At 45.9% G+C, this 144,179-nt stretch overlaps 2 protein-coding genes across 2 annotated transcripts; one reads left to right on the top strand and one right to left on the bottom strand.

The window, feature by feature from the left end:
- The first annotated feature begins 26,603 nt into the window (after nt 1-26,603).
- Nucleotides 26,604-42,706, top strand: LOC121147997 (centriole, cilia and spindle associated protein). Its single transcript, XM_040967955.1, has 3 exons — nt 26,604-27,046; nt 36,680-36,945; nt 38,158-42,706. Exons 1-3 carry the CDS (start codon nt 26,671-26,673, stop codon nt 38,332-38,334), a joined length of 819 nt encoding a protein of 272 aa, XP_040823889.1. The 5' UTR covers nt 26,604-26,670; the 3' UTR covers nt 38,335-42,706.
- A 6,476-nt stretch (nt 42,707-49,182) lies between these two features.
- RAB4A (RAB4A, member RAS oncogene family) lies at nt 49,183-82,181 on the bottom strand. The gene is made up of 7 exons (XM_040967903.1): nt 81,925-82,181; nt 61,397-61,477; nt 59,590-59,704; nt 56,299-56,361; nt 53,493-53,647; nt 52,199-52,294; nt 49,183-49,627 (listed from the first exon to the last, which is right to left on the bottom strand). The coding sequence occupies exons 1-7, from the start codon at nt 81,953-81,955 to the stop codon at nt 49,512-49,514; spliced, it is 657 nt and encodes a 218-aa protein (XP_040823837.1). The 5' UTR covers nt 81,956-82,181; the 3' UTR covers nt 49,183-49,511.
- Between the last annotated feature and the right edge of the window lie 61,998 nt (nt 82,182-144,179).

Genomic DNA, 144,179 nt, shown 5'->3' with positions numbered 1-144,179 from the left:
TAAACCATCATCCATAAGGGATGCCAGAGCTGCAGGCTGAAGCTTAAGTTGCTTCAGTACAACACTGGCCCCATCAGTTGGCATTCTAATATGGGTTGCTGATGTCGCAGCAGGCAGCTTCATCTACTGCATCACACCAGCCCCTCTGCTATGATTTTAGCACAATGGTGATTGGTGCTGGAAATGCAGGGCTAGAGATGACAAGCTTGGAGCTGGAGTTCAGGCACAGCACTTGCACTGGGCAACAGTGCTTAGCCACTGTTCTCGCTCATGTCAGGAGCTGATGGGAAGCTGGAAGGGAAGGGTCCTCCCCACAGAAGCTACCCTCTCATCTCCCCTTTCATTTCCCCGGGTCTCTTGGCCTTTCCTTCCTAAGGCCTCCTGCTCATTGTCATTTCTGCCTGAGGTTCATTTCTTTGAAATGTTCACACAGCTTCAGTGTCTTCCCAAATGATCCCTCTTCCTCTCAGCTTATATGTCCTTCAGTGTCTGAAGCCCTCCTGGTTCCATGGTTACTTGTTGACTTTCTGCATCTCCTGGAAGGCAGATTTTATTGGTACTGTACTCTCTATCTCCATATCCATGCCAGGCACAAGTCAGGACTCAAGCAACACCTCTGAAGTGCCTGCACCTCCTTCCTGCCTCAAAGATCTTAAAGTCAGGTAAGGAGAGATGGGCAACTAGGATCCCAAAGTAAGTTCCCAAAAGGCAATGTGGTTCAAAAAAAGTGTCTGCTTTGGGGTCAGTGCTTTCGTGTAGCAAGTTAACCCTTCACATGCAACATAGACATCGCAGCTGTTCCAGCTGCTCCACTTCCAATCCAGCTCTGTGTGACCACGTGGGATACCTGAAAGGAGCTCCTGGCTCCTGGCTTCAGATCAGCCCAACTCTGGCTGTTGTAGCCATTTGGGAAGTGAATCAGTGGATGGACGATCTCTCTGTCTCTTCCTCTCTTTGTAACTCTACATTTTACATAAATAAACAAACAAATTTAAGTGTCTGTATTTTCTATGATAGGTGGTCCTGTGGGCATTTGGAGCACCGTGTGTCTGGACTGAGTTTAAAGACAGGTCAGAGTTTGCCCACCTGACAGCTGGAGGAGGAGGAGGCTCAAATTGCAGCCTTACACTCAGGCATTTGAAGTTAGGTGAGGACATTGGTGAGGGTGCGGACAGCTGCCCTGGGCCAACATGGTGCTCAGTGAATACCCAGGTGCTCCCCATCATTTTCTTTTACACTTGGATTGAGCTCATGTGGCTCCATCTGAAAGTGATGTGAGTATCACTTCCTGGTCACAGGTGTTCAGACCTGCTGTGTCTCTCCTATCCTTCCTGCTATGGTTGAACTGCGTTTCCCAAAAGATCATGTGTAGGGAACTTATTCCCCAGGCTTGTATGTGTCAGTGTTTTGAGGTAGGGACTTTGCAGGCAATTAGGATTCAATGAGGATAGAGGCCCTTTGTGGCTTTACAGAAAGAGAATGAGAAACCTGTGTTGGCACACTTGTTCTGTCTCACTTGTGTTAAGTCATGCAATAAAGAGGCCCTCATCACCTGTCCAGAACCTATAGATTTTCCAGCCCCCAGAAGTGTGAGTTAAAGAGAACTCAAGGGAGCAAGATGGCTGATCAGGGTAGGGAGGCGTGGCTCTGTGTGGAGACGGCAGTGGGAGGAAAGCGGGTGCTTCCATATCTTTGCTGGTTTTTATTTGTATCTTCTTTATTGCTAGGGAGCCTAAGCATTTTTTCATATGTCTGTTGGCCATTTGGAGCAGAATGTTGTCCTTTTGAAAAATTTCTACTCATTTCCTTTGCCCATTTCATAACTGGTTTGTGCCTTTTGCTGCTGTTGTATTTCTAGAGCTCTTTGTAAATCTTGGATACCAGTCTGCTCTCTGTTGGGTAGTATGCAAAGATTTTCTTCTGTTGTGTTGGTTGCCTTTTTGCTACTGTCGATTGTGCTGCTATGAATACAGGGATGCAGGGTGCTCCCTTACATGTAGGGATACATCTTTTGGATATATTCCCAGGAGTGGGATTGCCGAGTCATAATTGTTTATCCATTTTCAGTTGTTTGAACACTCTCTATACTGACTTCCATAGGAGTTGCACAACTCTAAAATGCCTACATCCTCACCAGCAGGTGTTATTAGAAAATTTGTGCATGGGCCCGGCATAGTGGCCTAGCAGCTAAAGTCCTTGCCTTAAAAGCGCCGGGATCCCATATGGGCGCCGGTTCCAATCCTGGTGGCCCTGCTTCCCATCCAGCTCCCTGCTTGTGACCTGGGAAAGCAGTCAAGGATGGCCCAAAGCCTTGGGACCCTGCACCCATGTAAGAAACCTGGAGGAAGCTCCTGGCTCCTGGCTTTGGATCGGCTCAGCTCCAGCTGCTGTGGTCACTTAGGGAGTGAATCATCGGACAGAAGATCTTTCTCTCCTCCTCTGGGTATATCTGACTTTGCAATAAAAATAAAATAAATCTTAAACAAGAAAATTTGTGTACGTAGGCCATTCTCACTGGAGTTAAGTGGAACCTCGGTGTGGGGAGGGAGGAAGGAGAGGGATAGAACGGAAGCCATATACTCGTAAAACTGCCTAATGGGGGTCTGGGGCCCAGTGCATTAGCCTAGTGGCTAAATCCTTACCTTATATGGGCCAGGATCCCATATGGGCTCTGGTTCATGTCTCACCTGCCCCACTGCCATTCCAGCTCTCTGCTTGTGGCCTGGAAAAACAGTAGAGGATGGTTCAAAAGCTTGGGACCTTGCACCCATGTGGGAGACCTGGAAGAGATTCCTGGCTTCTAGCCTCAGATTGGCTCAACTCTGGCTATTGCAGCCATTTTGGGAGTGAACCAGCAGATGGAGGATCTTTCTCTCTGTATCTCCTCCTCTCAGTAAATCTGCCTTCCCAGTAAAAAAATAGGTAATTTTTTTAAATTGAAAAACTGTGTAATGGAAGACAATAATAATGAATTATTTAAAAATAAACACACCTCTTCTAAGACTCACTGCTTGCATCTGTGAGTCCAGTGGTCCCTCACCCAGGGCATCTTAAACAGTACACTGTGCACAGTTAATGGTCAGTCAGTGTTCTGTTACCCATTGTCATGGCTCTTTAGCAGAAAGCAGTTTGCATTCAATTAATACCTACAATTAGAACAATTCCAACATGAAATTAAAATAATTCATTGACAGGCACAATTTATTTTGCATATGAACTTTCCACTTATAAAATTATGAATCATAATGTTTTAAAATTATAAAAATGTAAAATATTGAGTATGAAAAATCTGAGTGCATAAATGAGGTTTGGATTTGGAGACGTAAACATTTTATTCCTAGATGTTTAAGGATTCCCATCACGAAATAATACAGGAGTGTGTGTGTGTGCGTGTGTGCTTCTAGATGGGTGCCTAGGTGATGTAAAAAAAATCTGCTAATGAGATGAAGACTAAGTTGTTTACACTGATCCTTTTGCAAAAAATGTGATTTTGTTACCAAATAAATAAATAAATAAAAAGAAAGAAAAATCTGTTCCTTACAAACTACCAATCTGTGATGTGTAGCTATAGCAACAGACAGCTAGCTCCCTTCCCTGGCTTCTGTTTGCAACCACAGAGAGTCTTATTAGGAGGCCCTGGGACAAGGGGGATCCTGGACCCTGGGACAACGGGGATCCTGGACCCTGAGACAAGGGGGATCCTGGACCCTGGGACAACGGGGATCCTGGACCCTGAGACAAGGGGGATCCTGGACCCTGGGACAAGGGGGATCCTGAACCCTGGGACAACGGGGATCTTAGACCCTGGGACAACGGGGATCTTAGACCCTGGGACAATGGGGCTCTTAGACCTGGGACAACGGGGATCCTGGACCCTGGGACAAGGTAGATTTTAGACCCTGAAACAAGGGAGATCCTCGACCCTGGACTGCTGGCATGGAGAATAGCTCCTTCTTTGGATTTCCTTTCCTTTTTTTTTTTTAATTTATCTATTTTTATTTGCGCATTCAGTAGACTCCATACTTTGAGTCTAGCTCCTTCTTGGACTGGTGTTAGCAGGAAGGGCCTCTGATGCTCAGAAGCAGTAGTGATATGCAACTCCGTGTCAGCCATGATCGCAAGGGAATGTGCCCCACTGTCTACAGTGTCCTGTGCAGCCTGGTCAGGACATGCAGTAGGAGAGACACATTAAGTGCATTTTTCATTTATGACATTTCAGCTCAGTGGTTTTAGAGAGACGTAACCTCATCATAAACAGAACCCACGGTGGACACTGTTGAAGCCCCCAGAGGGTGTCAGTTAGTCGAAATCTCATGACAAACTGATGAGGTAGTTATCCTCACTATTCCTGTTTCTCAGCCTTGAAAACTGAGAGGCAGATGGCAATCAGAACTGCACTAGAAGTGGGTGGGAAAGCTCTGTTCAGCTCTGCTTTCTGAAGAGTGTTTGCTGCTAAATGCTGAGTGACTAGACTGGTCTAATTTAGCAAACCACCCAAGCTCTGCTAACAAGCACCTTTCCCTTTGAATCCGGTGGAGCAGCCAATTATGTTTCTGGTTGTTTAAAGTTTGAAGAAGAGTTTTTCTTTATCCTGAAGTGAAAACTGCCTCTCAGTTCTCCAATAAATACTTCATGAATTCAACCATCACTGTCTTGCTGCATTGGAACCACTATATTATGTATGTATGTTTCCATTTTCGGAAGACAAAGGAGCTGTGCAAGAAAAGGAAGATCATAAACCGCTTCCAACTAGCTCTGCGTTTAGAGAGAATGGTTACACAGCAGTGATGAATGTTATAAAACAGTGTACCCCAATACCATGGCGAGAAGTAAAGTTAGCTTACTTCTGCTTCTAGGATTTATAGCTTCTCTGGGGCTTTGTTCTTAAAGCTATTTTAACATTTTGTAGATATAAATCATAAATTATATATTAAAACTTTTTTTTTTTTTACTGTGAATCATGGACAAATAGTGTTTTCCTGAGTCATCTTAGGGCATTAAATCAGTCGGGTCTTCCAAAGTCTGCATTTTTTGCATGTAAGTAGGTAAAATAAAGAAGCATGCTCTGACTTCAGCTGTGTCAGTCAAGTGTATGAGCTTGGGAAAATTATTCACCTTTCCTGGGAACTTTTTTTTTAAAGATGTACTTACTTGTTTGAATGGTGCAATTACAGAGATGAGGAGAGAGGGAGAGAAAGCGATGCTCCTCCACCCAGTAGTTCGTTCCCCAAATGGCTGTAACAGCCAACCAGGATCCAGGAGCTTCTTCTAGGTCGTTCATGGGGGTTCAGGGAAGAAGCACTTGGGTCTTCATTTCCAGGGGCATTAGCAAGGAGCTGAGCTGAAGTGGAGTTTGTTTTTTTTACCAAGCTCACTAGCAGTACACAGCAGTCACGTACGTACCAAGAGACCAGGTTTCGCAGGAACAGGAAAGTCAGGTAAAGACAAGGATGCTGAGCATAAGGAAGGAGATAAGGAAATGCTGGTTTAACAACTCAGGAAGTTCCTGGAATTGTAATAGTCCAAAAACTAACCACTGTGTATTTGCTCCAATGCCCCCCTTGCTTGCCCTCACCTGTGCTAAAAATGAAGAGAATAGGCCATTGGGGCCCAGCCTTTTGGGAATGATCCATGCTGCTACCCTCTGGAGAAATAAGGGTATTCCTTTTCCATAAGTGTCTATAGTCTCTGGTGCTCAATTTCTGTAACAGAACAGCCAAAACTGGAACCAATGCCTATCCAGGATGTGCTATTACAGACAGAGCTTGTAGCTAGTCACAATCCTGGGAATTTTTCATGTGTTCTCTGCCTCCAAGGGCAAAGAGATGTGGATTAACCAACATCTCAGACGGGTTAGAGGCTACAGACACTTTCTTGTTTACCTCTGATTCCTTGATAAATTCTGTGCTGATGTGGTCTTACTTCACCAGCTCCCTGTGACACATTTGGGGTCAACCAAGACGGCTTTTAGGTTTGGTGGTTCTCGAGGCCTCACACAGCTCGTTGTGGACTGGTAAATGAGTACACACATTCACATGAAAATACTTCAAAAAGTTCATTGGAAGTGGAATTAAAATATAAGAATGTTTTGGTGCAAAAAGTGTAGTATGTATCATATATGTTTTGAAATTTATGCATGTGATAACAGAAAATAACAAATTCATCTGAAATTTTTCTTGTATTTCAATCCATCTAACAGAAAATCGCTAGTGTTGGTGAGCATGTGGAGTGGTCGAAATCGTGGTGCATTATTGCTGGTGAGCATGCAAAATGGCACTGTTTCTGTTTAAAAGCTTATGATAATTCCTTTTAAAAATTAAAGCAGAATTGCCATGTGATCCAGTCATTCCACATCTGGATATGTAAACAAAAGAACTGAAACCAGGATCTCAAAGAGACTCATCTTCACAGCATCATTATTCAATAATAGCCCAAATATGGAAGCAACCAAAGTATTCATTGAAAGATGAGTAGGTAAGCTAAATGGGGTATGTACTTCTCACTGAATATATCATTTTAATTTAGAAAGATTTATTTATTTAAATTTTAAAGTTTTTTTCCGTTGTTATTGCTACTTTTCATGATACAGTTATGTAGGTATAGGGATTCCTCCCTCTCCTCCTTTTCTCCCCCCTCAACATTTCCCCCCATATTATCACAGCAGTACAGTCCTTTAATAAGTTACAGGTTTAACATCCTGCTATTTAACTAGATCATGGCATTATAGTGTAGGCAAAGGTAGAAAATCTAGTATCATACTGTCAAGGCATATTTAGATGATTCACTGAGAGTCTTCTTTATTTGGGAAATCAGGGAGAGAGAGAGAAATCTTCCATCCACTGGCTCATTTCCCAAATGACCACAACAGCCAGAGCTGGGTCAGTCTGGAAGCCAGGAGCTTCTTCTGGGTATTCTTCATGAGCGCCAAGCCCCAGGGTCTTGGACCATCCTTTGCTACTTTCCCAAAACATGGATAAAGAACTGGATCAGAAGTTGAGCAGCTGGGACTTGTGTCAGTACTCATATGGGATACTGGCAGGAGGAAGATTAGCCTGCTACATCACTGCATTGGCCCCTCTGATTGAAAACTATTCAGCTGAAGAAAGGAAGGAAAGAAAAAAGGAGATTGGAAACCCCCATGGTACCTCTATGGTAGCCTCAATGAACTGGTTGCCATGTTGCTCATGTGCATCTGGGCCTGCCATCCACGGCACCATCTTCAACAACCAAGGAAGTCCATTCTGACACATGCACTCGATGGTAAGACTGCAGATCCTGCATGTCCCTTGATGGTTGGGATTCTGAGTCCAGTGGTTCAGTTCCAGGGTGCAGGGGTTTCTCCCAGAAAACCTTGCCAGAGGTGGCCCCACACTTGACACCTATGTGAGCTCAGTACATCACCCACAGCAGCCCACACAGCAATGGTTGCAGTAACTGGGTCAGTTTTGTATCTAGCCCCATTTCTTATGCAAACCAGGAGATGCTACAGCCAGCCCAACCCTGCCCAGCACACACTCAACCCTCATGTTCACCAGTGGGTACTGTAGCCCAGTTATTTGGGCAGCAACCCCAAGTAACCCCCACCAGTTCTGCTCCCATCCCTGGTTCCTGCACATGATGGTATGTGCAACAAACTGGTCTGGTCTGTCTGACATCTCATTTGATTTTTGTACACACCAAAATGAGTGTTAGAGCCTAGATCATCCCAACTGACTCCACTATCCAGCCCACACTTATGCTGGCAGATCCAGGTCCACCCCCAGCCTTGGTTCTTATGCTCACTGGTGGGAGCTGCAGCTTATCAGTTTCCCTACTAGGTGCACAAAGTTTCCATACTAGGCCTACTCCGAGCCACAGATGTTGCACTTTCAGGAGGTTGTGCAGTCTAGCTTGTCAGGGCTTGTCCCCATTCCCAGCACTTGCCAGTTGATGCTGTGGCAAAGCCCAACAACACAATACTTACTCTGGCTCATCCATGCGACAGTGGATGTGGTTGCTTAGCCCAGCCTGGGTCTCTCCCTAAGCCAGCTCATGTAAAGGCCAATGGGCTTTGTAGCCATGTCCAGCTTAGCCTTCCCCACAATCCCAGATCTCTCACACAACAGTGGGAGCATTGGACCAGCAGGAGAGTCCTTGCTGTCCCCCTACTAGGCTCACCCCACCCACAGGTCTTCGTGCTGGTAGCAGCTGTGGCCTAGCCTGACATGGCCCACTTCACGTTGATATTTGCCAGTGGATGCTACAGACTGGTTTAGCCCAATCTGTCCCAGTTCTAGTTCATGTTAGTAGGTACTGCGTCCTATTCCAGCCCAGCCAGCCTCTATTCCCAGGACTAATATGAACTGGCTGGTGTTGTGGCCTACACCTGCCTGTCTTGCACCCCATCTTGGTTCTCACATCTGCCAGCAAGTGCTGTGAACTGGCTCAGCTGGCTTACCCCCAAAATCTGACCAACACATTTGCTAGCATCACTGTAACCTGGTCTGGTCTGGGCTGCTCCCAGCCTTGGTTCTTTTGCTCCCTGCAGGGACTGCATTCTGATAGAAGAGTTTTCCAAGCTCCTCTATCAGCTTACCTCCCAGTGGCAGATCTTGTGCACCTGGTGGGTGCTTGGCCCAGCTTGACTTGGCCCACCTCCCATCCTGGCAGGAATAGTGACCTTTCCTGATTGACCCACACCCTTCTGGCTCTTGCTATTGAGTGCTACAGCCCAGGCCTGCCTAGTCCACCTCCAGACCCAGCTCTCGCATGGCTCCCATGCGAGAGCTGGGTCTGGAGTAGGAGCAGAGTAGGAGCAGAGACCTAGCCCAGCCCGTCCTATACCCAAGTGCTAGCTCTTGTGAATACCAGCAGGTTCTGGATCTTAGCCAAGTTTAACACATGCCAGATCCCATTCACACCCATGCTGGGGTATACTGCAGTCATGTCCAGCCCAGTTCGTTGCTCCGTTTCAGGCTCTTACGCTCACCTGTGGGAACTCCAACCTAGCTGAGGCATCACCTTAGCTTCCCAATCAAGCCTGCTCCCAGCCACAGATCATGTGCATGCTGGTATTTGCTCTGACCAAGCCCAGCTGCTCATTCCCTGTTTGGCCTTTGCCATCAGATACTGCAGCCTGACCTGGCCTGGCCTGCTACCTGTCCCAGTTTTCACTAGTAGGTGCTACAGCTCAGGCCTGCTTAGCCTGCCCCCATCCCTGGTTTTCACGCAAATTACTACATATGATAGCCTACCCCGCATGGCCCACATTCCATCCTGGCTCCTGAACATGCTAAAGTTTGGCCTGGCCCTGCCCATTCCCTCCCCTAAAACCAACCCACATACTTGCTGACAAGTGGAACAGCTCTACCTGACTGACCAACACCCATTCCAGAATCACATGCTCACCAGCTGGAGCTAAGGCCCACAAGGGGAGTTTCCCAAGTTCCCCGACCAGCCCACTCCTAGACCCAGATATCACATGTTCCAGCATGTTTCCAGTCCCTTGCCTGGTATAGTCTGCTTCCTCTGTCTTGGCTTTTGCGTGATCTGGTGGACGTTGCGGCCTGCTTGGGCCCACAACCTAATCCTGGGTGCACCTATGGGTGCTACAGCCTGGACTAGCCTGCCTGCTCCCAACCTCAGTACCCATGAGTGTTGGTGAATTCCATGGGCATGCCTAGCTCAGACTCTCACTACTCTCAACTCTTGACATACCAGTGGATGTTACAGTTCCACAGGGGTGATCCCACATATACTCCACAGAATCTGCTACCAGACCTGGTTCTCTTATATGTTTTTTTTTTAAAGATTTATTTATTTATTGGAAAGTCAGATATACAGAGAAGAGGAGAGACAGAGAGGAAGATCTTCCGTCTGATGGTTTACTCCCCAAGTGAGCGCAACAGCCGATGCTATGCCTATCGGAAGCCAGGATCCAGGAACTTCTTCAGGGTATCCCACACGGGTGCAGGGTCTCAAGGCTTTGGGCCGTCCTCGACTGCTTTCCCAGGGCACAAGCAGGGAGCTGGATGGGAAGTAGAGCTGCCGGGATTAAAACTGGTGCCCATATGGGATCTTGGCGCGTTCAAGGCGAGGACTTTAGCCACTAGGCCACGCCGCCAGGCCCCTCTTATATGTTGGTTAGTGTCATGGCTCAGCCTAACATTACCCATCCCCTTTTCTGACACTCACTGTTGGATACTGTGATCTAGCTTTGCCATGTACACCCCTAGCTCTAGTTTTAGTGTGTGCTGTTGGTGGTGGTTGGCAGTGGTCAATGCTAACTAACCCAGCTCATGCCTCCCATGTGGTCAGGTGTATCATCTGACCCAGAAAATTTCTCCAGCTTCCCTCTTCCAAACCACTTGGTATCAGCCACCTTGTTTACCTGCAGATACAATTTCCTTGTCAGTGGAAGACCCACCCCCGAAGTCATTCCTTATCTATGACATAGAGTCCTCCCTCCCATACATCCCCAGAACTCCCACCCTGAGCAGTCCATAGTCCCTGCACCCTGGAGTGTATGTATTCCCCAGCCTGAGCTTCTGAAGCTGAGCCTTCCAGTGGTGTGGTGTGCTGGTCTGGAGCTCTGCCCACTCACCAGGGATTTAAGCTCCTGGCACTCGTGCTGGCCTGGGACCCTACCTCTCTGCCCACCCAAGATGCAAGCATTTTCATAGTTCCCAAGCTGGGTCCACCAGCACACCAAGCCAGCATGCCAACCTAGGGTTCTCCCTCCCTACTCCCAGCCCCCAGCACTGCCTGGGATCAAACACATGCAGAAATCCCCAGGTTCGCTCCACCTGCCTGGGTGTGAGCTTCCTGGTCCCAGCACACCCCCGTCCACACCATCCTCCATACCTCCTGCAAGTCCACACCTTCAGATCCCCACAAGCCCATACACAATATTTAAAATAATTTAAATCTGAGATAAGTTTATTTATTTGCGAGAGAGACAGAAAGAGGTCCAAATATTTGCCACAGTAAAGTGTGGATCAAGCCAGAAGCAGAAAGGCAGAAACCCCACCCAAATCTCCCAAAGAGGTGACCAGGAGCTGAGGGCTTGAGCCATCGCTGTTCTCCTAGGTGTCCAATGGTAGAAGGATACAGTTGGGAGCAGAGCGGGCCTTGAGCCTAAACACATGGATGGAGGTTGGGGGTATCCCATGAGAGTACATGACCAAACCTGGCTGAGTGATGTCTCACATGCAACCTGCATCACATGATGACCAGGACACTTCCTGAGAGATGGCATAACTTATGCATGGTTAGCTATCTGTGCTACATATCTACTGAAGTCTGTGGCTCTTAAGGCTCAGAATGAAATAGCACAAGATTAAATCAAGCACAAGGGAAAATAATGTGATTAGGAGTGTGCAAGTCTGCTTGTAATCACCACCCACTCTCACAATAAGCTTCTTTTTTTGTATTACAATTTTAAAAAATTTACATATATATATTTGCTTCTTCTTTATTATTATTATCATTTTATGATATAGTTTCCATAGGCCCTGGGATTTCCCTTACCTCCTCCCCAAGTCCCCTCCCACCCCCACTGAGTTCCCTTATATTATTACTATAGTATAATTCTCCATAGACAGTCATATGTCCATCATTGAGGGCATGGACAATGGCACACAGTCCAACATCCCATTGTCAAGATACAGTAAACAGTTTCATTGCGAGTCCATCTTCATCTGGAAGTAGAGATGCATATACTACATTGTCTCCTCACATCTGGATATGATAGTGTCCATCACACAGTTACTACACATCCCCTTAAATGAAAAACCACAATACGAAATCAACAACAGGAAGAAAAATAGAAATTTACAACACATGAAGCTAAATAATATGGTACTGAATAAGTAATGTGTCACTGAAAAAATAAAAAAGAAAATCAAGAACTTTCTTGAGGAAAATGATGCTACTGTATTATCTATGAGTTAGTGAAGAATTAATGAGAAGAAATTTTAAACAGATGAAACTAAAAAAAATCAAAACCCATGAGATACTGAAGACAAGATTGCCTTCCCAATATTCTTCCAGTTTTCATCACAGCCTTGACAAGCAAGGAAGTCAGAAATTGTATTATGAAGCTGTAAAAAAATAACTTGGCCCCCGTGGATTTGCCAGAGCAACAGTTCTCTAGTTCTCTTCACTGCAAAACACACCGTGTGTTTATTCACAACACCCTGCACAAGACCATACTTCTTGCTACACACACACACACACACACACACACACTTCTCAGGAATGAAGAGAGAAAGTTTGGTTTATTGTCCAGCCATATCCCTGGGAAAATTAGCAGTCATGCTGCAGTGGTGGCTTTAGAAGGGGTTAGTTTTGGGTTCTAAAAAGAGCGTGAGCCCTTGAAAGAGCAGGCCCATCAAAAGAGAACACTTGCAAGAAGGGGCTGGTGCCACATCTGGGTCTATTATCCTTAGCAAGTGCTAACCCTGGGGCTACAACATCACCTTGTGCCTCCAGAGGTTCATTCACTTGGAAACTGACTTCTGAGCTCTCGAAGAGAGAGGTGCCTTTGGCAGTTGGACACAGAGGTAAGGGGCTCTGTGAGGGTCCTTCCTCTAAGAGGCCCATTCTACCAACCTGCCATGATGCACCCACACTAGCCTCAGGCTGCCTTCCCTTTGCCAAATCTCTTAAGCTCCCTGCCCTACTCTTTCCCCAAATCACTCTTTATGCCACATCTCTTGAGAGTCAACCTTCTGCCCAGAGGCCCCCTCCCCTAAAAGCATCAACACAAGCTCATCATGGTCTAGAGGGGCAGTGTTACAGGTCATGGACTCACATCAGCCCTCATGTTCTGGGAAGCGTAAGCCTGGAGAATCTCGGTGCCTCCCCAGGTGGGGGAGTAGGGAGATGGGCTGCAGTCTGGGTGGAGTTAGGTGACTGGTGAGGATGGAGGGAGGTTGAGCTTGCTGTGGATGCTGATGGAATAGGGGCTGACTGAGGCTTACTGAAGCCAATTTATCCTCAAGGCAACAACTTAAGGAGACATGGAGACACTGAAGACAGTGCTCCCTGTGCATGGCTGTACTGAACGAGGACAGAAAAAGATAATGATGAGTAAAAATATGAGAAATCATTAATTGAATGTGTCCTTTGCATGTTTGTGTACACACGGCCCATGTTCTACTTTCTGACTTCCTGATTTCAGAATGGCAGGAAAACTATTTTCACTCAGTTGAAACTGGACTTGGCATTTTAAAATTTGAGATTCCTGTCAGTCCATGTGTGGTTTTTTGCCTCTCCTGATGCTGGGAAGGTCCTGATCAGATCCGCAGTCACAAGGGACACAGTTGAGGTTCCGCAGTGTGCCATGTTGCTGGCGCTGTTTGGATGCAGATGGTCGATAAATTATAGGACGTATTCAGCACGTTGGCATCAAACAGGCTTTGTGGTAAGGGATTTAGCCCTCTGTGTGCTGATGTAAGTGTCCTGAGCCTATTTTAGGCAGACGAGGCTAAGCTATGACGTTAGCAGGTTGATGCACTAAATGTATTTTCAATTTACTATATTTTCAGTTCACCAGGATGTGACCCCCTTGTAAACCACAGTGTCTCTGTACCCAGCTGGTGAAAGATTTGCCAAGCCCATGCTCACCTCTCCTTGAGACTTAAATAAGCCTTTTACAGAGCAGTTTATTTTTATTACAAAGTACATTATGCAAAAAACACATACCACGGGAATAATCACCATATTTCTTCTCCGCAATTATCTTAGACATCCTCAGATAGGCGCTTCCTTGCTTAGCATTGTGCCTTCTTCTATTTATTTCCCTCATGTGGATTTTTACTTGGATTAAATAGACAGTAGAGCATCCATAAATAATTTACACATCTGCAAATCTGCAGGCCTACATTTTACAGCGTTGTTTTCTTCAAATTGTTCCACCTTATACTTATGAAACAGGTTTTTTTTGTTCTGCTTTTTAAAAAAGATTTATTTATTATTATTTTAATTTTAAAAATATTTATTTATTTTTATCAGAAAGGTAGATATACAGAGAGAAGAAGAGACAGAGAGGAAGCTGTTCCATCCACTGATTCCTCAAGTGGCTGAACGATGGGAGCTGAGCTGAGCCGAAGCCAGGATCCAAGCGCTTCTTCTGGGTCTCCCTTGTGGGTGCAGAGTCCCAAGGCTTTGGGCTGTCCTCAACTGCTTTCCCAGACCACAAACAGGGAGCTGCATGGGAAGCAGGGTTGCCGGGGTTAGAACTGGTACCCATATGGGATGCCAGCGGCATGTGCAAAGTGAGGAATTTAGCCACTAGACTACCACGCTGGGCCCATGGTGCTGGCTTTTACAGTAAATGTTTTACAGTGGGAGGAAGTAAGTTTCAGACACAGCGATTCAATTCCTGGTCATTACTGTCTCGCTCTGGAACTAACAAGTAATCACTGCTTTGGACATCACAGGAAAGATGCCAAATGTGACTGAAGTCTCAGTTGTAATGATACCCTAGCGTGATGCTTCCAGAAGAATCTTCAGCCCTGACAAAAGCCTGTGTTGTCACTGAAAGCTATCTCTAGGTTTATGAAATTTTTAAAAAATAATTTTGGTGACACCTCCTGTCCTCTCTAGATATGCCTCAGGGGTCTGGGAAGGCCGTAGGGCCACCTCCAGCCTCACATAATTGATTTGTAGTGTTCTTTCTTGCTCTCTTTTATGATTTAGTTATGTGCCACTTTGTTTACGTCATATAATCTAGCATGCTTCCTATTGAAGTGTGGATCTCGGCGCTCTGAGTCTCCATCCCTGTGGCACAGCCACCTCTGCTGATTGCTACATGAAGGAGCAACACATCAAGCACACAGGTACCTGAGGGGACACTTGCAACATCCTGGGGCAGGGGGCAGTGATTACCAAATCTAAGGAATGTCTAGTGACACTGCCATGGGTTGGGACAGTGCCGCCTCTAGTTTGGGGACATGAACTCTGAGGGCAGAAAGAGTAGGCTGGTAGCCGCCAGTACCTGCTAGCTGCACTCACAGTCCATCCTGCAGGGCACCATGGAGCCAGCTGGGATGAGATGCACTGGGGCTTCTTGCACGTCCTGCAAGCTCCCAGGTCTACAGCTCCTGCCTGGGTGAAGAGGGGCCACATGGATAGGGTGGCTTTCTCCCTGGGGGTTGGGAGCACGTCCTTGGTGACCGGTTGAACTGTGTCACCATTTACGACTATGATCAGAGCTGTGACAGTGTGTGGCCCTATGGCCCATGGGTGATACCCCAGTGGGAGACACCCAGCAGCGCTTGCCAGAGGTGGTGCAGGCACTGATATCCGTGCCACAGGAGAGAAACTGAGCTGGGCAGGGAAACACCCCAGCTGGCAGACTGCCTGGTGACCAAGCCAACATGGAGCATGGTTGCAAATGCGACGCTGTGTAGTATCGCTGATGGTGTGGACATTCATTGTGTGGGCTCCTGTGTGCCAGGCTGGTGGGCACTAGGCTCCCTTACTACCTGTAAGTGGCCAGGTCAACTTCACCTTACACGTGGGCAAACGGGTCTGAAGATGGATGCCCCTCCCTCTGTGAGTCTGGATATCCAAGGGTGGCTTCCCCTCCCTCTGCTATACCCAGACCCTGGGAGCAACCTGCGTGCGACTCACAGCTCACCAGCTGAAGCTGCATAGAAGTCAGTGGTCAGGGATGCTTGCTTTTCTGAGGATGTGCAAAGCCGCAGTGATCTCCCTCCTGGATTTCCCAGCTTTTCTACAAGGCTGAGGGGTAGCCTGCAAAGCAGGTGGCAGAGGCAGTGGGAACTGGGGTGATGCGTGTGTTCGTGGGAGTGTCTTGGACCACAATCTCAAGGTGTTCTCACCCACGCAGAACTCGGAATAATATAGATCTCCCCCTGACTCCAAGCACCTGGGCACCAGGCAGCCCTGGAGTCTTAGGCACTGTCACCTGAGTAGAAAGTCGGAGAAGGTGCACCCTTCCCCCGGCACACAGGCTGCTCAGTTTCACGGCTTTCCCTCCACAGGTCTCCCTGACATTTGGCCCAAGGCATGGCTGATACATCCAGGGAATGCCAGGGTGAAGGCCTCATCACTCAGGATGGTTGACATCCGCAGGTACAGGGACAGAGCCAGGGGTCACTTCCTGTCTCAGAACCAGTTACAGATTGAGTTGCCAGAGGAACCGTTCGGGTGTAGTGAGTCGGCCTGCCCAGCAGAGGGGGTGGTCAGAAACTGGCACCAATAGCCGACGTGGCCACTGTGTGTGAGGCCAGTGCCAGCAGCTGAAGGGGTCTGGGAGTCCATAGGACCTTCTGCTCTCCCCGCGCTCTCTCTCTGCGTCGTCCTGGGGATTCCGGAATGTGGCAGGAGTGACCACTTCTTTCAGTAAACACCCAAGAGCGGCCGCTCGTGTTAAAGGGAGGTGCTGTGGTTCGCAGTTCTGCAGCCTAGTGCAAGGTGGGACTGCCGTGTGTGTGTGTGTGTGTGTGTGTGTGTGTGTGTGTGTGTGTTTGAGGGTCTGATGTCCGTGGGCCTTGGCTGGGGCAGGGACACTGCCATGCAGTGCTTTAGGGCCTGGAGCACCCGCTGATGTCTGGGAAGCAACACCCACCGGGAGACAACAGCTTGTGTCCCCAGGTCTGTGCTTTCAACTATGTAAAAGTGGACAGGTTCCAGGGCACGGTCTGGCACAGGTCTTTGGAGGCCTCGTGTCATGATCAGTATTTGCTGATCCAGAATCGCAGTCACACCCTCGCTTGATTATGAGCTGGGGGTGGGTGTCCCTGTTGAAGACTGAGGCCAGGAAATAGGCAACAGGCAGAGGAAAATGCAGACTAGGGGTGTGTGTGGAAACTCTGAGATGGCTCAGCTTGGCAGCAGTCAGGGACACTTCTCAGCCCATCTGTCCACGCACTGTCTCCACTACTACAGCGCCTTCTCCTTCCCCATCCAACCCTAAGCCCAGGTCCCCGAGCTCCAAGAAAACCAACTGCTGCAGTATCAACAAAGCTTAGTGAATGGCTGACCAGAGGGCTTCACCGTCAGAGGGCGTGGCCGTCTCCTGTAGGCACTGTGAGCTGTCTCTGGGAAGCCTGGGGGATGTGTCTCCATGGTCTCTCAACCGGCTGAGCCTGGGGATACAGCATGGGGTAACCCAAGTGCGGAGGCTGAATTTCACTTCCTTTTTTCCTTTCTGTAACTTTTGAACTAAAATCATATCAAATGTACAAAGATTGTAAGAATAATACAGAATATGTATTAAGGAACACTGACAGAATAAATACTCCTGAGTCCTTTCGCCCAGCTTCTCTAAGTGCAATCACATTGTGCGCTTGCTTTGCCCAGCTCTCTGGAGGTGCACACACAGTGCCAGGTGCTTTATTCTGCAGATGCAAGCACTGCTAGGGAGCAGCTTGCCGGCGGTGAGTCCTTTTGCCTTTGGACACTCTCAGGTGTGTCTTAAGGACAAAAACATTTTCTTACACGATGAGCAAGATAATGAAAGCTATGACTTTCACTTGGAAGTATGCTCTTGTCTAATGCAGACCGTGTCGGAAGGCATGAGTAGTAGCCGTGGAGTCAGCCATACCTGAGTTTCAATTCTATCTCTGCTACTTATTAATGGTAAAATTACTTTCACTTTGCCCAATGACAAAGCAGTAGAGTCTTCTTTACAGAGTTGCCCTAGGAATTAACTAGGCATGAATTAAGCTAATGTGAAAAAGCCACCTGACATGAGAATGCCATGTACCTGTTGCTAGCTCTATTAAGTGTCTAATTATAGGATGTTTATGGAGTAGAGGAGAAAGGATCTTTCCCCAGGACCCATTAGCCAGCACAGAAGGAAGGTTATAGACAGGAAACTGCTTTGTATATGCATATTTCTGTTTCTGGAGAGAGATCCACAACTTCAAACATCTTTTCATGTTTAAAAAACATTTATTTATTTTTATTGGAAAGACATTTGCAGAGAGGAGATAAAGAAAGATCTTCCATATGCTGATTCACTCCACGAGTGGCCAAAATTGCTAGAGCTGAGCCAATCTGCAGCCAAGAGCCAGGAGCTTCTTCTGGGTCTCCTACATGAGTACAGGTCCCAAGGCTTTGGGCCATCTTCCACTGCTTTCCCAGGTCATGGGCAGGGAGCTGGATGGAGCAGGCAAGACAACCCAGTGCCTATGTGGGGTCCTGGCACTTGAAAGGAAAGGATTAGCTAGTTGAACCATTGTGCTGGGCTCAAGAATCCACAACTTTTATCGAATTCTCAAGAGCATGTGTGATGACTCCCTGAGGTTAGGAATGACCAAACTTTAATTGAGCTTTGGGCCGTCCTCAACTGCTTTCCTAGGCCACAGGCAGGGAGCTGGCTGGGAAGCAGGGCCACCAGGATTAGAACCGGAGCCCATATGGGATCCCAGCACACTCAAGGCAAGGACTTTAACTACTACACTATCGTGCCAGGCCCTATGTGAGTTCTTATAACCTCAGTACAGGTATTTCACCTTACTTTCCTTTTAACATTTTATATAATTTTTAAAAAAGTTTTGTTTTACTTATGTGAAAGGCAGAGTTACAAAGAGGAGGAAAGATAAAACGAGATCTTCTGGGGGTAGCACCAAGGCATAGCAAGGAAAGCCACTCTGTGAGTGCTGTTTTGAGTTCCAGGCTGCTGCACTTTCAATCCAGCTCCCTGCTAATGGTCTGGGACAAGTAGCAGAGCTGGACCAAGGGCTTGGGCCCCTGCACCCATGTGGAGAACCTGGACGAAATTCCTGGCTCCCAGCTTTGGACTGGCCGATCGCTGGCCATTGTGGCCATCTGGGAAGTCAAACAGTGTATAGAAGATGATTCTTTGTCTCTCTCTTTGTAACTGCCTTTCAAATAAACAAATATATCTTTATATTTAAAAAAAAATGGTGGGGGTGGGGAACGGTACGGTAGCCTAGTGGTTAAGGTCCTCACCTTGCACTTGCTGGGATCCCATATGGGCATCAGTTCTAATCCCGGGGGCCCTGCTTCCCTTGCAGCTCCCTGCTTGTGGTCTGGCAAAACAGTCAGGAATGGCCCAAAGCCTTGGGACCCTGCACCCACCTGGGAGACCCCGAGGGGACTCTAGGCTCCTAGCTTTGAATTGGCTCAGCACTGACTATTGCAGCCACTTGGGGAGTGAATCAATGGACAGGACATCTTCCTGTCTGTCTCTCCTCCTCTCTGTAGATCTGCTTTTCCATTAAATAAATAAACAAACAAACAAATAAATAAATATTTTTTAAAAGGAAGAAAAAGGAAAGCAGATCTTCCATTTACTAATTCCCACCTAAATAGTAGCAGCAGCCAGGCTGAGCTCAGAAAGCAGGAGGTTCACCCGTGTCTCCCCTACAGGTGGCAGGACAGACCTGTACTTGGGTGATCTTCCACTGCTTTCCCAAAATTACTGAATGGGAAATTCCACAGCTGGACTTGAAGCAGCCTTCATGTGGGGTGCCAGGGTCATAGGCAGTGGCTTAACTTGTTGTACCACAATACTTGCTGTACCTCTTTTCACATTTTAACAAACGAAAATCCAAGTAATAATATTTGCAGAGCTACTCATGACTAGTTCCTAGAATAGTAATGTTTACAGAAGAATTTCAGGGGCCCTCTGAGACAGATGACTGACACAGCACCCTGCTAAGAAGGAAATCTTCACCCGACTCACCTGACTGATAACAATCGCTACTTTTACCCACTTAAGAACCCGTTTTGTTGGGGCCTACACAGTGGCTTTGTAGATTAAGCCTCCAATTGTGGTGGCATGCCACATGGGCACGGGTTGAAGTCCTGGCTGCTCCACTTCTGTTCCAGCCACCTGTTGATGACCTGGGCAAAGTAGCAGAGGATGCACCAAGTGCTTGGGCTTCCTCACCCATGTGAGAAACTCAATGAACCTCCTGGTTTCTGGCTTCCTCCAGTCTGGCCCAGCTCCAGCCCCTGTAGTCATATGTGGCACGAACCAGCGGCTATAAAATCTCTTTATCTGTTTTATCTTTTCTCTTTGTAAATCTGCTTTTCAAACAAAAATAGTCTGTGCTGCTGGTGGGATGGGCAGCCTTTCGGGCTCTGAAGGAAGGGTTAGAGCACGGAAGTAGGCAAAGCAGTTGCCTCTAAATGATTCAGGAGCAAGAGCAAGGGAAAGTAGAGCTTGCAGTGCCCTGGAATAAAAAGAAAGTCATTTTGCCAATCAGGGATCAAGACAAATGTCCCTGTAGGTGTCACAGAGGATAACGGATGCAGAGTGAACCTGCTCCCAGCACTCCCTCATCTAGCGATCAGGGGCTGGTGGTCTCTGTGCTTCCATGAACCCAGGACTCCAACACCAAGTACAATTCAGAAAAAAACAATGCTGGGAAGGGCCAGCTCAAAGCCCTTGAAGGACTATGTCTTCTAATGGGTTGGCTAGAATGCACAGGAATTCCTCAATTGGAACCAGGAGGCAATCCTCCAAGAAAACTGTGTGCTTGCTCCCCAGCCTCACCATGTTGGAAGCGCTATTCTCGGAGGGTACTGCTGCAGGGTAGTCTGTGCTGCTGGTGGGATGGGCAGTCTTTCCTCTGAAGGAAGCTTCCTGAAAAGATTAATATCCTGATGGAATATGTGCAGATGGGAGCAAGTTTTTCCTCATAAATGAAAAGCAAATACCCCACCTAGGATGTGATAGCATCATTATTACAGACTGCCTGTGGAGCAAGGCAGCAAGGATTATACCCACGTACTCCTGCAAAGCAGGCGTTCCACACGCAGCCCGACCAACTGCACATAAAATTCTGTGTGTTGACAAATCACCATAGTAATCATACTGTTCTTCATCTGGCGGCCTGTTATTTAGTAGACACAGTAATTGGGGAGTTTTTTTTTTTCACTTCTTTGGATGGTTCCAAGAGTGGGAACATCAAGGCAGGCACATTGTTCTAGAAGACATTCAGAGGCACTGTGCTGTGAGGCTTACAAGTTGGGAGATGGAGGGAGACATGGTAAAAGCGAAGCAGAGACAGAGAGAGGGAGGGTAAAGGGGAGAAGGAGGAGAAAGAAAAGAGCGCAGGGGAGAGGGTCTGAGAGCTAGCTCCATAGGCACAGTAGTCAAAGGCTGCAGGGGGCAGAGAAGGGGGGAGACACAGCGGCTTTCCCTGGAGGGATGGTCAGAGCAGAGCTGAGCAGCTTCAACTGGTGTCTAGGGTCTGAGTCCTGGAAAGAGCATCTCTGTCTCTTCTCAGTGAGTCAAGGGCTTAAGGTCATTTTCTAAGCCCCAACAGCAGGCGGATGCCATGGTAACTGCAGTAACTGCAGAGGTGGTGTGTGGGTGCCACTTTCAGCTATGTGCCCCTCTTTTGCTTTACAAGGGATCTGGGCTAATCAACTGGGATATTTCTCCAGTCTTCTAGAAATGAACTCAAACTGTAACACTTGTGAAGGTTTTTTTCTTTTCCAGGGCTGGATAGCCTTTAGCAATAGAGTGATTACCAGGAGGAAGCAAGTCAAAGAAACAGTGCAGATCTGTATGAAAGTACCTATCTGTGTATATGTTTATGGCAGTTCCTGGCTAAATCTTTCATAGACAAAAAGGGAAAGAGCAGATGAATAGAACTGAGTTGAGGTTGAGTAGTTTTTTGTTTTGTTTTATTTGTTTTTAAAGAACAGGTATGTGATAGATTATATCCCATGAACTGGATTTCTTCTCCTTCTTTAAGAAAATTTGTATTCATTTATTTTGATTATTTGAGAAAAAGAAGAAGGGGGGTTGGAGACAGAACAGAAAGAGGTTTTATCCATTGCTTCACTCCTCAAACGCCTGCTGTAGCTGGCATTTGGACTAGGCCAGGTCCAAATTGGAAGCAGGGAGCTCCCACATGGGTGCCAGGGATCCAGTTCTTGGAGCCATCACCTGCTGTCTCACAGGCTCTACATCTGCAGGAAACTGGGACTCCAACCCACATATGCTGTCATGGCAGCTTAACAGCCAAAGGCCCTCCCCAACTGTTTATTGCCTTACAAGTTCTTTGTCTTTGCACTGCTATAACAATGTGGATCACTCTGGGAGCTCTGGGCTGGGCAGTGCTGGACAGTGCAGAGTTCAGGCCTGCCGTGGCTGCAGAGCCTTGTGTGGACCCTGACTTCTCCCTCTGTCAGGCCTTATAGGAGCTAGATGATTGCACATCTCAGAGATGAGTTTGATGATCCTGTATTTGGGAGACAGGTATGCCATTCATAGAAATTCAGAATGTAGAAGAAAGAATTGATGGGATTAAGAAGAGGTAGGCATGAGCATTGAACAAGCATCTGCAAGTTGTGCACAAGGTGTCCTGGATCTCCAGAGAGGAACTCAAGCTTGAGGTACTGATGGCAGGGGTCATGCAGAGGGGGCGAAAAGAGAAGCGAGGCAAGAATGGAGACCTGCGTTTGAAGAGAGGCATAGGAAGCCACCAGGAAATGGGGATGACTGTCTGAGAAAAAGGACATAGGCCAGCCCTGTGTATAATATAAAGTGCTTGCTGGTACATTGCAAATATCAATTCTGGCTGATTTTAGTAGGGGGAAAAACATACATCTAATGGTTGGGGAGATAGGTTCTAGATTCTCTGGAAGGGCTGAAGCTCTAAGAGGAAGAATACAAACAAGATTGCACCCTGTGGGGTGCCAGATACCACAGTGCCTCACCTCTAAAACCACTTGCTCTGGATGCTGGTATTCCCTGCCCACTGTGACTACTGCTATCCTAGGACCCCAGGCTGGAAAGCAGCATTTCAATCTTCCTGGTCCTTGATTCTATGTGTCAGTAGAGTCTGGTTTAATGTGTGGGCAGGACTCCTGATGAGTAGAGTTTAAGTCCCATAACTGTATCATGGCTGCAAGGGAAGCTGGGGGGAAAGAGCTAGCATTTCCAGTTTGTAGGCTGGGAAGGGGATTTACAAGGTGTTGAGTCAATAGGGGACTCCTAGGTATATTTGTGTGAGGGGAGAAAGAGAGAGACAGAGAGAGAGAAAGTGAGAAGTGGGCTCTTGGAGTGTTGTGTGGTAGGAGTGGAAGCAGCAGTTTCTTCTGGAAAGAAGGATGAAGTGGAGGAATTTATTTTTTAGAGGACAGGTTTCCCTGACTCAGAAGGTTAGGACATTGAAATATGATGGGAGGGGCCACTGAGGCAACGGTAGAGACAGAGGCCAACACAGTATGGGAATGGAGAGAAGTCCAACCATTCACCTTGACTGTGACAGCCTGTGTGGTGCCTGCCATGATAGGCTGCCTGTTCCGTGGCTGGCCAGACCCAGTCACTGGTAAGTTTTATTTATTAATTTAATTTATCTGAAAGGCAAATTGCAGAAAGACTGAGGGAAAGACTGAGAGGTGTCTTTCACCTGCTGGTTCACTCTCCAAATGGCTGCGATTATTGAAGCCAGAAGCCTGAATTTTCCTGCAAGTCTCCCACATGAGTGCAGGGGCCCAAGCACTTGAGCCATTTTCTGTTGCTTTCCTTCACTGACAGGTGTGAAGTTGCATGTCTGATGTTGTATCTGAAGCACACACCAGTTGAAAAGGTAGATCTACAGAAAGAACCAGAGACAGAAAGATCTATCTGCTGTTTCACACCCAAGTGGCCACAATGGCCAGAGTTGAGCCTATTTGGAACCAGGAGCCTCCTCTGGCTCTCCCACATGGATGTAGGATCCCAAGGCTTTGGACCATCCTCCATTGCTTTCCCAGTTCACGAGCAGGGAGCTGGATGGAAAGTGTAGCAGCTGGGACATGAACTGCTGCTCATATGGGATTCTAGCACATGAAGGGGGAGGATTAGCCAACTGAGCTGTTGTTCCAAGCCCACCCATGCATTTTAATTATGGAACATAGGGACAAGTAAAAAGAAAAGACTCGTCTATTTTATTTGCATAAAAGAGGATATATCCTAGAATCCTATTTGCACATGTGTGTATGATTGTGTCATAGATTGAAAAAGTAGGTCACAAATTCTCCCATCTAGACAGCAGCCCTTTTGTAATATGAGTTTCCTTTTCTTCCTTTGCAGAGGTGGAGTTTATTTCCCTCCTCCTTGAAGCTTAGCCCTGTGGCTTGTTTGACCATTACAATTCAGCAGTAGACATCTGTGAGCTTCAGAGGCCAGTCCAGCCCTCTGAAGGATGAGGCTGAGATAGTCCAGCTCACAGTCAACTTGACTGCCAGGCTCATGGGCGAGGCCATTTTGAAGCTTCCAGACCAACTTGCCCTGCATCTGAATGCAACAGTTGAGAGACTGCTCAGTTAACCCTGAGAGCAGGAGGAATATTAAATCTTTGTTGTTTAATTAAAAAGAAAAGTTGTATTTGTCATGATACAGTTCCATAGGCTCAGGGATTTCCTGTTCCATCCTTCTCATTCTCCAGCCCCACCACAGTTTTCCTCCATATTATTACAATAGTATAGTCCTTCAGCAACAGTCACAAGTCTATCATTGTGCTATTTAAGTTAAATCTTAGTTGTTTTAAGCCACTAGGTTTGGAAGTGAATTATGCAGCAAAAGTTCTTGAAACAGATTGTGTCCTGTGTTTCTCAGAAAATTTGCACATTACTATTTTAAATTCATTATTAAGTATTTGTGTTGTTCTTTAGACTGCAAACATTGGAACCCAGCCCCAAGGGTAGGATTTTGGGCCAATGGTTAGGATGCTCATTGTAACACCTACATTCAGCATGATAATGACTGGATTCAGTCTCTGGCTCCAGGTCCCTACTACTGCAGGAAGGCAGGGATCTGTTCTGGACACTCAAGTAGGAGACCTGGACTGAGTTCCTGGCTCCCTTCGACGTGTGGGCATTTGGGGAGTGAAGCAGCAGGTAGGAGCACTAGCAAAGGAGATTACTAAATAGAGAGAGGAAGGGCACCTAAAGAGAGATCACATTAAAATGTTCCTGCCACATGCCAAGGTGCTAAGGCAGAGCAGCAAGAGGTGGGAGGGAGGGCCTCTGTGGAGACAGCAGCCCCAGGCATGGGGGTGCCCCCAACTCTCCCCAGAGCTGAAGCCCCTGGGCCAGTAATTCCAGTACTCATGAGACAGTCTGGGGTCTTAGTTAAGATGGAGGGTAGGATAAGAAGGAAAGGACGTGGACACAGAGGTGGAAATAAAAAAAAAAAAAAAAAGAGGTGAGGGACAGGTGTTATGGCTTTGTGGGCACCAGAATGCCATAGGTGCACCTGCAGGAGCATCGGCTGCTCTGTTTTCTATCCAGCTCCCTGCCAATGCACCTGGGAAAGCTGCAATGGCCCAAGTGTTTGGGTCCTTGCACTACGTGCCAGGCACTCGCGAAGCTTGGATTCCTGGATTTGTCCCTCCACCCTTCCTCCACACCCTCTTAGCCTCAATCTCCTCCCCTCTTGCAGCGATTTGGGGTCAATCAATAGATGGAAAAATCTGTGTTCCCCATCCCATCTCTTTAACTCTGCCTTTCAAATAAGCAAATATATCTTTAAAAAAAAGAAAAAGGTAAAACCAGAGAACGCTAGAATGGCAGCCAGAAGGGCCTGCCTGGGCCTGCTTCTTCACTGCTGAGCATGTTCTGATTCTTCAAAACTTCTTTTAAGTCTTTCTGTAACTACTGTATTGGTTTCCTCCCCCTCCCTGCTTTTTAAAGGAAGAGGTGTTTCAAACTGTAACAACAAACAGGGCAACACTGTATTCTTCCTTGCAACTGTATTTGTGCTCGGACTGGACTTGGAGCGAGAGGCAGGGTTTCAGTAGATTTTCTTCAAAAGCGATTCCGGACACAGACAAGGACTTGCACTCCAACATCCAGACGGATGAAAGCCAGGGAAGCAGGTGTTGCAAACACAGGGACACAGCATCGGTAGACTTCCAAAAGAGACTGACACCGGCTTGGGGCAGCACCTGCTGGGGGAATGGGTGGGACCAGACTGGCAGACTCGCCCGCACCCTGGCTCCCCCCCGCTGTGCACAAAACCAGCCGCCCCCACGGAGCGGGGCGGAGGGCCCGGGGCCCGGAGCGCGCGGGGGAGGCGTCTGCTCCCGGGACTGAGGCGGCGCCTTCGCCTGCCGGCTGCCGCAGGAACGCGGGCTGCCGTGTAACCAGCGACACCCAGCAGGAGAGAAGAGCACGGCCGAGAGCAAGCCGAGCTAGAGCTGCTGCGCCACGCGCGTCGCGGGCCTGTGCGCGGAGGATCCGCGGGCGCCGCGGGGTCGCCGGGCGGTGCTGCAGGAGGAAGGTAAGGTCGCCCACCGCCCCTTTGGCCCACAAGCACTGCTCGGGAGGGCTGCTCCGGGGATCCCGGGACCACTCGGTTCCGGCCTTTGCAACAGCGCCCGCTTCATCTCCCACCTCCCGGCCGCGCCGGCCCGTAAGCCTCTCGGGCCCGTTCTCCGGGGTGACCCACCCCCGGTCCCTTGGCGCGGACCCCAGCCCCCCGCCGCCTCTCCCGGGCGCCCAGTCCGGAAACCCGGCCCTGGACCCGACCGCGGGGCACCGCCTCCCGTCGGGGCCGCTCCGCCCCCGCCTCTCCGCCCCCGTCCGCCCCGGCCGGGCGGGGCTCCGGGTTTAAATGTCGCGGCGGGCCGGGTCGGACCGGCCGAGGGGCGGGCCTCTGTGTCGAGTCCCGGGCCCCGTAGGAGGCGGCGGCGCGGTGCGGCGGACGCTCAGGCCAGCAGCAGCAGTACCACCACCACCACCATGTCCCCGGGAAGCGGGGTGAAGAGCGAGTACATGAAGCGCTACCAGGAGCCGCGCTGGGACGAGTACGGGCCGTGCTACCGGGAGCTGCTGCACTACCGCCTGGGCCGCCGGCTGCTGGAGCAGGCGCACGCGCCCTGGCTCTGGGACGACTGGGCTCCTGCCGGAGGCTCGGACGACTCGGCGTCGTCGGCCTCGTCGGGCGCAGGCCGCCCCGCGCCTCCCGCGCCCCGCTGCGCCCCGGCCTCGCCCCCGCCGCCCGCGCAGTCCGGGGCGCGGGAGGAGCCGGCGCGGCGCGCGCGCGAGGCCCCGGAGGAGCCGGGCGCGGAGGCCGGGTGCGCCGAGGCGGTGGAAGCGGAGGACGCGGCTGTGCCAGGTATGGGCTCCGGGGCAGGGCCTGCGAGAGGGTCTCTGGGTTGGCAGGGTGTGACTCCGCTCGGGCAGGCTGCTAAGGGGGTGAAGGTGGGAGTGGGAGGATTGTTGCGGAAGGCGACACCGCCGCCCTGGTTCGCTGTTCACCCCGCCCTCGCACCGGAGCGGCGCTGACCTCCATGGGTTTCTCAGCGCCCGTTTCCGATAAGCAGAACCCCTGCTTTCATCACTTTCTTGATGGTGACCCAGCGGGTGGAGAGCCACGCAGCTAAGCTTTCTGCCTTCTGAATGAGGCCGTTGTGCTCCGGATGAGCTGCCTGAGCTCACCACGCTGTCCCTGGAGAGGGTTGCGCGTCCGTGGACCTGGACTGGCGTCTGTGAACCTGCTCCTTCCCGCCACCACGGGCTCTCCGGTTTTTCTAAGCAGGTGCTCGAGAGACCGACAACTGACGCTTAGTGACAGCGGCTGCTTTCGGTATCGTTTTCCGTAAACATGTACCACCACGCTCAGACGTAGGACCCCCGTTTTTTGCTCCCTTCCCCTTTTTTGGTAGATGACGAAATGGAAGCCCAGGATAAATGATGGGTGACATCTTGTTTACCCTTTTTTTTGTAAGTCGGGCAGACCTGTTTAGGGTCTCTGAGATGCCGTGGAGGAAGCGAAGTTTCGCTTGTGAGTCGGTTTGCTGTACTCTCGCTTATGCCATATTGGGTTATTCGCAGCTCAGCTGTGGCGGAGCTGTCTCCCCATCACCGCGGAACTTGTGAATTCCCACTGGTGCCTGATGGCGTAAATCAGCATTGCTGGAGATTTGGATAACAGAAGGTGGAGGGGTGGGGAGTTGGGCCTTCCAGAGTATTCCATGGGCACGAAGCTATGGGCTAAATTATGAGATCCTCTTGAGCAGAAGGCACAGGCTGTATTCCTCCTCTTTCCCTTCGTTGTTTATTAAGGAGTCCCCAGACGGCTTTCAGGCAGTGTTTCAGCAAAGTAACAGAGCAGGATCTTCCACCCTCTGGCTCACTCCCCAGATACCCTCCAACTGGCAAATCTGGGCCAGGCCAAAGCCAAGAAGCAGGAATTCCATGCAGGTCTTCACTGTTGGATGGTAGGAATCAGAGTGCGTAGGCTGTCGTCTGCCGCCTCCCTGGTGGCGTGAGGCTGGATGGGAAGTGGAGGCGAGACTTCATTCCCAGGTACTCCAAGATGGGATTCCCATGTCCCAGCCCTGGCTTAACCAGTCGCACCCAGACACCTGCTGTAGCTGCTTGCTCTCTGCTGACATTTGTGCTTTAGGCATGGGGGGGAAGAAGGGATGTTTTCTGCTGTCTGTGCTGACAGCTGCCAGGAGCTTTTGCTGGCCCCTTACTTATCCAAGTCCGTCTTGATTCTTGTGTTGGGCAAGGTGAAAGTAGGTGATTTCATCTACTAGGGTGATGACTACTCTTTTGCATTTGTTGTTCTCCTGAGGTATGCACGCTTAGTTACTGCAGAAAGCCAGAGCTCTCTTGCTGATCACTTTACATTGCTTGGACTTTTCCTTTAGTGTTTCTTTTTATATCTCTGAGTGACATGGCTTATATTGATTTTTTTTTCTGTCTTTCAGTCTTTTCCGTGATTTATTGACTGAGTTCCCTTTATTCTCCTTACCCGCTCTGCCAGCAGTGGCCAGCCCTAGCAGGTGGCAGCTAGGGCCTTGTGCCTATGGGGTGTTACTCAGAGCTGAGCTACATTGCTTCCCAGAAGTCCTTGGTCTTTCTTTCACAACGTAACCCACACTTCAGGTCCTCTATCGCTCTCATCATCCTTAGGCTGCCCTCCCGGGGCCTCTGACCTACTTCTTCCTGGCCTGCTTAGGATCTTGGAAGGGTACTTGGCCACTATCTCAGCGACTTCTGATTTTGAATTCTGTTGTGTGTTGTGTGGCTTTCTGGTCCTCCTGCTTGGTTTACCTTCTTCCCTCCGCCCCCTTAATGAGATGTGGGATTCTGGGTTGAAGGTCATTGTGTCAATCATCAGGAGTCCTTGGTGTTTTGGGTGTAACTTTTGAGCTTCCTGATTCTGGATCCTTGGTAGCTAATCTGAGAAAGCTTCCTCCTGATCAGCTTCCATTGCTCTGTGCTCTGGATTTTGGCCTGTTTATGTCTGCTGTACTGGGCCCTTGGTAGATCCCCACAATCAGACTTGTGTGCTTAATTCTGAGTTTTTCTGAATTATTTTCACAGAAATGAGAAATACTTTTTACCTGAAGCTTTCAATTGGATATTAGACTCCATGTACTTAACCTTTAATTTTCTACCCTGGGTACCCTTCCATTCCCATTTACATCCTTTTCCCTCTTTGTTATTCTCAATCGTATATTCTAAGTCTTCAATAGCATTTTTCATTTCTGGGATCCTGTTTATTACTTTTTAAAATTCAACAATTCTTGAATTGATGTCTGGGGCTGCCTTCACACTTTCCATTTTTATGCCTTTTTAAAACTAAGTATCTGTTTCTTGCTTCACACTTATAGTATCTTCTTCTGAGGATACTTCTGGAATGTTTCTCTGCTTGGTAAGAATGGTTTGTTTGTTTCTCTTTCCATCTCTGCTTTTGTTTCTTTTTGCTTGTAATTTTGTAGTTCACATTGGATACTGTGTTTTTTTTTTTTTTTTCCAAATGTTTAAGGATCTCTCAGCTTCTCTGTTTTATTTAAGGGATGGGCACTGAGCTGTGCTGCAAAGTTCCCTGCTTGTGTGTGCTTGGGGGTCTGAAGGTGGGAGTATTTGTGGAATTCTTTCCCTCCTATAACCAACTTGCTTTGAAGAATGATCTAGACTGTCTCCAGTTCCTTTCTACATAGTTACATTCCTTTTAAAATAAAGTTTTATTTTTAGCAATGTTTACATGTGCCTAAGTCTTGAAAATTTGCTTAAAACAGTAACAAAAAAATAGTACTCCTGCCTCTTTTCCTACCCCTGCCCTCCATTCCTTCCTGCTCCTCTCTGCATTCCTTTTGACAATGGCTGCCCTCTTCTCTCTTTACGTTTTAAATGTTATGAATTGACTTCCCTTTAGGAGAGATGGGGTTTAGCTCAAGGTGTTAGCTCTAACCTCCCTCCCAATCCGCCCCAGGCACACACTGACACCCATTTCTCCTCCCCTGTATCCTTATGATGTTAGCTACAAGAGCTTTGTGTAATTCTTATTCTCTGTGTATTTGCAGATGAGTCATGTAGCATATCCTAATGTTTTTCTCCATTATATTTTATGTTTTTCTTGAAGTTAATCATTGTTTTGCTATCACTCTTTTGCTTTCAAAAAGATTCTGTCACCAGTTCAGTCAAATTGAAAAGCTAGTTATATTTCAGACACATCAAATATTCTATGATTCACCTTTTTTCCCCTTGGAGACCTTGATCTTTCTATTCCAATCTAGACTTTATGATGCTCTGATGTGGCAGAGCTGCTAAACTGCACCTGGTCCTCACTGCTTGCCTGAGAAGGCATTTCTCTTATCCTGTCTCCTGCCTTTCACATTGCAACCTTTCTTTGGCCTATTCCTGCTGTTTGGTGCCGCATATATTTTGTAGGCACTGCAGAATAGTGTACCAAAAGCAGAAATTTTGTGACATTGCATATCTGAAGATGCCTGTTAGATACAAAGCCATGCCTGTTAGATACAAAGCCTAAGTTGATATTTTGGGAATCTGGAGAATTCTGAATGAGAAGACCCAGACTTGGAATGTGTTTTATTGCACTGAATTTTTAGCTTTCGGTTTTGCTGTTGAGAAGCAGCAGGTAACAGGTTGACTTATATACCTGATCCCATGTGATTTTTTAAAATTTATTTTACTTTTATTTGGAAGGCAGAGTTACAGAGAGAAAGAGAGATGGAGAGCAAGAAATCTTCAATCCAATGGTATACTCCCCAGGTGGCTGCAAGGGCTGGCACTGAGCCAGTCTAGCCAGCTTTCTCTATTTCCCATGTGGGTGCAGGCGCACAAGCACTTGAGACATCCTTTGCTACTTTCCCAGGCCATAAGCATGGAGCTGGACCAGAAGTAGAGCAGCGGGACTTGAACTGGCACACATATGAGATGTCTGGTGGCCAAAGGTAGAAGCTTAGCCTACTGTGCCATGGCTTCCCTTACTCCCCTGCCTAATGAGTTTTTTTTTTTTTTTTTTTTTTTATTTTTTTTTTTTTCATTGGAAAGGCGGATGTACAGAGAGAGGAGAGAGAGAGAGAGGAAGATCTTCCGTCCGATGATTCACTCCCCAAGTGAGCGCAACGGGCCGATACTATGCCGATCCGAAGCCAGGAGCCTCTTCCGGGTCTCCCGCACGGGTGCAGGTTCCCAAAGCTTTGGGCCGTCCTCCACTGCTTTCCCAGGCCACAAGCAGGGAGCTGGAAGGGAAGCGGGGCTGCCGGGATTAGAACCGGCGCCCATATGGGATCCCGGGGTTGCAAGGCGAGGACTTAACCACTTGCGCCACCGCGCCGGGCCCATGCCTAATGAGTTTTAAAAAACCTTTTATATTCTTTTTATCCATTTGTCCTAAAATTCAGTGCTGTGCCTGTGTGTTGCTATGCATTTATTCTGGGCCCTGTGTAATGGTTTAATGGATAAATCTCGCAAATGCTGGGATCCTGTATGGACGCTGGCTTATGTCTTGACTATTGCACTTCCCATTGGCTCCCTGCTTGAGGACTGGGAAAGCAGCAGAGGATGGTCCAGGTCCTTGGGGACCCTGAACCCATGTGGGAGACCGAAAGAAGCCCCTCGTTTCTGGCTTTGGATCAGCTCAGCTCTGGCCATTATGGCCATTTGGAGAGTGAACCAGCAGATGGAAGGTGTTTCTCTGTCTCTCCTTTTGTCTGTAAAAAATCCGATCTGTCCTTTCAATAAAAATAAATAAGTATTAGGGAAAAAAAGGTGTCATTTGAGGTATTTAAAAAAAATTGAAACTTCTTCCTGTTTAGTGATATTTCCTAATACTGTGAAAAAGTATTTTCCTCTGCTCAATTTGCTTTATTTTTGCCTTTTGTATGTATTCTTAGCTATGTGGTATTCTTTCAAGATCAAAACTCTAAATTCTATTTCTAGTTTAGCTTTCTAATTTTATCTTCCAAACTTTCTGCTGAATTTTAAAATTCTGCCACCCTAGTTTAAGTTTTCAAAGGATCTTTTTATTTTGAGTCCTCAGTGTTCTTTAATTCCTATGTTAAAGCATTTTTATTTGCTTATTTATTTGAAAAGTGTATTCAGAGGGAGGGAGAGAGAGAGGGAAAGGGGGAGAGAGAGAATGCGTGTAAGCAAGCATGCAAGCTGTCTGTTGGTTGAAGTGCCAGTAACAGCTGGAGCCAGGCCCTCTGTCCAGGTCTCCCATTTGGATGGCAGGGACCCAGCTGTTGGAGTCCTCACTTTTGCCTCCAAGGGCAGGCTTTAGCAGCAATCCAGACCTGAGAGCGGAGCTGGCTCTCCAGGCTGGGTATGGTGATAGGAGAAGTGGGCATCCCAAGCTTTGTACTAGCCATGTCAGATGCTCAGTTTTAATACCATTCTAGCTTTTTTTAAAAACTCAGAACAAAAACCAAACCAACAAAATGTCCACCAGTATCCCTGGAGAACTGAATGAGTTCTCTGCCCTTTTACTGTGTGTGTTTTGGACTCCTGCTTGTAATGGGTGTGCTCATGTGTGTGCCTCTGCCCTACCTGCCCAAGCATGACTCAGAGAGAGGCCTACAGCGTACCGGGGCTGTGTGTGTTGACTGTACTTGGCTGAAGATCCAGCTGTTTCTCTGGGTGACCCCAACCATTGCTCTGTGCCTGTTTCTCTGTGTGAGCTCTTCTGTAGATGGTGTGCCTCTGGTCTTTTGCCTCGTGGATCCAAGGCTGCATGCTGGCATCCTGGGAGTAGAAATGGGGAAAAACATGAGATGGAGCTCATTCTTTACTACGAGGCCTTTCACAAAGTCTTATTTTGAAGGTGTCATTCCCGTCTTCTCAAAACTGATTTCCCGAGGCCTGCCCCTTCTCCAGCTCCCTCTTGAGACAGGAACCTTGTGCTTTTGGGATGGGAAAGGACTGACTCCCACGGGATGGATTAGTGGAAGGAACATACAAGATGTAATGGTTAGTACATTGCAAAATTACCCTGAAGACTAGGAACTCAGCAGTACAGCACTGTGGCTTCTGAGGCCCACATGTTGGTTCCAGGGAGTGAGGATGCTTGGTCTACTCCTTGGTCTCTGTGGCTTTTGTGGGGAAGGTCTTGGGGGTGGCTTTAGCTGGGACCTTGCAGGCATGAGCTACCAATGCACCTGGCTGGCCTTGTGACATGTTAGCTGCGTTCCAGGGACAGTGTGCAGACACATACCAGGCAGGTGCTGGGATGCCCTTTCTGCCCCATTTGGGGAGCCCCATGGCATCGCTCTTACCCTACTCCTCCCGAGATAGCTGCCAGGAGTTACAAGGGTCTGCCCAGGTTTGAGGCACAATGGCTTGACCCCTGTTCTCAGTGTAATTTGTGTGTGGACTGGGGTGCTGGTTGGTGCTGGATGTTCAGCTTTGGAGGATCTGGCCAGAGACTAGGCACTTGAACCATCCTCCCCATTTTTCCAGATGTGTTAGCAGGGAGCTGGGCTGCCTACAAGTGGGGCAGCTGAGATTCCTGTTGAATGCCAGCATCACCAGAAATGGATTCCCCTGCCTCCATTTTCACTTGTTATGTCTTTGTCTTGATCTAATTTTCAAGAGGTTTGTGAATTTGTTTAGTCCTCCCTCTACAAATTCTTGACCCTCTGGATTCATTTTATTGTATGTTTTGTCGGCCCCCTTGCCTCCACTTAGTGCCTGAGCCTAGCTTCCAGGTGTGAGTCTGTGACTCCTCTTGGTACAGATTTTGTTGTAGTAGTTGGTGCTGTTAGCTGCTCTTTCCTTCGCTCAGACTCCTTCCTCATGTCTCTTTCTCCTACTCTTTCTAGTTTTCCACCCTGTGTCCCCTCTCACATTCTCCTTTCTTGGGCTGCCCATTGAATAATAGTGTTTCCTGAAGCCTGACTGCCCGTTTCTTCTGGCTGTGCTTCCTTGGAGTATTTTGATGCACATCGGCAAGCTCTGCTTCTGCTCGCTCTCACAACCTGCATCTCCGGTGTAGTCTCTGAGCTGCAGGCTGAGAGGCCGACAGCCTGCCTGCTTGGTTGCTGGAGGAGTGTCTCAGGCTCCGGGTGTCATGTTCCCTTTACTCTCTGCATGGGCCTGTGTCAGAGGCAGTGTGATGGTCCCCTTCACGTGGCCGTGGGAGCCAATGTACTCTTGTCCCTTCATGCCACCTGGTGTCTGTCCCTCCAAGGGTCTTCCGTGAGAAGCCTCCTCAACATCTGTTCCCATTGGTCTGATCAGGATGTGAGGTGGGTCCCCTTCTGATCCCCATTTGTGTCTACACCTTTCCCAGTACTGTTTTACTCCCTTGGCCTGTTGATCATTTTGTTTTTGTACCTGGCTTTTCTGCCCCACTCTGATCTCACCCTTCCTTCACCTTTTGGAACTAGAGGATTTGTTCCTAAAATTAGGACCACACTATCATTTTTTTTTTTTTTTAGCTTAAAATCCTTCAGTTAGTGCCTGGCACAATAGTCTGGTGGCTAAAATCCTTACCTTGCATGCTTTGGGATCCCATATGTGTGCCAGTTCATGTCCTGGCTGTTCCACTTCCCATCCAGCTCCCTACTTGTGGCCTGGGAAAGCAGTTGAGGGTGGCCCAAAGCCTTGGGACCCTGGACACATGAGATCTTTCTCTCTGTTTCTCCTTCTCTCTGTAAATCTGACTTTCCAAAAAAAAAAAAAAAAGTTAAAGAACTTGAAAATCCTCCAATAATTTGTCATCATTTTCAGATAAACTCCCATGCATTTGGCACACAAGCCTTTATTTTCCCCATACACTGCTTTGTCCCACCACCTGCATGTAGCTGCCATTCTAAACTATTTATAAAATTTTATGTGAAACCCAGAGCTACAAGAGAGTGGTGGGGTGCGGAAGTGAGTGCACAGGGGGAGAGAGAGATCTTACATCTGCTGGTTCTCTCCCCAATTGGCTATGACTCCATCTGAGTCTCCTACATGGATGGTGAGGAACCAAGTGCTCAGACCATCCTCTGCTGCTTTCCTAGGCACCTCATCAGAGAGGAGGATTAGAAGGAGTACCTAGGACTTGAAAAAGTCACTCATATGGGATGCTGGTGATGCAGGGTGCAGCTTAGCTTGCTTGCTTTTAGCTTTCCTGCCCCATGTAGGAGTTCGCCCTACCTTAAAGGGAATGCGGAGATGGGCAAGGGAGGAGTCACAACTAAAAGCAGTGTGGGTGGGCACTGGATGCAGCAATGAGGATGCTGTGTGGGGCAGGATATGGATCCTGTGTCTAAGTCTTTGGAGTTGAGTCCTTGCTCTGCCTGCATTTCTGACTTCTTGATAATGCACTCTGGGAGGCAGAAGGGGATGGAACAGGTATGTGGATCCTTGACACCCAGGAGGAAAATCTGGATGAGTTCCAGCTCCTGGATTTGACCTTGGCCCCACCGTGGCCGCTGGGGGTTATTGGGAAATTGATGGAAGAGCTTTCTTTCTATTTCTGCCTCTAAAACTAATTAAAAAAATTTTTTTTTCTTACCAAATAGTTGGGGCAATAGTTTGAGGTTTTGCATTGCAGTCTACAGTCATCACATCCAGCTTAATTCTTTAGTGTGCAGAGAGAGGGAGGAGGAGCCTTAGGGCCTAAACTCTGCATACTTAGTTGCACAAGGGCTGCTATTCCAGAATAGGAAACACAGACTCATAAAAGGTTTATGTAAAAGAACAAAATGTTACTAAAAAAAAAAAAAGATTTGATAAAAACAAAATAATGAATGACAAAGTCTGGAAAGGTAGTTAAGAGAGATACTTCTGCAAAGTGTTTGACTAGGTCCTTCTAAGTGAGATACTCACTTCAGGCAGCCACGTGGTTGAGCAGCTTCTTCCCAGTTCCACAGGCAGAGTTTTCGATCTCTTTCTCCCAGGCATTTCCTCTGCCGAGAACCCTTATCTCTAGCTTGGACCTGTAGAACTGCATTCAGGGGGGTAACCTCGGAAGCCATCCTGGATTGTGACAGAGGGCTTCTCAAATTACGGTGGCCACTCAGCTCTTGCAAGGAGGAGGATCATAAGGAATATTTCCCCAACCAAGGAATTCCAATTGAGTAACTTGAAAACCTGCCTTCTGCAACTGCTGGGTGGGGACCGGTCCCAATCCTTCCCTGAAACAGCGCATGAAGATAATCGGATTTATGGTGGTGGTCTCTGAGAAAGCCATGAAGCCATGGTGCTTTCTGCCTTTTAGCATTTCACTGAATACTAAATCTCAAGATGACACAGCAGCTGCCTTTGAATAGGCGTGGTTCAGTCTAGGTGTGTTCCTTGTTGACTTCAAAGAAGAATGAATGGTTTGAAAATTATATGTTAACTTGTTTCTATTTCTGCTTTAAGTGAAACTTGAGTCCAGAGGTATGTGAAAATGTTACTGACTCAAAGAAGCATTATGATTGTTCTGCTGAAGTATTTGAAGTGATTACGTGTAAATCTGATTTTAAAGTATTTGCATCATTTTCTTTTTCAAAAGCCTTGCCAGCGAAAGACGTAGAAGAAAAACCTGAACAGCAAACCAAAACGAAAGAAACTGACAAGTTACCCACCAGTGTCGTACCCCGACAACAACCAAGTGCCTTATTTGCTAGAGGAAATAGGAAAGCTGCCAAAAGTCCCCAAAGATCAAGTAAAATAAAAGAGAATAGGCACCCATTTGCTCTCTATGGCTGGGGAGAAAAACAGATGGATACAGGAAGCCAGAAGACTCACAATGTCTGTGCCTCCGCTCCTGTGCATGAGGTGTGCCCTGGGCTGCTGCGTTTCTACCTGAGATTGGGGCTGTGCATCTGGCAGTGAGAGACATCCCACAGCCACTGGGATGCCATGGGCCCAGAGGGATCTCAAGGGATGCTGCAGTGTACAGGGAAGCCCCATACTGACTGACCAATGGGGATTCTGGATGGTGTTTGCATAGAGAGCAGCAGGCTGCCTTGCTAGGAGTTAGATGGTACCCAGAAAGCTCTATGACACTGAGCCAGAAGGTGTAAAGGATGGAGTTAGGGTTCTCAGAGGAGCACAGATGGTCCTGGGAAGCTGTCCGTCTGGATTTGCCACTGGCCTCTTGAGAGGGTTCAGTTTCTTTGTCTTGGACAACATGTTGTTTTCCTGACTCCTTTGTTCTTGGTTTGATTGTTGATAGCTGCACATCTGCCATAGGGCACCTTTTTGCTCTTCCAATTAAATTCAGATTGCCATCATTCCCATTTGTTTGTAACCAATGCATTTTAGTCCCAGGAGCTCCTCTGACTTAGCCATGGTTTTCCACCCAGTGTCAAGTCCTGAAAATATTTGAGACAAGAAGACCCTCACGTCTTGTAATAAAAAAACAGTGGTCTCTGTTAACATTAATACTGTTATTATAGCCCAAAGCCACAGATACATTAAAAGATGTATAAACTGCAAGTTATATGAATTCTATTTAAATACTGTAATCAGAGTTTGAACAGACTTCTGAACCCTGGCAGATGGTGTTATCTGGAGTGATATTTGAAACAACAGATCTGTTGCTTAACCAAAGATTTCCGACAAGTGCATGGGATTAATTTTAATATGATTTACACTGGAAGGAATAGAATGGGGAAGTGCCATGACACTTGTTTTTAGTATACTGCTTTAGAGATTCTTTAATGAAATATGTACCCATGCTTAATGCCAAGCAGCTCTCACAGTTTTCCAGTGTCATTTCTAGAAGCACACACAAATCAGTTGCTTGCCATTTCTGTCTGAAGTTGAAAGTTCTGTTGCTTAGTTTCTTGAACTAAGAACTAAGATAATGGGTAAGCCATAGCATCACGTGGAAGGAAGTCTTTACATGCAGGCAAACTACGCAAGCGACAGCTTGATGCTGTTTTGGGTGACGGGATGGGGGTGGTCGTGATTGTCAGTACAGATGCTGTTGAGAGCACAAGAGCCACGTGAGTGATTAGACTTTTGCTTTTGAACTTCTCTTAGATTCATGAGTCAGCATTACGAGCCAAGAACAGAAGACAGGTGGAAAAACGGAGACTGGTTGCTCAGAGGCAGCGTGCTCACTCTGTGGATGTGGAGAAGAACTGCAAGGTGAAGCCCGCCTCCTCGGAGAACCCGTGGATGACAGAGTACATGAGGTGCTATTCTGCAAGAGCTTAAAGGACAGTAGCCTGGACAGCTTCTCACAGAAAAGTGTAAATGACACAAAAGAAAAACCATCAAATGAAACTGGACATAGGTTTTAAGAAACCACCTGATTATGCAAGGTTTTTCTTAGGGAATTTCCAAAAGATTGTTTATTTTGATGACTACTGGTCACCTACCTCAGCAGTAGGACAGACAGTTGAAGCCATAGACACTTGATTATTTATGAAGATGATTCCCTAAATCTTTGGTATTCTTACAAGGGTTTTAAGGCATCTTAAATCTTTTAAGATTGACACCAAATGCCTTTAAATGGCTATAGATGCTTACCACTCAGTATTCTTTTCCTAGTGGAGCCCATTTTCATTCCTGTCCTGAATAACTTTTCATATTCCATAGCTGGTACATTCTTTCCACACTGTAGCCTAAGACTTATTTTCCTTTTTGTGGAGTTCTTTTTGTGAAAGAATATCAAGTCAGGCATGTTCGACACCATTCTTGATCCCATTTATGATGCAGCTAGGACTTCCTGAAAAATTAGATGTCACTTATCTGTATTTCAGTTCAGCATCACCTTCATGTACATTGTTACATTTAAGAACTGCCTGGGCTAGATGGGGGGCGGGGGGGAGGTCACCCTTTCCCTTGAAATTGTCTTCTAGGCACTTATTATTTAATAGCTCTATAGTTCAGATACATTCCAGTAATTGAAGTGCCAGTACAGTATGTGTTGAGAATAGTAATGAATTCAAGACTTACATTTTTTTAAATTATTATTTTTTTCAGAATATATAGTATGCAATCAGTCACTTGACAGATTGGCATTTTGTTGTGTGCCCCTGTGGACTTTTGCCCCTTCTAGAATAGCTGGCAATGACATTTAGAATTTACCATCTGAAATTACATTCAGCAAATTCTGATTGTTTAGTCCACTGGGAATGAGGGATAGATACTGATACCCAGTAGGCATTGCCCTCCACTCCCCCATCCCCGTTGTCCTCTACAGACTTAGCTGCAAAGGCTGGATGAAGTGTAAAATTCAGACTTCAGGTTGGATTCCTGCTCAGTAGCTCCTCTGCTCACTTGGATGTCACAGAACAGTGGGACGTGTATAATTACAACTGTATTTCAATTGTACTATTTCCCTTGAGCATGTTTGCTTTTGGTGGGTAGAAGAGTGGATTTATAAAAAACAACAAAATCCACAGGTTTCCTTCAAATGGGTCAAGTCTTATCTAACCTGAGAAAGATGAGTAGTAAGTTATAACAGAAGGGCCCCTTGGCTGTGCTAGCCTAGCACCTGAGGGAGGAGCACAGGTGAGACATGAGGCTGGGCACTGCCCTGATATTGTTACTCTAGGTCTTTGAAGTATGAGATTCAACTTTTACAACAAAAAAAATGGGTTTTGTTTCACATAAAATTGTCACACAATGTCATTTGATAGCTCTAAAGCTTTGAAAACTTACACTGAAGAGCAGTAATTTTAAAAAACAGTTTGAATAAGCGCATAATTTTGAGGTAAGTGATTTTACTGACAGTGCTTTCCCAATCATTGAGCTGTGTATTTAATGAGAGGGGAATTCAACAAGTTGTCCAAAACAACTTTGTTGATAATTCTGGTGAGTCTGGGTGTTATCTGTTGTTACAGTCTTTAAATTGCAGGTACCTGAGGGTCACATTAGTGTGGCAATTGTGATGGTAGAGCTGACTGTAAATTGCAGGTTTGGTTCTGGCCGTTCATTGTAAGGGTCTGTGTTGCATCTGACAGTCTAAGGAGGGATGGCCGTGGGGAGCAGCCAAGGCCCCACACTGAGGGATGACTGCCTTAGAGACTTACTTCCTCCAGACCAGGAATAAGCCACAACTCCTTTGTTCAGGAAACAGACTTTATTTCATGTGCTTACCATTGAAAACTTCAGACACAGATTAAAAACTTAGAAGGCAATAATGGCCATTTTTTTCCACCTTTCTTTTAAAAAAACATGACAAATGAATGAGTTTAAAGGCACATGGAAGGTCGGAATCAGTGTGAACTTACTGTGACCGCCAGCCTGATGTCCCAGCCCTTAGTTAGGATTTCTTTTCCAAAGTGTGACAATTGCCTTTGCCAAATTGTTTAGATTTCAACCATTTGATGGTTCTGCTCTTCCACCCCTCTCCTTCTAAGGACTAGTATGGTAATAACCATCTTTCTAAATCTTGGGACAACTTGAAAGACAGTGATGGTTTAAAATTACTCTTTGTGTTTAAAAAAAAAAAAAAAACTGGAACTGAGAATCCAGTGACACTTAAACGCTACAGAAATCTGTAAGAAAAAAAAAATTCTGGTTTTAAGTTTTTAGTCAAAACCATTTGCCATGAACAGGCCTTCTGCAGTTCCTTTTATTTCACATTAGAGGCAGAAATGGAAGATTAAAATAGTTTCTAGCTCCCTTCTGGACCAAAGTGAATGACAAATAAGAAAGAATCTATTTTGTTATATGTTTTTTAGGAGGTGTTAGTATACTTGGCACTTGTAGTTACATATATGTTCTCCTCCCCCCATGGAACTTCCATGCATATTTTAATACATAGATGTATGTTAAAATACTAAAATATGTGCTCACAATGTAGTAGGCACATATTTATGGCATTTCGAATGTACTGTTGTTGTCATGAAATTCCATCCAGGATCGGTCACTGAGGTAATCTGAAAGGTATGCTTGCTTAGGTCACCAACAAAATTGCGAGAAAAAAGCAAGGAAAGATGTTGAGTTACTGGAAGTCTTCATTTCCGAAAATGCATTTTGTCTAACTGTGTCTTAAGAAAATCTTTATGGCCTTTCCTAATCCCTTTAAAATGATTATTCTGTACCGGGCATAAGCTTTGTGAATGGACTGTTAGAGTACTTGAAACTTAAAATGTTCAGAAGCATTACTAGCAAATAGAGAGGACAAATATACTCTAAGTAAAGTAAAAATAATTTTCTTATTGACTGCTTTAGTAAAAGAAAAAAAAATAGCTTAATGGATAGTTGTACATTTAACTGGACTAGATAAATGGTGCTAATATTTATACAGATTGATTCTATAGTTGGTTTGGTATCAGATAACTGCTAGTGCCTGACCCTTAAATGTCTTTATTATAATAGTCTTTGGTCAGTTACGTAATAGTTTTAAAAAAGTGACCCTAAAAATATGACCAGGTCATTTACGAATGTTTGAATTTGAAGTGGATTTCTTTTACAACAGAATGAATACAGAGTCATTCAGTGCAGCTATAGTTAGTGTACCAAACCCTAGGCCCTAAGAAACCATGTCTGGATTTTTGTCCCACATTCCTCCCTGGATGTCACTTAGTGTGAGATGGAAAAAACATCGCTGATCCTACTGATAGTTATTTCCACTTTCAAATTCTGGAATCTGAACGAACACAGTAGAGGCCTCCTCTGAATTCCTTTTGTGGTAACAGAACTAGTTAGGTGAGGTTTCCCCAGGTAATTTTTGTTTTGAGCACTATGTTCACTTTACAGTTCTCAAAGAATGAAGGCTGGGCACTAGCTGATCACGGAGCTCAGGCAATGGGAATTTGGGGGTTGTGTTTTCTAAGAACTATGTATTGTTTTTAGCTTATATTTAATATTGCACTTACTTGGAACTGTGTAAATAAAGTTAATATTAAAGGCCAAGACTTCTGTTTTGCGAGAAATAATTCTGATTAGTGTAAACAGACTAAGAGAGTATGAATGATACAGACTCTTAAATGGGTTTTTCATTATATGTTTAACATGTACAGGAAGAGTTGAGTTCTGTGTATGTACTTTGAGTTGAAATATATTTTCTCTATTATTAATAGAAATAATTTTCTATTATACTTTCTTATTGTTTTGAAGGTTATACAGGTAATAGTGTATGGTGAACAAATTCAACAGTAAGTATAAAGAAAAACTTCCCCTCAACACTGTCTCAACAAAATAATCTTGGCCAAAACCAGTGTTATATTTTGCATGTAAAGTTTCAGGCTTCTCCTAAGCACTTATCTGTGGAGATAAATTTTTTTGCATAAAGATGAGATTGTATTATACACATAATTTTTTTTGTATAAAGATGAGTTTGTGCTATACACATAGTTTTTTCACCTAATATCTTAATGTAAGATGAAACGTCTGCTCTTTTATCCTCATTCAACACAACTACAAGAGCTAGACAGAACACTGAACAGCTGTTTGAGGACTCTGAAAAGTGAATAATAGTGCATATAATGGGAACAGTAGAATCCCAATACCATTGACAGGGCAGTGAGCTGGTCGCCGTGTCTGAACACAGCTCGCAGTGAACCAGAGGTGAGCACTGAAGGTGCAGTAGCAGGAAGCCCAGGGAGCAGGACAAAGGAACCGCTAGAGCTGCTTTGGGGTCGGGGAAAGGACTCTGTTTTCCCTATTTTTTCATGCAGAAGTGAACAGTTTCAGGCTGGAGGACCAAAAACAAGGGACCTCAAGAACTCCACTGTACCTGGATGAAAGTAGAAAAAAATGGGTTAGGAAAGTGATTCCACAAAAATTAAGTATGAATTTCTGGCTTTGAGATGTTGACATTATGGGATGGTTGACATGGTGGACAGCACAGTCACTGAAAACTGACTTTGGAACCAACAAACAGGAGACATATTCAAACTTACAGGCTGGGCCTGGAGTGATGGCTCAGTGGATAAATCCTCACCTTGCCAGCACTGGCCTCCCATATGGGTGCTGGTCTAGATCCCTGCTTGTGGTCTAGGAAAGGAGTTGAGGAAGGTCCAAGGCCTTGGGACCCAGCACCCACATGGGAGACCCAGAAGAAGCTCCTGGCTGCTGGCTTTGGATTGGCTCAGCTCTGGCTGTTGCTGGTCACCTGGGGAGTGAATCAGCAGATGGAAGATCTTTCTGTGTGTCCTCCATAAATCTCATTTGCTTTTTCAGTAAAAATAAATGTAACTCTTAAAAAAAAAAAAGAAACTTACAGGCTGAATTTAGCTCATCAATTGCCTGACGAAGCAAACAAACAAAATCAACATTTGTCCACAGGACAAAGCCTGCATCTCATTCACCATGTTTAGCATATAAAACTGAAACTTTTCCAGTGTGAAGAACCATGAAAATAATACGGAAAAAGACAATAGATGCCATTAAGATGTGAAAGTAAATATTAAATAGTTCAAAACAATCACAATGTCTTAATACATTAAAGGGAGACATAAAGAACCAAATGAAAGTATTGGAACTAAGAAATGCTGTAACTGAAAATCGCACCAAAGGGGCTGAATGGTAGGATGGAGATGACCAAAGAAAGATAGAAAACGTCCAGACTGAACACCAGAGCAAACAGTTGCATAACACCTCAGGGACAACAGATGGTCTCACAGTGATGCCACAGGAAACAAAATGGGTAAGACGGTGAAGTGCATTGAAGTCCTCTCCCATCCTGGTCTCCCACATGGGTGGCAGGGTCCCAGGTACTTGCCTCATTACCCACTGCCTTTCCAGGTACATTAGCAGGGAGCTGGATCAGATGCGCAGCAGCCGGATCTGAACTATGGCTCCAATGGTGAAATTTCTTGTGAAGGAAGTGGCTCCTTAAAGTGTTGAAATAGCTGTCAACTAAGAGCTGTACGCTCGGTGAAATCTCCGAGAATGAAGGTGAAATAAAGACATTTTCTCATGAAGGAGAACTAAGACACTTGACAGACCTTTCCTAAAGCAGTTGTTAAAGGAAGTTGTTCTGTTAGAATAGAAACTTGAAACGGGAATGACAAGCAACAGAAATTCTAAGTATTTGTTCTCTCAAGTTCTTTTAAGACATCTGGGTGGTTGGAAACCAACAAGAGATAACCCTGTGATAGGAGGTTTTCAATGAATAGAAGTGTAATTGTTTGACAGCTGTCCTAGAAAAAGGGGCCAGTCAACGGACTTGATAGAGGTAAGGGTTCTAATTTCCAGTTCAAGGTATAAATTGTTCCAAGTAGACTTTATATAAGAGATACAGTCAAAACCAGAATATTAAATTCAACCCCAAAGAAAGCAGGAAATAACAATCAGAACACACACACAAAAGGACAGAACCCCAAACATATTAAATATAAACAGTATTGATACATCAATTTAAAGACGGCATTAAATTTTTCTAATTTATTTTTCTAATTTATTTCTAATTTTTTAAAGCTGTTTCTGAAGACAAATAGGCTTTATTCTGAATTGGTGATAAGCTACATATGTATTTGACAGTTTGACATCACAATGATCAGTTCTCTCTTTGGAAGCATAGACATAGCCTTTTTCCTAAATATTTTTTAAAAAAACCGTTTGAAAGCAAATGACGATTCTAAAGACAAGGCATCAGACCACAGTTCTCTTTACCCACCCTGATTAACTTTCAGATTACAGCATTTTGATGCAAAATCTCATTTTCCAAAACGTCTGTAGGAAATCATTTCGAATGCAATCGCAGGTGGAAAAAAAGATGGAAAAGTATGATGCAAAGTTAAAAAAAGCAACTATTGTAACAAACGTGATTTTGGAGCAAATGAAATTACCACTGACAAACAGGGCGGGGCTGTTTATATGATGGGTTTGCATTTATGCCCAGAAAATGCACATTATGAAAAAAAATGCGTGGGTTTCAAATTTCTTTTTACTGGAATAAATCTTACAGTTCTACTTATCCATGAACTTTTTGAAGTACTCATATTGAGTCAATTCACCTTGAAGATAGGTATTCTCAGTTATAAATGGCTCCTAGGCTGGCATGGTGGGAGAGTACACTAATCCTTTGCCTCCAGGTCAGTATCACATATGAGTGCTGGTTTGAGTCCTGCCTGCTCCCCCTATGACCCACCTCCCGCTTATGGCCTGGGAAAGCAGCAGGATGGCTCAAGTCTTTGGGAACCTGCAGCTGCTTGGGAGACCTGGAAGAAGCTCCTATCTCCTGGCTTTGGGTTGGCTCAGCTGTATACTATGGCCAACATGTGTGTGATAAGTGTCTTAACAGGCTTCTTTTTGTGTGAGATTTTTTTTTAAGGCATACCACAGTGGATGCACATAGAAATATCCAGGGACAGTGGAGGCCTGGAGTCACAATTGCTTTTGTAACTGTCTTTTCCACAAGCACTGGAGACCTTCCTTTATTCTAGGCCTTGGGCATACATTAGGCAGTCCTGCCTGGGAAGGTCTTCGCTTGGTAGACACCCAAGGCCAGTGTACAGATGAGTGTGATCAACAGGGAGAGGCTCACTGGAGCTGGGGGACCTGTTCCTGCCGGGGGGAAGGGAGCTTCCCAGCAGAGGAGGTTTAGACTGCATGCCACAGGATAGCAGTCCTTCATCCTGGCAGACTATAGGTGAAGCTTACTGAGCACCTGCAAAGGCCTGGAAGAAAGCAAGGGATGGCCAGTGACGAATGAGTTCCAAACAAAGCAGAAACAGTGCAAGGGCGTGGCGTGCCCCTTCAGGGCCACACACAACTGATCCTGAATTAATCATACCATCGTGGTTGCTATTCAGCTGCAAATGGCTGGAGAGCACGTCTGCCAGCGGGTGTTGTACCAAGAAGTTAAAGCAGCTGTCAGAACACATAATTATCCAGTTCTCATAGAAGTTCAATGACAAGATCTTTAACATGAAGTAACAGCAATAAGATTATTGAGAGTTTAAAAGATGGCTACACTCACATCACCCACCTTATACTTAGTGATGCAAGATCCGGATCATGTGCATACCAGTTAAATGTTTTCTTTCCAGTAGAACGCGATCTTCTATGTACTGGTGAGACAATTTACACTAAATATGCCTCGTGTTACTAACTGGCAAGTAAAAAACATCCAGCAACCAGCAGAGCAAGGCAGTGACCTTCCAGAGCTGTGGGCAGTGGGTAAGTTTTGGTGCCGTTGGGCCTGGCAACAGAACTTGCAGTGTGATCAGCCACACACACACTAGGAAGTCTCCTCCAGCACTTCATGAAAGACTGGAAAACCAAGACAGGGAAAACAACATCCTCAGCCTTCCAATTCTCCATGGAATGGTGGTTTCATGCACTTCTTAAAGTGTGTGTGATACATCAGAGAGATATCCTGAGCAAGCTGACAGGCGCCTTGGATGTTTTTAGATATGAAGGCATCAAATAACAGGGTACAGACAAGACTGGCAGAGGGGAGATAACCGCTGAAGTCAGCTGGCAGAGAGGTACGTTACGCTGAGAGCTCCGATCATTAAAAACAGAAATGTACATAAACGCTATTTTAAAGGAGACAAAGATTCTCTATTCAGATTTTCTATAAGTAGGTGGTATTTTCTAACGTTACAAGGTGAAGGCTAGCAGTTTAGCCATTTATCTTATTTAAATTGTAAAGTCTGATATTCCTCTAGAATTCTGAAAAAAACATAAACAAAACAAAACCCACAACAACAGAAGAGCAACCCTTTAAGAAGTTAAGTCCAATGAGGGAGTAGCCAAGTAATAACTTGGACAAACAGATCAGATGCACATGAAATGAAGGGTTAGGAAAGAAGGTTCGTTCCACAATGGTCATCAGATTTTTAAACATTCACAGGTGCTTTAAATAAAGTCCCTTCAAAGGACACAAAGATGACAGAAATTTAAGGACTACCATTTGCTGTGTCACAGTGTAAGTTACAAATCATGTTGGTTTCTAATTTTAGCATCAAATTCTTTACATAATATTTATCTGTTAAGCATCAATGTTCCCAAAGCTTTCAACAACTCTTATGAAAGCCACAAGCAATTAAAAAAATTCCCCAAGTTTCATAATATAATTTTCAATTAAATGCTGAACTGCAAAAAAAAAAAAAAATCAATTAGTTTTAAAGCTAAATGGATTCATAATCTTTTTTTCCAGGAAGACTGAAAATTACTTTTCTGAAAATCTGCATTAAGGGTTTCCTGAAAACCTGGTAAATTATGGGAACTGAATACATACATTTATCACTAGAGTCAAACTCATTTTAACTTAAAAGCAGAAGCCTTCACTAAGAACCACCATGACTTGGTTCTCCAGCAACTTTTATTGGTCAGAAGACATGGAATGAGATAGGGTTTATTGGTCAGAAGACATGGAATGAGATAGGGCAATCTGTGGTTTAATTAACAGGCACATTTTTAAAGCAACTTTACATTTATCTTGAGAATTCCTCCCTCTGAATAAACCGCTGTGCTAGAATGTACACACTCCTCTCCCATGCCAAAAGCTGTTAAAAATGAGCAGTCTGTAGAACCATCACAGGTGAGACACGGAATGAAACACCCTTTTGGCGAAGTCCGCCGAGTAGTTCAGTCTGTGAATGGCTTCAGGTTGTTTTCAAAATAAAATAATCAAGGCACAAGGAAAGCAAAACTTAAAATTATCTAATACAAATACATACTGATGTTTTTATCCAGGTCACTTCTCTGTCTTGTCTCCAGGCTCTGTCAATTCAAAAAGCAGGAGGCAACTTCCAGCTCCAAGTGGCTTAACTGTGTCAGCCTCAGCGACAGTGTCACAGTGGGAGAACACACAGAAGTGAGGAATGCGGAGCTTTTCAGACTCCAATAATACTGTGTTGCAGCCTTCAACACAGGTTCCGTTGGATTTTTTTTTTTTTGCATTGGCTTTTTAAAATATAAGAACAAATCTTTGTAGTACAATATACATTATACTTCAATATACCATGTGTGATTAAAAACATGTCAGCTTGGTAACTACAGTAAGGCATTTTAAGTATTCGGTAAAAGCTACAAAGAAATTTCCTCTTTGAGTGTTTTTAATATTACATAGATTTAGAAGTTACTTAAAATGAACACAAAACAATAAAAGCTTTCAGAAAGAGGCAGTAATGCCCATTATGTTGAATTCCAAGAAAAAAAAAAAAAACATAGTAGCAAATAATGTATTTTCTAGCAGGAAGGCAAGGCAGACCCACACAGACCAGCACAATGAAAACACCCGAGCAGCCTAGCTTACGTGGTGGCTTATGTTTTCTCCATGGTGGAGGGTACCTCTAGGTGCCTCGGAGGTCAGCATCCTGAACGCTGACTCTGCAGCCTGGACCAGGGCAGGTTCTCCAGGTGTGTTTCATGGGCTGCCCTGGATAAGATGCTTTAAAATCAACAGAGAGCTCGAGAGTGTCAAGTTCATGGAAGATCCCTGTGTTCCATTTTATTTCAGGATGTGAGTGCATGACTACTGACCAAGAATTTCAAGTGCAGATCAGGTAGACACAGTGTAGAATGTGGAAAGCAGAATTCAACAGGAAACGCACTACCAATGCCACAGTCTTTGAACACCAGGTCGTAAGTGTAACCAACTGTGCAATAATGACCCACATGATGAGAAAAGCACACCTCACAACGAAACAATTTTAGTTCTCATGATTAAAAAAAAATAATAAACTGCATTTAGTGCAACATTCTAGCATATCATACATCAGATACATGCTGTGGGGATGTTCTGGGAGAGAGCATATACAGTAGAGGAACATCTGAAACCCAAGGGGAAAGGAAAAACATGGAACAGATGTTTACACATGTATACATCTAGTGGTGCTGTCCACTGAATTATATTTACTATATAGTTTGCTGTGCCATGTCTACTAGCTTGCATAACACCCCAAATCAATCATTTCCCCCAACAAAGATCTACTTCTATAGAGAGTAGAAAAGAGATGGTGCTAAAAGAAAAACCCAAAAAGAAAAAAAAAAACACACACAACAACTTCAGATTCTTCAAGCTTCCACAACTGTGTCCCAAGCATCATTGCATGAGCACCTAAAAGATATGAAGGACAACTTAGAAATATGTGCTACTGTTGCAACAGCAAAAACAAGCACAGCTTAAAGTGCAAAAGTCAATGGGGGAATTACTTTACTTCTCATTTCATGCTTGGATGAGCCTATCAGCTGATGTTGGCTATAAACCACAACGTCTGGGGTGGTAAATGTGGACAGGGGCAGCTTTGGGAGTAGGGACATCAGCCAGTTTTATAAAGGAGGCTTCTATTTCGGCAAAAGGCACATTCATTTGACTGCAGCTCATCCTAGGATGTCTCCTCACAGGTGCTGTCGCTGTGACTGAGGGCAGCAGGATTCCCATGGAAGTGAGGCCCTCCAGGGAGAACATCCGTCTCACACCTGGGAGGTCGGTTCCCACTTCCCGGGGCTGACACTCACCGTGTGCTCCTCTGGGGCTCCTAGCAGCCGCACTCCTGAGCGCTTGGGGCCTGGGCTCGCCGTGGTGACCTCAGCTGTCTCAAGGCAGCGTCTCCATACTGAATCCCTGAGCCCATTCTTTCTGGGTCAAGCTCACCTGAGGACCAAGAAAATCTTCTGTGAAAAAAATCCATTAGTTCTGTGACCCTCAAATACATTAAGTGGGAAAAGCACAGTGCAGCCTCCTGTATGCCACCGTGTTGAATTCAGAGGAAAACATATATGTATATGTTTCACAGTGGGGGATAAAATACCTCCAGAAGCACAGATGAAGAACTGATAATAGTGGCTGCCATGAAGGAGGGCTAGATGGCCAGAGGCCAGGGGAGGATGGACACAGAGGGTGACTTTATTTATTTATTTATTTTTTAAAGATTTATTTTTATTATTTTTTCATTGGAAAGGCGGATATACAGAGAGAGGAGAGACAGAGAGGAAGAGCTTCCGTCCGATGATTCACTCCCCAAGTGAGCGCAACGGGCCGATGCTATGCCGATCCGAAGCCAGGAGCCTCTTCCGGGTCTCCCACGCGGGTGCAGGGTCCCAAAGCTTTGGGCAGTCCTCGACTGCTTTCCCAGGCCACAGGCAGGGAGCTGGAAGGGAAGCGGGGCTGCCGGGATTAGAACCGGCGCCCATATGGGATCCCGGGGTGCTAGGCGAGGACCTTTAACCACTTGCGCCACCGCGCCGGGCCCCAGAGGGTGACTTTATACTGTGCACTTTTCTGTCCTTAATTTGAAATCACGTGAACATAATACACATGTAAAAACATACAAAAAATGCAGGGGCCTGTGTTCTGATGCAGTGGGCAAACCTGCTGCCTACAATAGCAGTGTCCCATGTCAGGGCATTGGTTTGAGTCCGAGCTGCTCAGCTTCTGGATACAGCTTCCTGCTAATAGAGTACGAAGGCAGCAGAGGGCGGCTCATGCACCAGGGACCCTGAGACTCCTATGGGAGGCCCAGACGGAGTTCTGGGCTCCTGGCTTCAGCCTGGACCAGTCTGGCTGTTACAGTCATTTCCAGTGTGAACCAATGGATGGAAGATCTCTCCATTATTCTGGCTTTCAAATAAATATATCTTTAAAAAATTCATATCAAACTAGAGATATCATTTTTCACTTTTACAGGTGTTGAAAATGTAAGTATGATAACACCCCCACCCCCATGGACATAGCTCTACTGAACGAAGCCTTCTGACAGGAAGCCATCTGACAGCCTTCTGACTGCACTTTTGGAAATTGTACACTCATGCACAAGATCTGTTACTGTAGTACTGTTAATAATAGCAGAATCTTAGGAACAACCTAAAGGCACAATGTTTAAAAAGTCTGGCATTTTATATATGGATTAGGTCACAGTACACACCCAAGATGAATACAAAGAGAAGCAAGATGTGCTTGTGCATATATATATATATATAATATAAATAAATAAGTGTTTATACACTGATATGGTAAAGTAAATAGGGGAAAAAAGAAAGAAAAAACAGGATGCAACAGTTTTTTGAAAAGGGGAAAGGGAACAATAGTGTTTGAACCATATGGATGACCCATTTAAAACAAAAGGGAATGACTGGGGCCAGCATAATGCTAAAAGGCTGCTTATCATGGCAGCCTCTCATACGGGAGTTCCAGCTGCTCCACTTGCAATCTAGCTTCCTGTTAACGTGCCTGGGAGGTGGTTCAAGTACTTGGGGTCCTGACACCACTGTGGGAGAGCGAGATGGAGTTTTTGGCTTATGCCTCTGGCCTGGTACAGTTGAAGTTGTGGCTGCCACTTGGGGATTGAGTCAGTGAATCGAAAACATCTCTCTGTTACTCTACTTGCAAGCAAATAAATAAATGAATCTTTTTTTTTTAAAAAAAAAGGTATTGCTCAGGGATCTGAGTTTACACTGGATTTAGCTCTCCAAGCCTATGCGGACATTGAAACCTCAAAGTCTTCTGTTGATGGTTTCAATGGATTAAGGTGGATTGAAGGTCTGCAGGCAGGGCTTCTGGGGAGCTACTGGACTGGATCGGGCTGCTGGGATGGTGCCCCAAGATGGACTCAATGATGGCTTTTGCTCCTCTGCCATTCTCTGGTGCCTAACCATTCCTCCACCACCCCAGATGTCTAAAGCAATGGGGCACCAAAGCTTGAACCCTGAGCCTACAAACCACAGCAAAAAAGCAGACTTTTTAAACTGCTCCCCCTTGTGGTTCTAGCGGAAAAAATAAAAAGCTATCAAAGACTTATTCCTGATTGCCCATGATTTAATATCATTAATATAAATTATATGTACTCAATAAAACAAATGATTTATCTAGTACATACATAAAACGCCCCACAAGTTTATTATGTTAGAGCAAAGTCCTCAATAACTTGTGTGGAATGCTTAAAATTCTGTGATTTGTGTCTACCTACATCCATAAGTTTTAAGAAAATTCATTAGAGTATATGCTTAAATATGGGTAAGTAATTTATAGCGAATGAGGCATTTTGAATAAAAACATATCAGTTAATTTACTGGATACAAATATATTTTTAAGGGCCCATTGTGGTAGCCTAGTGGCTAAAGTCCTTGCCTTGCATGTGCTGGGATCCCATATTCTCAAAAGCTGACACTATTGAGATAAAGAGTTCAACTATGCAGAAAACAGTTTATTAATGGAAAAGGTGTTTACCTGACTCGATTTTGTTAAGTATTTTTCTTGCACACTGCACAAAGGCCTCTTCTACATTCTCCCCTGTTAGTGCACTTGTTTCCAAAAACATCAGCTCTGGAATTGACATCAAACAAAACATAAAACCATAGTTAGGAGGCAATCATAATTTCCAGTTACCGAAAGTCTCTTTTGAACAGTAGGCAAAATACGTTACAAACTAAAATCATGTATTTCTGTACAAGTAAAACCAGTGTATGCAATGTAACTAAAAATATGAAGAGTTTGATCTTTTCTGAAAAGTAACTTTTGGTCTTGTGCTCACTCTGTCTTGGGTGAAGACGAGCAAGCACATCTGATGGCACACAGCAGGGAGAGGCAAACTGGCCCTAACGGCCCCCTGCCAACTGAAGGTGGAAGACCAGCTTCCTTCTCCAAGTCATGCTGGCCAGCCTGCCAGAGTTCACGCCTGTTAGGGGCCCACACTGCCATCTGTCCTGCATCTGGGGAAGAGCTCCCAGGGGTGACTGCACCCTTCCCAGCACAGAATCCTGCTCTGCTGCCTGGCTCAGGGGGACCACATACCTCCAGCCTCTTGGGCCTTGGCCAGCCAGAGTGAGTGCATTTTCCACGATATTTAAAAGCCTTGGGATTTTCATGTTCTAAGCTTCTGTATTTCTAGGGACTTTCTTTACAAACTCAGGGTTATTTTCTTAGCAGGAGAGAGTATAACTTGGTGGTTCTGGGGTCCACTTGAATATCACTATCAGAATACTCTAGTACTTGACTGGTTCCAAAAATTAAAGTTATTTCAACTGTTTGAATTTCACCATTCTGTTATCCATAAGCAGCTGTTATTTTTATGTGACTTTCTCAAATACTCCCTATGGAAATTCAGAGTTTCAAAGTCACCTATAACCAAATGACTTAAACTGAGCACAAGTGAAACCAATAAGCCACGTATTTCTTCTCTTTCCCTTTCTATTTAGTACTTAGCACTTTATCAATTTAGCAAGATATGCTTAAAAAAAAAGTGCCATAATCTAATTAGGTCCTTTAAAAGCCTGTGACCTCTAACAGTTAAATGTCCTAGCCTGAAAATTCATTACAGAATGTTGGCCATTTGCTTTTACATGAGAGTAACGTCTATACTGAGGGCGACCCACGGAAAATATGAGAACTCAATATAAAACTGTAGTAAAAACATCTGGAGCATCTACACTTCCTAAATATCTAACTTTGGGAACTTTGACAGATGTCTCAGACTCCCAAGAGTCTGCCTTTTGCAAAGCAGGGGGCGGGAGAGGTCACTTGCCGTTCTCCTGGGCGAACCTGGAGGCTTCCAGGAAGGTGACCTCGCGGTCGGCGTCCAGGTCCTTCTTGTTTCCGCACAGGATGATCACAATGCTCTGACTCGCTAGCATTCTGGCATCTGTTAACCAATTAGTAAGCGCATTGTAGGTTTCTCGGCTGCATAATATAAGATTGTGAGAATAATACAAGCATTTTATAAAACTAGCAACTCTTTCCAGTCACTCTCACCACTCACACTACTTCCCAAAATATCAGAGAACTGGCAACAGATCTTTAAGGTAACTCGGACAACATGAAGGCACCAAGTCTGTACTGTCTCCATTTGGTTTTGGTCTCAGAAAATGAGATGGCAAATTAGGTATCTGGTTGTTTTGTTTGCCCAACCAGCCTGTGCATGGGACAGGCAGCCCCTTTTGCTTTCCAGATATCCTCTGAGCACTTGGCACATGCAAGGCATTGTTCTTGGCTCTGGGAAGTAAGATTTAATCACCGGGGCCAGTGATGCTACACAGCATGGAGAGAGAGCCACTGCTTGTGGTGTCCACTGCCAATCCAGCTCACTGCCTATGTGCTTGGAAAAGCAGCAGAACAAGGCCCAAGAATTTGGGGTCTTGCTCTCATGTGGGAGATCTGGAAGAGCTTGGGCTCTGGCTTTGGACTGGCCCAGCTCTGGCTATTAAGTCTATTTTGGGAGTAAGCAAGAGACAAATTTCGCTGTCTTTCTTCCTCTTCTCTTACTGAAACTCTGCTTATCTAATAAGTAAATCTTAAAAAAAAAGTTTAATCACAGCTCACTACGGCCATTTAATATATCCTGGCAAGGTTCCTGCTTTTTTTTTTTTTTAAAGATTTATTTATTTATTTATTCTGGAAAGTCAGATTTACAGAGAGAAGGAGAGATAGAATGATCTTCTGTCTGCTGGTTCACTCCCCATGTGGCCACAAAGCCTGCAGGCGAGCTGATCCGAAGCCAGGATCCAGGAGCTTCTTCTGGGTCTCCCATGTGGGTGCAGGGTCTCAAGGCTTTGGACTATCCTCTACTGCTTTCCCAGGCCACAGGCAGGGAGCTGGATGGGAAGTAGAGCATCTGGGTCACAAACTGGTGCCCATGTAGGATCCTGGCATTTGCAAGGTAAGGATTTAACCACTAGACCATTGCTCTGGGTGTGGCCTCTTGTCTTATGAGAGATTTATCACATTGTCTCCCATGGACACAAGAAACCTGGAGCTTGAGAACCATTAGGGCTGTCCAAAATCACACAGCAGGCAGTGCCATGGCCATGACTGACCACATAAGCAGGACTGGACTAATTCCTCAGACATGCTGTTTCCAACCCTCACATATCTAGAGACAGACGTCCTCCAATGCTGCTTTCATTCCCACTGACACCGCCCATTCACAAGCCCCAGCTGGGCAAGTGGAGTGATCACTGTGCCAGAGCTGCCCGCCTCCCTCCGAACACGCAGCTCCAGTTCCACAGGCTAGAAGAGGCAGCTGGGTGACACGATCTCACCCGACAGGTTTCCCCATACGACAGCATCCAGACGACATGTGTTTCTAAGACAATATTTTAAAACGCCGAGACCAGTGTTGTGGGATGGGATTTCTTCAAGGACAAACGTGGTCTCAGGGGGTACAGACACACATTGACTTCTGAGCCCACAGCAGGTGGCCAGTGTCACACGTTTTGTTTCAACTGAATTATGCAATGTGGCTAGTAGCTTCCATGTTAAGTCCTTTATATTACCCTAATTTAAATCTTCCCCAAACCTCAGGGTTTTTTCTTCCCCTTACTATTTCATTTTACACATGAGGAAACTAAAGTCCAGAGAGCTAAAGCACCTTGACTGTGAGCTTCACACAGCTAGTGACTGGAACTGGGATCTGGGCTGAGGCAATCTCAACCCAAGTCCGCATCCTTTACCTGTCGGCTCACTTTTAGTGACCTGGCATACAGACAGCTCTAGTGGACCTGGAGGCAAGGGTCCTGGCATCAAGGCCTGGAGCACCATGCTGTTAGAGGACTGCTCCCCCAAGAAGCCAGACCACCAAATGTCTGAGGACCCCGAATCTCAGCTGTTCTTGCTAGACTGAGCATTTTGCAGAAGGCGGACTTTCTGCTGAGACTGCGGGCCACGTTGCCGACAGAGCGTGCCTGGAGAGGTGTGAGGCATGCTATCATCTTCCCCTTCCTTTAGTGCTTGGGGCCTGAACGCATCTGAGTACAAAGTTCTGTTAGATTCCTTTTCTAGTTAGATCTGTCTGTTTACTGGTATTGGTTCCTGTAACCCATGTTTATTTATCCTGTTGCCTGAGACCTGGTGATGGTTTTCTAGATCCCTTGTGATCTACTGTTAGGAGCTGCTTGTATGCTATTGTGTAGTTAGCTAGTAACCTTTATTCGCCTGCTTGCCCTGCAAGATTTATGGTATAAATTGCCCAATAAAATTCAATCACGTGTGCATTGGTTCATCTTGTCTTTGCATCCCATGTGTCCCAAATTCTTCTCGGCGCGGATGTCACACCTCAAGTTCCAGTTCCCATTACAGGGACCGCCGAGACCATCTAACAGAAAGAATAGCTCTCCCTACCAAGCGCCTGGCAAAGTAATGGGAGGGTCAGGGTCAGAGGCCTCCAAGACCCCACATGGATGGGCTCAGGAGCTTCCTGGAGGCCAGCGAAACTACGTGCCCCCCCAGACACACAAAGCACGGACACACTGTGTGGAGGGCACCTTGCCAGATCCGGCCTTCGGGATGCAGGGCACTGTGTGGCCTCCTCTGGGATGGCTGGTGGCATTCATTACCTGGTGATGTCATAGACAAGCAGGGCCCCGGCTGCACCTCTGTAATAGCTTCTGGTCACAGACCTGGAAGAATGAGAATGACAAGGGCTTCAAATGGAAGCAGTGGAGGTTCTCCCATGGAAAAAACATCTAAACCACGAGACAGGGATGGTCGCTGCTTGACAAGAGAAACTTCGGAGAGGCCTGCATCTGGGTGGGAGGAGTTGGTCTGCCTAAAATCCTGTCACAGAAAGGACAAGAGGTGTGGGTGTCAGGCGAGGACGAGGTAGAGAGGAGGTGCCAGCAGGTGGAAGGTGGTGTTCCTGCCCCTGGGTGAGCACAGAGAAGTCAAGTGCTCAGAGGAGAACCAGACATGTGGTCCCCACCGCCCTGCACTCACCTGCGTTCCCCTCGTCATTACTTCAAGGGATGCCTGCCTCAGCTAAGCACCTATGCGCCTCGGCCTCTTCCTCTTTGCTAGGTTTTTCTCCGCCAGCGAAATAAGACCAGCTCTGGCGATTCCCTTCTCAAAATGAAGGCAAAACAGCCACACAATTCTCCAAGCTCTTGGCGTTCAAGATTTACTTTTCCCCATGCCCAGGTTTCTCAAATTTTCTCTCCTGCTGCCTTTCTGTCACCCCAACCTCAACAGCCCAGCCAGATGCCCAGCCTCCGTGTAGCAGGGGCGAGGGGGCCTCTCTGTGCTCTCAGCCCTACCTTGGGCTCCAGTTCACACAGGATCTGCAGTTGGACCTCTTCCATCTTCCTTCCCTTTCACTGCCATTTCTCCAGCTCTGGATACAGGGCTGGCTGGAGCCTAGGTTTCCTTGTCTGCTAACATTCCAGTGAAACTTGCTTTGTAACTCAGACTACTTCTGGAAGATGGCAGCCATAGCTCTAGCATCTGCATAAGACAGCCTAACAAGCATGTCAGGCTTCCTGTCTGTGACACAGAACTTTCTCATCCCCTTGGGCCTTGGCCTGGGAAGGGGCAGCACTACCCATCCAGGATCTAAAACAAACCATCCCACGCCTATCTGACCTCCACTCCTGTGTCCCCCTGCACACCTGGCTGTCAGCTAAGCCCTGTCGCTCACACCTGACTTGGACCGTGAGGATCTCTCTCCATCAGCATCACACACACACACACATATTCAGTGAGAGCCACATGTCAACTATGTGCTCACATGCAAAGGAGCTAGAGTGGGTTGGGTCTGCTTCTTCCAAGGTTGATATCTGGATGCTAAACAAACCAAACCACCTCTGGAGCAATGGATTTGTGTGCATTCAAGCTGTTAACTGCTCCCTGCGACTCCTGCACTTGTCTGGGAGAGCTCAGCTCAAGCAGACGGGCCTCAGCTGCCAGAGGCTCTGCTAGAGGGAAAAGCCCTTGACTTGGGTGCTGGCAGGTGGACAGTATCTGTAACCTGTCCACGGTCACCTCAAAGGAGTGTATTTTCCCAGATCCTTTGGAACATTTCCTCTGAGGATGCATCTTTCTCCCATCTTTTCACGCATTCTTTCTGCTTATTTTGCAATTGTATGTCTAGTAATAAGCCAATTGATTCAGGATCTGCCTTAGCTTCACTTGCTTTCACATTTGATAAGAAGATGAAAAGGACTTGCATCTCTTGAAAAAACTACACTTTTTTGAGGGTGAATTTGTCCCTAGATATTAGAGGAGCCAAATGCCCCTGCTGGCCTAGGAGACAAGCTGAGGCCCTGTGTGAAGCTACAGACTGAGTCTTCCAATTTGTGTGTGCATAAACAATTCAATTTATTCCTTTTGGAACTTGACACTCCACTTCCCACCTTTTCTGGGGCTCAATCATGCAAATGGGGTTCTGAGAAGGGGACGATCAAAATTAATCTACCATATTTAATCAGTGCTTCCTAAAGAATGCTGGTGACGAAAGATGGTTGCACTATTTTTTTTTTTGAGACAACTTGAGCATTTTATGTACAACTTTAATTAAGTGAAACGTTTGCAGTGGGGGTGAGTTTGACTTCCCTGAATCATGAAACTATGGTAACTTTTCTGCCTTTTCTCGGGTATCTGTTGCAAAAGACACAGGCCAAAGGTGAGCTGATTTATCTGGTTTATTAGTTGCAGAAGAGTAAGCTGCAGTGATCTGAAGTCACCGTTCTAGATACATATTACGACCATAGTATAGCAAAAGTACGGAGCAAAGCGTTTTAGTGGAATGGATATCAACCTCTAGAACAAGTCTAGGTAATGAGCAAATAAACAAAACTCTCAGAGGTTTTAAAAGAATTCTTTAAGAGGGAATGCAAGGGATTGGCATGGTAATGTAGCAAGCTAATACTCTGTACTCTACCTGTGGCACTGGCATTCCATATGGGCACTGGTCTTGTGTTCCAGCTGCTCCAATCTAGTTCCCCGCTTGTAGGCCTAGGAAACCAGCAGAGGATGGCCCAAAGCCTTGGGACCCTGCGCCCACATGGGAGACCTGGAAGGAGCTCCTGACTCCAGGTTTTGGACTGGCCACACTCTGGCTATAGAACTGAACGATCAGATGGAAGATCTCTGTCCCTCTTTCTATAATTCTTTTAGATAAAATAAATAAAACTTTAAAAAAAAAAAAGGCGGTTGGGGATAATATAGGGTCTTGTGTGGTAGCCTAGTGGCTAAGGTCTTTTTTGCCTTGCAACCGCTGGCATCCCATATGGGCACCAGTGTGTCTCCTAGCTGATCCACTTCCCTGCCAGCTCCCTGCTTGTGGCCTGGAAAAGCAGTAGAAGGCGGCCCAAAGCTTTGAGACCTTGTACCCATGTGGGAGATCTGGAAGAAGCTCCTGGCTCCTGGATTCGGATTGGCTCAGCTCTGGCAGTTGTAGCCACTTGGGAAGGTGAACCAGTGGACGAAAGATCTTTCTGTCTTTCCTTCTCTCTGTACATCTGCCTTTCCAATAAAAATAAATAAATCTTTTTTAAAAAGGGGAATATAGACAAATAGCTAATACGATTACTTTTATTTTTATCTAAAAGCATTCAGTACCTTTCACAGTGCTGCATCTTCCCATGCCTGAGTTTGTCTCTGAATAATGACACAGTCACTCTGAGATCATACTGTAGTTTATTAGATCAGTGCTGCGTGGAGCTCAGCTGGCTGCCTTATCCCTGAGAGCTCTGAGAAGTCTCTGATGTCAGTGTGTAGGTGTGTGTTCTGTGTGTGTGGGGGGGAGGGGGATGCAGGGGAGGAGGGCGTTAGTGGCGTGAGACTACATCTGTTGAAGACAATTAGTAATTTAAAATTGAACTTCTCAAACATTTTATTAGAGAAAAACCTACCTGAATCGTTCTTGTCCTGCTGTATCCCATATCTGTAACTTTACATATTTGCCACCAACATTAATTATCTTTGAACCGAATTCTACTCCTATTGTATGATTTGAATCATCTTTAACTAAAAAAGAAAAAAACCCAACAGATTTAGTTTTAAAGCATTAATATAACAGGCTTAAAGATTTAAATTAGTAACACTAAAATCAATGGAAACATAAGCGGAAAAGTAATGGCAGTAGCCACTCATTTCTCCAACCGCCTGCTGATACGTAGCATTCCTGTTTTCAAGAGCACACGCACTGCCTAATCTCACAGCGGCAACAGGGCTTTTTCTTAGCATCTCCAAATAAATTACACATCTCAAAGCCTAGGTTTGGAGGTGGCCTGGCTATGTCTGCACATTAACCAGCTATCTCCTGATAGAGAATTCACCAATTGCCTAAATTCAGATGTCTGCTCAGCAGGACCTTAACGCCCACCAACAGGCAGGCAGCTATTAAATAATGGGACGATGACAGGGACAACAACTTGAACAGATGAATACTCCAAAGAAACAAAATAGCATAAAGGGGGGAAAAGCACTATATCCTACAACAAAGGAAATACCACAGACACCAAGACTGAGAAAAGGAGGGAAACAAGGAAGTCCCAAGGCCCCCAAACCCAAAGCCTGCGCATCTTACAGGTATTGAGTGGCCATGGATTTTAGTGTTGTATGGCAGTGCTCTGTAATCAGCTCCATCGGCTTGGATGGAAGGGGGATGTGCAAGTAGGTACTGTTCAACCCAGATGGAATCCACCGTGAAACATTCCTGTGGCGATGAAAGGTCAACTGAACTAGAAGTATGGCTATGGACTAGCTGGTCCATAAGCACAAAATAACTGCTTCTGGAGTCAGGGCTGCCATCCGGCAATGGCGCTCCTAAGGCATGGGCGATGCAATGGCAAATGGACTGCCAGTCTGTCCCACACACAGATGGTGGAGATCTCATATGGGAATTCCACTACTGAAAGACAACAGGCAAAACTTGGGGCAAAAGTCTTCAAGAGAAACCTACACAATAGCTCAACAGGTTAATCCACCCCAGGCGTCAGGATTCCACATCGCCACTGGTTTGTGTTCTGGTTGCTCCACTTCCCTTCCAGCTCCCTGCTTATGGCCTGGGAAAGCAGTGGAGGATGGCCCAAAGCCTTGGGATCCTTCATCCACCTAGGAGACTTAGAGGAAGCCCCTGGCTCCTGGTTTCAGATCAGCTTAGCTCCAGCCGTTATGGCCATTTGGAGGATAAACCAGCAGATGGTGGAAGATCTTTCTCTCTGCTCTCATTTTCTCAGTAAATCTGCCTTTCCAATAAAAACACATAAATCTTATTTTTAAAAAAAGTCTTTAAGAGGTGATACCTACAGACCAGGGTGGCCTGATTATAGCATGGCCACAGAGAAATAAAGTGCAGCCTTTCAGTGCCTCGAGGTGTTGTGAGGACTGAGGGAGGCCACTTCTCTCGAAAAGTCTGATGAGGAGACAATGACTTCCTCGGTTGGGTTTCTGACCTAATCTCCGCTGGGTATTCTTTTCAGGATTGGTATAACGCAAAGTCTTGGCAACTTGTAAGGAACTAATACGTTGTGGGTCCACGTCATCCAACAGCGGTACCAAGAAGTTCTTGGTTGATGAAATAAACTGCTAGGATCGCATTCTTCTCTGACATTATTTACAAGTAGTTTTAAACAGCGACATTTCTTTCCTGTAAACAAGTCTGAGAGGCATTCTCGCAAGACATGGGCAGAGGAACGACTGTGTGATAGCACTTACATTTTTTTTCAATAAACTGATGAAGTAAGCAAGATTTGCCAGTTCCTGCATTTCCAATAACCAAGAACTTGAACAAAAAATCTGAAAGGCAAAAGAGAATGTGAAAAATAACTTCAAAGTGGATGTTATGAATTTATTCTTAAACTATGATCATTACATCTTAACTGTTAATAAGTAGGAGATAACTCAAAAGCTTGTAAACATGCTGACTTACCTTCTCACATTTATTTAAGCATTTTTGATGTTGATGTTTTGCTTATTGTTAGTCAGTGGTTTTCCAAACTATGCTCCTGGGACAAGTTTTGAAGCTGAAAAATTGAAAACTACTCTTGTAATGAATAAAACTGTCCCTTTGTTAGCCATTACACACAATAATAGGCATATTCAGCTACAAGCAAAAACAGCCCAAAATTTTCAAGTGAAATTCGTACAAAAGATAAGCCAGGCACATACTGAAAAGACTAGTTTTTTTTTTGTTGTTTAAGGAAAAGGGAAGGGAGAAATCATTTCGCCCAGAGGCTAAATTTCCAGTGTAGATGCCTGCATTCCACATTGGGGTACACGGATGTAAGACCCAGCTCAGACTCCCAGCTTCCTGACAATGTAGAGCCTCAGAGGCAGCAGGTGACAGTTGAAGTAACTGGTCCTGCCACCCATCTGGGAGACCTGGATTGAGTTCTTGGCTCCAATATTGGCCTTGGGTTTGCATTTGGGAAGTGATGGGAGCTCTCTCTGTGTCCGTCTGTCTGTCTCTTGAAGAAGAAGAAGAAAAGGAGGAGGAGGAGGAAGAGGAAAAGAGATGTCAGTTTCACCTGTACTTACATATATGTGTGTGTAATTTTCTTTCTAGTCCTTCTTCCACAACCAGTGGGAAGAAAAAAAACTTAAGCCAAGCTTGGGTCAGCATTTCAACTTTGTTTGATTCAATACAGAGGAAAAATTCTCCATTCTTCTTTATGCATGCAAGCACTTTTAATCTGAGACAATATTTTCCATGACCGGAAATAAAGGATTCCCTAAACTGAGTTTGCTAATTAGCATGACGAAGCAACGCGGCAGCCCATATGTCCCCGGTGATGATTCACTTTGCTTTTGGTGGTAAACAGACAGCTTTAACTGTGCTTGGCTGAGCAGAGCAGGACCTGAGAGGCAGTTCAACATCAACTCCCTCACCCTTCCACTACAGTGCCGAGTCCAACCCTCTTCCTCTCCAATCCAATGCCTGACTCACTTCATCACCAGCACCTCTCAAAGTGTTACCTCTACGTTCCTTTGCCAGATCAGACCAAGCACTCTCCCTTCCTGGCTACCTTCCCCAATAAGGTCAAGCAGTCTGTTTCATTGCTTGGTCTGGCCTAGTTCAGTCATGTGTTCTAAGAGCTACGTATTCAGCCACTTTGAAAGAAGGACATTCTGGATGAACTCCTAATGTATTCTTTTGAATTATAACCCAATTACAAAAGGACAAATATTGTATAATTCCACTTACATAAAGTTTGTCTAGTGGTTAAATTTAAACAGGCAAAAAGTGAAATGATACCTGCTAGGAACAAGGGAGGAGGGTAGCAAAGAAACACTTCATAGGCAAGGGTGACAGCTTGGAAAGATGAAAAAGTTACAGAGACGCAGCGTGTTGTTCATTATGTACAATAGTGTGAATGTATCTAATAGTGGGAAAAGTACAGATAAAACATAGTTTGATATACATATTTTATAATACACAAATCGCACAAAAATAAAGTGAATATGCATTTCACTGAATAGCTTTCACAAACCAAGAAACTGAAGATATAAGATTGCCCAGACTAAAAAGATTAGAATTTTTCAATCCTGTTCAATATTTGCCTCTATTTAAAAAAAATAAATTTCAATATACTATATAAATTATAAACAGAAGACAAGAGAACCAGGTGGAGAGGCTGGCAATAATATGCAGGCAGCGATGTCTTGGGCAGAAAGGTTATAAATAACATCAAGATTCAATGCTTCTTGCACACTGGTACATGACAGCCAGCTCATCTAGACCAGCGGCGGATGTCAACTGCCTTGTCGGAAAGCAGAACAGATTGGACAGTTCTCCTGGTTAAGCTTTACAGCATGTTCCTGGGTCTGTGGATGCATTAAAGCGGACTTTGTCAACTAGTAGACCTTGGAAAGATTGTCCCAGCCCTGGAGTAATGAAACCAACAACTTCTCAGAACTATCAAAACCACTCAGGCAACGCCTTCAGAAGACTCTTCTCCTCATCAGGGACTCTAAAGCATCACCAAGTGACTGTCTCCCATCCCCAGCTACTGAGGTAGTTTGACACCAAGCAGTAGCGCCCCGCCCCTGCCGCCTCCTTCCTCCCCTGTGGACACAGGAGAAAAGAAAACAGCAACAAAACTGGAACATTTGTCCCATACACCATCATCCTGAACCTGGACCTTCCCTCCCTTATCAGAGGCTCTCCCAACTATGCAAACAATATTAAAAAGAAAATCAAAATTAAAAAAAAAAAAGGATTCGATGCTTTTATACGAGGTACACAGAGGAATGTTTTCCAAGCCCACGCCATCCAGGACCTAACTTTCACACAGCCGAGCGCAGACATCAATTTAATGCTGATGCACCACCATCTCTTGCTATGGCAGCTTTGCTTAAATGTGCCCTACTAAAGTAACTGCTATCCAGCTTGCACTGTAGCCTCAGGTGGCCAAAGAGTAACATCACTTGGACTGCACCTTGCAGGATAAAAGACAAATGATAGTGCAGTTTTCATATGTCTAATTCCTCCAACAAATACTCATTCTGAGTCTTGAAGCTCAAGAAAGTAAGACTTTATATACAAGAAACCTTTGTGTTCAAAAATCTTTTCCTAGAACTGTTACAAAAAATATATCATATTTGTAAAAATGCACAGCTAAACATTTAAGGAAGAAAAATTTCTTGATGTTTGGGACTGAAAAACTGAAAAAAAAAAAAAAGCTAGGATTCTGGGTGGAAGGTCTTCCGTTTCCAATTGCACACATGTGGGCTTCCCCTTGAAAGTTCATGATGAGAGGGCCCAGTGCTGTGGCCTAGTGCCTAAAGTCTTTGTCTTGCAACCACTGGCATCCCATATAGGCTTTGGTTCATGTTCCAGCTGTTCTACTTCCCATCCAGCTCCCTGCTTGTGGCCTAGGAAAGCAGTCGAGGACGGCCCAAAGCTTTGGGACCCTGTACTCACATGGGAGACCTGAAGGAAGTTCCTGGATCCTGGTGTCAGATCAGCACAGCATCAACTGTTGCGGTCACTTGGGGTGTGAATCATCGCACAGATGATCTTCCTCTCTGTCTCTCCTCCTCTCTGTATATCTGACTTTGTAATAAAAATAAATCAATCTTTAAAAAAGAAAAAAAGAAAGTTCATGATGAGTTGGTATCATGGGTGAACTTGGCACTCGAATTTATTTATTATTTAATTTTTAAAAATATTTGTTTATTTTTATTGCAAAGTCAGATATACAGAGGAGGAGAGACAGAGAGGAAGATCTTCCGTCCGATGATTCACTCCCCAAGTGACTGCAATGGCCGGTGCTGCACCAATCCGAAGCCAGGAGCCAGGAACTTCTTCCAAGTCTCCCACGCGGGTACAGGGTCCCAAAGCTTTGGGCCGTCCTCGACTGCTTTCCCAGGCCACAAGCGGGGAGCTGGATGGGAAGTGGAGCTGCCGGGATTAGAACTGGTGCCCGTATGGGATCCTGGTGCGTTCAAGGGGAAGACTATAGCCACAAGGCCCACAACTGGGCCCAGCGCTCAAATTTAAACAACCATGTGAACCATGAACCTCAACTGAAGAAACAGCAATGAAAATGGCTCTAGGAAATGCTACTACTGGGATGCAGGGATGACATAAACGCAGATCACTCTGGAAAGACATCTCGAACCAAAGATATCCAGGATTCCCACAGTAAACCTCCTCTATGAAGTGGTCAAAGAACTCACAAGCAGACAGAAAGAGAAATTAGAAATATGAAACAGAGCAAAAAGACAAACCAAAAAAACACAGCAAAATGATAAACCCAAGTCCCACTATATCAATACTCACATTAAGTGTAAACTGAATATACAAATAACTAAAATCAGTAGACCAAATATAAAAATATAACCAAGTTTGTGCTGTCTACAAGACACTCACTTCAATATACACAACATAGGGACAATGAAAGCAAAGACAGGGTAAGCATTGTGATGGATGAGGCAAGCTGTGTCCCACAGCCCCACTTCCCATCCAGCTCCCCACTAATGGGAAAGCTGCCGAGGACAGCCCAAGTGCTTGGGTCCCTCTCAGCATACAGGAAGTCCCGATGAAAAACCTGATTCCTGGTTTCAACCAGGCCCAGCTGTGGCCATTGCGGCCATTTGTGCAGTAAACCAGTGAATGGAAGATCTCTGACTCTCCACAATTTTTCAAATAACTGAAGTAAATGTGTGTGTATGTATATATATATTAATTTTACTTATTGGAAAGGCAGATTTACAGAGAGAAGGAGAGACAGAGAGAAAGATCTTCTTTTGCTGGTTTACTCCCCAGAGGCTGCAGTAGCCGGAACTGAGCCAATCTGAAGCCAGCAGCCAGAAGTTTCCTTTGGGTCTCCATGTGGGCACAGGGGCCCAAAGCCTTGGGCCATCCTCTACTGCTTTCCCAGGCCATAAGCAGGGAGCTGGATGGGAAGTGGGGCAGCTAGGACATTAACCAGTGCCTATGTGGATCCTGGAGCTTGCAAGGCAAGGATTAGCCAACTGAGCCATCATGCTGCACTCCTTTTTTGAAAAAGATTTTATATATATATAATATATATAATTATATATTATATATAATACATAAAGTTATATTATAGAATTATATATAATATATAAAGTTATATATAATATATAAATATAATCATATATAATAAATATAATTATAATATCATAATATATTATATTTATATTTATATTTTATAGATTATAATATATAAATATATAATATAATAAACACATAATATAACATTATATATAATATATAAGATTTATATATACATACAAATACACAGACACATATATATTAACTTTTTAATTATTTTAGATTATGCTTACATAGTTGATCAGGATAGAAAGTATCTGAGGTTAGAGAGAAGTGGGTGTGATCATTGTTTCCATATTTTCTATTCCTTCCCATTTCTGAAGGGAGGAGAGAGATAAGGGGAGAGGCCATACCCAGCCTTCCAACCATCCCAGTACCCAATATCAACCCAGGATCTCAATGTGGCACATGCTCTGAGGGTTCTGGCCAAGGGGTTTAGGTAATTACGAAATGCTGTCAATCTCACTGATTTATGGATGAGAAATCCCTTCCAATGTCCATTGGCCGACACAGTTAACCTCAGAGCCTCCAATCACCCAGATATTTGCTGTTATTCTTTGGCTCAAGTAGTTGTCCTTATGTTCTGTTCTCCAATCTCTGCTATGATACCAGACGTCCTCTGCAGTCCTCAGTGGGCTACCATGTCCTCAGTGTGTACCACGGTCTGCAGTCTGGCATTCTATCCTCTATCCTGAGGAGGATCAATTCTCTGAGGTGGGCTCATGGACCTGGGCCAGGTGATCTGGGCCCAGCTGGATCCCCAACCCTATGGCTCACGAACTCAACACCCACCACACAGTTGGGCTCTAGGACTTGGGCTAGGTGACCTGGGCCCCTCTGGATCCTCCACCCTTTGGGCTCACAGATCTAATACCCACCACGCAGATGAGCCCAAGGACCTGGGCCACCCGACTGGAGATCCACTGGAACCCCCACCCCCGGGGCTCTTGGACCTGACACCCACCACACAGGACTTGGGCCAGGGTACCCAGGCCCCACCAGGCTCCCCACCTCTGGGGCTAAATATATATTTTTGAAAGATTTATTTATTTATTTTTATTTAAAGGCATTTACAGAGAGGAGAGACAGGTCTTCCTTCTGCTGGTTCACTCCCCAAAAGGTCGCAACCAAATGACTGGAGTGGAGCTGATCAGAAACTAGGAGTCAGTTGCTTATTCCAGGTCTCCACAAGAATGCTGGGGTCCAAGGACTTGAGCCATCCTCTGTTGCTTTCCCAGGCCACAAGCAGGGAGCTGGATCCAAGAGTGGAGCAGCCTACTGTCGCTTAGTACCAGCAACAATCGTTTTTATTATATTTTTTACGTAATAAAGGCAAACTTAATCAAAGCAAGGCAGGACTAGCTATACTCACATTGATATCACGCACAGACTTTAGAGCAAAGAAAAAGACCACAGAAAGGAATGTTAAGGGTGTATACATCAAAAACTGACAAGCAAAAACTGAACTGCAAGGATTCTCAGATAACCCTTCAGCTGTGGCTGAGAAATTCAGCAATAAGACATTAACTGCCACATGATTCAGCAACTCCACTCCTCAGATTTATCTCAGAGAAAGGAAAACAGCTTTACATAAAACCTTAAAATGGATGTTTATGGTAGCTTTACTTTTAGTAGTAAAAAGCTAGGAACAACGCAGATGATTTTCAACAGGTGAGTGGTTAAACAAATCACGGTCTACCCAGGCCCAAGAACAGTTACCAGCCAGCAACGTAAAGGGGTAAACTGTTAATGCATGCATTTCTTGGATGAACCTCCAGGATGCCACTGAGTGGAAAAAACCAATCCCAAAATACCGCAGCTGTTAACATTCCATTAACTTACCACTCTTACAAGGACAACATTGTAAAAAATAAAGAGATGAGTAGTTGTGGGGCTGGTAGGGGGAGTGTGCAGAAAGGGAGGGTGTGGCAACAGAACTCTTTGTGGTGAACGCAAAGATCTGTGTATCCACATCAGTATTCGACTTGTGATGTCATGCAATGGCTCTGCGAGATAGTCCCAAAGAGGAAACTGGGTAAAGGGATCTTGAAATTTCTGCATTAAAAAAAAAAAAGATTTATATTTTTAAGGGGAAAAAAAACCAGAAAGATTGTCCATTTGCCTGGTTCACTCCCCAAATGGTTTCCAAAGCCAGAGCTGAACTGATCCAAATCCAGGAGCCAGGAGCCGTTTGGGTCTCCCACACAGATTCAGGGTCCCAAGGCTTTGGACCATCTTCCACTGCTTTCCCAGGCCACAAGTAGGGAGGAAGCAGAGCAGCCAGGACATAAACTGGTACTCATATGGGATGCTGGTACTGTAAAGTGAAGGATAAGCCTATTGAGCTTCGTGACCTCCCCATATGCACCTCTTTTTCAAGCCATAAATGTACCCTCAGTCAACAACCGTAAATTTGTTATGTATAGGTCCCCAACTGAGGGAACTACCACTTCAAGAAAGAAGCAGCATTAGAAGGGGCAGTGGAGATTACTGTGTCAGTGACAGGGATCCAACTGCACGAGGAGTGGCACTCAGTGCTGCATGACCCAGACGTCACGCCCATTGTTCTGGCTGCAACACCAAGTACTCTGTGCACCCCTAACAGGGTGTTTGACAATGACTCCACACTGTGTGCCCCCAAACAGAAGTGGTAGTCATTGCACAGGTTTAGCCTGTTTTTACAATGTAACTTTCTCTTTTTTCTTTAGTTGAAGGTAGATGATATCATACACCATGTTGTATGCACTAAGTGTACAGTGCTTAACAAATACAGAAAGGTCTAATACAGGCAGGCGAATGGCCATGTTACAGAGTAATTAATGGAGAAAAAAATCTCTAAATAGACTGCATAACTAAATGTGAACTGGTTAAATAATATGTCTAGTTTAATTGGATTTGGTGTTTATTATAATGAGTATTAACTTGAGAGCTTGAAATCACATAAAAATTCCTTATCCAGTCATAATTATATTCTTTTGATAAGCTTCCAGCCCCCAAACGAATTAAACTTCAAAGCAGGCAGGGGGAAACCACATCCAAAAACAGAAAATCTAAAATGGACATATTCCACTAATGTGCTTTTAACTTTTTCATATAAGAAATGGCAAATGAGCTATGATAGGAAAGGTATCAAATAATCAGAAATCCATGTTAGGCAAACATTCTCCATTCAGGAGCTCAGCAGGAGAAGAACTCAGGAAAACCAAGAACAAACAGCCAAGAATTAATTCTGCAGGGGAGCCAGTCCTGGAACAGACTGGCTCGTCTGACATTCGCTTCAAGCAGCTTCTATTACCTAATTTCCCAGACCACAGCAAATCAAAGCCTGAACGTACTAAAGTAGGCCAGTGAGCAACGGGTAGAGAGCAGCTGCAGACAGCAGCGATGAGAACAGCACGGGACACTTTGTTCAGCAATTCGTAGCCAGTGATGGCCTGGTGCCGTGAAGAAAATTAAGCCATATTCAGTAGACAAGATGACCTCTTTAATCCTAGTCTGTTTCCCTAAGTGATGGCTTTGCTTTGGAGAGGTCCAGCTCTCAGAAAGGAAGCAAGGAGGGGTGGCCTTTGGGTGCGGGACTCCACTCCCACATCTCTTCCTCAGTGTAGGGTATCGTTACAGAGTGTGCGTGCGTGTGTGTATGTGTGTGTGTGTGTGATGCAGCCACTGGGGAAAGGACTTCCCGGCTTCTGGCTTAGGGTCTGTGATACCAGGAACAGACATGAGACCCTAAAGATTCTGAGGAACAGATTTTGAGACCAAATAATGAGTTGCAAATTCAGAAAATAAGCTGGAAATACTGAGTCAACATGGTGGAGATCTCAGGAGGCGGTGATTGGAAGGATGGGGTATGAAGAGAGAAGCTGGCCCCGGCGTGATAGCGTAGCTGTTAAAGTCCTCGCCTTGAACACTTCAGGATCCCATATGGGCACGGGTTCTAATCTTGGTGGCCCAGCTTCTCATCCTGCTCCCTGCCTGTGGCCTGTGGAAGCAGTCGAGGATGGCCCAAAGCTTTGGGACCCTGCACCCGCATGGGAGACCTGGAAAAGGCTCCTGGCTTCAGATCAGCTCAGCTCCAGCTATTGTGGCTGCTTGGGGAGTGACTCATCGGATGGAAGATATTCCTCACTATGTCTTCTCCTCTCTGTATACTTGACTTTGCAATAAAAATAAAACAAATCCCTAAAAAAAAAAAAAAAAAAAAAAAAAAAAAAAAAAAAGAAAAAGAAAAGAGAAGCTGACGTCAGAGAAAGGCTGCCAAGTGTCTGCTGATGTGATGAGTGGTAGCAACTGGGACGAGGGGGAATCCTGACTACAGTCGGCCAAAAAAGAGGGAAGTGAGAGACGCTAGACAAGGACTCACAGCTCTTGCGAGAAGCTGGACTGTGAGGGGAAGGACAGGGGTCGTCAGAGGAGGACCCACAGCCAGGAAGTTACCAATGGGAAAGGAGGAATGATGGGTCAGGAGGGAAGGGCCTGAAACTTAAGGGGTGGGATCCAAAATAAAAGGAGGGGTTTGTCCTAGCCAGGAGGAGCGGCCTCCCTTCCCCAGGGAAAAGGCTGAGGATGAGCGTGTGTAGTAGGCGAATCTGTGGGCTAGACAAAAGGAGGGGGAAAGTGGCCTTATTTCCTTCCATCTGCTGGTGGTCGTCTACTGGGGGCAAGATAATGGAAAGGTCTGAAACAGCTGACGTGGAGAAACGGGGAGGTCAGGATAAGAACACGGTCCACTAAGTGCTCCTGAGCATCGAGCTGAGACCATGCTTATTGTAGGGAAAGGGCTCTGAGGGGCAGCAGACAAGGCAGGTGCTCAGGGGGCCTGGGCTGGAGCTTTAAGCAGGCACGTGCCAGGCCACGGGAGGACAAAGGAGGAGGGGGTGTAAGAGAGAGGACAGGTTTCCTGTCTGGAGAGGGTACAGCTCATTACCAAGAAACAGAACGGGTGGGCAGGTATGAGGAGCCTGGGGCTCTAAAAGGAAGGACTGCACGGACAGTGAGAGTAGTCAAAATGCTACAGGTGACAAAGCCCAGGGAGTTGCCAGGGAAGCAGCACCCAAAGAGGTGGCAGAAGACAAGGTGAAAACAGAGCTGTATCGAGAACTGCAAAGCCTTGCTGCTGACCGACCCATCTATGTGGCCACTGCAGCCATCCAGGATCACCCCGGAGCTGGGCCAGATTAACCACGGAGGGCAGCAGGCAACAGCAACACAGAGGACTGTGTCTATAAATTATTCCTCTGAGGTAGAAAACTGCCCAGGAAAGGAGCCAACTGCAAGCACAGGACAGAGACACAAAGATGAAAACAAGCACCCTTAAGCAGGAAACAAGTTTTAGGCACATTTAAGTCATACACAATGATAAATTTGATACAGATGTGTGAGAAGCTAAAGCCTGCCAGACCCTCTTTAAGGAAGTAAGCAGTCTGTCAAAATGTTTTAGAAATTGTTCCAAAGTAAAAAGGTGAATTGCCTTATTTTTTATTTGAAGCTACAGCTGGTGAGGGTCTTCCAGTCGCATCCCGACATGGAGGAGGGACCCACAGGCAGGCAGGCAGGCAGACATGTGGGAGATGGAGAGAGGGGAACAGGACTAACCTGCCTTTTTGATTAGAAACTCACCCTCTTGACAGCAGTGTGAATTCATCCATGGGGACAGAGTCCCCAATACTCCCCAGAGTCCCAATACTGTGGTGATTCAACTTCAGCGTGAGCTTTGCACACATTATGACTACAGCAGCCACATGGGTAGTCTATGTCCTTCTGAACTGTGACTCTGTGATGGTAATGTATTTGTAGTTTTAGAGATAGACACAGATCAATGAAATCACCCCTCACTTGCAATCACAATTTTTTTGCATTAGTTTAGAAGCTACAAGCCTCAGTGTCCAAACTCCCACCTTCTGTTTTTGTCTCAAATTCCTGGAAAAATTCTGCCTTTGTTTTAAACGTCCAGTGATCATGTAGGGCATTCATTAGAGCAGTGGGATCCAGGGGACATCAACCTGAGTCACCCCCGGCACAGATGTGGTAGACTTGAGCCATCCTTTGCTACTTTCCCAGGGCATAAGCAGAGATCTGGAGCAAAGTAGAGTAGCCGGGACTTGAACTGGCACCTATTTAGAATGTAAGTGCCATAGACAGAGGATTAGCCTACTCCACCAGCATGCTGATCCCCAAATCTGTTCTTTGAATTTCATCCATACAGTGCCAAATTATAAAGTTATTAAGTATGCAAGGATTTGGAACAAAGGGAATTCACTCAACAAAAATTGAATAACTAATCCAGACATCTGAAATGTTAGTAACTACAGAGTCAGATCAGTCAACCTGTCAGGCACACTCAGAATGTGACCGCCATGGGCTGGGCATGGTGTCTGTCTCCCCAGATGGACACCACCAAAACCTGCCTCTGGGCCTCTCCCACAGCTGACCACCTTCCATGTGGTCAGGTCAGTTAAGTAAGTCCAACAGCAGTCAAGGACGATGGCTCCCGGAGCCAAGGCATCTCAGCAACTTTTGAGTTCAATACACAATGACTGATGTCATGTTTGAGATCTCACAAAGGAAATTTATTGTTCTCATCTTTTAAGCTTTTAAAAGGTGTTCTATCTGACCTCTTCAACCCAAACAATGCAGACCCAGGGTCGTGGTGCAGCAGGGTAAGCCACGTCCGGTATGGACACATGGCTGCAGGCAGGTTACGCCACGTCTTATATGGGCTCTTGTTCATGTCCCAGTTGCTCCATGTCTGACCCAGCTCCCTGCTAACACCTGGGATGACCCAAGTGCTTGGTCCACAGCCACCTACAAAGGAGACCTGAGTGATCTCATCCGTGGCTTCCGGCTCTGGTCTGGCCGGGAGGTCTGGCCTAGTTTCAGCTATTTGTGCCCATTTGGGAGTGAACCACTGGATGGGAGATTGGCAAGTCTCTCCCTCTCTCTCTGCAACCTTGCCTTTCAAGTAAAAATAAACAAGTCTTTTTAGATAACTGCAGTCTAGAGAAGAAGTTTAACTAGAGTTTCATTTATGCTACATGCAAGGTAAAAACTATTGAAACTCTTAATGCAAAGAAAATAATTAGATTATGCCTTGAAGTTAGGTTTTTATTGATTCTGGCCTTTCATTTTTCTTTTTTTCTCTTCTGTGGCTGAAATGAAAATACATCACTTAGATGGAATGAAATCAAAGGCTTTCTGTGCACCCCTTGAAAGCCGAGTGTGTGCGGGAGCAGCTGAGAGCACCAGGGACAGAGCACTGCCACAGCAAGCTCCTGCTTTCAAAGAACTCACAAGCCGGTCCTGAATCAAAGACTTGCTTTCATCCGGATGGAGAGCTGCCTGCTGCAGCATATGCCTGCACAAGTCCCTGCACGCACTGCAAAGATGTGGCCGTTTATTTTATGAACAAGAGAAACAACGATGCAGCTGAATGAGCACACTGCATATGGGGGTGCAGGGTCTTCAAAAAGTTCATGGAAATGCATATCACGCATCTATTAAAAAAAAAAAAGATTGCGGACCCAGCGTGGTGGCCTAGCGGCTAAAGTCCTCACCTTGCACACTCAGGAGATCCCATATGGACACTGGTTCTAATCCCAGCAACCCTGCTTCCCACCCAGCTCCCTGCTTGTGGCCTGGGAAAGCAGTCAAGGACGGCCCAAAGCCTGCACCCACGTGGGAGACCTGGATGAAGCTCCAGGCTCCTGGCTTCAGATCAGTGCAGCTTTGGTCATTGTGGCCACTTGGGGAATGAATCATCAGACAGAAGATCTTCCTCTCTGTCTCTTCTCTCTGTAAATCTGACTTTACAATAAAAATAAAAGAAATCTTTTTAAAAAAAGATTACATCAAAATAGGCTTCTCTCTTGTTTTTTGAACTTTTTGAAGTTTCCCTGCATGACAGTATATTTAACTATAACCAGAGATGCTTTAAGCCTTCAAATTCTTTCCTGCATAATAAAACCCTCACATTTGAAATCACAAGGATCCATCCTCTCATTCCTAATTTTTAAGCATTTTATGAATGATAACCTTTCCTTCCCCCAAAACTAAGTTTGTTTTAAGACTGAAGCAAAAAAAGAAGAAGAAGAAGAAGAAGAAGAAAAGAAAAAGATTGAAGCGATGGCAACAGTGCAGCCACGAGAAGAAAGAAACCAGATCACTAAGTGTGGTCCTATATGAGCTGTCACTCTGAGTAGGGTCCGACTACTTCTGCCTGTGACACAGTTATACAAAGCATTATTTTCCTGTGCAGCATAGCTACCATCCTCATAGCGTCATCTGCAATGGTCAAACATCCTTCAGCAGAAGCTTTGTTTTAAAGCAAGGGGAGTTTCAAAGGAAAAGATGTGTAGACAGAGTGTTTGATATACGTTTTAGACATACATAGACATCATATGCTGTCCTTTACGCGTTACTCATTGTAATCCATCCATCAGAAAACAGGACGCTCTATATCACTTTAGCTATATAGATAACTGAGAAGCAAATGCCAAAGATTCTTCAAACACACCGGAGACAGCCCGGTAATGAACTGGGTCTGGCACAGAGAGCAGTGCTATTCAAAGGCAAGCGCTCTGACTGTACTCTTTAGGCCTCAGGTTGCAATGAGGGTGGGCCTGCTCCTCCTGCGTTGACCCTAGCAGACGCCACCTGCCTCCCTGCTGTGCACCAGGAGCTGAAGCAGGCCCTCAGGGCACCAGGCTCTGGGATTCTCCAGCCTCCACAGCCATGAGCCAAAATAAACCTTTTTCTTTATAAATCACCCTAAGGTATTCTGTTGTGCAAATAAAAGATGGACTAAGATGTGTAAATTAGGGTGCACAGAACTCAGAAATTTCCCTCAAACTATTTCCACTGGCAAACATCCCAGCAGAGTCACAGGAACAAAGATCAAGTCTTTCACAGCAGTCTGATCAACCTCTAGAACAGTGCTTAAGAGAAGTGATTTTAGTAATTAGAAAGTCAACTAGAGCGGGTGGCTCCCGGGACAGGGCGTCTCATGCCCGGATCCCATACACCCGCCATCATGGGCACATGGTGAGCTGGGCTTGGGAGGCCAGTGCCAGTTGGTGCCAGGCTTTGCCTGCTGGCCACCCGGCAGGGGAGCTCTATGATTTTGGTGGTTTGAATTGCTGCTTATGTGGCTCCACGTTGAACCCGATGTGTTTCTGCAAGGTGAATACATCCTAAAGTTTCCCAATGACAGTTACTCTTCCTTTAAAGAATGTGTTACCACTTAGCAATGCTGACCACCAAATACCAGTTCATGCTAAAGCTTTGGCATGCGTTTTGTCCAGTAGACACACTAACTGGATTAAGGCTACCGCCAAGGAGCACGTGGGCTGGAATGGGGGCTGCGTTCTGATCGGGTTACAGTGAAATCCCCCTTGGCACAAGTGTGGACTGGGACTGGACGCACCAGGCTGGACCAGACCCCAGCACTGTCTGGTGCTCCTGGAGGACCAGGATAGAAGTGGGACAGATTATGCTAGGTCGCAACCCCTACTGAACCATGTGTGAGCCGTATGTGGGAATGGACTGGACGAGCCATGGCTGGGCTGAAATATCCAACAACAAGAATCAGCTTGGGTTGAAAGCTAGTCAGGAACTGGGCTAGGGCTGGCTCATGGACCCACTGGCATGCGCAAAACCCGGCACTGGGAGAGGTTCTGATGGAGGAGCCTGGGCAACTCCTCTGGCAGGACACAGACCCCACGGGTAAGCGCAAGAAGCATGAATGGAAACAGCCCAGAGCAGGCCACAAGAAGTTTCCCACTGGCATACATTAGGCATGGATTGGGGGCCGACCAGGCTAATCAGTTAATGTCATCACTGGCAAATCCAAGCACCAGAACAGAGTAAGGGTCGAGCCAGGTTTGGTTGCGATAAAAACCAGTCCACACTACAGAATGCCACGAGGAGGTTGACTGTGCCAGATGTGACTGCAGTGCCCATCCAGCACACGTGAGAAACAGGAGGGGAGGGGACAGAGCCAGCGGGGGAATAAGGGGAGGTTCCCCTGCTGGACAGCTACTCCCACTGGAGAGCATGAACTGGGATGGGGGCAGACCAGACTAAGCAGGGCTACAACACCTGTGCGCCTCATGTGGACTAGACCAGGGAAAAGCCAGGATGGGTTGATTGTTCCTATGGGTGCAACCTACAATTAGAATGGAAGAGGGCTGTTTGGGCATAGCCGTAGCATCAGCTGGCAGAAACTGGCACTGGGGGCTAATCCTGTCAAGTTAAACTGCAGAACCACCTGGAAAGTGCACAATCCGGGAGTGAGAGACCTGGGAGGGAAATAGTGGGTTCCCCCCTCTTGGGTTACCACTGCCACAGGAAGGCACGAGAACTAGGACAGGGGCTGGGGTAGCTAGACAGAGAGGCACTGAACCACACCCGTGAAGGCTTGACTGTTGAGCTGGGTAGATGGGTCCAAGCTTCAATGCCATTTGTCATGTACGAGAACCAAGGGGGATGTGGGTCAGATTGGACTGGTCTGCCACACATACTGGCAAACCAAGGTAGGGGGTGGGCCTGGTGGGGGTTATTGTGGGCCGCTCTCATCAGGCTGCAGCTCCCACTGGTTTAGGTAAAGACCAAGTATGTGCTGTGCAGAACCAGGCTGGACTACATTACCCATTGGTTCCAGTAGAAGGCGGGGCTGAAAACAGAACCAACCCAGCAATTGCAACTACCAGCTGACCGGGTGATGGACTGTGCTGGGCCCTGTGCTTGCTGGTGCATACGAGTATCTGGCCTGGGAACACCTCAGACAAAGTTTCTTTGGTGATCTACCCAATTGAAATGCCAGACTCAGAACCCTAACCATGAAGGGACAGAAGATGGAACAAGTTAATCAACCACCTCAGCTATAGGTTGGCAACAAAATACCGGGCAAATAGAGACGCTATGATGGATAATGTCAATTAATGGATTTTTCAACAACCTCATGGTGTTTGGAGAGGCAAGATTGGCAGCAATTTCAAAACTGGTGACCTATTGAAACCACTTCAACGAGTATCTCGGAGCATGCCCCACATGCGGGACTTGGGGTGGGTGGGAAATCAGGTGGGACTTCTCCCTCAATATCCCCCTGTACCTCAGATATATGAAGGAAACAATATGGAAATAATAGTCTTACCCACTTTCCGGTAGCCCTTGACCCTTTATGCACAAATTAACCATGTAAAGATTGTTAAAATAAAAAATAGTAAAAAAAAAAAAAAAAAAAAAGTCAACTAACAGCTTTCCTCTCGTTCCAAAGAAATATTTACCGTAAAGATCACAAACATGCTTCCCTAGTTACACATGGTAAGAATGAATCTACAATACTGAATCTTACACATGAATTCTCTTACAGAGAATTCTATAGTAAGGGCCACAAGTAGGAAATACAAAAGTCAGCGGTTAACTGGCTTCATACCACCCACGTGGCTTGAGCTGCAGGTTCCCAGCTGCAACCTGGCTGACTTCTGCCCATTGCTGTGGGTACTTGGGGGTCTGAATCAGCAAATGTGAGCCCTCTCTCAGCACTGTTTTCCAAACAAACAACAACAACAACAAAAACCAGTGAAGTCAGAAAGTGGGCATTTGGCTGTCTGGTTAAGACACATGCATCTACACTGGAGTGCTTGGTTTCAATTCCTGCTTCCCCTTCTTGACTAGCTTCCTGTCAATGCACACCATGGAAGCAACTGTGATGATGGTTCCAGGAATCAGGATCCTGCCACTCACAGTGGGAAGACTGGGCTGGCGTCCTGGCTCCCAGTTCCGTCCCTGGCTAAGCCCGGGCTCTTGTCGGCATTTGGGCAGTGAAATAGCAGATGGGAGCTCTTTCTATTTGTTCCTCTGACTTGCAAATAAAATAAGTAAGTAAATACTTTTGAAAAAGGTGGCACTGGCATCGGGCCTGGCACCATGGCTCAATTAATTAATAATCCCCCCTTGCAAGCACTGGGATCCCATATGGACACCAGTTCGTGTCTTGGCTGCTCCACTTTTCATCCAGCTTGCTGCTTGTGGCTTGGGAAAGCAGAGGAGGATGACCCAAGTTCTTGGCTCCCTGCACCCATGTAAGACACTAGGAGGAGACTCCTGGCTCCTGGCTTCAGTCTGGCCCACCCCAGGCTGCTGTGGCCATTTAGGGAATAAGTCAGTGGATGGAATAACTCTCTGTTCTCCTCTCTGTAACATTGTCTTTCAAATACAAATTAAAAGTAAATATTTAAAAGAGAAAATATTCTGACAATTGTCAATATCTGATAAATATCACAACAGTGCGCAGTTTTCAAAATGAAGCACAAAATGAAAACACTAAGAAGACAAAGTAATTAAGGCCAGCCTGGGCCAACAGGCTTGAGTTGTTTCATAAATTGCTCCCACTGCAGATGTCATAAATTACACAGAGATTTGCCTTGGATTTTTCCTTAAACTGCTTTAACATTTAATTTTTTTAAAAAAAGAATTCTGGCATTTCCCCACCACATTTACATTTTAGCACTTTCTGAATGCTGTTTCTTGGCACCAGGCATTACCAGGCCAACGTGTGATCCCTTGGGTCTCACAGCTCATGAGGAGTTCCAGGGAAGTCCCAGGCAACACTAGCAGGCCAGTGTTTCTAGTGAATCTGAAAACACTGGGGAGAACCTTGTTTCAGGTGAGTGAGCCTCACAGGCAGCTTTCCAAGCTGCGACCTGTTCAGGTTTTCCAAGGCATGACAGTATTATCGAAACGAAAGCATCTTACTCCAGCAGCTGGTGACTTGAGAGTAACATAGCACTGGGTGCTACCCAGTCAATGAAAGTCAAACACCAGGCCCGGCGCAACAGCGTAGTGGTTAAGGTCCTCACCTTGCACGTGCCGGGATCCCATATGGGCGCCGGTTCTAATCCCGGCAGCCCCGCTTCCCATCCAGCTCTCTGCTTGTGGTCTGGGAAAGCAGCCGAGGAGCAAAGCCCAAAGCTTTGGGACCCACCACCCACGTGGGAGACCCAGAAGAAGCTCCAGGCTCGTGGTTTTGGATCGGCTCAGCCATCGCGGCCACTTGGGGAATGAATCACCAGACAGAAGATCTTCCTCTCTGTCTCTCCTTCTCTCTGTAAATCTGACTTTCCAATATAAATAAATAAATAAATCTTAAAAAAAATAAAAAAGGGCCGAGCACCGACCGCTTGATGGGCTCATCAGCAGGTTCACCCTGCTGACATTTGCAGCACTGAATCTTTATTTTTCATCCCTGTTAAGCTACACAGAGCCTCCCTTTACAGGAGAGGGAAAATGATACAGGGTACAAAGGGGATTAGAAGTTAGGCAAACATTCCTTTGCTGGCTGAGCTTCAGTAAGAGGGAACCTGTTTGACTTCCAGGTAACAATGCTGGGCAAACATGGCCAATGATAAGTGAAGGTGACAGTCTAGCTCTTGGTCTTAAGTGACTTGTATTTTAGGTTGGGAACCTCAATTTCCATACCTGCTCTTTCTAAAATGAATATTCTCATTAATTAGATTCACTAGTTTTTTTTTAAATGAGTTTCCCCAAATTCAGAATTAGTAGAAACAAAGCATATTGTGTAGGGTGTATGAAATAAGCATATAAAAGACCCAAGTCTGAAAAAAGCAGGCTTAAGTGAATTCATCCGCAGTGCTCAAAACTTACGGACCATGTGTGAAGTAAGGCGAGCTAGCAAAGGTGTGCCCTGCTTTATCAGCAGTTACCACTCTATACCACAAAAGTGCAATCTATACAGGCTGTTTCATGAAGTCACTTTCCACAGCTCCCTAGAATCGCTTACTCAGGTCAAAGAGGAAAAAAAGTGGGCTAATTAGCACTAGAAAGCAAACAAGTGCAAAGACATAGCCAGAATTAGAGAACATGTTTTCCTTAACACCTTTCTGGAAGCTGGCACTGTGGTGCAGCAGCGAAATTACTGCCTGCCATGCTTGCATCCCATTTGGGCACCGGTTTGAGTCCTAGCTGCTCCACTTCTGACACAGCTAGTTCCCTGTTGATGCTCCTGGGAAAGCAGCGGAAGATGGCTCCAGCACTTGGGCACTTGCACCCACATGGGAGACCCAGATGAAGCTTCCAACTTCGGCATGACTCAGTCCTGGCTGCTGTGGCCATTTGGGGAGTGAACCAGAGGATGTGAGATCTCTGTGGCTCTCCCTCACCCTCCTCCTTTGTAACTCAGCCTTTCAGATAAACAAATCTTTTTTTTTTTTTTTTTTTTAACTATTTTTGACTGTGATTCTCCCTCCACACACAGCACTCACAGGAGGACTTGAGACTTTGGCCTCACTGGTCCTAACAGACCCTGCGGACTCCCTGGAGGATTTCCTAAGCTTTCTAAGAACAGCGTTCCTGCTCCACCGTCACCAAGAACCCGGCAGTGCGGTGACAAGAATCGCTTAAGTGGGACCTAACACACTGTGACCCCAGGGGCAGATGGAGCCCTCCCATAAGGCCCCCCTCTCCTTCCAGAGTGCAAATCACAATCCCCCTCCTCAAGCGCCCTTTGCACAAGCCTGGGCACGGGCTCCTACATCTGCCTGGCCACCTGCTCCCTGCCCAGCTTGGGCCAGCTTCGGACCGAATGTGCAGGCACAGGCACATTCTTTCAGGACTCCTGCCTGGCCTTATTTACTCAACAGCATCCTAACTGGATTAACAGTGTGTTTCCTACCAGGCAGCAAAACCCCAAGCCACCAGAGACAGTCTGCTGTGTCTCCCGGAATTTACAGCCTTCCTAGCTGCCGCCTGCTACACTCAGCTACACTCATTATCTGTTGACGGGAAGCAGCAGCATGCCGGGACAGATGGTGACAGGCGGATCTGGCTTGGGGTATACGTTTTCTTTTGAGTCTCCCTCTGGGGCTGTGAAACTCCAAATCAGTTTTCATCTGATAAAGTATACATCTCAAAGAGTGAAGGACTGATAAACATCTATTCAGTCCCAATAAAAAGTACACGCTGCACTTTTTATTCTATGTGGGCAGGGGGGAAAAAAGGTAACACAGTATAGGAACTGAAAAGCTTTCGTGTAAAAATTGTTTCTTGCGTTGCACTTCCAGGTCTGAGTGTTACAAGAGAGGGTGTTTATGATATTAAAATGGAGACAAGACCTCTCATAACTTGCCAAATGCAACCGAGGACGGGCTAAAACCCCAGACAGGGAAATAAAGAGTTCTCTGGAAGAAGAGAAGATAGTGTTAACTCCTTCTTGTCATCCCACGGCAAAGAAAGGAATTCCAAACCAGAGAAGGACAAACTGGAATCGCCGAGGAACATACTGAAATGCAGCCGTCGCCGCCAGCCCTTTACATCCCTCGCAGCCACGAGTGAACCTCAACCCACCCTCTCGAACGTGCAGCTATTCAAATCAGATCAAGAAAGGAAAAACCGCCGAAAGTGCAAAGCGCGGAGAAACCGGCAGCGAGAAACTTGGAGAAGCAGATCACGTAAATGCGCCGTTCACCGCCAGGCCCGCGCCCCCCGCACCCGCGTTCTCACGCCCGAGACCCCGCGCCCAGCGCCCGCGCCCCGCAGGTCCGGGCCCGACACCCCCGAGTCACCCACGGCCCGGACTCGGCTTCCCGCGCCACGAGGCCATCCTGGAACCCCAGCCCACGCCCGCTAGCCCCTCGCGGCCTCTTACCGTAGGTTTCGGACATGGCCGTCTGCGACATCTTGGGAACGGCACCGCCTCCGGCCGGGTCGGCTGCAGCTGGCGGGAAAACAGGGCCGGGGTCCGTCTACCGCGTCGTGGTGGGCAGGGGCGTGGAACGGGGCGGGTAGAGTGGGCGGAGGAGAGAGGAGTGGCCGGACCGGTCCTCACGGTAACCACTCACCACCCGCGACTGCGGCCCTGCCGGACTCCGGCTCCGCGCAGGCGCACGGCCCTCGGCCTTCGGCCCTCGGCTCCTGTCCGGCCTGGACCCGGAGGAGGACGACGAGGAGCCCGTGGAGCCGAGCAGAGGTGCGCAAGGCCCGGCCCTGGCCGCGCCCGCGCGTGCGCACGGAGAGGCCGGGCGGGGCGCGGGCGTGCGCGGGGCGCACGACGGGGAGCTGGACCCGTGCGTTTCGCGCTCGCTGAGGGCGCAGGGGCGCGCGGGGAGGCTGGCCACGTCAGGACTTGGGGAGCTGCCAGGTTAGAGGATGACGGAGCCCAGGACTGGGGCGTGCAACCCTCGGGCGGAGGAAGCAAAGTGCTTGCCTTGCGGGTAGAGATGCTGCTGGACGTGGGCGAAGAGTTGAGGTTGGCAGTCATTGCGCTTCCTAACCAAAAAAAAAAAAAAAAAAAAAAAGCTTACTTTAAGCGACCAAGGGCGGCTGTTGTGTGACTACAGAGGGTCTAGGGGTCTGGGATCCCGCTGAAGAGGGTGTTTCTGGGAGCGAGGCCATGGCGTGAGGGAAGGATGCGGCTCCTGACCCTTGACTCAGGATGTATTTCATCCTTTGTAATATTTTTTGCCTTTTTTTTTTTTTTAAACTTCTTGAAATGACTGATTTGTGAGGTACACACGCAGATGGCACTCACTGGTTCGCTCTCCAGAGGCCTGTCCTGGTGGATGGAGGCTGAGCTGAAGCCGAGAAGGGAGCCAGGAACCCAGTCCAGGCCTCTGTGTGGGTGGCTCTGATGACTGGGGCCTGCCCTTGCGGGGAAATTGTGGTCAGGAGCCACAACAGCGAGTGGAACCTAGGTACTTCCCTGTGGGTCCTGAGCATCTTAACCACGCGGAAAACTGCCTGTGTAGTTAGTTGTATTCTTCGCACAGGAATCTGGGTAGTTGAGTTTATATGGGGCAAAGCTGAGTTGAAAATCCCTAAGTTCTGTTGGAAATGTAGAGGTAACCATTTACGCAGGAGGAAATTTTGGTTCTATCTGAGCCGAACGTGGTGTGTGGTGGTGTTCAGCATACACAGAATACTAAAAATCTCCTTGGCTGAGCTCCCAAGTGGCCTGGATTGCCCACTTGGTTCCACCCCCTTCCTAGACTGGCATCCGACTCTGTGTTTTCTCCAGTGGTTACTTGGCACCACATTCTTCTTTTTCTTTCTGATCTCGATGTCAAATACATGTTCTTGCTGTAAATCACAGGGCCCGTGCTGGGTAACTGGGAGTTAGAATGTGCTAGGATTGGTTTGTGTGTGTTTCTTGCCGCTTACTTCTCTGGTCGTCTGGACTTCAGCCTTTAGGAGAGTGACTGCAGTTAAGGTCGTTTGGGAGGAGAGAAAAAAATAGGAAAGAAGACAGCCTCCCTTGAAGACCGTGCCCATTGTCCTTCTGCTAGAAAATGCTGTGTCTGAGACAGACATCACTGGCTGCAGTGTGTTATCAAAGAAAACTGGACCCTCAGGTCCCCCCAAAATGGAGAAGTGAAAATCATGCTGCCATTTCAATGTTCTGAACAGGGAATATTCAAGGCATGAAGTTTGGAATATCCAAACTTGCTTGAAAGTGATATGAAAACTTGGGCTACTGCCATGGCTTTATAGGCTATACCCCTCCACCTTCAGGTACTGGCATCCCATTGGGGCATCAGTTCATGTCCTGGCTGTGCCACTTCCCATTCAGCTCCCCGCTTATGGCCTAGGAAGGCAGTAGAGGTTGGTCTAGGTCCTTGGGGCCCTGCACCTGCATGGGAGACCCAGAAGAAGCTCCTGGCTTTGGATTGGTTCAGTTCTAGCCATTGCAGCCACTTGGGGAGTGAACCATTGGATGGCAGATCTTTCTGTCTCACCTTCTCTTGTTAAATCTGATCTTTCCATAAAAATAAATATAAAAAATATAAGAATAAATATTTTGTAAAAAAGAGAATATTACAAAAACTTGCTTCATTTTAATAATGTTGGATGTTTGAGAAAAAGTTTTTGTTAAATATTCTTAGAGATTTCTTTGAAGTATTATTGATTGAATGAAAAGTTATTGTAACATTAACTTGTGTCTTCTCATTTCCCTTCTCTTTGAGGGAAGGCTATGGCAGAGAAACAAAATAGGTCTCCAAAAGTAGGCACACTGAACGTTTGTCCAAGGGAAAAATAAAGAGAGAAGAATTTACGTCCCACTCATTCCTTCCTAGGTCAGTGAGTCCTTCCGGTGTCTGAAACTTTCCTTCCTGCCCCATGACAGTGATGTGACAAAATTCAGTGACCAACAAGGGGCTTTGTAGCTTGGTAGGTTGTGATGCTTGAAAGTGTTGCAGGAAATCCAGGGCGATGAGGTCAGATTCGTGTCATGGTGTTGATGACAATTAATGAGACCAGTGAGCAACGGTGACAAGAGAAGCAGTTTCATTTGAGTAAGAAACAGAGAATCTCTGGAAAAAAAATGGAGGGGTTGATAGAGACAAACCAGGATGCTGAGGTCTCACAGTTCAGGAGTATGTGTGTGTCTCATACATCATCTACAGAAAACAAATGTGGTTATACATTAGCTACTGTGAAGACAGAAGCAGTCTTAATGGAACCTTTTCTCACCTGTTTTTTTTTTTTTTTTTAAATCAAATCCTAAACCCTTGGTCCATTGTCCATTGGTAAATATTTGTTACCATGAACTCCCGTTCTGATTTGTTTCATGTGTAAGTGCTGGCAAGGAGCTGTGGGTTGGAGTTTGTCTGCCCTGCTTCTAGGGTAGAACTAGGCTTGGTTGAGGACTCTGATTACAGTCTCCATGGCGTGGTGAGTTTCCTTGATTCTTGGAGTTAAGAACATTAAGTGGACTTGTCGTGTCCCTGCACCTGGAGATTCAGAAACAGCTGGTTAATCCTCTGCCTATAAGCATTGGCATCTCCTATGGATGCCATTTCCCATCCAGTTCCCTGTTTGTGGCCTGGAAAAGCAGTCAAGGATGGCCCAAAGCCTTGGGACCCTGCACTCATGTGGGAGACCCTGAAGAAGCTCCTAGCTCCTGGCTTCAGATCGGCTTAGCTCTGGCAGTTGCGGCCACTTGGGGGAGTGAACCAGTGGGCAGAAGATCTTTCTCTCTTTCTCCTCTAAGTCTTGTTTTCCAATAAAAAAAAAAAACAACTTAAAAAAAAATCTGTCCAAAAAAAAAAAAAAAGCAAGAAAGAAATATCTGGGTATTACCTTTATTCTGCACCTGGAAGTATAAGGAGGCTTGAAAATATGAGTTTAATTAAACACTGATTCTGGTATAGCCTGTGGTATGTAATGTCTGTCTTCGTGTTCAAAGAGAGTTCAGAGGCCACAGGGCCAGTTTGGCTTTCATTGCCAAAGAATTTTGTTATTAAGGAGTTTTTAATAACAAAGGTCTCCCAATTTCACCTGTGACTGACACAGCAGAGTCCTTTTTTCACTTAGGTAACCTTCCCAGTCCCTCTGGTAGAGAGACATGGCTCATGATGGGCCCTCATAGCATCAGGTAGGGTAAAATTTCATCCAGGGGCTAGTGTTGTGGTGTAGTGAGCTAGGCTGCTACTTATGATGCTAGCATCCTATGTGTGAGTGCTGGCTAGAGTCCCGGCTGCTCCATTTCCATACAGCATCCCATCTAGTAGGCAATGACCCAAGTACTTGGACACCTGTACTCTTACAAGAGATCCAGATGAAGCTCTTGGCTTCTGGCTTCAACTTGGCCCAGTCCAGGCCATTGCAGCCATTTGGGGAGTAAAACAGTGGATGAAATTCTCTCTCTCTTTCTCTATATAATGTTGCCTTCAGATAAATATAAACCTTCAAAAAATCATGTGAATATCCTTTATATGGAGTAGGCATTTGGTTCAGTGGCTAAGATACTGGTTAGGGCACCCTCATCCCATATAACCACGTTTGGATTCAAGTCTTGGCTTTGCTTCCAAACCCAGACTCCTGCTAACACACACCCTGGGAAGCAGCAGGTGATGGCCCTGATCAATGGATCACTGCTGTCTTTTTGGGAAGCTCGGATGGAATTCTTTTCCTGGCTTCAGCCAGGCCCAGCCCAAGTGTCATTGGCATTTGGTGAGGGAACAAGAAAATAGAAGTGCTTTCTCCCTGCCCCACCCCCCGTCTCTCCCTCTTTCTCCTTCCCTCCCTTCCTTTCAAATAAAAATAGAGATAACGAAAAACAAAATATCTCTCTCACAGGAAATAGAACAGCTCATATATTACCTAGGGAAAAAAAAATCTCACTTGTAATCCATAGAATGATTTCTATTTGCATATCCTAATCCAAAGCCAGGCACATGTCATATCCAATGTCCAGGAGGACAGGGAATATAGCACTGTTATGTCCCCATGGGAAGGGAGAGAATCAGGATGGGAAGACATTGTGATCACCACCGGAGTTCTCACCTGTGCAGGCAGCGCTTTCTGCTTGTATTTGCAACAACTTTCTTTAGGTGTAATGGACCTTGGGTGTGGTGCACGTTGGGAGTCTGTGCTTTGATGTATGTGTTCCCCTTTGCTCAGCGCTTCTGTTGTATCTTTTTGTTTGTTTCTCACTAGGAATAACTCTGATGAAGTCATTTTTAGCGGTGGTTTTAGGGTTTACAGGTCTTTAACGTGTCATGGTCTGCTTCCAAGTGGTATTGCATCACTTCAAGCAGAATATAAGAACCTGTGGGGCCCGGCACAGTGGCGCAAGTGGTTAAGGTCCTCGCCTTGCACGCCCTGGGATCCCATGTGGGTGCTGGTTCTAATCCCGACAGCCCCGCTTCCCTTCCAGCTCCCTGCCTGTGGCCTGGGAAAGCAGTCAAGGACGGCCCAAAGCTTTGGGACCCTGCACCCACATGGGAGACCCGGAAGAGGCTCCTGGCTTCGGATCGGCATAGCATCGACCGTTGCGCTCACTTGGGGAGTGAATCATCGGACGAGAGATCTTCCTCTCTGTCTCTCCTCTCTGTATATCCGCCTTTCCAATAAAAAAAATAATAAAAATAAATCTTCAAAAAAAAAGAAAAAAAAAAAAAGAACCTGTGGTGACACACCTCTATCTACCACGCCCCAGCACACTTGTATTTATGCTGTACATCCCACCTATGTTGCTACTATTTTTACTTCAAGCCATCATTTTCTTCACTTTTAAACAATTAGGGTAAAATGTGCGTTACATGTATTTACCACCTCAAGCACCTGTGCACCTGCACTCCTGTGGCAGGAAGTATATTCGCATTGCCGTGCCTCCAACACTACCACCCTCTCCAGAACCATTCTCATCCAGCAGCTGAGCCTCTCTGACCATTCAGCACTGGCTCCTCATAGCTCCTCCCCCACCCCCTGGCAACTAGCACTCTGGTTTTTAACTGTAGGAGCATTCTTCAAAGCTTGACGTATTGACTTTGAAAGACAGAGTTCCAGAGAGGAGAGGCAGGGAGAGAGAGGGAGAGAGAATGAATGACAGAGAATTCATGTGCTAGTTTACTGCCAGAATGGCTGCAACAGCCAGCGCTGGTCCAGGCTGAAGTCAGAGGTCAGTAGTAGGCAGAGCTTCATCTAGGTCTCCCACGTGAATGGCAGGGGCACAAATATTTGGGCCATCTTTTGCTGCTTTTCTCAGGCAATTTGCAAGTGGAGCTGCTAGTCCATGAACAGTGCCCTTACAGAATACTGGGGTCACAGGTGGCAGTTTTACCTTCTGTGCCACACTGCCAGTCCCCAAAACTGCTCATCCTTTGTGCATGACATGCCTTTTATCTCTGATTGCTTTTTAAAATTGGTTTATTTATTCTTATTGGAAAGTGAAATTTACAGAGAGAAGGAGAGATAGAGAGAAGGATCTTTTGTCCACTGGTTCACTCCTCAAGTGGCCGCAGTGGCTGGAGCTGAGCCGATCCAAGGCCAGGAGCTTCTTCTGGGTGTCTCACGGTGGTGCGGGGTCCCAAGGCTTCGGGCCATCCTTGACTGCTTTCCCAGGCCACAAGCAGAGAGCTGGTTGGAAAGCGGAGCAGCTGGAACATGAAACAGCACCCATATGGGATCCCAGTGCATTCAACGCGAGGACTTTAGCTACTAGGCTACCACTTTGGGCCCTCTGATTGCTTTTTAAAGTTTCTATCTTTATCACTTCTTTTAGGCAAGCTGATTAGGATGTGCTTTGGTGTAGGTTTTTTCTTTATGGTTCTTCTTGAGTTTCATTAAGTTTTTTTTTTTTTTGTTCTCTGAATTTATAGTTTATTTTAAATCAGATTTGAAATTTCTCAACCATTCAAAAACTTCAAACGTTTTTCTCTTCTTCCTTTTCATTTCCTTTGGTGTCCCCATTATACCTATTAGGTCTGTGGGATTTGTCACACAGCTAAGTGATGTGTTGTTCATGTTTTTTTTCCCTCCTGTCTTTTACTTAGAATAATGTCTATAGCTGCGTCTTTAAATGCACAGTATTTTCTGCGGTGTTTAATCTGCTGTTAATTATACTCTGTATTTTCCTCCCAAGGCATTCTGGTTTCATCCTGAGAAGTTCAATTTAGGCATCTCTATCTGTATGTGTGAGCATATTGTTTATGTTCAGTACTTAACATTCCAAGTTTCTCCACGTTCTTAAGCATGTAAAACAGGTTTAAAAATATTTTCCTTGTCATTTGCCACTAATTTTATCATCTAGATAATTTCTTTTTTAGAAAAGGTTTATTTACTTATTTGAAAATCAGAGTTACAGAGAGTGGGGGTAGAAAAAAATCATTTTGGATTGCTGGTTTACTCCACAGATGGCTGCTGCAGCCAATAATGGGTGAGGCTGAGCCAGGGGCTAGGAACTTCATGTGTCTCCCTCATGGGTGGCAGGGAACCGTGTACTTGGGCCACCTTTTGCTGCTTTTCCCAGACCATGTGCAGGAAATCTGAGTGAGTCCTGCAGAAATGAGCTGCTGCAGCATGCTAAGCTGGTCTTTGATTCAGTCCGATGGGGTGGCTTCAGAACTGGTTTGACTGACCTGTTATGCCGGTTCACTCTGATTCGATTGTGGAATCAAACAGACAGTAGAAACCTTCAGTCCTGTGTCTATGCAAAGAGAAAAAAAAATGTCCTTCCCTTTTTCCAGGCTGCTTATAGCCTGGAAAGCGGAGCGGTTAACTTTGTGCCATCCCAGTTTGCAGGTGAGGAGGTCTTCTGATTGGCAGGCAGGTGGATAGGATTGCATAGAACAAGAGAGATGTGGCTTCTAACTCATGATCCTGACCTAGTTATCCACGTATCCTGTTTCATTCTGCCCTGCAGAGATTTCCAAACCTTAACTCAAGGATTGTTAAAACAGGCAGATTCTTCACATCCCTACAAACAATAGTCAGATTTTAAACATTAATTTCCTGTGACATACCAAGGTCTTGATGTTTTATTAATTTTTGTTTTTTATGATGCAGTTTGATAGGCTCAGGGATTAGTCTTTTTACTCTCCCCATTCTGTCTCCCCTCCCCCTCATTTTCCCTTCTATAATTGCAATAGTTTAGTCCTCCAAGTCACGAGCCCATCATTCTGTTATTTAAGTGTATCATGACATTGTAGTTATAAACAATGACAGAAAATTCAGCATCTTATTGTCAAGTTCTATCTAACATTTTCATTATGTTAGAAAACCTCACTAAGGAGGTCTCCTGCCAATCTCACATTCCAGAGAAGGCAAGAGAAGAGGTAGGTGAAACACAAATGCCTCAAAGTGTAGCAGCCTTGGTAGTGAAAGCAAAAGCTGTACGTATCTTTTTGCCTTTTGAAGAGGTGTTTGAGATTTTCGATTGGTTCAACAGAGTCAGAAGGCGTCTCTCTTTTTGTGAGCTTGGGTGTGTTCCTCTCTCTTTGACAACAGTCTGCAAGGGGGTGTGGGTGGTCCAACATAGAATGTGTATGCCAAGGGCACACACACCCGAGCCCTGGTTCCTGAGATCAGAGATCGTAAGACGTCTGAAGCCAGCAGGACCTGGATGCACTGGCCACTTGCCAATGCTGAAGGTCATCAGAACAATTCTGATAAGGGCTGGGGTTCCTGGAAGGCTCAGGTGACTGGCCTCTAGGACATGTAGGGACATGGGAAGCACCACCCTACCAGGCCCTCTCCTAGCCTGGGCCTTTTACTCCCAACAGGGTTGACCGTGATGGTGGGCCAGGACAATTCCTGCCCATGCAGCTCCCCAGGTCTTCTCTAAGGAAAAAAAAAAGAAAGAAAGAAAGAAAAGAAGAAAAGAAAAAAGGAAAGAAGGAAAGAAAGAAAAGAAGAAAAGAAAGGAGAGAGAAAAATGTGTATGTGTGTATAAGAGTCATGTGATTTCTGAGTGTATTGATTGGTTTTTCTCCTCTTTCTGCCTCATCATTTGCCATCTTACATGTTATATAATTTTTAAGTTTTAGGACAAGTATTGAGCATTTAACTCTCTCACACACACATACACAAATATATAAGCACTTGGAGAAGCTCAGGGAAAATGGAATTAAGGCAAAAGATTTGTATGATCTGAAGAGAAACCAGAGTGTGGGAAAATGAAATTAGAATATATTGTTTTGGTGCAAAATGGTTTTTTTTTAAAGATTTATTTATTTTTATTGGAAAATTAGATATACAGAGAGGAGGAGAGACAGAGAAGAAGATCTTCTGTCCGATGATCCACTCCCCAAGTGCTGGTGCTATGCCAATCAGAAGCCAGGAGCCAGGAGCCAGGAACCAGGAACTTCCTCCAGGTCTCCCACGCAGGTGCAGGGTCCCAAGGCTTTGGGCCATCCTCAACTGCTTTTCCAGGCCACAAGCACAAAGCTGGATGGGAAGTGGAGCTGCCAGGATTAGAACTGACACCCATATGGAATCCCGATGCGTTCAAGGTGAGGACTTTAGCTGCTAGGCCATGGCGCTGGGCCCGCAAAATGTTTTTGAAAGTCATGTGTTTGAGTGGTCCTCATGAAGTCCATTCTGAGTGCGTATCATGGAAAGCCGTGTCTTGTTATAGAACCCAAAGTGTGAGTCCCTTGCCTATCAAGCAGCAAGTCCGGTGTTAGGACCATGGTGGCAGAACAAAGTTGAGTCTGTTTGGCAATGTGCAGAACAAGAGTTGAGAGTGGCATCCAATCCAGACCTCCTTACTGCACCATGATGCCAATTTCTGATAGTAAAAATTCCCAGAGTGCTTCTATAAATTAAGTGTAAACTCGGATTGGCCTCAGTTGCCAATTACATGAACATAGCTCTCTGGACTTAAATACTAGTCGTCACGCTTATCACCCCCAAAAAGATGCAGACATCTTGTTTATCTCACGGGAATATGCTACGAAGGCTCAAAGAGAGAGTGTATGTTCTTAAGCCAAGCCTAAAGTTGTAGATATATTTCTTCATAATTCCCCATCTTCATGTTTTTGATTTGCTGCTTGCTAGCAGATCTTCCACCTGTTGTGAAGGCAATGCTTCACTGCTTATTTCTGTATTTAATCGTGTTTATACTCAGTGATTACTCCCCAGAGCCATTTAAATTTTTGTTCTGTGGTCAGAAAGAGAATTTTCTGCTTCCTCTTTTAAGAAAAAAAAAAAACCTCATTTTACATATCAGGCGAACTGTGTGAGGTTACCAATATATCTTGTTTTTTTTCCCTTACTCTGTGAAAAGACAAGCACATTTCTTTCATTATTCTGTTTTCCACACTGTGTTTCAATTCAAACAGCCTATTTTCAGAGGGGGTCTTTCTTGCTTGCTTGCTTGGTTTTTGGATTTTTCTCCCTGTTCAATACCAAATACATTTAAATGTTATCTTATGGGTTTAAAGCAATTCTCATCAGTTGTGATGAGGTGTAATTTACATGTAGGAAAACACACTTATTTCCAGGGTATAATTCCAAGAGTTTTGACCCATGGGCACAGACACACAACAACCACAGCTGTCACACAAAGAAACTTCTCTCTGAGAAGTTCTCTCCTGCCCTGTGGCAGCCTTGCTCAGCTGGTTTTTAATAAGTTTTGATAGAAGATTATTGGATTTCACATGGGAAAACACAATATGCTTCATGAGATTGGCATGGGCTTTTCCTTCTGCAAAAGAAAAATAATGCCCAGGCCCTCTGGTATCTGTCCTTCTTTAGGTCTTTCACGTTGCTTTACTTGCGTTCCACTAGATCTTGATTTTTATCAGACAATAGCTATTGCCATCTCCATGCATCAGCTTGTGCAAATGTGCTTCTCGGGCTAATAGGCCTAATAGCAGGAGCCCCTGAGCTGACGGATGCTCCTCATGAACTACAGGAGAATTCAGTCATGGCCATCAGAATTCCTTTCTTTGCGCTGGAGCTGGGGCACAGCTGCCAGGCCAGTAGATGGGTGATGGTTCATCAAAAAAGTGCTTGCCTTTCTATGCTGGTCTGCTGGGGTGGCTCTAACAATGTGAGCCAACCTGGGCCACTTACAGGACAGGAATGTATTGTCTCACCATTCAGAAGGCTGAGCCCAAGGTCATACATGGCCCTATGGTGAAATCTACAGGGTCGCCTCTGTTCCAAGCCTCTTTCTTTGCTCGCCATCTTTGGAGTTTCCCAGCATCTTTGCTCAGGCCTCTGACTTCATCTCAATGTGGCCTTCACCCTGTGGTATGTCCATGTTCAATGAATTAATGACTTCAACTAATGATGTCTGGAATGGTCTTGTTTCCAAATCATATCACATTTGGAGCTGCTGATGGTTATGTTTGCAACCTAAGAATTTTGGGGGGTATGCAGTTCAACCAGTTGCACTTCCTATCACCAGCTTGCCCCATGGTCATAACCCAGTGATGATGCCTCACATATGGACAGATCCTGTTGTGGAGGGAACCTGTCAGCTCAGCTGAGCTCAACCCATGTGAAGGCTATGTACTAGAACCATGCCCAGCGGATCTGCCATCTGCCGTGGGGACGGGACTCATGAATGGCTGCCCTGCAGCTATGCCTTCTAACTCCCTTCTTGATAAGCCTCAGGGAATGTCACATTTTGTTTGGGTAAGAAAGAGTCCTTCCTTTTTATCGACTTTTAAAAAGTTGGAAAATTTGCTTGTGGGAGAATGGATTTTAGAATATGGGACCTTGTGTGCAGTGGGGTTATGGGACATGTTTGTGAGAAATGTCTGCAGAGGATGGATGTGGGAAGAGTGAAGGCAAGGAGGTGACAGCCCATTGTGGACCTTGCACGATTTGTCTGGAACTGGAAATTACTTTCAGAGATAGGAGACACCTATCACCCCGCGAGCTTTGCTGTCCTGCTCTGCAACTAATTTTCTTTTTTTTTTTTTAAGATTTTTTTTTTTTTTATTTAAAGATGTATTTTATTTTTATTGGAAAGGCGGATATACAGAGAGGAGAGACAGAGAGGAAGGTCTTCCGTCCGATGATTCACTCCCTAAGTGAGCGCAACGGTCGATGCTATGCCGATCCGAAGCCAGGAGCCTCTTCCAGGTCTCCCACGCGGGTGCAGGATCCCAAAGCTTTGGGCTTTCCCGGGCCACAGGCAGGGAGCTGGAAGGGAAGCGGGGCTGCCAGGATAGAACTGGCGCCCATATAGGATCCCGGGCGTGCAAGGCGAGGACCTTAACCACTTGCGCCACGGCGCCGGGCCCTGTAACTAATTTTCAAATGGCTAGATAAGCTCACTAGGGTTTTGGATCTAGTGAAGAGGCATTGAGCTCTCTGATTTGATTCTCCCTGGAATTCCAAAGAGATTCAAGGAGTTGGTAGATGGGCTGGCCATCCACCACTATAGATGGTGGAACAAGGGATTGAAAAAAAAATCAAGAAATTCATGATGACTTCTGGGTTAAATTTGAAGCTCTGGATTTAAGCAGTAGAGTTTTAAAGAATTCATTAAAGGAATTGGATAGAAACACAGGTTTTTAAAAATCATTTTCTGGACAAGTAGTGCCCCCTGGTGGACTCCTGGGTAGATTCCTCCAGCAGGCTGTGTGCTGTGTGCTTAGCGCTAAAGCCAACAACAGCAGGGTGATTACAACTATGCCTTATACACGCCTACTAACGGAGGATAGGATGTAATTTATAAAATTCCGGTGAGTGGAATTGTGCTCTCCCTAAAGAGACACTTAAGTGTTTGGAATCCCCAGATGCGCCTGGAGCAGATTCCATCTCACAGCTTTTGCTGGGAGGTCACCCTGCTGATACCTTGATTTGGGCTCCTGAACGGTGAGGCGACATCTTTCTGGTGGCTCAGACTTCTCCCCGTTTTGCTCTTTTGTTGTGGCAGCCCTATCAGACAGATTGAATAGGCAGACAGTCTCAAATTCTTTGTCAGAAGACATGGTTTGCCCATGTGTGATCTTGGGGGAAACATGAGTTCAGTTCCTTTGCACCTGTTTTAGTAACTGCAACCTGGAGAAATCAGAGGAAAGTGTCTGTTCTCCAATCCCAGGCTTCTGTAAGGTTCACGTGGGATCACCAGGTAAAGGTATTTTGCTAACAGTAGAACATCGTTCAACATTGCATTGTTTTAACTCTGAAGCCAGTTTGCCTGAGTCCTTAAGTAAAAATCTTAAAAGAGTTTTATCATGAAAACATGACTCTCATGGGAGCTAAAGGCAGTGATGCCTGGAAGGGGACTTGTCATAAATTTAAGGGATGAATCCATCATCCATGGCTCTGGAACAACTGACCCTAAAGCTTGGTGACCTATGACAGCAGGCATAGATTATTTCACATAATTTCTGTGGTGCAGAGGAAGAGAGCAACTTAGTGGATGCTTCTAGTGTGGGTGTCTGATGAGGTGGAGGTCCTGGCTGGGGTTGCAGTCACTGAGGTATAGGCAGGTGCTGGGGACCTCCTTCCAAGATGGCTTAGCCACAGGACTGTGGATAGAGGGCTGCAATTCCTCCCAGGTTTGATTGACAATCTCCACTATTAGGTCTTCTCACATCCTCTCACTTCCTGTCCTGCCCACCCCACTACTCCCATGTAGTCTTCCCTTTGGCAGTGGGATCACAGAGACCTAATGAAAAGTAGGAACCCTCTATCCACGGATGCAGTTACAAATGATTCTTTTGATGGGTTTACATAGTTAAGAAGGATGCATACCCATGTTGTCCACTGATTAGGGTGAGGAGAGTCAAGGAATGAGGGAAAGTGAATGAGACAACTATTTCAATCTCCTTTTTTTTCTTCAGTAACCGTGTAAAGTGGGAAAGAAGGAGAGAGGGCTGCTCCCAGCAGCACAACTGCATCAGTACCTGGGAATGGGGGATGGCCACCTGATGTCATCCCAGGGTTCCTGATGTGGAGCATGGTTCAAGGGCACTGCCTAAGTGGTTTTGATAGTTCTGAGATGTTGTTGATTTCATTGCTCCAAGGTTGAGGAAATCCTTCCAAGATCCATTGGCTGATATAGTCCACTTTGAATATCTAATCTCCTAGATAATCGTCAAAGCTTGGCTGGGAGAGCTGTCCGATTTGTTCTGCCCTCTATGATACTGGATGTCCTGTATAGGCTTTAGTGAACTGGCTGTTATGTCCTCCATGTGTATCTTGGCATGCTGCCCACTGCACAGGCTTCAACAACCCAGGAGACCCATTCTGACACGTATGCTCCACAGTCAGACCACAGGTCCTGTGGTTTTGCCCATGAAGTTCTGAGTCTAGTGGTCCAGTTGAGGGGGTCCCCAAATAAACCTCATCAGAGGGACCCCAGATCAGACTCCTGTGTGTGCCAGCCAGTGCAGGGTCTGGCTCAGTCTCTCATCCCTCAGCCTACACACACGTTGGTGATTGTAGTCATCTGGTTAATTCTGTTCCCTGTCCCATTTCTTACACAAACCAATGGATGCTGCAGCCCAGCCAAGCCCTGCCCACACACACTCTACCCTCACACACACCAGCGGGAATTGTAGCTTAGTCAGGGTGTCCCCAGGTAACCCCCACCAGGTCCACCCCCAGCCCTATGCACATTCCTGTGCATGCCAGTGTGTGCAGCAGACTGGTCCAGTCTGTCCCACATCCCATTCAGCTCTCATACACACCAATGTGTGTTAGAGCCTAGCTCAGCCTGGCCAACCCCACTATCCAACCCACATTTATGCCACCAGGTGCCACTACCTGTCCAGCCGGGCCTGTCCCCAGCCCTAAATCCAATGTTCACCAGTGGAGCTACAGCCTATCAGAAAGGTACCCACAATTTCCCTACTAGATCCATTCCTAGCCCTGGATCTTGAACTTTCCAGGTGGTTCTGCAGTCTGGCCTGACAAGACTTGTGCCCAGTCCCAGCAACTACCAGATGCCCAACCAGCCTGCCCTTATTCTGGCTCCTGCGTGCACCAGTGGATATGGTTGCTTAGCTCAGCCTGGCTCTACCCCAAACTGACTCACATATAGGTCAGTGGGTTTTGTAGCCCTACCCAGCCTGGTCTGTTCCCAGTTCCAGCTCTAATAATGTTCACCAGTGGGAGTAGGAGAGTCCTTTCTGTCTTCCTACCTGACTTGTCACCTGAGTTTTCGGGGGCTGGTGGGTGCTGCAGCCCAGTCTGGTGTGTTTTGCCTCACCTCAGCATTCACCCGTGAGTGATGCAGTCTGGCCTTGCCAGTTCTGCCCCCAGTTCTAGCTCATGTTGGTGGGTGCTGGTGCTAATGTGAACTGATTGGTGTTGTGGTCCAACCTGGCCTTTCCTGCATCCTGTCCTGGTTCTCACATCTGCCAGTGGGTGTTATGAACTGACTTAGCTGGCCCACCCCCAGACCTGGCTCACACATTTGCTGGCAGGTACTATAACCTGGCCTGGTCAGGGTTGTTCCCAGCCTTGGTTCTTGTGCTTATCTGCAGGGACTCTGTCATGATAGAGTTCTCCAGGCTCCTCTGTCAGGTCACTTTCCAGTCACAGATCTTGTGCCTACTGGTGGGTTCTTGGCCCAGCCTGTCTTGGCTCACCTCCTGCCCTGGTGAATACAGTGGCCTTGTCCAACCAGCTCACACCCATTCCAGCTTTGACCATTGGGTGCTACAGCTCAGCCCTGCTTGGCCCACTCCCAGACCCAGCTCTCGCATGGTTCAGTGGGTGCTGATATCTATCCCAGCCTGTCCTACAAACACCCCGGCCCCTGTGAGCACTAGCAATTTATAAGAAATTTTCAAGATAGACTGCCAGGAAGCTTCAAGGCTTCCAGTCGGATCCCTAGAAATTTCTGTAAAATGGAAATACACTTGTGGAATTCTCCATTTAAAATTCTACAGTGAGGGCTAGAATCCCATTGGGTTACCAGTTCTAGTCTCAGCTGTTCCACTTCTTATCCGGCTCCCTGATAATGCACCTGGAAGGCAACAGATAGGGGCCCACATATTTGGACACCTGTCATCTGTATGAGAGACCTGGGTGGAGTGCCAGGGTTCTGGCTTTGGCCTGGCCTATCCCTGTCTGTTGTGATCATTTGGGGGTGCTGGGCCAATCCAAAGCCAGGAGATGGAACTTCCTCAAGGTTTCCCACATGAGTGCAGGGTCCCAAGGCTTTGGGCCGTCCTCAACTGCTTTCCCAGGCCACAAACAGGGAGCTGGATGGAAAGCAGAGCTGCTGGGATTAGAACCAGTGCCCATATGGGGTCATGGTGCGTTTAAGGCGAGGACTTCAGCCGCTAGGCCGCTGCGCTGGGCCCCAATGCTGATTATATCAGCTGTCTTCCACATGGTATGTAGTTTTCAATCTCTGGCTGTTATCCTTAGGATCCTGCAAGGAGTGAGTTTTGTTATTCCCATTTTTATAGATTAAGAGAAGCTCAGAGGTGAGTTGGGACGAGTCGCTGAGCTGAGGTGGAGCACAGGTGTCCACAACTCAGGTCAGGCTCGCTCCTCTGGCTCAGCTGCCTGCTTTCTGCCCCATCCCAGCTGCTGCTGGGCACTGTCCATGCTCCTGCTCTGTTGCTTCAGAAACACTGGCCATTTCCACATGTGCTGTTTGGCACAGGGAATTGCTTTTCAAGGTATCTCTGCCCTAGGTCTTAGCATCTTCTGCTGGGCTGAATGGGAGCCAGCAACCACATACCCCAAGCTGTATTTCGAGAATTTACCCTAAAGGCATCTTGTTGCATACAGGGAGAGGTGAGAGACCCCCTCACCCCATGACTTGTGAAAACTCTCCATCTTGGGCCCAGCGCGGTGGCGCAGTGGTTAAGGTCTTCACCTTGCACGCCCCGGGATCCCATATGGGCGCCGGTTCTATCCCGACAGCCCCGCTCCCCATCCAGCTCCCTGCCTGTGGCCCAGGAAAGCAGTGGAGGATGGCCCAAAGCTTTGGGACCCTGCACCCGCGTGGGAGACCCGGAAGAGGCTCCTGGCTTCGGATCGGCATAGTATCGGCCGTTGCGCTCACTTGGGGAGTGAATCATCGAACGGAAGATCTTCCTCTCTGTCTCTCCTCTCTGTATATCCGCCTTTCCAATAAAAAATAATAAAAATAAATCTTTAAAAAAAATAAAAAAAAGAAAACTCTCCATCTTTGAAGACTTCCTTGTATACACACACATACACATACACACATACATATATATACCAGCAGAGCGGTAAAAGGATATGCATTGAAATTGTAATAATTATTTTATCTGTGTTGTAGGATCTGAATCACTGTTTTCTTTTGTAATTATGTTTTCTACTTTTCTCTGAGGTGTTTGAATTTCTTATGTAATTCAATTATTAACAGAAATAATATATTTTTAAAACTATGTATTGAAAGGGAGAGTTACAAGAGAGAGACAGGGAGAGTTCTTTGTTCCATTGGTTCACTCCCCACGTGTCCACAGCAATTAGGGCTGGGCCAGGCTGAAGCCAGGAGCCAGGAGTTTGTTCCAGGGTTTCCCTGTGGCTGCAGGGGTTCAAACATTTGGGTCATCTTCCACTGATTTGCCAGGCATATTAACAGGCAGCTGGACTGGAAATGAGGAGCTGCTGGGTTTTAAACTAGCACCCATTTGGAATACCAATATTGCAGGCAGTAGAAGAATTTGCTATAGCACCATGGTGAGGGGAAAGCAGGAAAGAGAGATGAAGAGGAAAGAGTATAAAGTGCTTTTAAAAGTTAAAAAAATATATTGCTTTCATTTGTTTGAAACACAGAGACAGAATGAAGGTGGCGAATAGGGATTTTTTTTTAACCTGCTGGTTCACTCGCCAAACGCCCATGACAGTTGGGACTTGGCCAGCTGGAAGCTGGGAACAAGGGGTTTAATTAGATCTCCCAGTCCATGGGCCAGCACCTGCTGCTTGCCAGGTTGAGTATGGGCAGGAAGCTGGGATCAGGAGTGGGGCTGGAACTTGGACGTAGGCACACAGGCATGCTGTGACAAACGCCTGTCCCCAATATGGGACCTTATAAGCTGGAGCCATTCAGCTCCTACTCTGAGATGCAGATGCAAAGAGACTGGGCATGAGCCTTACTCCAAAGAGGCCTTGGCGCTGCTAAGGATGTGTGGAAAAGAGACTGAGGTGTAGGTGCAGGCCTAAGTGAGGAGTGAAATGAGGGGAAGTGGATGGATTTTGAAGCTACTTGGAAAGCATACTCCACTGGATTTGCTTGTTGGTGAGCAGTGGGGTTTTGATCTCAGCAGTGGAGTAGATAAGCCAGATTGGGGGCATTCTAGTTTGTCTGCTGCTGAGTCACAACCTCTCCACCTCCCTTCCCCCCACCACTCTTAGTAGCTTAAGACATCAGCGTTGTTAGATCTGCTTGCTGGTTGTCAGCCTGGGCAGATTTTTGTGGGAATGGTTGCAGGAAACATTAGTTGAAATAGTTCAAAGGCTGGCTGGAGTCATCAGAAGCCCATCGGTGTTGGCCAGGCCTGCAGCTGGATGTCAGGCAGAATTCTCCCTCTGTCTTAGCTGACTCTTGGCACAGTGGCTGCTCCGCCTTTGGCCCCTTCCCCAAGGAGCCCAGGTAAAATGCCTGACATTTTATTGCCTTCATCTTGGAAGCCCCATAGCCTTATTTCTTCTGTTACTTGAGGGAGTCATGAAGATTGGTGCAGATTCAAGAAGTGGGGTTGTGGGCCCTGGTACTTTATAGGGGTATGTCAATGTCACATTATGAAGGAGTATGTTAAGTGGAAGATGTGACCGGTACCCATCTTGGGAAAATACAGTGTTTCATGTGAAGTATGCAGAGGTCCAGATGTACGAGGCATAAGCTACTTATTAATCAAGGGGATGTGGGGTAGGTGGGTGTGAGTTAAGAGAGGTCATGGTCAAATTAAGAAACTCTGGAGACTTTTTGAGTATTTAAGATACCAGAGAGAGAAAGAGAGAGAGAGAAAGAGAGAGAGAGAGAGAGATGGTGCTTCCACTTGCTGGTTCATTCCCCAATGCCCACAAGAGCCAGCGCTTGGCCAAGGGGAAGTCAGGAGCTGGAAAGAGAAGGAGGAGAAAGGGGAGGAGGAAGGGAAGGGAATTTACATGTGCTTAGGTGGGAGCTTCATTTTACTTGTGGGAGGCATTTGGAGAGCTTAGCGAAAGAGAAGCGTGTCCCTGGCCAGTCTGAGTGGAAGTGGGGTTCATGCCATGTCGGCCCACAACTTGGCTCGGTTTCTGGCTCCGAGTTTGCAGTGCTCTCCTCCTGTGCTGCTTCTGATGGCTTAGAATGCACGGTCTCTGGCCTGTCCTTGGCTGCGGATGATCCAGCTTTCTCTAAAAAACATTAACCCCCAGATAATGAGTTTTAGAAAACCAAAAGCCTTTACAGGGGCAATACTGAAAAATAAAGAAATTACTCTGTTGTTAGCAAATTCGTGTCAGAGTCCTGGAGATCAGAGATCGTGGTGGTTAAATCAGTCACCAGAGATTATGAAAGGAAGGAGGAAACCCCACAGCCGTTTTTGATCTTGGGAACAGATGAAGTTGGTCCTAAATCTGGAGGTGAAAAACTTACTTTTTGATGCGATTAAATGTCAGACTGTCGGGTGTAAAATGTCTTAGCGTGGCTCATAAAGCTTGTTCATAATCCGGCCTTTACCTTTCCAACTTCCTTTGCTCCAGCCCCCGTCGAATGATACTCCACTCCAGAGTCCTCCAAACACTCCATGCCGGTCCCTCTTTCCATAGAGGTTTTAGTCCCCTTTTGTATACCTGGCAGACTCCTAGCCATCCTCTAAAGCCCAGTCTTTACATGTTCTCTCCTCTACCTGCGTGGTGCACTAGCAGGCACTGGACTGAAATGGAGCAGCCAGGACTGGAACTGACACTCCAATATGTGATGTTGGTATTGCAGGCAGAGAATCAACGTGCTGTGCCTCAGTGTCGGCAGTTATCACCATCATCACCTCCACCAGCACTGCGCCCTCAGCATCCTCACTACCACCCCCGTCAGTTCTGTCATTGTCCTCATTTCCTTGAGGCCTCCAATGCCATCACCTCTGTGGCTCTCACCACTACCTCCACGCTATCTCCACCTTTACCTTCATCTCCATCATCATCACCGTTATACCTACTTCTAGAATGCTTACAATGGGGCAGTTATTACTCCACGCATCTCGTGTAACTAAGCTCTTTTAATCACCACATCAAGCCTTTAATATCATTGTAGGTATATGTACACGCCCCTTGATCTGCCAGGACCCAGGGCGGGGAATGGTACATATGGTGGAGCTCTCTGGAGCTGTGGTCTGCGTCTGCAAGTGATACTCCCCTATTAAACCTCTTAATTCCATTTCTGTAGTTTGTTGCTGAGAAATGCAATCAATTATTTATTCATGAAGCATTTATGGGCTATGCTTCATATGGCATAAAATCAGTAGCCATTCCTTGCCACATCCCTGCTTTTTCTGTCCTCCATTCCTTCTTGTGTTGGGAGAGCACAGGCCCTGGGCCCGGGCTCTTGCAGAGGCCAGCATTGCCTAGGCTGTCACAGCGACTTGCTCTCCACTCCTTCACTCCTCCATTTGGTGAGCTAGTGGTTTTGTGGCCCCAGATCGGGTATAACGACTTCATTTCTATTTTTTCTACACTCTCAAGTCCTAAGAAATCTGGAACTTGGAAATCATATAAAATCAAATTACCTCATTCTAGTTTCTCTCTGGAATTCATGTTTCCTTTTAAAATGCTTATTTAGGGTCTAGCGCAGTAGCCTAGTGGCTAAAATCCTCACCTTGAATGTGCCCTGATCCCATATGGACACCAGTTCTGATCCTGACAGCCCCGCTTCCTATCCAGCTACCTGCTTGTGGCCTGGGAAAGCAGTCGAGGACAGCCCAAAGCCTTGGGACCCTGCATCTGCATGGGAGACCCAGAGGAAGTTCCTGGCTCTTGGCTTTGGATTGGCGCAGCACTGGCCATTGTGATCACTTGGGAAGTGAATCATCAGATGGAAGATCTTCCTCTCTGTCTCTCCTCCTTTCTGTATATATCTGACTTTCCAATAAAAATAAAATAAATCTTTAAAAAAATTTTTTTTAAATTTACTTGGAAGACAAAGTTACAGAAAGAAGACAGATGGAGTGAGAGAGACTTTCTGTTTGTTAATTTACTTTGAAAATGGTTGCAATGGCTAGTGCTGGGCCAGGCAAAGCCAGGGGCTTCATCCAGGTTTCCTATGTGAATACAGGGCCTCAAGGATTTGGTTCATCTTCTGCTGCTTTCCCAGGCTCATCAGCAGGGGACTGAACTGGCACCCCCATAGGATGTTGCTATCATAGATGGAGGCTTAGTCTGATAAGACAAAACACTGGCTCCGGCATGCATGTTGTGAAATGAGCCCAAGTCAGTTTTGGCTTTGCAGCTGCTTTCTGAATGTAATTAATTGTACCACTTCCCACTTGCACACAAAAAGACTGGTGGTTTATGAGGTTAGCAGTTATACAGCCACCTGAAGTTAGGAGACCTCACATCCAATTTTGCCATAGTTTCACCTGGCTCTGCATTTGTTGAATGAGAACAGTTCTCATAAATGTCATGGAGGTATATGAAAAATGAGAAGGGAATGCTTTGAACTTATTGGAAGAAAGCCATTGTAAAACCTCAGGCAGTTTATTATTGTTATTATAGTTTTTATTGTATCTGTTGGCCTGTAACAGAAGTATTATGATTTAGGTGCTGGCTAAAACTTTGTTAGATTACAATTTTGTAATCTAATGGTACATTCTTATGAATCCAGGGATTTGGGAGATGTGATCTCCTCTTCTGAAGATCTGAAGTTGTCTGCGCATTCTCCCCCTTTGCTGCCTCCCCAACCTCCCTCCCAGAATCCCTGCAACTCCACTGACAACTCCTTTCTTTGACTTGTACTTAGACTTTTATTGTGTCTGAAAGGGAGAGAGAGAGAGGCGAGGAGGGAGAGAGAAAGAGGAGATGAGGGAGAGAGAGAGTATAGATATATAGAGAATATAGATAGATAGAGAGTGACACCAAGACCCTATTCATCCTTATTCATCTTCTTTCATCGTCACTCCCCACATGCCTGCCATGGTGAGGACTGGACGAGGCCAGGCCAGGAGCTGAGAATTCCACCTTGGTTTCCCATGATGGTGGTAGGAACCCAAGTGCATGAGTCCTTACCCACTGCCTCTCAGAGTGAGCATTGGCAGAGAGCTGGGATTGGAAGAAGAGTAACTGGGACGTGAACCAGGACTTGAACACCAGGTATGAGATGTGGATGTCGCAAGTGTGACTACTGTGCCAGAGGCCCAGCCCAGGGAATGGCCTTTTGATGTAGCTATTGGGGAATTGCTGGGGACTCTTTCTGGGTGACAGGATGAAGCCAGGCAGCCTCACTCTCTCCAGAACAGGAGTGAGGGCATTTTCTGTGAAGACCCATGAGGTACGTGTATCTTCAGCTCTGTGGGTAGAGCGGCCTTTGTAACCTCTCTTCATTCTGGTAGAGTTTTCTTAGGGTGATGACAGGGCGGATACAGACTTGTCCATTGTTGAATAGTTAAGGAAAAGAGACGGATAGGATCGGATGGTCAACTAGACATCCATTGAGAAACCTAGAAAGGAAGAACGTGTCTGGAGTCCCCATCATACCAGACCCTTGCAGTGGGTGGAGAGCCCCATGCACTGACCCCTGGTCTGCATCCTTTTTACTTTCTGCTATCTACTTTTGTTCCATTAGTGACTTTCTCTGGGCGGGGTAGGGGAAAGGCTTTGTCTTCCCTTGGGAGTGATCCTGAAGGAGCCAACTCCATGAGATGGGAAGTGGTTTCAGAGCCAGCAGCCAGAGGTCCTCAGGGTGGCTGGGAGCTAGGGTTGGTGCTGAACCTGTCCACCTTCACCATGGTGCACCAGCTCAGGCTGGACTCCCTTTGCTCAGGATGGCTCCCCAGCCAATGCACGAGGTCCTACAAGGTAGTAATCCATGGAGTCGTATGATATCATCGCTGCAGGAAGCAGCTTCACAGGATGCAGACTAGAGCAGAGGGTCTCTGTATTCAGTCGCCTAAAAAGCCAAATTCATGATGCACCCACTGGCTCATCTCTGGTAACTCTGAGAACAGCTTCTCATTGAAGAATTCTCACCACTGCTGTGATTGAATGACTTTGATTTACTGAAGACTTTACAGGTAATTCCCAATGTGCTTTTATTAATAGTGCCACAAGTCAGATAGTCAAGTCACTTGCTTGCATCCTGGATCAGACCATTGTAGACCACAATGCCACATATTGTGGTAAAGTGGCAGATAGCTGGCACACACCCAACCACAGTGGACTGATGAGTATGTGGTGGGAACTTCAGGTTGAAAGGGAGCATGCTGGGTTAGTAAGATCTGTTTGTTGGTTTTCTCAATCAGACCTTAATGAATCTTCATTTTAGAAAACTTAGAAAACACAGATAAATACAAGAAATAAGATGTAAGTGTCTTATTTCCCCACCAATTTAATAATAACAGACTTTCAAAGTTTTCCTACCAGTAAAGGTTATGGGAGGCCACCATTTGGGAAAGACCTTCTAGCGGCCTCAGCGGATCATACCAAAGCAAGGAAGATTCAGGTGCCACTGCTCAGTGCTGCACTACGAGGGATAAATACAGAAACCGACCAAGCTTTCCTGAAATTCGGGTGGTTCTAATCGACCTGGGTCAGCCTAACAAGAGGTTCCCCTGTGCTTAAACCTAACAGAAGAAGTTCTCTGATGTTAACCAGTCGGTGCACTCTTCTATTTCCCGTTCTCACCTTGCACACTCTGCTACTGACTGGTGCTAGCTCTGATTCTGTGTTGTTTAGGAGAAGGGACCAATTCATGAGTTGTGGTCAGGAATCAATTACATCATCTACATTTGGTGTCATTTTGGCTTTGGGCACTATGTGCACATGTGTATCTATATAAATGCATATATCCACATACTTTGCATCAGGTTGGTGAGTTGCTCTTTGGTTAGCATTTATACATACTGACCATTTTCCATGTCACTAGATTTTCCCACAGCCTTTCAAAATTGATAGCCATGTCATAACTTCTTTAGCCAACAGCTAGGCCATTAGGTTTTTCTGTGAGGAGTCCCTTGCAGTAGCCATCTTTGCATCAATCAACTGGGACAATTCTAAGGAGGGACAGTGAATGTGCCTGTATTAAGGCATTGTGTGACTCCTGCCCAAGTACTTTCCATCCTCAGTGTGTGAGAAGAGCAAACTGGTGAGCAAAAGGTGGCATTAGGTTTTGTTACTGTTTCTTTTTTTCTGCTGTGGAGAGCTTGCACGTTTTTAAGTTTATATCTTCTTGTATAAATCGATAGCTTCCACTTTTAAATCAGTACACTGATGTCCTGGGGTTGTAACTACCCTTTCAAATCAAAATGCGTGGAATCAGGTTTATTACCCTTTGAAATCTAAACATCTTGCTCCAGACAAGATAAATGTGAAGACCTTCCCAGGGTCGCCAGTTCTCTGTTTATAACTCCCAAGGCTTGTCTGTCATTCTCTGGTTCTTTGACCCAGCTGTGTGGCCCAAGCACAGAATCACAAATCTATTCTTGTCAACTTCCCTAACCCAGCCCTGTGGGGACCCAGGACTATGAGAAATCTGATTTGTTTAGAACTGTGAGCTTCTAGGAAACAGTAATGGAAAATAGAACTGTATCAGTGGGGCCCGTGCAATGATGTAGCCGGGAAGCTTCCACCTGTAATGCCTCCCATCCCACGTGGAAACCAGATCGAGTCCCAGTTGCTCCACTTGCAGCCCAGATTTGTGCTAAAGGTGACCCAAATGTCTGGGCCCCTGCCACCTCTGCCCTCTTTTTTCTCTGCAGCTCCATCTTTCAAATAAATAAAATAATATTTTTTTAAGGATTAAAAAAAAACCCTGAATCACTAAAACAATAGTACATCAGAAAAGTCTTTAAAAGCCAAGAGCATGAAATAGCAGCTACAGCAGTCAGATACTGGGTGGCTTTCTGTTTGGGGGTACAGCAAACAACCTGACCTGAGTGCTCAGGCTTGTGTCTGTCAGTGGAAAAACACACCCGTTTTGTCTTGAGTGTTTACCTAAGAAGGGGATTGCTGGATCAACATGTAATGTTTAGCTTTAGTAGGTAATATCAAACAACTTTTCAAACTTAAAAAAGAGAAGTGTACACACCAACCAGCAGTATATCATAGTTGTCACTGCCTTAAGTCTTCACTGCCAATTGATATTTTCAGTCCTATTTTGTCATTCTATAAGATTTTGTATTTCTTGTAATAAGCTAGTTTGATATCATATATAATATTAGATTTTGCTTTTTCCATTTTCATGTTTTGTATCTGTCTCCTCTACTATCTTCTCTTTCTGATCTGTAGATCAGATTTTATAGCAACACCCTATTTCTAAGATTATATACAACACTTTCTAATAAAAATTCTGGATGTGTTTCTTTTTAGATAGCGTCCATCTTTTAGTTTCTATCCATGGGCTCCTCTTCGTGTAAACACGTGGTGTTTTCTTGCTGATATTGGGTTCTTACGACTACCCATTCAACCTAGGATGCATATTCAAGACTTTTCTCCTAGGTTTTGTCTCATCCTGCTCTATGTAGATGATACAACAGGAATCTGAAACTGATGCCACTTCCTCCTGGGTTATTCCTAAACCTCCTTTCCTGCAAAGTAACATACATGGCTTTGCAGGGATGCTGGCTGCACATCTCTTGGACCACACAAGGTGATATCTGAACTAACCTGTTAGAAGCTTGTGTTCTTCATCTGTAGAGCAGGAATAACAAACCCCGAGGTGATAAATAAGTTGGCATCTGTGAAACATCCAGCCTGTAATATACATTCAATAAATACCAGGAAATGTATCCGATTCCTCTTGATCACGCATGCTTCGTTAGTTCAAAAAGTTGTTAAAGAACAGTCCTAACTATGCATAGCTGCTGGGCAAACTCCCAAACTCTTAAGCCTGGCTCTGCCTGAATCTTATAGTTGGTTCACCCTCCATCCAGGGTAAATCCAAGCTTCTTTTGTGGAATTGCTGACCTTGCTACACAGCAGACAGAATTCAGTATAGAATCTTATCTTTCATTTCTTAGAACATTACCAGCCAAAATCATGCTTTTGTAGTTGGGCTTTTGAGAGTCTTTTGCAGACTTGTGGATTGGAATGAGCATTTTTGGGGGGATGCATATTTTGGGCATACTATTCAGTATTTGACATTTACATCTATTTTCTAGAGGGGTGGCCTGCTGGCTCCCCAGTTTGGTTAGGATTTTGCCAAGCACCCCTTGAAGGGGGCAGGGAGAAATTTGTACTCTGGAGCCAACTTCTGTCCTAATGGCCAGAAACCATCTCTACCTGCGGGATTAAGGAACTGGTGTTTCAGTCCACGTGATTTCTGACCTACTCATGATGCAAACACTCTAGAAATAGATGGCTGAACAATGAGGGATGAATACTAAAGGATGCACAGAAATGCTCACAACTGCCAAGGAAAAGGCTACCCATGCCATCCTAGTTGGTTGACAAAGACCATTCAGACTAAACATCAACAGTCTGAGAAGAGTGAACTGAGTGGTCTGAGAACAACATTTGCTAGGGCATCCTGCTTACAAAGCAGCAGTCAGCCAAAAGCCCAAGCCCTCAGATGCAGGTGTCATTCTGACATACAGAGCTCACAGAGCTTCTCTGCTCAGCGAGGAATCCTGTTCTCTCCCTCCCTCTGGCATGTGGCAATCTCCTGAAGGTCTCAGGGGCTGGTGAGCAGCAAATGGGGATGTCATCTTAGACTCTTGTGGGTGTATGGGTCAGTAGAGAAATCTGAAACACTGATTAAGAAAATACAAACTGCGGGGAAGAGTTTGTTGGTACTCCTCTTCCTTTTGTACAAAGGAAAACTCTGCCGCCTCCCACATTCCTGCTTTTTAAAAATCTATGATTTATATATCTCTCTCTTACTTACATCAAATTGCATGTCATCTCCCTTTTCACCCTGGCTCGTGCTATGTAGGTCATGGCAGTTGGTCACTTGGAAATTCTTGAGACTTGCTGTCGTTGCTGCTCCATTCACAGAGGGCACAGTAAGGAGGGTGCATTGTAATGTCTATCAAAGGTTCAAATACACACTCAGTAGGAAAAACAAATACTCTCATCCTCATGGTTAAGCAAAGCACATTTCAAACAAGGACCACTAATGGAAAAAGGACTCACAGTGGCTTAAAAAAAAAGATTTTATTATTATTATTATTTTTTAATTGGAAAGGCAGATCAGATTTACTGATAGAAGGAGAGACAGAAAGATCTTCTATCCACTGGTTTACTTTTCAAGTGGGTGCAATGACGAGAGTCAGGAACTTCTGGGTACAGGGTCCCCAAAACTTTGAGTCATCCTCAAAACCACAAGCTGGGAGCTGGATGGGAAGTGAAGCAACCAGAACACAAATCAGCAGCCATATGTGATGCTGCAGGTAGAGGTGGAGGATTAGCCAGTTGAACCACTGCGCTGGTTTCCACAGTGGCTTTTTGGGGCTAATCGATATTGGACAGTCCAAGATAAAGCTCTGACGCCCATGGGGGGCCATTCTTAGTCTCTGCCACCGTGACCGTCACCTGACTTCACACACCTGTATTATCCCTTGAGTAATTGTGTCAGCTTTTCAAATGACTTCAAGCCAGCATCCACTGAGAAGTCCATTATATTTTTTTGTTTGTTTAAGATTTGTTTATTATTATTTCAAAGGCAGATTTTACAGGGTGAGAAGAGAAACAGGGAGAGAGAAATCGTCCACCTGTAGGTTCACTCCCCAGTGGCCACAATGGCCAGAGCTGAGCTGATCTGAAGCTGGGAGAAAGGTCTCCCAAGTGGATGTATGGGTGCACTTGAGCCATCCTCTGTTGCTTTCCTGGGTCAAAAACAGGGAGCTGGATTAGAGAAACGAGAGCCTTTGCCTTCTATCCTCTGCTTCTACAGGCAAAGGGAAAGAACCTCCTCCTTTCCAGGTTTCTTATGAGCTTGGAAAGGGAAGTGGTTATGTAATATCATCCCAAATCCTGAGTGCGGGGAAAGTACCTCCTGGGGAAAGGGTCATTTAATTGACAAAAGGGCAGATAGATTTACATAGGGTAGGTGAGGTGTGGCTTGCCACTTGTGACTCTAACCTACCTGTTCTATTTGAGTCTGAAGATGCTGTGTGGTCCCTACGGTACTACTGTGAATAAAGGCTTAGGCCCCAGAATGGCACAACTGGGAGATGGTAGAGCCTCTAGGAGGGAGACCCAGTGGAAGGTCCTTAGCTACTGGGGTCATGAGGCATTTCTCACATAGCTGCTTGGTTGCTCTCCAAGTGAGGGCTATTACAAAAGCAGTCAGATTAGCTGAGCAGTCCTGTCTCTCTCCGTGGCTGGGGACCCCCATCACCCTCCATCAGTCCCTGGCCACCCTCCATAAGGTCTTCACCAGAACTGAGCTGATGCAGGCTCCAGGCATCAATGCTACACAGGATCCAGAATCCATTTCTAGCTTCCCCTCTCCCTGGGTGATGTACCATACTAAGTTCTGGCCGAAAGGCTGTGAGTGAAGTGATGAGGTATAACTTCTTGATGATGTTTTAAAAGGATGGGGATGGTCTCTTGCCATCCCTTTCTCTATCCTGCTGAATGATCCAAATTTACCGTTGTAGAAGTCTGTTTCCTCACATACTTGCTGGTGGCTTTATGGTAGAGATCGTGGTCTGCTTGCAGAACCAGGCTCAGACCATTTGTAGGCAACAGTGGTGGCACACAGGCCAGGCCTGGGGAATTTAAACTGGTATCCAGAAAGGAGGCCAGTGTTGCAGATGGCCGCTTAGCCCGCTGTGCCACAGTGCCAGCTCCCAGCTCATGCATCTAAGTGTCCCTCTGATAGCAATGCCCCTTTCTGTTCCCTTTCATCACGGAAGTGGGCCTGATCTGCAAACGTGAAGTCTGTGCTTTGTCACGCTGACCACTGTTTTGTCTGAAGTCCCATACTCGTTATAGCCAGTAACTTTCACTATTCTTGGTCAGATGTGTTTCTTATTAATAAATAAAGCCTAGATTTAATTATTTGTTAATTAATAAAGCCCAGAAAATCACCAGAATTCTAGGACTATCAAGCATTCAAACCTGTATTTCTACAGCTAGAATATAAATTCCGACCATCCCAATCATCTCCCTTCTTTTACAAAGCTCCTTTTGCCCAATACCACTTTGATCATAAGTAGAAGTAAAGAGTCAGCTGCTTCAGGAGGTCCCTGAAACAGTGTTTCTGGAGCAGCCTGTTTTCTAGGCAGTGTGGTGCCACCCCCTGCAATCCTGTGATATCGGCCGCAAGCCTTGTTTGGCACTTGGGGGTTTTGGAGATGGTAGTGATGGGACGAATGGCCTGTTGTACCCGACACACATGGGCGCACACTGGCCAACACCCCGGGTTCTTCAGTTTCTCACTGGGGTTGCATGGCACCCCTCTGGCTTTCCTGGGGGCAGAAACAGAATCACTGGCATCACAACTTAGAAGTGGGGAGGAAGAGGTACGCTGCAAACTGGAAGGTTTGAACTTCTCAGGGTGGGCTTCCTCTTCTAGAAGAGCCTAGATAAAATCAGAGGGAATCTGTCATTCTGAACACGGAGCCAGCCACAGATGGGAGTGGAGGTTTCAGAAAAACTGGCCATGGTACAACTCAATGTTGAGCAACGCCGCACAGCTCTTATTTTAAGAAAGACCTTTCAAGTCTCCTTTGTCCTGATCATGTTACTTTGTAAAGGCAGGCTCTAGTTTCTGGCCGGCCTGGTTTTCATTTCCTGCCCAGTTGCTGCTTCTACCTGCTTTGTACTTTAGTATTCTTGACTAGAGCTACCATATGGTAAAGGAGTATTGTGGCTCTCCTCAAAAATAATTGAACTGCTTAATGTGCTATGGTTTTTATTCCCTCTTCCCCCTCCCCCTGTCTCTTTTGCAAAAGGCTGCGGCTTTCAAAAGTCCAGTCTAATATTTAAGAGGGTAGGGGCAGATGTAATAGTCATGGAGAAGCCTTGGTCAACTGGAAAATTCTTTGGGCCCAGCAAGATTTCAGTGGTGCAGTAGAATGTGTTTAGGAAAGGGCTTAGGTATTTTGGGGATTGAGTAACTAGTCTGCTTACAGTAGCAGATTTTTTACTTTAATGCTTAGCCATAGCATTAGGTAGGGCCAGTCATCTGTCAATCATTTGTTTTAAAAAGATTCATTTATTTGAAAGGCATAATCACAGAGGAAGGAGAGAGAAAGAAGAGAGAGAATTTTCTATCAGCTGATCACTCTCCAAAAGGCAACAACAGACTGGGCTGTATTAAGCTGAAGCCAGAAGCCTAAAACTCCATTCGGGTCTCCTACATGGGTGGGGGTGTCCAAGCACTCAGACCATCCTTTGCTGATTTTCCAAGCTTCTTAGCAGGGAGCTGAATTGGAAGTAGAGCAACCAGGACTCCGAATGGCACCGTGATCTGGATGCCAGCATCCTTGGTAGTGGTTTATCCCACTATGCTACAAAATCAACTCCTGATCATTTTTCTAGGTTCTGTAATTTTTTTCCATTGAGTGAGTGGCAACCTCAGAGATGACCTTGCTCTTCAGATGATCTGACTGAGCACAGCACTTAGAGCAGCAAGAGCTGGCAGTGGGTCTGGATCAGACTGAGGTGCAGGCTGAAGGGTAGAATGCCTGGTGGGAACAGAAGGACCCCCGAATCCTCTAAATGGACAGAGTTCCTGGTGAGGCTGCTTCCATTATTTAAAATTCTGCAAGCATAAATTAGCAGGAAGTAGAATCATGGTGTCTTTCTGGCCCTGAAAGTCTCCCATAAATCGGGGACTGACAGGTTTCCACAGACTCCTCCTTGGTCTGTGCAGACAAGTGAAAGGCAGTGATTCCTCCAGTGGTGGAACATTGCCGAGGGGCCACCACACTCCTCCCTCGCAGGCACAAGCAGGTGGTGTCCAAAGAAGCTGTCGGTTCCGCTCCCTAACAGCAGGGCTGCAGAATTCTTGCTCTACGAAGGAGGTTAGGTTCTGGTTTTGGGAGGGATTTGGTGAGAAGGGAGTTTTGCGTGAAACGAAATCCTGTCTTGCTAGGTCAACACAATGGAGTTCTGTGTGAGTGGCGGATAAGAATGGCTTGTTCCTTCCTTCTCCCCTTTGTGCTTTGTTCACAGAATGTCCCTGGCACATCAGCGCCTTAGCCTGCTGCCAGCTTAACTCTGCCCTTGCGTAATCATGGGGACTCTGTCAGAAGGTCAGATCAAAGCCTTCTTCTGAGAACGACATCTGGCCAAAACCTCAGGACATCCTCTGGTCTCAGCATCTGCTGGCCACTTTCCCCCCTACCGGTTGTCCATCAGCTCCTTCCCAGGGTTGGAGTTGGAGTCCAGGGTGCTTTCAGTGTCCTCTAAAATCAAGAACCAGGAGCCACATGTCTTTCTTTTGAGTCTCTTCCGTTTCCTGCAGTGGCAGGCTTCATGGCCAAGAGCCATGCCCAGGTCAGTTGCAGTAATGTAGCCTCTTAACGTTTTTATGTCTGTGCACACAAGACCACACATCATTGAAAACCTTGTAAAACAAGGTGGACAGCAGACTCTGAGAAGTGACCCATGTCTTGGTGTAACCTGGGTCAGTTTGCATTGTGGCCTTGCTCGGAAGGAGGATTTCCTTTGAAAACCCAGAAAAGATCATTTATAATGAAACAACCACCAGCTCACGTCTTCATTTGGGTCCTGCATTGCAGACGGATGCTCTACTTCTGGGAGGGAGGCTGGTTGGGCTCAGTTTTCATGAAGGGCAGACGCCAACAACCTTAACCAGTAGACCTTTGCCTGCTTTGCTCATTTATTTGTTTTGGTTGCCAGGGGAATGGGAATAAAGAGCGAGGGCATTCTCACTCCTAGGAAACACTATCAGTTTCACCCAGGCGGGAGGCAGACTTACTCGTGACTTCAGTAATACAATCTCTCTTCCACCTGCCCTTTACTTTCTGCTTGTTCCTGCTCTGCCACTTCCTAGTTGTGCAGCATTGCACAAGTCACCCCCCTCCACACCTCCATGCTCCAGTTTCCACACCTGATCCAACACGAGCCGATAGGCCAGCTTGTGAAGAGCATATGGAATACTTTTCTTGGCACATTGCAAGTACTCATGTTTTTCATATATCCATGTGTGCTTCTATTATTGTCTTCATTTTAAGTCAAGAGCTAGACACCAGCGCTTATCTTTGGAGTATTTTCTTTTAAAGGTTTATTTGTTTGAAAGGTAGAGAAAGAAGGCAGAAACAAAACAAAGAGATCTTTTATCTGCTGGTTTACTCACCAAATGGCCACATCAGCCAGGTCTGCACCAGGTTGGAGCCAAGAGCATGGAACTCCAACCTGTCCCCCTGCTCCCCCAGGTGCAGTAGCAGGGAACTGGATTGGAAGCAGAGCAGCCAAGACTCCCACTGGCATTTGCGTATGGGACACTTTCACCAGAAACAACCACTTAATGCACAGGGGAGTTGGTCCAGGCATCTCTCATGCTACAGGGCAGGATTGAAGGGGGTTATCCTAAGCTGTGGGCTCTGGCATGGCTTTGTGCCTTCGTCCAGGGCACTGAGGAGTGCCACAACGTGGGTCCTTTAGTACCTTCAATTCAGGATGTGTGTACAGTCGGGTGCCTTGGTAACTTCAGTCTGAAAGGGACATTTGCATTGTTGGACTCTTTAATCAGTGGCTCCTCTCTGCCTCTGGCCTCCAAGATTACCTGCGGGGACACCTTAGGGCCTGCAGCATGGCGAAGGAGTCCTCTGTTTTATGAAGAATCAATGCGGCCTGGTAGTCTCCCTTCCTGCCCTATTCAATTGCTCTCGGAATAGTCAGCAGGGGGCGCCAATCAGCTGTGTTTTGCCCTAAGCTGCACTTAACTAGCCCAGTTCCTTGAGGGTTCATTTGGACAGACAGACAAAAAAAAAAAAAAAAAAAAAAAAAAAAAAAAAGACCTCCTTCGCATGGAGTTTGACTGTGGACCTCTGGGCCGGTAGGACGGAAGATATGGCTTGGTGCTTAGGTCTGGCTCAGCTCAGGGGACCATTCAGAGCTGGAGGGATGCCAGTGGTCTGGTAAGGGTTGAATCTGAAAGTCTCAGACCCTCTGGCAACTGGAGGCTGTTTTGACTTTCTGCCCACTGGGGTAGCTTCATCTGTCAACGCCAGGGTCTCTTAGTAGAAGGAAAGGAGTATGTGGTTAAATGTGCACAACTTGTCCTGGCGAGGGCTGGCCATAGAACTGTGTGGTTCTAGAGTACAGCAGGGCACTTGGGAAAGCAGCAGCTGAGGCTGGTGTTTCACAGGCATTCCTCACAACCCCTAATGCATGGGGGAAATGGTCCCCAAATCTCTTATTCTGAAGGGAGTTATCCTAAGCAGCGTGCCCTGGCATAGCTTCCTGCCTTCGTCCAAGGCACTGAGGCTGTGGCCCCAGCAGGCTGCAGCAAGCCCAGCTTGGAGAGCAGCTGGTTGACCGTTGCCTCCCATCGACCTCCTCCACACACAGCCACTTCCTCTGCCTGCAGCAGAGCTCACTCATTAAAAGCAAGGCTTCCTTTCCAGCTGTTCAACAGTTCAAAGGAACCCACGTCCTAGGGAGATCTGGCAGCAAAAGGGCTTGGATCTGAGGGTGCCCAGGACTCCATCCAAGAGATGCAACTGGCCTGAGCCCAGCTTCCTCTGAGCTGTCTTCTCACCACTTTGCAGTGCCAGGTGTGCTCTGCCCCAGGGACGTCTCACCCTGGCCGAGACCTGCTCTGTTCTACTTTGGGATCAAGCAGTTCTCTTCCACGCTGCACTGCAGCTTGCAGAGGGAGCCCTCATGGCTGTGGAGGGGGCCGTGAAAACGATGTCAAGCCCACTTTAGAGTCTGTAGGTGGCAAAGTCACACTCAGCGTTGGCAAGTCCATGGCTTTGCTGTTGCTGTAGCCAGGTGTTCCTGCTCGGCTCTGCACCCATTGCTTCTGTTCCTCAGAGCCCAGGCTTTGTCTGAAGAGGAGGCAGGACCATATCAGTGCACCTGAGCCAGAGGAGGGAGCAGGCTTCCAGCCCTCGGGCTAGACTCTTAGCATCTTAGCTAGTAATATTTGTCCATAGTCACACTCCTGGACTTGATGCCAATAGGTTTCGGTTCTGTGCTCTCTGTCCCGGTGGGTGGCATTTACAATGTGCTTAGGAAAACAAGGACAAGCTTGTTAATAGACGCATAAGCTCTGGAGACATCTCAAGGAAGAACTGAGTTTTAATGATGGAAGGGGTATCTGGAAACAGGAAATGGGGTCAGAGTGGATTGGAAGAGCAACTACGTTTCCAGTTCTCTCTCTCTCCTAATGGCCACCCCGTCCTCTGCCACCCTGCAAGCCCAAATGAAGAAGATGTGCTCATTACACAGCAATGACCATGCAGCAAGGGCCGCCTGGCACCTGCTCTGTTCCCTGCGTCCTAGCGCTTTGCTTGACAGCCCTCTTGCGCTCCTGCTTAGAGCTCTTACAGCCTCACTTTCCCCAGCGACCCAGGATCCAAGCACTCGGGCCTTTCCTGTCTTCCAGAATTTGGCCGAGCTCTGTTCTAACTGGTGGGCTGGAAACAAAGTGTGGTCTAGAGGGCTGCAGTGTCCACTGTGACTTTGCACCTCTAACCTTTAGACCTAACATGCCAGTAAGCACCAGGCTCTCTTTCTACTCTCAACACGCATGTACACACAAATCTACACACAGCACACATATGTACCTACAGATACACAGATATGAACACACAGATATGCTCAAGCAAACATGTAAATACCCTTCACCAGTGGTGCTGTTGGGAAATGAGAATTTTTCATGTGTATTTCATTGCTGTATGACGATTACTCGACGTGTGTAATTGAACTGCTCTTAGTTTAACTGTAGTTTACAACTACAAGAATAGGTATAGTTTTTATGGTTTGCAGCATTTGAAACATAGTCATCTTTTTAAAAAATTTATTTATTTTATTGGAAAGTCAGAGGAAGATCTTCCATTTGATAGTTCGCTCCCCAAGCGGCCACAATTGCTGGAGCTGAGCCAATCTGAAGCCAGGAGCCAGGAGCTTCTTTTGGGTCTCCCATGCGGGTACAGGGTCCCAAGGCTTTGGGCCATCCTTGACTGCTTTGTCAGTCCACAAGCAAGGAGCTGGATGGAAAGTGGGGCAGCCGGGATCAGAACCGGCACCCACTGGGACCCTGGCGCATTCAAAGCAAGGACTTTAACTGCTATGCTATCGTGTTGGGCCCAGTCATCTCTTTTTAAGGACAAGTTTTATTTATTATTTTTCGTTGGAATGGAAGATTTACAGAGAGAAGGAGAGACAAAGATCTGCTGCCTCAGTGCCCAAGTGGCTGCAATGCCTGGAGCTGAGCTGATCCAAAGCCAGGAGCTTTTTCTAGGTCTTCTACATGGGTGTAGGGGCCCAAGGCCTTGGGCTATCCTCTACTGTTTTCTAAGGCCACAAGCAGGGAGCTGGAAGGGAAGTAGAGCAGCTGGGACATAAACTGGCACCCATATGGGATCCTGCTGCATGCAAGGTGGGGTGGGATTTAGTCACCGAACCATCATGCCAGGCCCAAAACATGTTCATCTCTTCATGTTTAAAGACTTTGAAGCAGCATTGTTGCTGTTGTGCTTCTCAAAGTCTTCTACTAAGCTGCAGGGTTACTGTAGCCCAGCCCTGGAGTGAATTGCAACATGGGAGTCTGCACTAATGAGGTCAGAATGCAGTTTGGTCAGGAATCTTGGTTGTCTGGCAACACTTCTGATTGTAATAAATAAGTGCAATGAGCCCATGCTGTTGACCATGACCATGACCGGAGTCTGTCAGCACTGGGGAACTGGTATGGGGCTGGCTCACCTTGTGACCATGACCTCCACACTTGAGACAGACACGGATTCCTGCTCTCACAGGAGCTCTAGGAGAGCCTGGTCAGCTAGCTTTGAACTTTGTGTCACTTACAATTGTGTGATCTTGGATGATTTAGTGCATTGCCCTTCTCTTTAGTTTTCCTGTGACCTGAGCAATGCTAATATCTGCCTTCAGAATTCTTTTGAGGAATAAATTATACATTTTAGTAAAGCATCTGGCATTGATTTTCACATCTACAGTTGTGTTTCATTAATGAAACAGATTTCATGGGTTGCGAGTAACATTGAAAAAAATTCTAATAAAATAGAATACATATTGCATATGAGGCTTCTATTTGGGGGTGATGAAGAGGTTCTAGAATTAATTTCAATAATACATACTAAAACTATTGTATTATGTTGTATATATAAAGCTATATTATACACTACATGCATCACATGAATAAATTTTGTGATATATACATTGTATTTCAATAAAATTCTTGATAAAATAAATTACAGTGCCATAAACCTACCAACTCAATGGGGGGGGTCTTCACAAAACTCATGGAAAAGTTATTTCATAGGGTCAGTTTGTGGCTCAGTAGGTTAAGCTGCCAACTGGCCTAACATCCCATATGGACACCAGTTTGAATCCTAGCTGCTTCTCATCCAGTCCAGCTCCCTGCTAATGCACTTGGGAAGGCAGCAGAAATGGTCCAGGAGCTTAGGGCCATGCCATCCATGTGAAATGGATGGAGTTCCAGGCTCCTGGGTGTAGCCTGGCTCCAGCTAGGCTCTGTAGCCATTTGGGGAGTAACCAGCAAATGGAAGATTCTCTCTCTCTCTTTCTCTCTGGTTCTGTCTTTACCTCTCTCTGTAACTCTTTCAAGTAAATAAATATTTAAAAAAGAGAGAAAGGTACATTATGAGACAACTGTGTACCGAATTCTGAATTTTTTTCTGCATCAAGATACACTTTTCATTTTATTTTTTATAAACTTTTTTCATTTGGAACTTTTTTGTACCTTGCATAAAGTCAGGGCAAACATCATTTTCCTGAAATGCATGTGTGCCTATGTGCATGTGTGTATGTCTTGTATCATGAGCAATTGCCTAAAACATGTAAAATCATAGTGCTGGAACATATCCTAGGCAGGCGGCTAATAGTGGCTATCAATGCAATGGCACTGTTACCCTTCCTTTCCGGAAACCCAGATCAAGAAGATCACATTCATGGTCAGCCATGGACCTGAGGCGCTGGTCCGTTATGTGACATGGGAGCAGAAACTATGCCCAGCTCTAGGGATCCTCTTCCTTCCCCTTCCACGTGGATATATACACACATGTGTGCATGCATATACACAATTAAATCAAGCTCTCTTTTCCAGTTAAATAAACATCCCATCTGCTAAAAGAACAAACAGCTGGCCTATTCCCAAAGAAAATGTGCCTCTGGGCTTCTGGTTTTGGAGGTTTTGTAATGTTTACTTTCTACCTTCTCCACTTGGCTCCTACTCTCTTTCATTTGGTTTTAAATACCACCATTTAAACGAGCTGCCTGCTGCTGTAAGCTTGGGTGGGAAACTGTTTTTGATGGGCCGTGTGGCAGGCCTCCCTAGCCCCATCCTGTTAAGTACGAGATGGGGGCAGAAGGATGGGAAAAGTCCAACCTGGCCACGGGCAGGATCCCAGCTGTGGTGCAGCTGGGTGTTGGGCAGACCACAGTGTGAACTTTGCACTGCCTTTAGGTAAACAGATGAAGTCATCCAGGGGAGCTTCTGAAGGTGATCAAGTCCTTACACAAGCTCCTCAACTCTGAGTGCAAGCTTTCTGTTTCTGTGGCTAGATTCTGTTGTTTCTGTATCCCTTCAGTTGCTTGCCTGCGTGATACTTTTTGAAGATCATCGGAAGGGGCGGGGGTGGACGTGTCCAGTGGAAAGTCTATCTGGGAACGACTGTCTCCCACTGATGTCTGGAAAGTTTTTTGGTTGTCTGAAGAATTCTTGGAATTTACTCCAGCTCAGCAAGTTCTGGGTTCAAATTCCGTTTCCTATGAGATGGAGTAAGACAACATGCAACTGACTTGGGGTACTACTTTGTAACTGGCTACCTTGGGAAGGCCATATCTGCTCCCTCAGATCACTTGTGTTTCCTGAGTTACCAAAGCAAGAGTACAGAGTGTCTACTAAGTAAATGGTATGTGACATGTGGCAGGTGAGAGGTGATAGGTGAGGTGGCATCAGGTTTATAATAGTGGATAGATCCCATATCTTGGAGTCCAGCTGCCTTGATGGCAATGCTGACCATGTCTTAAGCTTGCAGAGCAACATTTGTGCCTCATCATTTGTGACCTTTTGTTTTTGCAGTGGTAAAATGTACGTACAACTTTAACTGCTTTTAAGTATACAGTTCAGGGACATTAAGGCCATTTACACTCCAGTATACCATTACTACTATCATTTACGTAACTCTGCAACCTCTCAAAAGGAAACTCTACTTCTTAAACACTAACTCCCCATCCTCTCCCTGGCAGGTGTCTGACAATCTCCTCCTGAATTTCTGACTATGAATTTGATCTTTTCAAAGTGAATATACATATACATTCCGTATATTTGTACGTAAATATAAATTTGTCTTTAAGGTTTGTTTTTATTGGAAAGTCAGACTTAACAGAAGGAGAAACAGAGAGAAAGATCTTCTGTCCACTGGTTTATTGCCCAAGTGGCTGCAATGGTGATTCGAAGGCAGGAACCAGGAGCTTCTTCTGGGGCTCCCTTGGATCCAGGGTCCCAAAGCTTTGAGCCATCCTTGACTGCTTTCCCAGGCCACAGGCAGGAAGCTGGAAAGGAAATGGAGCATCCACGATATGAACTGGTGCCCATATGGGATCCTGGCACATGCAAGGTGAGAACTTTAACCACTAGGCTACTATGCTCAGGCCAGAAGTTCTTTTGTGACTGTTTTATTTCACTTAGCGTAATGTCCTCACAGTTTGTCCATTTTGTAGCAGATGCTAGAATTCCTTCATTTTAAAAAAGATTTATTCATTTCTTTGGAAGTCAGAGTTACAGAGACAGAGAAACACACACACACACACACACACACACACACACACACACACACACACACAAAGAGACAGAGAAAGAGAGAACCTTCTGTTGGTTTGCTTCCCAGAGGGCCACAATGGCCACAATGGGACCAGGCCAAAGGCAGGAGACAGGCACTTCATCTAGGTATTCTATATAGATAGCGGGAGCCCAAGCACTTGGATCAGCTTTTGCTGTTCTTACACCGTTATCAGGCAGCTGCATTGGAAGTAGACCAGTCAGGACACAAACAAGCACCCATATGGGATACACAGTCGGTGGCTTTACCTGCTGTGCTACCATGCCAACCCTTGGATTTTCCTTTCTTTTTAAGACTGAACAGTGTTGCATCCTATTGATAAAACCTTTGGTTTATCCATTCATGCACTGATGGATACTTGGGTTGTTTCCATCTTTGGCTGCTGTGATTTATGCTGCTATGAACATGGTCAGTACAAATTCAAGTGTGTGAGTCTGCTGGACACACATCCAGGAGTGCAGATGTTGGGCCACGTGATAATTCTGTTTAATTTTCTGAGGCACTGATTACAATAAATTTGCCTCGGTGGTTTTCCATTGGTTTTGATATGTTGTATTGATGTCTTCATTGGTTTCGTGGAATTTTGAAATTTTTTCTTCCACTTCTTCTCTAACTCATTGTTTCTTTAGCCGCATATTGTTCTGTTTCCAAGTGTTTGGGTATCTTTTGAGGTCTTTTGACTTTGATCTCCACTTTCACTCCACGATGGTATGAGAAGAGTCATGGTATGATTTCAGTTTTTTAGGTTTGCTGAGGCTTGTTTTGTGCAATATAATATGATTAAACCTAGAGAAAGTTCCATGTACTGATGGAAGAAAAAAGCAAATTCTCTGTAGGATTGATGGTTCTGTAGATAGCAATGATGTGCATCTGTTCTGCTGTCTGGGTGAGCTCTATTGTTTCCTTGCTGAGTTTCTGTCTCTTCGATCTGGGCATTGAGTTTAGTGGTGTGTTAAGGTCTCCCAATATTATTGTACTGGAGTCCATTTTCCCCTTCAAATCCAGTAATATTTGTCTTATGCAGCTAGGTGCCCTGGCATTTGGTGTGCATACATTTACTCTGGTGATTTCTTCTTGCTGAATAGCTCCTTTGATCACTATGCTGTGCCCTCTTCATCTCTTTTAATGCATTTCACACCAAAATCTAGTTGTCTTAGCACTCTCCATGCTGACTTCCGCAGTGGTTGTACTAATCTATACTCCCATCAGTATTGACATAGGGTACCTTTCTCCCCACATCCATGCCAGCAGGTGTTGTTAGTAGAGTCCTGAAGGTAAACCCATCTCGCTGGAGTTAGTTGGAAACTCAATGTGGCTTTCATTTGCATTTCACTGATAGTTATGGAACCTGAGTACTTTTTCATTTGTCTATTAGCCATTTTAATTTATTCTTTTGAAAAATGTGTGTTCATTTCCTTTGCCCATTTCTTCACAGAGTTGTTTGTTTTGCTGTCACTTAGTTTCTGAAACTCTTTGTAAATCCTAGATATTGGTCCCCTGTCGGTTGTATAGGATGCGAAGATTTTCTTCCGTTCCTTTGGTTGCTTCTTCCCTTTGCTGATCATTTCCTTTGCTGTACAGAAGCATCTTAGTTTGGGGTAATCCCATTTGTTTATTTTGGCTTTGACTACCTGTGCTTTTGGTGACTTTTCTAAGAAGTCTTTCCCAATTCCTATATCTTTTTATAAAAAAATTTTATTACAAAGAGGAGAGAGAAAAAGATCTTCCATCCGATGATTCACTCCCCAAGTGAGTGCAACAGCCGTTGCTGCACCGATCCGTAACCAGGAGCCAGAAATTCCCCAGGTCTCCCCCACGGGTGCAGGGTCCCAAGGTTTTGGACAGTCCTCAACTGCTTTTCCAGGTCACAAGCAGGGAGCTGGATGGGAAGTGGAGCTGCCGGAATTAGAACTGATGCCCGTATGGGGTCGCGGGCGTGTTGAAGGCAAGGACTTTAGCTGCTAGGCTACTGTGCCAGGTCCCCAATTCTTACATCTTGGTGAGTGCTGCCTATGTTTTCCTCTGATAGTTTGATGGTCCGATGGATAATCTTGCTGTTAGGCAATAAATGCTGAATGGCATTGGAGAAATGATACCTCTGGAATTTATATTTGCATGGCTTAGAAAATAATAGTAATAATGTTATATCAAATCTGAAGTTATGGTGAGTGAAGGGGCTATGGGATTCCACTGTAGTGTTCTTGAATCTCATCTCTAAAGTTCGAAATGATTTCAAAATAAGAACATTTAAAGAGAAATTCGCACAGTGTGCTCCCAGAGTTTTCTGATGAAGCTGAGGATCCACCTTTTACACAAGCATTTCAAGTGACTCAGATTGCAGGAGTCAGTATATGCCTCTTTAAGAAACATTTCTTCGGGTTGGCGTTTGTAGCACAACATGTAAACCTGCCACCTCAAACACCAGCATTCCATATGGACATCAACTTTTCTCCCAGCTGCTTCATTTCTAATCCAGCTTCCTGCTAATGGCTTGGGAAAAGCAGTGGAAGATGGCTCCAGTGGAGATGGCTCCTATGTTTGGGCCTCTGCATTCCTGTGGGAGGCCTGGAAGAAGCTCTTACCTCCCAGCCTTGGCCTGGCTTGCCTGTGTGGGAATCTGGGAGTGAATCAACAGGTGAAAGGTCACTTTCTGTAACTTGGACTTTCCAAGTAAATAAATAGGGACCGGTGCTGTGATGTAGTGAGTTGAGCTGCCACTACTGGTGCTGACATCTGTATGAGCACCATTCTGAGTCCTGGCTGCCTGCTTCCAATCCTGCTCCTTGCTAATGTACCTAGAAAAGCAGTGGAAGATGGCCTAAGTCCTCAAGCCCCCACCACTCATGTGTGAGACCAAGAAGAAGCTCCTGGCCCAGTCCTGGACTTTATGGCCATTTGGCCATGGATGAACTAACAGATGTAAGATCAATTTCTCTCTCTTTTCCGTATTTTTCCTTGTAACTTTGGCTTTCAAACACACACACACACACACACACACACGTATATAAAACTTTTTTAAAAGGCAGATTTCCTTACAATCTCAGCATAATAGACTGGTACGTCATATCCCAGCTTGTCCCTCACCTGCCTCTTTGGATCATGTTTGCCACATGCAAACTTGACTATGAGCTAATTTGATTGATGCAGGAACCTGGACTGGCTTAGGTCTGACTCACTCACCCACTCACAGCGATGGCCTCATGTTTGCTGGCTCTTCCTTGTGTCTCTTTGTTGACACAGTGGGCATGAGGGGGGCAGTCCCCGGGATGTTCTAGCATTCATTGCTCCCAGGAGCCTGGAGTATTACTGACACAAAAGTGTGCTTTATCAAGATGGGTGGAAGTGATGGTGGGGATGCTGTTGGAGCTCCAGATGTAACCATTTCTGCCTGATGTGGTCAGGCCTGGATCCAGGGCCTGCAAATGCAAGACACACAGGGAAAGATGATAAAGACAGGTAGGGTCAAGTGCATTATTGGCTTTGACTGACAAATGTCTTCTGCGTACCCCTTGTTGTGCCAGGCGCTTTGAGAGGCAGGAGGACTGCCATCAAGGGCAGGGTAGATATCTCCCTTCTCACCATGGAGTTTAGCCTGGGCTGACCTCGCAGTTAAGCAGGACCCCTAGAGAAGGACAGTCCTGAGCTGCAATAAAACTATTGGGAAAGAAGGACTTTCCCGCCCCATCCCACCTCACCCCCGGCTGTCCCTCCCTTTTATATCTTGGTATGTTTGTGTGTGTGTGCACTTGTGCTTATCACACACAGACACACACACACATATACGCATACATACAGTCTTTATACCAAGATGATTAAAAATTACCAAATAAATTCTTCATATTAAAATTTAAAACCACCTAAATTCACCCTGGTTTAAGAAGTGAGGTGTGATTTCAGCATCATTGTCTCCTCAGATGGTTATAGAATGGTTCCAACATCATTAGGTTTGTGCTAATTTCAACTGCTATCCTTATCATACGTTACATTTTAACTTAAACTTGTATTTGATTATAGACTTTCAGTTTTGTTCCGTTTCTCTGATTTTCTGTTTTTCACCAGTTCCACACCATTTCTATTATTAATTATAGTAAGTCAGTGTTTGGCTTGGCTGACCCATCATTACTCTTTTATTAAGAATTTTTGACTATTTTATTTACCTATGTCCATAATTATGTAGATCAGCTTATCTTAGGAAAAAGTCTTGCTATTATTTATCAGAATTAGCTGTTTATGAGCTATTTATTTATAGACTGAATTAGATAGAAATGTCATTTTTATATTTTCAATGCAAGAATATATTATATGATCACCTGTCTATTTGTTCAGGACAAGTTGTTTTTCTTTTCCCCACTGTAAATTACGCTTCATTATAACGTTTTGCTGATTGTAACAGATTTATTTTTTACTTTGTTTGAGAAGAGTCACAGAGATGACAGAACGAAAGACAGAGAGAAAGATAGCTCTATCTCCATCTGTTGGTTCACTCTCCAATGGCTGTAATGGCCAGAATTGAGCCAATCGGAAGCCGGGAGCCAGGAGCTTCTTCTAGGTCTTACACGTGGGTGCAGAAGCCCAAGGACATGAACCATTCTCTGTTGTTTTCCCAGGTCTTAAGAGGGGAACTGGATCAGAAATAGAGCAGCTGGTACTCAAATCAATGTCCATACGGGATGCTGACGCCTTAGGCAGAGTCCTAGCCTACTTTTTTTTTTTTTTTTATATTGTTGCTTACATTGTATTATGTAGTACAGTTTTATAGGCGCTGGGGATTCCCCCCACCCCTCCCATACCCCTCCCCCCATGGTGGATTCCTCCACCTTGTTGCATAACCATAGTTCAAGTTCAGTTCCTAGCCTACTTTAACGCCATGGTGCTAGCTCCATGATTTGCATTTGTTGAAGGATATTGTTAGTTATATTTGCATATTAATGTTAAATTCAGCCATTTCATTAATTATTTTTTAAAGAATTCACTTATGTTTATTGGAAAAGAGTTACAGAGAGGAGACACAGAGGGAGAGAGAGTGTGTACACCTGCCTGTTTATTTTCCAAATGGCCTCCATGGGAAGAGCTAGGCCTGTCTGAAGCCAGGATCAGGAACTTCTTCTAAATCTCCAGTGTGGGTGCACTTTAACCATCCTCTGCAGATTTCCCAGGTCATTAGCAAGGAGCTGGCTAGGAAGTGGAGGAGCCAGGACTTAACCTGGCATCCATATGGGCTTCTGGTCCCACAGGCTAAGGTTTAGTGTACTGTGCCATGGCTAGGTCCCTGAATTTTCCTATTTTTGGTAAAACAGGCCCATTGAGTGGAGGTTTTACTCTTTAGATATTAATTTCCCCCTTCTCTCTAATAGTTACTCTCAAGGTAATTTTACTAGCCAATTCACGTTTTCTTGTGCAGTGACAAAATTGAGTATTCCTTGCTTCAACAGAACTCATTAGCCAATCTGTCATGAAATCTCTTCCAGGTGTCTGATATGCTAGGAACTTTATCTTATTTATGTCAGTGCCAGCGCTTTGTGTCAAATCAGCAAAAAGCTTATCTATTTTTTTTCACTGAATTCTATAACTCACTCTTCATTAGTTGAATTATGAAACAACACAAGAATCATCACTTCTATTAGAAATCTGTTTCTTCTAACTTAATGATTGTTGATTCCAGTATGATCTGGAATGTCTTTGGGTACAATTTTCTTCAAATGAGAGCAATTTTTCACGCTTGTTTCATATCAATAATTGTGTGCATAGGTTTTCTCTTTTTTTAAATAAATAAATTTAAACATGAGAGGAGAACATTACCTTTATATCTGCCTAAATTAGGAAATAATTATGTTTTAAAACATCTTTCAGTTGCAGTCATAATGAAATATTACACTTCAGTAAGTTTTGGAATCAACACTTTGCATTTCATTTGTTTTCCGATTTCTCGTCCTTGCCTTTGAAAATTCATTTCATAGTCATGGACTCCAAAGACTCCAATTGCAGGATCTGAAAATCACATCTTGGGGCCCCCTGAGTGAGCTGGGGATCCATTCAACTCAGTGATTTGCAACTACTTCTCATGTCTTCTACTGTGAATGGTCCTGGTCTCGGGCAGCAATGCACCCCTGCTGGCTGAACCTGCTTTGTGTCTAGTTAATGCACTTCCATGACCTCTAATTGCAAAACTTCCCTCAGGTACTGAACGAGAATGACAGTGATGTCCTCTGAGCAACTTCTCTCATTCCCACCTGAGGATGTGGTTGTAAATGAGTTTGTTTCAAAAATGAATTCTACATCTCATAATTTTTAGTTGATTCTTTTTCTGTCCACAACAATGTTTTCTGCAAACAATGATAACTTTGCCTCTTCTTTTATAGTTCTAATTATTTTATAGTCCGAGCTTACTGTCTGATTGTCTTGGCTAGTATGCAGAAAGGCTTAACGCAACAGCCTGCTTGTTAGGTTGGACCTTGGCTGGCGCCTGAGGCCTTAGATTTTTGGGAGAGCCCCGCCATGAACCATGCCTGAACTGTACAAACACAAACGTGATTTATGCTGAGGGCTTGCTATCTTTGTAGTCTGGAATTTGGGCACTTGAAGAGTGAGGTTGCCTGTGTGACCAGTCCCTGGCCAAAAACCCTGGGTGTAGAGTCTCTAACCAGCTTCCGTTGATTGCAACATTTCAGATGCTTTGTCAGAACCCATTGCTGTGGGGATTAGCCAGTCCTGCGTGGCTGCCCCGGGCCAGCACCAGGGAAGCCCGTGCCTGGCTTCCTCTGGCATCTCCCCTGTGACCTCTTCCCTTGCTGATTGCATGCAGGATCCTCTCACCGTCATAAATCACAGCCATGAGCACAGCTCCAGGCAGAGCCCTGTGTGTGTCCCTCCCTGACCCCCAGGGAGACCCCTGGGACGCCTGGCACAGACAGACACTGCACGTGGGTGGGGCCATGTTTCAGCCCTGAGCAACGCCTTCCTGTCTCCCATCCATATCAAGATTGGTTATTAGCTCATGTGCAGGCTTCTCTGGAAGTCCTGCTCTCCTGCTGGCCAGCTCATGCACACTGTAGAGCCAGCGGCATTGTCTGGGGTGTCAGAAGGGAATGCTGGTCTCCCACTCCCAATCTGTGGAGGCCCCAGTTCTGCATGCTAACAGGTGTCTTGGGGGCTGGACCCTGAGACATGGCTCAGGCAGCTGTTCTACATTCTCTGGGAGTTTCTCTTTGGTCATTTTTCTCAGCTTCCTTACCTGGGCCACACCTGGCAAAGTCCACGTGGGCATGAGTGGGCGGACAAGGCTGGCCTCCTGTGCCATCCATGCAAAACCTGTGGCTGCCTGCTTCCTTGGCTGGCAGGCAGCTTCTAGTTCAATATCCCGAAGGCTAAGAGGCAGCCTTGGTTCTGTGATACGACCTGGGAGCCATCCACTTTCAGCTACAAATCAGGCGGTACACTTGGTCCTCTATGGTGGACTTGAAATGTTCACATGAGCAACACCGGCTGATGCCTCTTAGATCCTGACCTAGGACCTGCCTACCCCCTGCAGAGAAGTTGCAGTTGGATTCAAAGGTCAGGATGACCCATGGCAAATTCGAGATCAAAGCCACCTGTGATGGTGAGTCACAGGTGCTGGAACATGGTAAGGAAGTGCTTTGATGTCAAAGGAGGCCAATAGCAAATGGGTGTGATTATCTGAATGTGAAGCAATGAGACAAGGCTAATTGGGGCCTTGGTCGGGGAGGGCACATTTGATAACATTTTTTTTTTTTATTGGAAAGTCAGATATACAGAAGGAAGGAGAGACAGAGAGGAAGATCTTCCGTCCGATGGTTCACTCCCCAAGTGAGCGCAACGGCCGATGCTATGTCTATCCAAAGCCAGGATCCAGGAACTTCTTCCGGGTATCCCACATGGGTGCAGGGTCCTAAAGCTTTGGGCCATCCTCGACTGCTTTCTCAGGCCACAAGCTGGATGGGAAGTGGAGCTGCTGGGATTAGAACCGGTGCCCATATGGGATCCCGGGCATGTTGAAGGCGAGGACTATAGCCGCTAGGCTACTGTGTCGGGCCCTACATTTGATAACATTTTTAAAGAAAAAGGATTTATTATTTATTTGAAAGGCAAAGTTACAAAGGGACAGAGAGACACTCTCCAAAGGGCTGGGCCTGGCCAAAGCAGGGAGCTTCTTCCAGATCTCCCACATGGGTGCAGGAGGACAAGCACTTGAGCTATCTTTTGCTGTCTTCCCAAGTACACCAGCAGCGAGCTGGATTGGAAGTGGAGCAGCTGAGACTTGAACCGCCACCCATATGGGACACTGGTGATGCAGGAGGCAGTCTCGCCTGCTATGCCACAGCACCGGCCCTGTCATTTGATAACTTTCCAGCCACAGCGTCAGTCATTTATTTCTGAATGGACAGATTCTTTCGGGCTCCTTCCTACCTGCAATCCAACCCGCACACCCTGCAGGAAGCTTTGCTGATATCCTTTCCTCTTAACACATCCCTGTGCAATCAGGCATCAGTTGCCTCTCTCATCACAAGCTGCCCCAGTTTGCTTTCAAATCTCTCCAAGGGTAGGCTCTGTGAACCTGCCTGTGCCTCCTCAGTATTATAGCTAAACAGCCTGTAGTTGCACATAGCAAAGGTATCAATGCACTTCAAAAACCTGTAGAAAAAGGAAAATACAAATTTTTTTTGCAATTGGGCACAAAAATTTTTTGAAATCCATGAATAGGGGGCTGGCATTGAGGCACAGTGAATAAAGCTGCCACTTGTCATGGCTTAAAAATGTACATAATACTGTAGGAGAAATTCCTGGAAGTATAATTTTTAGCTTAAAATGCACATTTAGAACGTTGAGAGCTATTAACTAGTAGTTATTCATAAACATTTTGCAAACCTATAATTAACATCTGTTACATTTGAGAGAATGGTGTATTATCCATTATTTATTACTATAATGAATTACCTGACACTGGGTGCTTACAAAGAAAGGGGGTATATATGGGCTCATAATTCTGGCCCAAGGTTGCGGGGCCACATCTGGTGATGGCCTTTTTTGGGCAGAGGCCAGAGGCAGTGGAGTGTATCACATGACAAAAAGAAGCAGGAAGGTGTGTGTGTCCTCTGGTTTCTCGTCTTATGAAGCCAGAGGGGCTCCACCCTGATGATCTTAGCTAATTCTATTCACCTCACCGAGATCCTACCTTAAAACACAGTCACATTAATTCTTAATGCTCCAAGTTGAGTTTTGAAACAGAAAACTGTGTGTACGTCGTAGTAGCTGTAACATCCTTGGCTAGGAAGCTGGGGAAGATGCATCTTTCTTTGTTTACATTGTCATGCACAGGAACATGGGGTAGTGAGAAGAATACTGAGATGGGAACCAACAACCGATGGCCTCTCTAGTACTTGGTGGCTGCTACTTGTCACCAAGGCTGCTCTTGGGTGCTCTGCTTCTGATCCCGCTCCCTTCTAATGTACCCCAGAAGGCAGTGGGAGATTGCCCAAGTACTTGGGGTCCTGTCATCCATGAGAGAGATGAAGATGGATTTCCTGGCTCTTTACTTCAACCTGGTCCAGATTTGTCTGCTGAGACTGAACCAATGGATGGAAATTTTTACTCTCTCAGTTTCATCCTTTCAAATAAATATGTTAAACTTTTTTTTAAAGATTTATTTTTATTATTTTTTTATTGGAAAGGCAGATATACAGAGAGGAGAGACAGAGAGGAAGATCTTCCGTCCGATGATTCACTCCCCAAGTGAGCGCAATGGCAGATGCTATGCCGATCCGAAGCCTGGAGCCTCTTCCGGGTCTCCCACGCGGGTGCAGGGTCCCAAAGCCCTGGGTCATCCTCGACTGCTTTCCCGGGCCACAGGCAGGGAGCTGGATGGGAAGCGGGGCTGCCAGGATAGAACCGGCGCCCATATGGGATCCCGGGCATGCAAGGCGAGGACCTTAACCACTTGCGCCACCGCGCCGGGCCCCATATGTTAAACTTTAATTTAGAGTCACTGTGTTATAGTACAAAGACCAGAGCATTCTGAAGAGCTAATGGCTTTGGTTTTAATTGTGGTTCAGGTACTCACTAGCAAGAGGAGTGGAGGCAATTGATCTCAAGGCTCACTTTCCTCAACTACACAACGAACACACAGTACTTCTCCCTTGGCAGAGGAACTGCTAAGATTTAGTGAGATGACGTTATGTAAAAGACAGTAACAGACGGTGCCTTGTCTGCCAAGTCTCAGTGTCGTTTATTCTTAGCCTACATTTACCAGCCTCCATTGCAATTAGGTGGGAGCTGGTTTGAGACAAAAGAGATGATATTACTCCCACCTCTTTGCTTTCCATTGGACCAACAGGGGGCAGGCTATATGTTGAGATGGTAAAAGGGATATACTTGTGCCCCTGTGAGCAGGAACTCCACTGAATCCAGCTCCCTTTGGAGTCTATCTGATTAGCCATAAGGTCATTGGTGTGTTAAGCCATTGAGTTCTGGGGTCCCTGATCAGTACAGCATGGCCAGGTTCACCTTCACTAATATGAGGGTTTAGCACCACAGATACTCTTAAAGTTCCTATACTCTCTCCAGATTTGAGGCTAGAGCTGTGGCTTGCTCAGTGACCCTTCAAAACCTTGCTTGGAACATCAGCATCCTTACCTCTTAAATGGGAGTTGAGAGCTTGTCAAATCAACCCTGCTGTCCACCTCAGCTCTCACACCAGATGGCTTGGAGTCATTAGGGAGCAAACTATAGGTGTGAGTCTGTGATACCTGGTTCATAAATGGCCGCCAGCCTCAGCAGCAAGACAGCACAGCAAGCACAGGTTAGAGCCAGGCTTCCTAACTGTAACTCAACCCTTTCTTCCATAGAAGCTGTATGAATTTAGTCAAGTCACTCAGCTTCTCTGTGTGTCAGCTTTCTAATATTTTTGCAGTTTTCCTCATGTGAGAATATATCTTGTACATGTTTTGTTGGATTTACACAAAAGTACTTTATTTTGAGTGGGGTGCTGTTTGTAGGACACTGTTCCAGATGACTTCGGATGGATGCAGTTTTTCTCTCTTGCTTGTAGTTCTCACAAGTAACTGCATGCCATGCAGGAAACGCAAGGTGCTAAGGGAGTTAGCTGGGACAGCTTGGGACTTGTTCTTGTGCCCCCTAAATCAGGATGCTCTTCAGTGTTTTAGCTGATGTAGTATAAAACCCAGGGCAGGATGCTTTCTGACACCCTTGGTGGTAGTGCAAAAGGGGATAGAGCAAATTTTCTTATCCACCCAAAGCAGCTTTCCTGAGCCTTGGGTAAGCAGCTTGCAAGTGCTGGGCTTGTTATTGCTTCAGGTGTATCTGTGAACACTAAACCTGTTTCACATGATTTTCATGTGAGTGTGCTTCTTCAGTGGATGCTGGCAAGCAGGCATTGCATAGGGAACCTGCTGCCCACAAACACAAATGGTATTATGTTTCTCATTCAAAATTCCACTTGCTCACAGCTGGTACAGCAAATGACTTTATGTTCATTAATCATGCCTCTTGTAACTTTGCTATGGTCACATTTTAGTTCTAGGGACTTTGGTTGCTGTTATTCTTTCAGATTTTCTGCATAGTAGATGATGCCTTCTGCAAACAAAGTTTGTTGCAGGGCCCGGCGTGGTGGCGCAAGTGGTTAAGTCCTCGCCTTGCACCCCGGGATCCCATATGGGTGCCGGTTCTATCCCGGCGGCCCCGCTTCCCTTCCAGCTCCCTGCCTGTGGCCCGGGAAAGCAGTCGAGGACGGCCCAGGGCTTTGGGACCCTGCACCCGCGTGGGAGACCCAGAAGAGGCTCCTGGCTTCGGATCGGCATAGCATCTGCCATTGCGCTCACTTGGGGAGTGAATCATCAGACGGAAGATCTTCCTCTCTGTCTCTTCTCTCTGTATATCCGCTTTTCCAGTAAAAACATAATAAAAATAAATCTTTAAAAAAACACAAAGTTTGTTTCTTTCTTCCCCATATTGCCCTTTTAAAAGTCTTTAAAAATTATTTTTATCATTTTATGATACAGTTACATAAGCCCTGGGATTTACCTTTACCCCTCCCCTTCCCCCTATCCTTTGCTTGAGGTCTCCTATATTATTACTATAGTATAGCTATTCCTAAACAGTCATGGACAATGGCAGAGAGGCCAACATCCTATTGTCAAGATATAGTTAACAGTTTCATTGGAAGTGCATCTTTGATCTGGTAGTAGAGATGCATACTGAAATTGTATCCCCACATCTGGATATAATAGTCTTCATTACAGTTATCATATGTGCCTTTAAATGAAAAGCCACAAAACAAAATCAACGGCAGGAAGAAAAATAGAAATTTATAACACTGTGACATTAAATAGCATCCTGCTAGATATGGTAGTCTCCATTACACAGTTACTGTACATCCCCTTAAATGAAAATCCACCATACAAAATTGACAACACATGAAGTTAAATAACATGCTACTGAATGACTAATATGTCACTGAAGAAATAAAAAGAAAATTAATAACTTTCTTGAAGAAAATGATGCTACTGTATTATCTGTGAGTCAGTGAAGAATTAATGAGAAGAGGTTTTAAAGAGATGAAACTGAAAAAAAATCAAAATCCATGAGATATAGTTTTCACTGATCTTTGTTGGTGAAATATGTCTCCTGTAGGCAACAAATAGTTGGATTTTGTTTTTTTAATCCAGTTTACTAATTTATGATATTTGGTGGGTTTAAGCCATTTACATTCAGGGCTAATATCAATGGGTGTTAATTTAGTGCATTGTTGATTGATTTAGTTTTCTGTTATTATTTTACTTAGATGTTTTTCACATTTGCCTTTGGTTTTGGTTAGCACTATTCCTCTTCTCTGTCAAGAGAACATCTTCAAGTATCATTTGTAGCGCAGATTTGGAAGAGGCAAGTTCTTCTAACTTTTCTTTACTGTGGAAGAATTTTATTTCATTTCCAAAGACAAAGAAAAACTTTATTGCGTACGCTATCCTGGGCCAACAAATTTTTTTCCTTTATAGAATCTGGAATATGCTACTCCATTCTCTTCTGGCCTGTAGAGTTTCCTGTGAGAGATCTCCTTTGAGTTTAATTGGCATTCCTTTTTTGTCAGCTGATTTTTTTCACGGCCATATTTAAGGATCTTTTCCTTATGTTCAATTGAAGAGAGCTTGATAATCATGTGTCTTGGTGAAGATTGCTTTTGATCAGGCCTGTTGGGAGTTCTGTGCCCCTCCTGGATGTTGTTTCCCAATTCTTTCTCTAGGGAAATTTCCCCTTATTATTTCATTAAATATATTTGTAAGCCCAGCTTCTCTTTCTGTAGCTTCTGGGACTCCCATAACTCTAATATTTGGCCTTTTAATAGTGTCTTTCAATTCTTCAATACTTTTTTTCAGCTTGGCGCAGCTCTGCCACCAATTTTTTGTTTCCCCCTGGTGACAGGAAATATTTTCTAATTTTGATATTCTTTCTTCTGCTTCCTTCATTCTATTTTGGAGACTCTCCATTGTACTTTTAATTTGCTCCACTGTATTCTGGTTATCAGATTCTTCTTGGGGCAGATTTCCAAGCTGTGTCACCCACAGGCCTACAATTCAATTTTACTTATTGTGGTTGACACAAGGCTCTTTGCTTGCCGTCACTTGTGTCACTCCCTCCAGCAAGTTCAGGTCTGGGTTCTTATGTTAGATTTCCTCCATGGTCTCTGTAGCCTCAGCTCCTGGCTCACCATTTTCCACCTGCTGTGATACCATGCCGAGGCTGCACCGTTGCTTGTACAACCTTTCTCCCACTTCTATTTGGAGCAGGTCCCAGGATTAGGGAGACACCAGGTGTCCTATATAGCTAGCTTGTTCATGGTGGTGATCTTGTCGGAACCTGTTGGCCATTAGGTCTGAGGGCTACATGGACCTATTTTGAGCCATACAATGCCAATGTGAATATTATTTTCTGGGTGGGACCAGTGCAATGCACTGAGCTCAGTGAGTTTGCTCCCAGCTCTGCGCATGCACAGCTCACTATTGTCCCTGCAGTTTTAAAGTTTTTCCACATTGTACAAAATGGTGCCTGATGTGCCACTACTAGAATTCTTGATCTGTTGGCCATCAGGTCTGAGGGCTACTCGGACTTATCTTGGATGGAACCTGCAGGATGTCATGTTGTTGCAGTTCATTGAGCCAGAAATGAGTTCACTCCCAGCTCAGTGCATGAGCAGTACTGTCTCATGGTTTTTTCTCCCCTAAACAAAGTGACTCCAGATTCGGCTTTAGGGGTGGACTGGGCTGTGAAATCTACATTGTTCCTTCACCACGTGTCTGGGACCTGCTGCTCTGTGTCTACCCAGCAGGATGGGCAATTCTTTGGGTTCACCTCCTGAGCTCCTGGTGAATATCCCTTCCCACCTTGTTGTTGGTGGAGTTCCAGCTACCATTGCACTTCAGACCGCCACTTGCTGAATGCTGCTGGGGTACTAGTCACAGCAACACCTCTCTGTTGTGAACACTGCTTTCCCGTGTCTGTCAGTCTCCAGGTACCCCTCTGCTGTCGTTCTGTCCTCTCTTATTTCCTGGAATGTGTCCTCTCTGCTTCACACTGGCTAATGTTTCTTTGTTTAAATGTGTTCTTACTCTCTCCACCCCCCCAAAATTGCCCTTTTTATTTCCTTTTCTTTTCTTATTGCATGATGACATCAAAAAGGAATAGGGAAAAAACATCATTTAAAAAATGGAGACAATGACACAATCTTCATGACAAGGCCTTCTTACATTTAAGGAATTAATACATATGGAGTGTTTAGATGAGACCTGGAACTTAGTAAGTGCTCAATCAATATTTGTTAAAGAATTAAATTACTTTGGTCTCTTTGGCCTAGGTAACTCCTGGCTTGCTAAGTGATTCACCTTCGCAACACTGCTTGGCAAGGTTCTTAGGGCAAGTGATGAATTGGGACTTGGAGACAGTTAGGTCTAATGAACTATCACCAGCATAGTTACTTTTGCTGACCAACAGATTCATTGCTAGACCAAAGCCCCATAAAGCCAGGAAATGACACAGACTCTATGAAAATGTTCTTTATAGTTTCCAGCATACTTATAGTTGAGAATGGAACCCAGAGCTTCCATTTATTTTCTTTGGTTCTGCGAGTGCAGTCTATTTTACCCCCAAGAAATATCCGTAAGGTTGACGCTGTAGGGGATGGTTAAAGCTGCTGTTCAGGACTCCAGCATCCTATATGAGTGCCAGTTTGTGTCCTGGATGCTCTACTTCAGTTCCAGCAACCTGCTAATGACCTGGGAAAAGCAGTGGAAGATGACCCAAGAATTGGGGTCCCTGCACATAGGTGTGGAAATCTTGGATAAAACTTGTACCCCCTGGCTTTGGCCTGGCACAGCCCCCACCATTGTAGCCATTTGGGCAGTAAGCCAGCAGATGGAAGATTCCTCTCTATGTGTATATATATAACTCTGCCTTTCAAATAAGTTAATTTTTTTTTAAAATTTAAAGATGGGACCAGAGTGGTATCCTAGTGGCTGAAGTCCTCACTTTGCATGTGCCAGGATCACATATGGGTGCTTGTTCTAGTCCTGGTTGCTCTACTTCCATTCTAGCTCCCTGCTTGAAGCCTGTGAAAGCAGTTGAGGGCAGTCCAAAGCCTTGGGATGCTGCACCCTCATGGGAGATCCAGGAGAAGCTCCTGACTCCAGGATTTGGATCAGCTCAGCTCCAGCCATTGTGGCCACTTGTTCAGCAGACAGAAGACCTTTCTCTCTGTTTCTCCTCCTCTCTGTATATCTGTTTTTCTAATAAAAAATAAATACATCTTTAAAAAATAATAATAATAAGAAAAAGAGGTTTCTTGGCCTGAGCTCATCTCCTGGTTTTAGTTCTTCATCTGTCTGCTTTTTTACTTTTTTCCTTCTTTCTTTGCTTCCTTCATTCCTTCCTTGTAAATATTTATTTATTCAAAAGACAGTTATAGAGATGGAAGGAGAGACAGTCTTCCATTTCATAGTTTACTAGCCAAATAGCCACATGACTGTGATTGGACCATTCTGAGTCTCCCATGTGACTGAGCATTGCTTGGGACCCAAATACAGTGAGGGCAGATGCCAGGAAAGAAATCTGCATCACGGCTGAACTTGACCAGCACTGACAGTCCCTGAGGGCAGTGCCTGAAGCCATTTAGCTTTCTGTAGCTCATAAAGGGGGTAGAGAAAGTAGTTAAAGAGAGGCATGTATAGTTGGGGTAAGTGACTAGATTTTAGGGGAGTTCAGCCAGATAAGAGAAAGGGAGTGGGTGTTGGTTCACATCATCCCAAGAGCTCCTCTCTCATTGCTGAAGCAGAGAGGAGGGATGAATGAGCTCCCCACTCACCAGCTGGCCCTTCCACACTGTGTGCAGCCATCACCCATGTGCCAATGAGGGCTTCAGGAAGCATGGCACTGGGGGGAGAGTTTGCTCATAATTGTTGTGAAGTGGGAGAGAGCTGAGTGGCTCAGCATCCTGTCCTGTGGGCTGGGCCCTTAAGGCGTGGGAGTCTGATGATAAAACGTCAGGAAGGAAAGCTGCCTGCTGAAGCCTCAGTGATGGGGGAGAAGGGACTGCTTGGTCTCTGGATTTGTGGCCATGGAAGGGAAGGAGCCAGACTAGCCTGGGTGGAATATGGGTTCCATTGCTTAACATTGGTGCTGCCTGGCAGGCATCTTTTCCAAGTATCAGAGCTCTCATCTGTGGCAGAGAGAAAAATATCACAGGGACCATGCTGTGGCGCACAGCGGTGGTGGTGACAGTGACAGCGTGCCTGTCCAAGGTGGCAGGGGGTTGTGGTGTGTGTGGGATGGGGGGTGTACACCAGAACCTGCTGTCTTGCCTTATCTCATCTGAGCTTCCCAAATGGTAAGTCTGTTAGAGACCTATTTTCAGTGGCAGAAGGTAGTCAAAGATGCAAGTGCGAAGCATTTCAGGAATGGCTTGTGCCGAAGCAGCATTGTGGATTGGTAGCAGCCTGGCAGCCAAGCATGACTAATCAGATGACTTGGAGAAATCATCAAGGCTCCTCCCTATCCCCCACATGACTGTGTTAAGGAGAGGGGCTCAGAAATCTCACACAGGCCTCGGAGGTTGAGGAGCGTAAACCACACATATTGGTGCTCACAGCTTGAACTCCCCCCACCCACCCCAGCTCCAGTTCTGAGTGACTATGTGCACAGGGCCCTTAGTACAAAGCTAGTGAGTAGCACTACTTTGTCTTGAAAGAGGGCTACAGAGGGGGAGCCATCTTAATCCCTGCATAAGGGGCTCAGAGGGAAAGAGAGAGGCAAAGAGAGAGAACTGCTGTCACCAGGCCTGTTTTCTCATCCCTGACTCCCAGCCACCTGCCTTCCTGTCATCCCAGGAACCCACTGCTTCTCTAAGGCTGTTGCCTCCTTTGTCCTCACACAGTTTGAAAGACACATCCGGTTCCAGCTGTGTCCAGACCCAACCCCACAAGAAGCTGTGAAAGTGTTGGTTTTAGGCAAAAGAGCCCTTTAAAGGGCCCTGGGCAATGGCTCAATGGCTAAATCCTCATCTTGCAAATGACAGCATCCCATAGGGTACCTGTTTGAATCCTTACTGTTCCACTTCCCATCCAGCTTTCTGCTTGTGGCCTGGGAAAGCAGTGGAGGACGGCCCAAAGCCTTGGAACCCTGCACTTGCATGGGAGAACCAGAAGAAGCTACTGGCCTCTTGCTTTGGCTCAGTTCAGCCTCAGTCGTTGCAACCTATTGGGGAGTGGACCAGTGGATGGAAGATCTTTCTCTCTGTCTCTCCTTCTCTCTGTAAATCTAAGCTGCATTTCTAAAATAAATAAATAAATCTTTTTTTAAAAAGAGTCATTTCCAGTCTAGGGATCCTGCAGATGTGCAAGAAAAATGCCTCAGTTTTTCCCAGGCCTCTGGAACGCTCTGGCTGGCAAAAGTAGCTTGCTCCAAACATAAGTTTTGGGGACCCTATGCAAAGAAGTTCCCATGGGCAATTCTCTTTATAAAAGATATTTTCATCTTCATTTACTTGTAAGTAAGAGAGAGAGAGAGAGAGAGAATTAGCTTATTTCCCAAATGCTTGCAACAGTTAGGGCAGGGCCAGGCCAAAGCCTGAAGTCTAGTTTCATTTGGGCCTCCTGCGTGGTGTCGGGGGCTCCAGAAACCTGAGCCATCACTTGGGATGCATTAGCAGAAAGCTGGATCAGAAGCAGAGTAGCCTGGACTCAAAGCAGCACTCTGATACAGGGAACAGTTGTTTGAAACAATGGCTTAACCTGCTGCACCACAGTGCTCTCCCCCAATAAGTGCAACCCTGAGCCCACATTTCTGGAAAAATGGTCCCTACTCTACTCCATGGGAACCCCAGGAGGTTGCCTCACTCTTGAGGTATCCCTGACTGGGTGACCCAGCAGCACCCTGACATGATTTGCTTGGGGGCAGACACCACATTTGAAGGCAGCTTCCATCTGTTAAGCATCATTTTGGTGCCTGGGCTTCATGCACATGACCTTCACTAATCCTGGTGCTTTTTAGGTTCATTTTACCGTGTAGCAGCTGAAGTTAACCTGGGTATCGTAACTGTTCTGAAGTGCTCTGCTCCTTCTATACTGCCTTGGAAACAGGTCCCTGGCCAGGCTACAGAGTGAATAATGATGGTGTATGAGTCAGAACTGGCAGTTCGGAAAGCCCTGAAGCTCTTTTCTTGCCCTTTTGCTTTCAAAACCTGGAACTTGACACTGACATCTGCTCCAGGCTCTCCATTTCCTAGGACAAAATTGGAAGTCATTAAAAATCTGAAAGGCATGCAGCATTAATGTCCAGAAAATATTTACTGTCTTGGAAAGACAATGCACAAAAGCCCAGGACATCCACAAGCTATGTGTGTAATTTCAGAAGTGAGCTGTAGGAGAGACAAATAACAGCCAAATTTAATCAGAGCTTAACTGAGCTTCCCACCGAGGGAGAAAACCGTGAATTCCACAGAATCCTATTGCTACAAAGCTTTGGCAAATAAATGACAGTCTCTTCAGCCAATGAGATTCCATACTGGAAGCATTACATCATTGAGGCAAGAGCTCTTTGGTTGCCTTGGCTCTGAGTCCCAACTCTAAGGTGCTGGCATGGGGAAAACCTGCTTTTCATTGGTGTGAAAGAAATACTTTCCCCAGCTCTTTCCAGCTTCTAGCATTCAACTGCTTTAAGAGACCCATGTGTGGGCTTTGCTGTACCAGGACAAGGATGTTGTATGCCTTCCCACTGTGCTGAACAATGCAGCTCATGTGTTCTGCAGTTGCTTTCCCAAGAGCCCTGCTCCACCTGCTGCAATATTTCTACTGTCACAGGACAGACCAGATTTGTGGTGGACCAGGAGCTGAGAAGGGCAATCTTAGGTATTTGTTCAGTTTAAAAAATCATTTGACATGGGAGAGAGAGAGAGATGGAGAAACAGAGAGATAGAAAGGAGGAGGGGGGGTTGTTCTTTTATCTCCTATATTCCCTAGTTCATCCCTAAAATGTTCACAATGGCCTGGGACTGTGGCAGGTCAAAGCCAGGAACTGGGGACTCCAGCCAAGTCTCTTAGATGCATGGAAGGAACTCAGTTCCTGCGCCCCCATTGCTGACTCCTGGGATGTATTAACAAGGAGCTGGGTAAGAGTGGAATGGCTGGGACTCAAAGCTTGATGCAGGATGCTGCACTCAATGCCCACTCCTAGTTTGCTCATTTGCTTAGTGACTGCAGGTTATGTATTGATGGAGCCCTGAAGGCAGCTGAATGGTTCTAAGTTGAAATCTCATTTCTCTTTGCAGGGTGATACCTTGCATGAAGTTGCCTCTTCGTTCCCTCCACTGCTGTACCAACCTTTGCCATCCCGATCCTGCCCCAACCCCAACAAAAACAGAGGTAGGAAAAACATTTTAGAAGCCACAAATAGGGGAAGGTGAAGGGGCATCTCTCTTCATGGGCAGTGCAAAGGAGAGACACCTTCATTCATTTCTGCTCTGGGCAAGCATTTCTAGCTGGGGATTTACGCCTCTGGGCCTGAGAGAATCTTGTTAGAATCAGCAAGAAATGTGATGTGTGCTTGACTTGTCTGCTATTTTTCATATATTTGAGGTCATGTGGCAACTGAGCTTGCAGAGAGAGTCAAGGTCGCAGGTTGACTTTATCTTTCCCCTTGTGTTGTGACTTAAGAGGGAGCCAGTTGGATTTAAATTCAACATCTGAATGTAAGTGCAAGTCTCCAGAGTTACCACTTGCATGAGTGGTCAAGGGTTGGGTTGGGTCTGGGCTTTTCTAGATGTAACAAGGTACTCATAAGGACATGTATTTAACAGGGTTGATATGAGGACAGAAGTTACTTTAAATTATTTATTTAAGAGGCAGGGTGATGGGGGGCAGGGAGGTCTTGTGCTTACTGGTGTTGCAAGCAGCAGCTTAATATGTTCCTCCACAATGCTGGTCACCTGTAAAGAAATAGTTTTTTAAGAAGTAGAGGACTAATGATACAATGATATCCAGTCTGAGGAGAGTTCCTGCTTTGGAGGTAAAGCAGTGCAGTATTGGCAGTTTCACACGGTTCACAGTTTCACACAGTCTAATAAATGTTGTGCAGTATCTGCTGCCTAGATCTGCTTCTAGTGGGTTCTGTGGTGTGCCTGTTGGCACCCTTCCCAATAGCTCATGGGACTGTGCAGCTGACTGCTGTTGGCTCGTGGCTCTCAACTGAATCCCTTTTGGGGATTTTTTCTCAGTTGATGAGAACCCCACAGAAGGCTGTCTCTTTCCTGGAGAAGCCTACATCCAGTGGCTGGTCAGCAGGGGATATATACCTGGAACCCTTGTCAGGTCAGTTCTGAATGGCCATCACTACTCCAGAGCTTTCTGTGGCACACTCAAGGCCTTGTTGTGGCTGCTTAAAACCTGGGTTCCTTCCTCTACCCAGCATTGCCTTTTAATCTGCCCCCACAGGTACTGATCCTGGAGGCACTCCCCTGTAAGCTTTCTGCTGAAGAATTCCACAGGAGGCTTGCTCTTGGAATGTGGTTACTGTGTATTTTTGGATGATAGAAGACAGACTTCAGAGTCTGGGTGTCTCATGATTTATTTCATCCAGTTGACCAGTTATTTCCTGCTACATGTCCAGTTCTAGTATAGAGACTATGGAGATAGAATGTGACACAGTTCTTGGCCTAGTGCTGTGAACCTGTTACATTCCCACATTGATATCTCATTTCATAGCCTTGGTTCAAGTCCTGGCTTCTCTGCTTCCAACCCAGCTTCCTACTAACACCTGTGTGGGATGGCAGCAGAGCATGGCTCAAGTACCTGTGTTCTGCCACCCATATGGAAGCTCTGGATGGAGTTCCTGGCTCCCGGATTTGGCCTGGATTCTGGCTCAACCAGAGCAGCCATTTGGGGATTGAACCAGGGGATAGAAGATCTCTCTCTGTCTCTCTTTGTCTTGGTCACTTTGCCTTTCAAATGAATGAATAAATAAAAAAAAAGACAACTCCTGTGTGCAGGAACCTTACCAGCTAATTTGGGATCTAATTAGTTTGACACAGATGGACTATGACTGTGAAAACAGTTGTTTAATCAGTCTTCATTACTGAAAAAGTATTCATATTCATCTATGTTGCTGATTAAAACAGGATTTTTATTTGTGAGCAATGCTGAGGTTTTTACAGGGCTCTGTCCCACCTCCACTCAGCGAGTTTAGCTACATGTAAATGACAAAAGAAGGTGAATGTCTCCAGTGGTCAAACTTCATTTAATTAGATTCATTTCTTGAATTTTCAGGAGAAGGATGAACTAGAGTCACGGATGGGGCTGTATGAGCATAAGAGAGCAACTGCACTATTTTGTCATTGTAGAACTATACTTTCTCTGTTATGATGAAAAATCTTTACGATGTTGTCTATGCTAATACAAAGAGGAAATCTTAAGCAGAACATGAGAATAAAAACCAAAAATATTTCTGGGGATAGAGCTTTTCTGGATGAAAAGAGATAAAAATGAAAAACTGGAACTATATGGCCAAGAATAATGGAAAACAAGCCAGATGCCCACCTGACTCTTAAGCTGGTTGGCGTTTGCTGTGTAGCAGGTCACTGGAGTCTCAGAGGCACACAGTACTGAACACCTAATCTCCCATCCACACGAGGCCTGCAGGTATGCTGTTACGGGCTGCACATCTGGGATGCTGAGTGTGCCTCACGTGTTGTTTCCTGGGGCTGTTGGAGGAGCTGTAAAGGCTCGGCTGGGGCTGGAGCAGCTGCTTCTAAGATGACTGTGGGATGGGGCCTTGGCTCTTCCCTCGCTGCTGCAGAAGACTCAGCTGCTCGTGTGTGTACTTATCCATGGGCCTCCTCAGTGTTCTAGCAATTGGACCACCAGCTTTCTGAGTTAGTGGTATAGGAGCAAGAGAAGAAGAAGCCGAAATGTCTTCTCCATCTTACTCTTAAAAGTCATAGCTTAAGCTTTTACCTTTTTTTATTTGTTAGAAACAAATTTAGGGACACATTGCAACACCAGCACAGACAAGCTTCTGCCTTCTAAAAACCGGCCTCCCACTCCTGCCCTTCTCCAGGATTTCTGTAGTAGTTGTAGTAGCCGTATTCTGAATCCCGAACCCTCTCCTGCAACACCATTCTTTTTTTAAAAGATGTATTTATTTTTATTGGAAAGGCAGATATACAGAGAGGAGGAGAGACGACGAAGAAGATCTTTCATCCGATGGTTCACTCCCCAAGCAGCCACAACGGCTGGAGCTGAGCCAATCGGAAGCCAGGAGCCAGGAGCTCTTCTGGGTCTCCCACACAGGTGCAGGGTCCCAGAGCTTTGGGCTATCCTCGACTGCTTTCCCGGACCACTGGCATGGAGCTGGATAGTGGAGCTGCCAGGATTAGAACCGGTGCCCATATGGGATCCCAGTGCGTTCAAGGCGAGGACTTTAGCCACTATGCTATTACCCCAGGCCCAACACCGTTCTTAATCTTTTCTTATTCATTTTTATTTATTTGAAAGGCAAGGATGGGACCAACACTGTATTGTAGCAGGTAAAGCCGCTCCTTGTGACACTGGCATCCAATATTAATGCCAGTTTGTCTCTTGACTGTTCCACCTCCAATCCAGCTCCATGCTAATGGCCTGGGAAAGTGGTGGAGGGTGATCCCCTGCAGCCATGTGGAAGACCTGGAAGAAGCTTCAGGCCCCTGATTCCAACCTGGCCCAGCTTCAGCCATTGTAATCATCTGCGCAAGTTAACCAGCTGATGGAAGATCTTGCTCTGTCTCATCCTGTCTTGCTCTGTTACTCAATGTGTATATTTTAAAGGTAGAGTAAGAGCAAGTGTGTATGTGTATGTGTGTGTGTGTGTGTGTGTGTGTGTGTGTGTTTGAGAGAGAGAGAGACAGACAGACAGACAGACAGACAGAAAGTGCGACCTCCTATTTGTTGGTTCACATACCAAATGCCGTAACAGCTGGGGCTGGACCAGGCAGAAGCCAGGATCAAGATGTTCTACCCAGGTCTCCCTGATGGGAGGTAGTGACTCAAGTACTTGAGCCATCATTTTCTGCCTCCCAGAA

This window comes from Ochotona curzoniae, unplaced genomic scaffold (assembly GCF_017591425.1).
Source record: "Ochotona curzoniae isolate NIBS_2020 unplaced genomic scaffold, NIBS_Ocur_1.0 scaffold_4683, whole genome shotgun sequence".
Lineage (NCBI taxonomy): Eukaryota > Metazoa > Chordata > Mammalia > Lagomorpha > Ochotonidae > Ochotona > Ochotona curzoniae.
The sequence above is the reverse complement of the archived record's forward strand: the minus strand, read 5'-3'. Positions and strand labels throughout refer to the sequence as shown.

What these genes read in the sequence shown, in the direction of transcription:
- LOC121147997 (XM_040967955.1), top strand. Translation starts at nt 26,671, where the DNA reads ATGTCCCCGGGAAGCGGGGTGAAGAGCGAGTACATGAAGCGCTACCAG. An exon ending in GGAGGACGCGGCTGTGCCAG is followed by an intron (nt 27,047 to 36,679) that starts GTATGGGCTCCG and finishes CTTTTTCAAAAG; the next exon opens with CCTTGCCAGCGAAAGACGTA. An exon ending in CCTCCGCTCCTGTGCATGAG is followed by an intron (nt 36,946 to 38,157) that starts GTGTGCCCTGGG and finishes AACTTCTCTTAG; the next exon opens with ATTCATGAGTCAGCATTACG.
- RAB4A (XM_040967903.1), bottom strand. Translation starts at nt 81,955, where the DNA reads ATGTCGCAGACGGCCATGTCCGAAACCTACG. An exon ending in GGCCATGTCCGAAACCTACG is followed by an intron (nt 61,478 to 81,924) that starts GTAAGAGGCCGC and finishes TTTGCCTTTCAG; the next exon opens with ATTTTTTGTTCAAGTTCTTG. An exon ending in GCAGGACAAGAACGATTCAG is followed by an intron (nt 56,362 to 59,589) that starts GTAGGTTTTTCT and finishes TCATTCTTCCAG; the next exon opens with GTCTGTGACCAGAAGCTATT.